This window comes from Atractosteus spatula, chromosome 14 (genome assembly GCF_055471065.1).
Source record: "Atractosteus spatula isolate fAtrSpa1 chromosome 14, fAtrSpa1.hap1, whole genome shotgun sequence".
Classification (NCBI taxonomy): Eukaryota; Metazoa; Chordata; class Actinopteri; order Semionotiformes; family Lepisosteidae; genus Atractosteus; species Atractosteus spatula.
Genome location: NC_142719.1, coordinates 979041 through 1118082, shown reverse-complemented (window position 1 = coordinate 1118082; position 139042 = coordinate 979041). Strand labels below are relative to the sequence as shown.

Below are 139042 nucleotides of genomic sequence, written 5' to 3'. Positions count from 1 at the left end.
CAAGGCAATAAAAGTGCAGTTAATAACTTGGAAAGACCACCCAGAGACTCTGTCCTTTCTACAGCTTCCTTTCTCCATCTCTCTGTACAAAACTGAATAATTTCTTCTGTTGCTGGAGATATTATTTTGTTGTTTTTTTTTTTCTCTAAAATGTAGCTACAGTACTTTATAAATTGAGAACGTTGTACACTAGCAGATTCAACTGGGAATTAAGCTGTTACTGTGAAATTACCAGTTTATGATCTAGGTGAAAAGTATTCAAACTGTACCTGCCTGCACCTCGATCCTACAAGATGTCAGACACAACTGTTTCACTCAACTCTAGGTAGATTAGATTGATAACTTGGGTTATCTCCTATTCTGACTAGTTTTCATTCTGTCTGGGTCTCTTTGTACCACATGCAGTCTTTCAGAAATTAAATGAAATGAGATTCCATCTGTGAATGTGTGTGACTCCTTAAAACACCACCTGTAATAAATATTCTTCTAACCATGTGCAGCTCCTCAGTGGTGCAGAAAGGGAGGACTGTGTGGCCTGTGCTGTCACAGAGGAGTTTTGACGCACTGACACACTGTGCTGGCTCGGGGAATGTGTGAGAGTCCTGCAGTGGCCGACTTTGTGGTGTGGAAGCCTTTAACTGTTTGTGGCAGGCCACCAGTCAGAGGCAGGAAAGCTTGATATTTTTATCTTGTACAGTAGTTCTGTATCATGTTTGAATGTTCAGTGGAAGATAAATTGGAGAGGAGCTCATCCCAATAGAAAAAAAGTGGCTTTTGTTGTTCAGAAGTTATTTTTTCTTTATTTTTCCATCTAAATGGAGTGGTAAGGAAGCTCAACTTTGGCATCCTCATGTTCTGGTGTTATGGGATGAATGCAGTACATAAAGGTAGTAGTTTTATTTTCACTGCCAATAAAAGTTTAATAACAGATGTCATAACAAGCTGTGAGAAGGTGGATGTTTAAGAACATCCCAAAGATTCCCATCTAGATATTTGTCAGCTTGCATTTGTTGTAGTTCGAGAAGAGATGGGTTCAGGAGACCCTTTGCTAACTTGGTACAGATACATGTCTCATTTGAGAGTTTAGCTAAATTTCTCTTACTTGGTCACGGTAAGACATTCTTTTGAATACAGGCATGTACCTGTTTGCTCTTCTCTGGACTGATTCCTGATCTAGTTAGAGCATAATTCATTTTTACAATATTCTAAATGACGTCATACCCATGAATTGCACAGTACAGGTTTAGCTTCTACTTAAATTCTGACACAGTTTTGTCCAGAGAGATCCCCTCATTTCAATCCTTTTTCATTTGCCCTTGTTACCCCAAGTCTTGGGTTTCATTGCTATACAGTATCTCAAGATTGCTGTACTGTATATACATGCCCTTTGAGGACCGTTGAATTGACAATCTCCTCCCCTCCAAGACCACAGAGATTTTGTTTCTTCAGAAGCATTATCCTAACTAAAGTAGAGTAAATTGCAGGTTTGGTGCCAAGATCATATCTGCTGTCTGAGCCACCTGCCCCCATTCAGGGCTGGTTCACATGATGCACTAAATTAGCAAACCTGTTCAGTTCTTTGTGCATCAAACCTCTAGCAATGAGATAAAAAAAAACCCTGAAAGATGCCCAAGAGCTGCTCTGGGAATAATTCATCAGGAGCGGTGGCTTCGTCTGGTCTATTCCTTCTGGAGGCTCCGGCAGGCATTGGATCTGAAATCACATTCAATTACTGGCGCGGCTGTGAAAGTCAGGAGCCGGGGCCGAGGGGTCTCGCAAGAATAAACAGTACTGATTGCAAACCTCCACGGGGCCATCTGTCACAGCGCTGGGGTCAGTGCGGAGGGGCTCCAGGCTGGCGATCAGTGTGGCTCCTCGCTGATAACTTCTTATTTATTCTGCATAGAGTCGCTGCTTCCTTCCTGCTGGCGATTCACAGAAACGTCCCTGGCTGCAGCACTGGGAACTGGATTGTCAGCCCACCTTCCTCCCCTCGCACCAGGCCAGAGAGTGGGGGGTTAAGATCCGGCTCGGGCATTGTCCCCCCGAGCAGGACACCCCTCTGAGCGCGCTGGTGGAGGCATTGTTATATAAATGGGTCTCCAGGCGGTCTTGGCAGATGAGAATTTGTTCTCGTCAGGCGTGTTTGGGTGAATAGAGCGTGGTTCCGTGACGCAGCTCGCTGGACACTGTGCAGAACGTCAGATGCAGGAAGCTCACGAGTTTCGTTTTAAGGATATAACTTCACTCTTCATCTTTTCACCTCAAGTGCCTGCCCGCAGGACCATATTTGAGTTGGTTCCCAGAATTCGGGACTTTTGTCAAAGCTGAACCTTGTTTTAAACCTTTGCTCGTGATATTCTGAGCTTGGGAAGACATTAGTATTCCACTGCAAGCCTTCAATGCAATTTGAAATGTAAAGGTAATTGGAGAAGGACTAGCTGATTGTGTGTGTAATTAGATTCTGCAGGATTTTAAAAAAATGCTCGCTGGGCACACAGTCTGGCAGTACTGCTGCTTCCCTTGGAAGAAGGTGAACCCATTGCCTGCTGCCATGGCCTCTTCAAGCCCTAAGAAGCTGACGCAGACCCCATGGGGATCCTGCTCTTCAGCAGGGACCATGTGGCCCCACTTCCAAAAAGTTGGAGTGGGTCTTAAAAGCAAAAGGTGCAGAATTCAGATCCAAGCATGGGACATACAGTAAAGTAAGACAAAACAGAGAAAATATCCGTAAATCTTTTGATCTCTTGTCTGTCTTTGTTTAACAGGAATTCTGAAGGCTTTAGCAGAGTGCCATATTGATTCGGGCACCGTCTTGAATATCATATCTCAATTAAAGTACCTGTATGCTGAAGTTGTTGGAATTGCAAGTTGTCTTAAGGGAGATGCCTCTTGGTTCTTATTTGCAAGAGTGAAATTAACCCCTGCCTGTTTGAAGAGTAAACTCTATGACGGCAAGAAGATTTACTGGTCCCTGGTGCCAGCCCGGAGAGTGGGTGGAGACAGGTGAAGCAGCCCCTCTCTCTGATGTCACCATAGGCCTGCAGGCGTGTCATAAGTCAGAGGAGTTGCTGGTGGGCCTAGAGCCAAGACGACCCTGGCTGTCCTAACCCAGCCCTTCCTCTTCGGCTCCCTGCTAGTTTCTGATGACATGGTCTGTAGTTTCAATCAAGAATACCCCTGGTGATTACTCAGCACAGTGAATTAACTTCCTTGCTTCTCCTGCTTTTAGCTTTTTACAGCAGTAAAGATATTAACACTTCATGCCACGTCACAGGCTCTGGCATCGACTGAGGCACTTTGTGAACAGAAATTACTATTGTTTCCATGGAAATGGTGCCTGGTGCAGTCTGGTCTGTTGACAGTCTGAAAGGCTATCCCTGGATCTCAAACAAAGAGCTGGTGGACAGCTGTAGTACATCCCAGTGTTCAGAGGCAACGTGACAGCCTGATAAACCTCAGATACCTTTGTGAGATTAAGTGCCTGCATGACTCGCATCCCCAGTTCTTCCTGCTTTGCAGTGTAAGGGTCACTCCAGCACAGGGAGACCAGCTGGATCCATGCACTCCTAGCATCAACAGGCTGGATTCAGCCTCAGATTCTCAGCTGGTCTTCTGATTCTTCACCCCGGCCATGCGGTGCCTGTGCTGGTAAGCTTGTAGCAATATTGGTCTCGCTGTCACAGAGTGTTTTTGCTTGACATGAAATCAAGGTACTGCCCACCATCCCGCGCTGTGATGAGAGTGACCTTGTCTCATCTCAGGGTTTGCTCCTACAGTACATTATTAGGTACAGTACTTCACCCTGCACAGAGGGGATCGTGGCAAGAAGACCATGAAGTATATGTATTTGTATTAGATCAGGCAGCCAGCTATGTGTAGGAAGTCTTGTTCAGTGTGAGACCAGACTGTGCAAGAGAGAGAAACAGGGAGAGAACAGAGACAAATACAGATGATTAACCACTATGTGCCACACCCTGCTTATTTCAGAGAAAAATGACTGTTGGCTAAAAGAAATTAATAATGAGATCAGTAGTATTATTTTCAGGAATCTGATATTGAAATAAATTGCAAGGGAATTTCCTGAAGAACATCAATTCAGTAGAATTTTCTCATGGTTGTTTTGAAATGCCTTTTTTTTCCTGCCAGTGAACTTTTTTTTTGGCACAGGAGCCGGAGCACCGGCTTACAGAATAATATTTAAACACCAATATTTCAAAAATGACGAATGCAGAAGTTCCACAGAAACGTTAAACCGGGCTTGTTTATGCAGAGCTTAAGCCATTAATCTCCTTCTCCCTGTTGATTTTTTTTTTTAAGAAATGGCTTTCCTGTTATGTTGCGAAGTCAATTTCATCCACATGGTAGGGCAGGAGGGGGTTCAGAGTGTCCCTGTTAGGCATGCGCCATTTATTCCAGCATGTCGTCCAGCACGGCCTGTGCCTGTCCTGGTCCCCTCTCCCTGCCCAGCTCCTGGAGGAGGAGAAGGGCTGGGAGACAGCTGTACACAGGCTGTCTGTGGCTGTGCTGGGACAGACCGTGCCATTTATTTCGAGTTTGTCACCTGCAATGTGCTGGTGCGCTGGAGATCCAAGCGATCCACAGCAGCTGCCCAGCCGGCCTCTGAGGCTCTTCCCTGCTGCTGCTCCTGTTCGCAGGCAGCTCCGCTTCTTGGGAGGGGCCTGCACTCCGACCCTCTTTCATCCCGGGCTGGATCCCAGAACCCCTGCCCCATGTTGCCGGCCAAACCGCTCCTCTTTTCTGAAACTCCGCAGTGCTTGGTCTTCAGAACCGTTTTTCTGTGCATTTTAATAGTCTAAAACCTAAATCAAGGTCCTTGTGTGTTATTATGTCATGGATCTTGTGGTTTTGGCACTATTCTTCCATTTTCCAGAAGAATTGTAACGGATCACCCAGTACATTTTGATGGCACTGGTATCTTTTTGTTGAACGCGACTGTTTTTTTGGGAAGCGGGACCTTGAAATCTTGGTAAATGAAGGCGCAGTGCAGGACAGCTTTCCCACAGGTTCATACTTGTCTCGCTTTTATGTAGTATGAGTACAGGCCAAGGACTGAGCTTTTAGAGAAATAATCTCCTGAACATCTGACTTATCCATTTTGTAAGCATAATGAGAGCCAAGGGCTAATTTGGATAAAGAGGAAACATTCTGACAAGTCTGAAGGGCAGCGTGTTTCTACAAACAGGGGAGGCCCCTGGGGCTGGATAATTAAAATAAAGTGCTGTGTCTTATTTTTTATAAAATACAGTACAGTAAAATTGTAGTGTAGACACAAGGATTCCAAGGTAAGAGGAAGCATGATAATAGACTTGACAAACCAATGGACATGTGTTGGATTAGCATGGGAAGCTAAATAAGATATGGAATGAACTTCCATTATTCCATTAGGGATTCTGGATACTGAAATGCTGTTAATCGCATAATTCTGGCCTGCTGACCCTCTCCCCAAACCAAAAGACACAGGAAAAAGAATGAATCGATGAGATCAAGAACAAGCAGAGAAGATGAGAGGTGTTGAGGAGAAGACCCTTGAAAACCATGAAAGAAGTGAAGGGGATTGTGCCCACCAGAGAATGAAAAAGACCCCCTTCCCCCAAAGCAAACAGACTGATAAAACCAGAGAAAAGCAAAGTATAAATGAGATCACAGATCACACCCGTACTCCCCTCGGTGCTCTTCATTATTTCCTCAGGCCCAATCTAACCCCCCACTGCAGAGAGGGGGCTGGCTATCTGGAAGCAAATTATCTCGTTTGTTGTGATAGAAGCTACCACATTAGCAGGCAATTACAGTGTTATTAGACTCACAGAAACAAGGTTAACTGAAAATGATGGAGAAGAATGTAAAATTAGTGGGTAAACTCGATTCCAGACAGACGGAAAAGACAGAAGAGGGGGAGGTGTAGCGCTGTATTTGTGTTCTTTTTCTTCATGCATGTACTGTGTCTCACACACTCAGGACCCAGTTTCATTGTTGTTTTTTTCTAAATTGTGAAGATTACTCAAGCTGCTAATGGTTTTTCATCTTATGCATGTACAGTATGCTTCCTATTTGTAAATGGGCTCATGTGGTGTTAAATGTATTAAGTCTGTCTTATGTCTTGTACCTGCCTGCAATGCAAATTTCACATCTGGGCCAATAAAGTGTATCAAAAGGAGTAATCGTGCTCAAGAACTTAAGCTAGAGGAATCGGCAGTCCCTGAATCTGTATGGGTGAAATTCAAACAGCCCATAGTAAACTGTGTGCTAAGGATCACCACCTGCAGATGCAGATATAATCCAGTATTGTATAGTAAAGTGAAGAATTTATGTGCAAAAGAAGTTTTTTTATGTGAGATTTTAACTTTCACAAAGATAAACTTGGGAAGACCTTTAGGAATATCAGTAGCAGAAACCACAATGGTGGACTTGGTTAATGACAGCTTTCTTATCCAGTTTATCGGAGCACCTATAAGAAGAAATGCTTCTGTTGTTTTTGAATAACTGCCTTAATTTTAAAATAGAGATTTTTTTCTTGGCTTCTGTCAAAAGAAAACACCATTACTGTCCATCTGTTTATTTGCTCTTTTGAGACCGCTTAATCTCTTTGTTTAAATTTTTGTCCAGTGCTACTTTGGTTAAGCTTATTCATTTTATAGCCTTTCTAACAGTAGTCATGAAAGAAGAATCTTTTGAGGTAAAAAATTACATTTAGATTCCATGCTTAAGAAAAATGTTGCTAACTGTTTACAATGTGTACATGACTTTCCTCCCAGCTGGGCTCTTGTTTGCATCTCAGTATTTTCATTAAGACGACAAAACACTTGACCAGCAAGCCTTGATTCTGGGTAAGAATCTATTAGCTTTTGGAGAGTTTAAAACACCAAAACTCAGCACGTATGGTAGGGAGCTAATTCTTTCAGAGGTGTTTATATTTATTTTGTCATTGCTACTCATGTGTGCTAATAGTTTCTTAATTAACAGTGCACTCACGAACCTGTACTACTGAGGCAAAGCTGTGGCACCTGTCTGGATACATAAATTATTTTTGTACTGGTCGGAACAGGGAGGGGGGTAATCTTTACATAAATCATCAAACTACCTGAAGGCTCTTGATAAAGTCTCATGAGAGGGAGAGAGAGAGACCTCTATTGTCTTTGCTCTGCCTCCAAACTATAGACCTGTCATTAGAAATAACTAGCAATAAAGCTGAAGGTCTATTAATGCAATTCCCTTCATCTTTTATGCAAATTGTGAATCCTTCCCCGGCAGTTTAATGTGAAGCGACAGTCCCCATGGTATTCAGAGCTTTTCTTCCATATTTCAGAGTTCTCTGGACGTAAAGGAACTCGTCCGCAGTTTCCCTCAGAGTTATGGTGCCAGATATAATTCAGTTCAATAAACCTCGCCCTGCCTAAAGCCTTGTTGCTCCAATCAGTTCTCAAGTCTGTTTCCTTGCCTTATATTCGCAGGTTCTTCTTTACACAAAACTTTTAGCCTTGGACTGAGAAGGCCCCTGAACCAAGTATTCAGTATCTTCAAAGACACTGACAAAGCCAACCAGCAGACTTCTTGAGAATGAGCAGTGAGATGTGAACCACAGGACGCAAGTGGAAACCACAGAGAACAGGAGGCGCCTCTTAACCCAGAGGGTGTTGTTGAAGCTGATACCCTGGCTTCTTTCAGAAACTGGCTGGACCAGATCCCAGATATTTAGCTACTCTGGCCCAAAGTAGTCTAGATGGCCCAAGTGGCTGTTGTGGCTGTCCTTGTCTGAAGCCTCCTGTTCTCATGGACAGGTGTTTGGAACAAGCTTCCCGCACATAAGGCTGCTACTCTGGGGTTCTGGCAGGGACTTGGGGATCGTCTACCTTCCAAACGGCTGAGCTGGAGTTCTGAGCCGCGGTGCCGTGTGTCATGTCCTGGCAGTGAAGCTGCTCATTGCTTTTCCAACCGGACAGGGGCTGTGATTTGGGCAGAGTCGTATCCAAGACAGAGTCTGCCATGGAATTCACCTCTGGTTAGTATCGCCTGCAGACAGTCAGGAGTGTGTCCCCATTTGTAAGCGCAGCTATTATATTTATTTGGTTGATTGATAACTTTCAAGTTCCACGTGTGGTAAGAAAACATGCCGCCGGAACCCCCACCCCCCACCCCCCCTCTCCTCTCACGGCAAACGTCGCAGTGTGGGGAGTTAAGGAAGCGTGGAAATGCAGAGCAAGTTTCCTGGATAGCACCGGTCTAACTAATTCACCCTCAATGCCTGAAGGACCACCTGATTTTCCATTAAACTCCTGTTGAATGAACAGGATGTTCACAGGTGTTCGGGAAATGTCCCGCCTTTATCCCCTTGTTGAGGATGATGTGTCACATGAAGCCCGACAATGACGACAGCCTGTGTGAGGTGCTACGGGAAAGACTTTCAGTTACAGTCGTTGTGCAGCCTCAGATAATTTATTCTCGGACAGTGCGGAGAGGACTGAATGAGCGTCCAGCTGTGTAAGGTCGGTACCTTTCATCGCTCGATGTACTGTACGTTGTTGGGTACAAGCCTTGCAGACCCAGAAAATCATTGCTTTAGGATGTGGTTTTTAAAGTAGTTTGATGAAATGTGAGTTATGCAATTTCCTCATAAAGGTAATCCGCTGCCTGTCCTGTTGGAGGGGGTCTTATTAGCCTGGGCCTCTCTGAGAAAGAAAAGAGAGGCTCATTAACTGGACCTGTTCTCTCAGAGTTTCCACAACCTGCTGGCTTATTTTAAATCAATTAAGTTACTACGGGCCTTTAGGAAGCAGCAAGAAAAGGTGAAAGTTTAATGTGCTTGCTGTAGCAGATACACCTGTGACATTTCAATCCTGTGTTTTACAGAAGTTACTTTAATGGGTCTGTAAACACCATCAATACGAATGCTGAACGCGCCGCCTTCAGCTGCTGTCTGGCTCTTGACATGAAAAGACTATGGAAATGTCTCCCCCTAGTGTCATCATGACGGATCTGCAACACAGCTCCTGACCAGCTCTGTGTTTTGAACACATGATCATAAAGTACTTTACACCCATGTTAAGAGTTTTATAAGCAAAATTTGATCATCATAATGTCATAATAATGTACCAATAAGAGTATTGTCCAAAAAGCTCTGTGCTTACAGATTTGGATGTTAGTGCTTCAGTATATCCAGAGCGGACAGTTCACTGAACATAAGGTTACAGGTGTGAGGAAGCCATTAGGCCTGTCTATCCCTGGTGGTAGTTGGTAGTTAATTGTTCTCATCCAGCATCCAATTAGGTGGCTGGGGGGCTTTTTCCAGACTCCCACAAACATCTGGGTAAAGAAGAAGAACTGTACTTCCATTTAGTTTGTGTGCCACTGGTTATTCTGAAGAAGTCTGCTGGGTTGACTGGTTGTCTGTGTGGATATTGCATCCTGGTATTAGGTGCCCTTTTAATCTTCTCTATTCAAGACTAAAAAGTTCTGTTCTTTCAGCCCATTAATCAGTTCTAATGTCAGTGAACTGTGGTCCTAGTACAGATCCCTGTGGTACTCCGCTTATTACAGTACATCACCCCAATTTGAATATTAACCCCTTGTACTGTATGTATTCTCCGTTTCCTGTTTAATAATTAGTTCTCAATCTACACACTCATGTTTTATTTTCCTCTTGCAGTCTGAAAATCAATTCTTTATGAGGAACTTTTTATCAAACGCCACCTAAAAATCAAAATACGCCATCATAAGGCCCTATGTGTGTTCATTACTTTTGTTGCTTGTTTAAAGAACCAGTCTGTCAGGCGAGACCTATCTTTTTAAATCCATGTTGACTATTTCTCCAATACGGGTGAGAAAACAGAATGGCCAATCAGTTTGCCTTTTACTGCATGTAAGGGCCATTCTGTTTTCTCACCCAGGTTATGGATGGGTATTACTCTGACAATCCTCCGGTCCCTGACTTGGTGACAGTAGTCCTTACACTGCAGCTATTACCTCTGTATCATCTGTGTCATTTTATTCATGTGTACTGTTACGATGATGAGATCTTGATGTTTCTCTTTAGCAATGGAAAATTTTCTTGGTTTCTAAAAAAAACATAACCCAGCTCTGCAGACATCTTTCTCGAGCCAACATAAATAATAGTGTTGTATGTGTGTGCGCTGCCAATCCACAAATAAGAGCTCAAACCTCTTTGTGCAAAACAAAGCACTTAAAGACTAAGTAATTAAATGACAAAAGAAATCTATTGTCATTTCACTGGAGTCAGACACATCTGAGTTTCAGAATGGCGTTAACCGCCAGGGTGACTGGATTTGATAGATGAGATGTTTTAAAGACGACAACGATCTAACAACTCGATAAAAAAATGCACGATTTATTGGAGAACACAGGAATGCTGGCAAACTTTGCTCCTTCCATTTCTGTCCATCTGTCGCTGTAATACATCTGTTATGGCCAAAATAAATTCAGAAGGGATGAATTATGATGCTTTGAAATCTGTTTTTATACCTGCTGTAAAAGAGGAATTCTTCATTCTTAAATGATAAACAAATGATGATCACTAACTACCTAATGGGCTAGAAGGGTCTCGTCTTGGTTGTAACCTTTTCTCTGCAGCTCAAGTGCGTGTGTGAGTGGGACGCTTCTGAGCGGTTCCAGGTCTATTGCAGCACATGTGGGAGTGAACTGGCTTGTGTTTGTCCGGGTCCAGCTCCCCGAATAAGAGCCCAGTTTTGGCCAAGGGGCTGTGTTTGTGAAGGAAGTAGGGCTTGTGCTTGCGGAACTGCGGAGTGCTCTTCTGAGCCCGGAGTCTTACTTATCGTCCTGGCTAAATGCCACAGTGGGGCTTGAACAGTCTGGTCTTCCTGAAGTTCACCCTCAACTCTCCCGGAGAATGAGCCTCTCTCCCTCCCTTCGCCTGCCGTGAGGTGGGGCTGCACTTCAGCAGTGGGTAAGGTCCTCCTGCATGCAGTAACAAAACCAGGAAGAAAACAAACGGATACAGTAAATATGAGAAACTGGCAAGAGGAGGAACAGCCAAACGTGTCGGCATTCCTGCCCAACCAGAACCAGAAGCACCAATGTGTAGTATGTGAAACACTCCAGGAGGCTTTGGGGTGAGAGGTGCTATACAGGGAAAGGATCAGCATCCTCTCCCAGGCTGTGCTGATCAGCTTCCTGGTAGTGTTTTCTTGGGCGGATTACAAAGGCAACAGAAGCCACACACTCAAAACTGCAGTACAGCACTCGCATTCATCTGATATGCAGCTCGCAAAGAAATTGAAAACCTGGAAATTGGAGCCTTATTCTTTAAAGACTTTGGTGGCAAGTAAAAGGGGGAGACATTTGCACTGCGACTGAAATTAATTTAAAATGAATTCAATAGGATATCACAAGCTCCTGCACAAAATGTATAATTACTGATGCATTATAAATTGTAACTGCCATAAATTGTCCTTTTTCATTCTTCACAGGGGTAGTGATCTTGTCTGAGAATGACAATTATCATCTTTTAACAGCGGCCTGAAAAAAGAGGCCTGACTGAACCAGTCGTTGTGCAGACTGGCTTCCTGAATGCTAATGTTGGCCTCTTTCTCATAACGTCACCTGCAGCGACTCAGGACTGGGAAATCTAAGGCCCTCAATTTCAGTTACAGCAAAGCTAACTGTCCGTGAGCCCCTGTAAAAGGACATGGGAGCCAGATATTTTGAGAATGAGTCAGTGGCTGGGCTAGCACCTCTCAGCATATGTCAAGAATAAAATACAGGTGGTCTGAACCATTTCATTTCCATTGCTTTATTTATTCAGTTCAACGAAGAATATTCACTTTTGTTCCCACTTGCATCTTCAAGCCCCACATGCGATTTGCAAGAAAAAATGAAAAGGCATGAACTTATCTTTTTTTTAAAAAACTACGTTTGGCAAAGTCTCATTTGAGTAATTTGGAGTAGCAAATCTACTAATCTAGAACCATCTGTCACGAAGAATGAGGTGACTGGAGAAGGCTGTAAATTACAGCCTATGACAAAGTGATTGCAGCCAAGATTGAAATGTTTATCTGTCTGCATTCAGAGATGGGCGACGCTCTCCCGGTTGCTCGCTGCTGGGATAATTAGGAGGGCTGTGATTAGTAGGTGTTTGTGAAGGAGTTTATCCCAAAGCAAAGGCATCCAGGCGCTTTAGCCACCCAGATGGCCTGCGCGCGTGCCTCAGGGGCCTAGCTTCGCAATTAGCAATGTCAATCAGCGCTGTCGGGGCCTCCCGCCCGTGAGCCGCGACAGGCAGCGATCCCCAGGTCTGAAGACGGGTTTGCTCCGTCGTTCCTGCGGCGGCTAGAGGAGCTGGCATCTTCAAGCAAAGCAAGAAACGACAGACCCCCCCCGACTGTCTGACCGCCCAGCTGCTGCCCTTTCACAGAAGCGGACGCTCTCCGAGACCCTTCTCACTGGCTCAGTCTGCCGTGTGCAGGACACGCACGCCCTGCTGGCTCCTGCGCTTCTCTCGCCACTCGTTCTTTGTCGGGGGTCTTTAGGGAGCGTCGGGGGGGGGAAGCCAGTTCAGGCTCCAGGGGTGCGTTAGATGGGGCAGAGGGTGAGCGGGGTGTCCCCTCCTCCCCTGCCAGACAGAGGCTCTGGTTATTGCTCAGCCCTGTGTTCTCCAGCTCCTCCGCGCTCAGTCATCTTTAGGAAATCAGCTGAGCAGATCGGCGTATTCATCTCGTTCCTCTTCTGTGTTGGGGGGAGACCAGGAGATTCCTCTCGTTCCCCCACGCAGAGCTTCACAGTGGGAGGGGAAGGGCTGCCCTATTGGTTTGTGTCCCTGGATATTTTCTGGGCTCTCCTGAGGACCCCCCCGCCATGGGCACCCCTCTCTCCCAGAGCGTTGTTTTTCATCTGAGCTGGCCAACTCTGCTGCCACTGCAACCGCGGCTCCAGAGTGAAATGCTCAGCAGCACGCCGGGTTCTTTCCAAACCAGTCTGATCGACAAAGAATGCACGCCCGTGTGTTCTTACGGAGATGAATGTGATATTCATGAGCTCATCTTCATCACTCCCTGTCACAGTGCTTGCTCTCCTATTTTGAAATGTTAATAAAGTGAACTAATGCTTTACAATCGGTTCCCAGATTTACCTACTCTGACTCTCGGCTACCCAGAGACTAGAACTAATCTGCACACCAGTGAACGGTAAAGCCAGTAGTAACTGGAGGATAGATATCTTTTGATCTAGCTCGGCCTTCAGCGGGGAAGATATTTGTGTTTCTTAAAGAATCCATAATCTCCTTACTCTTCTCCTGCTCGAATGGCAGGAAGAGGAAGAGCTGGGGTAATGGGAGTCCTCTGATGAGGATTTCACATCAGGATTAAGGGGCAAAAAGAAGTTAAAGATGTATGTTTATCATCTTTGGGTTTTCCTCCTGAGATTAATTCAAACAGAGGATATCCTTCATCTTAATGTATTCAATGTGTGTTTTAAAGTGAGCTTTCAGGCCCCGTTTTAGATTTAAAGTCTGAACTAAGCACTTTCATGCAGGTCTGTGTCTGTACTGCTTATGGCTGTACTCTGGGACCTTCTTGTGTTAAAGGTCTTGATGTCTGCTCTTGGCAAAGAGCCTTGCCAGTTTGTTCACTGTGGAGTGGGCATCCTGCCACTGTTTGTCCGAAGGGAAAACAGAGCCACAGCCTCGATCTCCTTCTGGATTGATGTCCCCTTTAAAATCAACACCCAGCAGGAGAGGAGCAGAGGGCAATGAGGGGAGCACAGCACGCCTCCTGAGGAATCCTGCCGTGATTTTCAGGCACGTGGGGATGCAGAATGACGCTGGGGATAACCATGTGGAAGGAATGCCCAGAAGGAAAGACATAGACATAACCTTAACCGAAGAAATACCACAGAAACCCAGGAGAAAGTCCCTTGTGATACCAGGAGCATAAACTGTTTACACAGCCTGGCCCTTGTTCAGAACTTACTAGTGAAGAAGAAAAGCCCAAATATTTCATTTCGTATAAACTGTGCACACCTACATACAGTATTACTTATGACGCACCAACAGGCTTGAGATAGCAGCTGATGTTGGTTAATTTTGGAGCCTGCAGCTAGCAGGACCTGAAGTCCATCCAGTGACTCTACCCCCGGGGGCTGACCTGCCACCCTGTCCACGAGCAGAGGCCTGCATGTCGGTATGTAGTGGATGTGAGAGGGTGGTCTGATGCCTGGTGAGTGCTGTTCTATGGGCAAATTAAAAGCTGCTAGCAGCCCGCCCAGAGCATGAGTGAGTCTCTGGGCTTGGGTTTGACAGGTCCATAGAGCCGTGAATTCACAGGGTCCGGAGTCACTGCAGGAGGGAGAGCAGGGACGCTCCTGAGCTGTACCGTACCGGTGGTGTCTGGTAAACTGTTTGACTGCAGCTGTTCCTCTGGAATGTACGACACCACTTACTGCGCCTTGACACAAGCATGCTCATAAATCTGGTTCCCGGGTCACAGCTCAAAGACGCTCTGTGCAGGAAGACTGCACAGCTCTTAACCACTTAGGGGACACAGCTTTTTCAGAGTAAAACAAACTTTTTGCTGATATGTTGACTTTTTTTCTTAAAAACAAGCGTTTGTCAAGGGAAACTCCATGCTGTGAGCGAGGACACAGGATTGTGGTGCTCCCCATGTTAATAGGAGGGCTGTGCAGTAAGAGATGTGAGAGGCAGAAGGGTTTCTCCACATCTCACGGAAAAGAATGTTTCCCAATCTGCCATTCTTCCCATTGAAAAGAGTGAGGATACGGCTGCACAGCACTCTTCTCCCAGCAGCACTGCTCCCTCAACTTCCAGCTTTCTTTCGCCTGGACTCCAGAGCTGAATGACTCTGGACACTCAGCTGTACGTGGCTGGGCGAGAAGGCAATTTATTGAGAGGATTGGAAGGAAGAGCAAGGGCCTGTTTTATGTTCAGTGTTGAAATAAACCCTGTTATCACGTCTCCAGACAGAGTGGCAGCTGCCTGTGGACCAGTGTGCGCCATGTCGAGCTGTTGCCTGACAGAGTGCAGAGTTTAAAGGAATATGGACTTTGATGTCGTCCGACTTCTTGAGTTTGATAGGAATCCTCATTGCATTGTCACAGCCTGTTTGCATTTTCGTTGACATGCTGCTGTTAATTTCAGTTTTGCTCTGTTTTAGTTGATCAGCTCTTCTTGAGCAGATTTAAAAGCAAAGCTTGGCAGAGAATTAGCTCATTTCACTATTCAGATTTCCATGCTGGTAATTTTTTTTTAAATTTCTTCTTGTGGTTTCAGGGTTGTTTTCATTGAGAAAACTGAAAACATGCCCGAATCTTCCCTTTCCAGTCGTCGGAGGGAAACCTGTCTGCTGCAGAGTGTAAAGAGAGGTACATTGAAAAGTCATTTGTTTCTTTTCCGGTCTGCAATAGCTGTTGGGGCCTTTGGCCCAGTACAGAAGGTTAAATCATGAGAAACGGAGCTATGAACTGTATGTGCATTCTGTGTAAGATCTGCCTCCTCTCGGTATCCATTGTAATGCAATTAGACAAAATCCTAAATGCAGTGATTTGAACAATTTAAACTGTATCACTGTATAGAAATGCTGCAGCATTTTGGTGGCACTTGGGAACATAGTCGGCAGATGTAAGATGTAAAAGGCCTGCCGACCACGGGTTCCGATCCCGACAGCTGATACGGTATGTGCCAGAGGCTCCTTCTCTCGGCCCAGCAGAAACTCTGACCCGAGCAGCGAGAGGGCAGCTGTGATGGGAGGGTGGGAGAAACCTCTGTTTTAATCCAGACCTTTGTCCCCTGAAGAGGGGATCAGGAATTTACAGATTCTCCTCCCTGTAAAACCAGCGCATCTGGGAAGGGGCTGGAGTGGGTTTTGTTCATTTGCACTGAACTCAAAGCCGGATTTAGGATTGTAATAATAATCTGATCATGTAATTTGTAAATCGCTCATGATTTTAATGGGTTAGAATCATTCTTTATCTCTTGTTGGCAAATAAGCTTTTAACATCCAAAAACAAGCATTTTTATAGTATTTATAGTAATAGTATTTTACCTACTTAAACATTTAAACTAAGTATTATCATTTTTAATGTCTTAATAGCACCTTAAACTGAAAGGTGTGAGTCTCTCAACACCAGTTCTGCAGACACGTGCTGCAGGTCTCCCCCCTCCCCCTCCCTGCCATGTGTGGGCCGTTAGCTATTCATAACCCAGTAAAGACAGATCCCATTAGCCTTCCCAGACAAGGCTTTGTGAGAGAATTACTCCCAGCTTTGATCAGATCCTGACAGATGTATTATAAAAAAAAAACAAAGACCAGTGTGACTCTGACACATTTTGTTTTCTCAGAAGAATTTTAGAGATCCGTCACAGTTCACATCAACTGCTGAACGAATGTTCGGGGGCTTTTCAAAGCCACTGTCAAGCCCCCCAGATACGGTGCAAATCACTCCTGAAAGCAGGTACAGTTTGACTGTGCGTGCGGCTGTGTGTGGGTGGACGCACCGCTCCGTGACGCAGGGGAATGTGAAGTGTGCCCTACGCCTTGTGCCCTGTTTCCCAGACTCCTTCCATTCCCTACACCCAACTGACTCTCCTGCCGCACAGTCCCTACTCCGCCTTGGGGAATTCCAGGGCCATGCAGGTCTTGGCATTCTCCCTCAGCAGGGCTCGGAGCAGGGCTCGGAGCAGGGCATGGCATGGGCATGGGGAGAGTATGGGCACTGACATCCCCGGCGCTGAGCCGGGGCAGGACTGTGTGGTTTCAGGCAAGACCCGTTCTCAGAATTTGTTCCTTTGTTTCATCGTGTTTCATGTGCTTTTTTAAATGGTGAGATAGCTAGGCTGTCACGTGATTTTAAGATCAAGTCGTCTGGTGTGTTAAGCAGGAAGAGACTTGTTCCAAACTCAAGCCCTGGTTTTGCAGTGGCTCCTGGTGACCGCAGACCTGTGGCCAGCACTCTGCTGTCACTGCTGACCCAGAGCAGCTACAGTACAGAACAGCTATTATTGCTCTTTAGTAATGAGGTGAAACTGTAGAAGAAAAGCTCTACAGGTTGTGTTTGATAAGGACACACAACTGGCAAGAAATGAAAGGACTCCGCAGCGAGATTCTCATTTCTCCCTCTTTGGGGTAGTAGAGCAGCTTAAAGAATGAGATGTAATAAAACCCATTTCCTTGCATTGTAAAACCACAACGCGGAGCACTAGTATTTCCTTCACCACCCCACAGGGCTGCGTCTGAGATCAGAGGGTGAAGTATTTCCTGCAGTTCTCCGGCTCAGTGTTAAACTCGCAGGAGCGACCCAGGTGAGTGCGGCCGGAACGGCGGGCATAGGCGTTAGCTGCAATTACAGAGAGCAGGAAGGTCCGGCCTGGGTTTGACATGGGCAGGTGACGGGCTGTGCCAGAGGCAGTTTCTGTGAGCCAGGCCTGACCACAGAGAGGCCGAGAGCTCAGGAGCCCATGTGACTGAATGACTGTACCTGCAGGGAGGCATTGCGCTGCATCAGTTGATTCTGTGCAGACAACACACTTAAGGCAGCAGGGCATCTGGCAGCGCTGTGGTGCTGCTGATGAGAGGGGGAGAGAGAGAGAAAGAAAATTGATGCTGAAAAAACTTCATAGGATGCAGAACGTGTTATCAATTTGGATTTCTTTAATTTACTTTTAAACCAAACTGCTTCCCCACCTAAATGCAATAAAGAATCTTTCTTGTGGCATCAACAGCAGAAGTCCCAGTGACTCAGGAGTACCAGCGCTGCTAAGAGAGCAGAAGGAATCAATGATCACTCCAGGCTAAATGAGTGTTTGTTTTTAATCTCTATTATTAGTGTCTGCTCAAGTGAAGTGACTGAAATGTGACTTATCATTCATCCCAATGAGGTTTGGGTCCCTGCTCAGCTCCACTCTTATTTCAAAGACCAGCACTAAAGACAGTGTCGACCTGTTCTCCTGGCAGGTGTACTCTCTCTCTGCATGCAGTCCCACCTCAGGCGGACTGAGAGCAGAGCTGGTGCTTCTGTCTGTCTCGGCTTAAAGCCGTTTCTCTGGACCAGCAGGCTGGCGGTGCCAGAATGCTGACACACGCGTCGAGCTGTACTGTGTTTATCACGTATGAGTGGAATATCAGCTGCATGCTGAGTTCATCAGCAGGCGTGCAGCTTTTATCACTGGGGTATTTTGTTTTAGACTTCAGATCCAGAAGTCGTATTTTTAAATATTGCTGAGTTAATGACTACATTTAATGTAGTTGGTTGACACAAGGTCCATTTACCATCTTCCTCCAGAAGACAGATAATTCAGAATTGCTTAGTCATGGTTTTGCCATTTATATTCATTTCATTTTACTGTCTGGGGGAAGGCAATTATATGTTCATGCAAGCCTTACCTCCCGGATTTATGTGGCACCTGATGTGATAACCAGCACATGAGGCTCTGCTGCAAAAAGAGACGAGACATAAAATGTAGCTAAAAGCTCTGCCACACAGAGGGGCTTTCAGCTCTCTCTCTTGTCTGAGGTCTAATAAAACTTCCTTAGGGAATTGCTTGCCTAAGGCACGTCAAGTCACATCAGATACTGTGATCTGTAATGAGAGAGGAACACTTGGCCACAGCCTCTTCCAGGACCAGCCTGGCTGCACGCTGTGCTCAGGAAAGGAGTTCCTCTAGTGCTTCGGCTCTTTGTTATTGTGTTTTTTCTTGCTGTTATTATCATGTGCGAGGCAAACATCTGTCTCCTGATTCCAGCTGTGTTGCGTTACTGTGGGCCAGCAGGAAGAGGAGAGAGGAGCTCTGTGTGGCTGCTCTCCAGTGTATCTGGAGACGGCTCAGTAGCCCCCTGCAGGCTGCAGCGTGCTGTGTCAGGGCTTGTCGTAGCCAAAGCAGGGTCTTATAATCCTGTCGCTGCTCCATTCAGTGCACATGATTGACAGGGGAGCTAGAGAACCGGAAGGAAATCCAATGAAGTACAAATACTGCATGGATCCCAGAGGAAGAATCCTATTGTTTAGCACTTTGATCCGTCTCAGGATTTACCTATTGGAATTGAGCTGCTGACTGGGGTTGAGTACAAGCAAGCCCATAGCCCAGACATTTAGGAGGGACCCTGTCAGGTGTACTAATTGTTCATTTTAATATTCCAATAAATTTGTCGTTGATGAAGAGCGAAGAGTGTAGGAGCAGTGCAGTATATGAACATGTACCCCAGGATCAGGCTGGGCAGTGGGGTCAGGGAGATGCAGGCATGAAAAGGCAGGACCAAGATGTTGCTGTGCTGATTCAGCGTGCTGAATCACTGGGTCAGGGAAGTCCCCAGTGCAGCTCAGCAGGCTTGGTGGGACAGCAGAGCAGTGCAGTGCAGCGCAGCAGGCAGGGAGTGGGAATGAGGGAGAGGGGCGGATTGTAGGATCTACAGGAAAGCACACACTTGAGACCAGGTCCTCACAAAACCCTGACTCAGCCCCTCCAGCAGCCAGCCTGCTCAGGACATGAAGAGCCTGTGCTCACCCCACAGTGCCGGGTTTAATCCTCAGGGTAGAACCAGGAAAGCTACAACCAGTACCGGCTCGGTGCTGTTTTAAAAGAACAGTGGTCTGATCAAGTCGACCTCGCCAAAGGGAAGCTTGGTGCTGCATTATGGTCTTTGGAGAGCTTCCGCACTTCTAACACACAGCAGATTCGAGGAGCAGGCGGTGGGAGTACCGAGTTAAAAAGGGCCTGTACTATTCAGAATTGTTTCAGCAGGGGGGTAGGGCATCCAGACCAGATTTGTTTTCAAGTCAGCTGGCCGCAGTCTGCCGTCTGCAACAGAGAACAGCAAGAGAAAAAAAAGAGAAAAGTTCCAGAGGAAAATAGCAGCGCTGCCTGTGTGAAGTGTCTCATGGACAAGGAACATCTGGTACCAATTCCCAGCCTTTATCACTCCCTGGCTTTCTTTCCACATGGACTCAGGGGCCGAAGCCAGTGGAGGAGCCCCACACATCGCCAGTGTGGGTTAACACCGGCGAGCTGGCTCTCTGCCACCTTCTGCTGCAGGCTAAGCTGAGCTGAGCTGAGCTGCTTCCCTGCAAACACAATCAGCTCTGAGCTCACCTGCTTTCCACTTTGCTTTATTCTGCCAAGCCTGGACCCGTTTCTTTGCTCGTTTCTGTGCAGAACCTGTTGACAGAGTGCGATAGCATGGCTGTTGTCCAGTGCTGCCTGGTGCATCAGCCAGTCTGCTCTGAGGTTCTGGGCGGGTTTGTTACAGCAGCAGACCTGTAGAGGAATGTGAGAGCATGATGCTGCAGCTCCATACTGTACATATTCCCATCGTGTGCCGTCTGTCAGCAATCTCCTGTCAGCACAGGGAAGAGCAAGCGGGGACGCTCCCAGGCTTCAGGGCATGTCTTACCGACAGGCTGAGAAAACCAGAACTCCTGAACTCCAGAGTCTTGAACAGAGAAGACTACTGAACAGAAGAGGCCTGAAATAGCAGATAGCAGAGCAAATAGCAGAGCCCTGCGGAGGGTTTTAGCGTAGTCAACCTGGGGGACTTCAGAAGCAGCAGTCGAGCATGACCCAGAGGGACCAGGTGGAAAGTACGGTGAAGTACGATTGAACTGAGAGCAGCAGGCACTTCATCACACAAAGGGCTGTGAGACTATGAAATAAGCTCCCCGGCTTGTTTGTAGCCTGTCCTAATATATGTTCCTACGTCTCCTGGCAGCACAGAGCTGCTCCCTCACGGCTTGAAGAACGTCTGCAGCGGTTCTGGTTCTGAGTGTGCTCACGACTCGCCTCCTTCCTCTGCTGAGCTCAGACCAGGCCTTTGCTCACTGGCTCTAATCGAACCACAGCCAGAGTTTATATTCAAGGAACAGAATCACTGCTGGGCGCCTGTTCCCTGTCCTGTCTGCATTTACAGCACTTGTATAGAAGTTTGCATTGCTGCTTCTAGCCCTAACCCACCCCAGGCATGTGTCTCCGTTCTCCATATAATGCAATGAATAAAGACACCGCCGTGCTTATGCAGGAGCGCAGGACTTTCACCACCGTAACTCGCAAACCAGGCTTACTGGGCATTATTTTGCTGTGTCATGCCAGAGGGAGAGAAGTGTGAGGGAAACAACATCTGAATTCCTTTTTCTCCCTTCTCACATGGATGGCAGCGACGTTCCCCTTTCTCCAGCGGGTTCACAGGGCTTCGCTGGTGCTCCCCCCAGTCCGTGACGCCAGCGTCGTGTCCGCTTCTACACCAGACACTGCCTGCGTGGGTGAAGTGTCGCAGTTCAGAAACGTACAGTAATCCCTTAATCCCTGCCTGTAGGATGTTTGCACTTCCTTGAATCAGCCAGCACTTCTGAACTGAATTCGGAGGGAGCGCCCCCGAACTCTCCCTGGGGTGCAGAGCTCCACACACACACCAGCAGCGCTGTCTGCAGCTCTGGGGTGACGCATCACCAGACTCCGCACACTTTCTTTTCTAAACTTTCCACCGATTTTAGTTCCAAGGTGGGAGAAGGCACAACAGATTCCTCTTTTCAGACAGATTTCTCTTTCGAGCGCGTGAAGTCGTGCGTTGGCAGCCTCTTCCCAGACGCTGTGTTTTTTGGCGAATCCAGAAAAGAAAAGAGGAGGGAAAAGAAACAAAATCGAATGTTAACATTTATGTTACACATTCCTTTCCACCCGTTCTTCCTGCTGGACGAGCACGCGCCAGGCCCCCCTGGCACAGGCGCGGAGCGGGGCGCACTCCTCAAGAGGCCCTTGTCTTCTGGAAACGTCACTTCGCTGCCCTACGTCTTTGAAGGGATTCCAGCTGCAAATCGCTCGTCTTTGTTTCCTTTTTTCCCCTTTCCGCTCTGTTTCATACTGCCCTTCGCGTAGAAATTGCAATGGTAGCGCTGCAGCTCTTTACACAAAGGGTGGCAGAAGTTTGGAACAAGCCACCCAGCCCTGTGGTTGAAACCGAGACTCCGGCTACTTCCAGGGAAAGGCTTGATGAGATCCTCAGATCCACTCAAGTTCTAAGGGCTGAATGGCCTCTTCTTGTTTGGCCTCCGTCTGGAGTGTGTTATGCGTTTGCCTCACTGTGTTGCCCGCTTCCCCGAGATGAACAGCACCAGAACTCGCAGAACCAGAACCACAGGCCCAACCCAGCAGCTTCTCTCTCCAAGGCCTGTGCTTTCCAGCCCTTCGTTCTGTTTACTGCGGTAAACTGCCTGGCTGGTGTTCGCAGGCCGGCCCAGAATCCACACTCCCTCCGCGTGTGTTCCTGATGCTCCGCTGTGCGCTGCTCCGCTTCCACCTCGAAACCCCACCAGAACCCGGCTGACCCAGCAGGAGTGACTCAAACAGACCCTTGCCCTCCTGCCCCCTCACGCCCCTGCGCTCGTCTGGGGGCTCCTCTTCTCCGGGAGCGGCGCTGCTCAAGTCCATTCGCCGTGACAGATGGAAAAGACGAGGCGGAGGCTCGGTTTCCACTCTGTGGCCTCAACACAGCACAGCTCCTCTGCCAGCTGCAGGGCACAGCCAAGTCGTGTTAACCCTCTAGATCCCCTGGCCGGCCTCCTAGATGGAAATCTGTTTCCAATCTCTAGAGCTCGTTTCTGGTGACTTGCTGCCTAAGAAGCCATTATCTTCCATTGTTTTCCCGTGCTCTCAGATGCTTCTTTATCCAGTCCAGTCCAGTCTGGCTCACCTCTGGTGCCTCGTTACTGCTGTTAAACCAGTAAGGAGTCAGTTTGTTAGTCAGTTTGTTAGTCAGTTGGATTGGGGTGCAAGCTTGCAGACACGCAGCCCTGCAGGACTGGAGCTGGACTGCCCTGACGTGTCGTTGGTGTCGATTTAGAAGAGAGCTCAGGTTCTTCATGCTGGACAGTCCTGTTGCTCTTCTTTGTTGATTTTCGTGCTGCCCTGGTGTTGCTGGGGGGTTCTGTTGCTGTGTTTGAGGACGGGGCTGATTTTCCTTCCACTAGATTACAAAGTTTCTTAAAGCACACGGGAAGTTCCAGAGCACAGATGTGGTAAAATTGAAATGCCAATGTGAAATTTGGACAGGACACCAGGGTAACACACCTACACTTTTCGAGAAACACCCTGGGATTTTTAATGAGAGATTCAGGATCGCTATACTGGGGCATCAGGACCCACACAGACCGCAGGGAGAGCGCCCCCTACTGGCCCCTCTAACACCTCTTCCAGCAGCAACCTTAGCTCTCCCAGGAGTCTCCCATCCAGGTGCTGGGCTGCCAGGTGGGAGTGGCAGGGTGCCATAGCTGCTGGCCACATTGTTCTTACAAATCCAGAGGAAGGCTCCCTCTCTGGAGGCAGCTCGCCCCTGACTTTCTGCCCGAGCTGTTTCAGCTGGATCGGAGTCTGCTGGCGATGACATCGCTCCCCTTTCGAAGTGGCCCTGAGGGCAGGGGAGCCCCCTTCTCAAGCTCTCCTGGGCATCCTGCACGTGTGAGAGAGGAGGGATTAGCCTTCTTCTTCAGGAGGGTGTCTTTAGCGGCCATTTATTCTCAAAAAGGACTGAATAAAAAACATTTAGGTATTGAAATGAGTAAAAGTCATTTACAAGCTTGCATTGGGATGGACAGATCCATTTTTCCCCTCTGTGGGCAAACTGCCCTGTCCTCTTAGTGAATTAGCTGGGCAGGTTGCCCACAGTGGAAAATCCGACCCAAGCCTTTTAAATGTTTGTCAGAAGTAAAGTACAACAAGAGGAGTTTGACATGTCTGCGGCTAGCAGAGCAGACCGTGTTTTAATGGGACTGATGGCTCTGTGGCTCACAATGCAATGTACTGGACTCGCTGAGACGGCGATCGCCAGCTGTTTATCGGGGCTGGACTTCTCCCTTCTGGAAGAGGTAACGTGTGCGGAGCGGCGCTGTAGACCCCGAAAAAAAAACAGCTGGAAAGAGAGTCATTGACCCCCTTCACGCGCACACATGACCCCCGGGCGACCCGACAGCTCACGGAGGTCCAGCTGGATCCTGACCCAGCTCACCGAACCGAGCTCGGCCGCAGCTTAGCAGAGCTGTTCCGGCTGTTCGACGAAATCAGAAGAAGAAACCCTCCGTTTCCCTTCCGGAGAGCGATGCCCGCGGCGCCCCGAGCTGGTCCAGGTGATGTCAGCGCGTCTCCCCGCCGAGCCGCCGCGCAGCGAGAGAGGAAGAGAGGGGGGAGAGAAAGAGAGAGAGACTTCTGCACAGCGCAGAGGGAGGAAAAAAGTTGGGCAAGGCGAGGACGCAGAACTCCCTTCCCTCTCTCTTCTCTCTGCCAAAACTTTAACAATTCCTGAACACGGTGGATGTGTCCTGTTAACTCTTCGCTCTGCTGGCTGACACACTTTCTGGTGTTCATGCGGACCAGTGCGGCCAGGGATTAGTCCGTGTTTATTGGTATGACAGTCTTTTTTAATCGCATGTGGGGGCAGTTTTGCGGGAATAGCGTTCTTGCGCGCAGCATCAGGAATCTTTTGTGCTTTTATGGAAGGAAGCCCAGTTAGACATCAGATCGACGTCTTGTGTTTGTGGTGTAAAAGCGCTGGTTTTTTTCCTGGTGGCGTTAGATGCGATTGTATAATATTCGCCTCAGGACTGCAGCGTTTGGGGTTGGAAAACATACTCTTATGAGCCTTAGCCTTTCCAAAAACAAAAATGACCAAATCTTTGTTACCTAGATCACAAAAGCTGATGTACTGCGGCTGCCTGCGGCAGTGCGCTCAGTGTTTTTTGCTGTAATTACAGTTGTGCAATTGCCTGTCATCTGTTTCTTTTTTCGCGTGTACTGTAAATGTAAAAAAAACTAAATGATCCCCAATGCAAAGAGTGTTTCTTTAATTGTGCTGCTACAGTTAAGGTAAACTGAACTACGACGCTGTTGATGCGCAATTACATTCTGAAATTGTGTTCTGGAGTTACGTATGCCACGTACAAATATTAGTACTTGACTGAAAGCAAAACCCTAAAAACGTGAAGCTAGCACACAAGCAAAATTTGCACGCTCGTTAATAACATGCCTGACTACAAGAATCAAGTTTCCAAAACTTTGTAGGCATTGTGGAGCCCTCTTGTGGTTGTGTGCGGTACAACAACGCTTCGCATGTGCAACCTCCTCACAGCTGTCTGTCCAATTTTCTTTACATTCGGCGACTTCGGCATTCAGGGAAATGGAAATGAAAATATCTGCTCCACAGGCACGGAGAGAATGTGTGACACAGCTGGGGTCTGTGATGAGAGTTGTAAGTGCTTGACGCCGATGTGCTTCTCAGTTCTGGAGCTAGTGCAACACTGCCAACTCATCAGCCCTTTCCTGCAGAGCCCGGTGAGCTCCAGCAGATGGCGCTGTCCTTGTCCGGTGTGCCTGGGCATGAAAACCTGAAACCTGACACCTGAAGAAGGCTCCACAGCCGAAACGTTATGTTTTCTTTCTTCTCTTGTCAGCATGGAATAAACCTATTGCTTGTTTCTCTGAAAAAGTGAGCTTACAAAATGTGCTCTGGTGGGTGCACATGCATGCTAGTGTACCACTGCCTCCTGTCAAAGCATTTACCGAACCGCCCCCAGCTGGTGAAGAGCCTGATCACGTCCGTTAATGAACTGAGAGCTCCGCCAGAGGAAGAACAGGTAAAGGTCTGCAGGTCACAGGGGAGACAAGCTGCCTGATCGCACAGACTCCACGGGCTCGGCGCGGGACGCAGAAGTGTTGTTTTGTCTGACGAGCGCCTCGCTGCCCAGAGCCCTTTCCTGCCCGCGCTGCTGGTGCTCTACGCTGGTGCCTCTGCTCCCGGCGGCCAGCCGAGAGGGGGCTCTGTTGAATACCCAGTCCGCGGCCCGAGCCTGGAGTCTCTGCTGCAGCGGTCCGCTGGGCCGATCCCCCGGAGGACCACATGTCGGATCTTCACGACACTGCTGCTGGGCGTGAGCTCTGCGCTCGTGCTCTCTGTGGCTCCTCACGGGCCACAGGCGCCCGCACTGCCAACCCCGCAAACCCCTGATCTCGCAGCCATGTGCAAAATCCTGCGGCGCAACAGGTTAAGAACAACGTTCCAGTAATAGTCTGTAATCTAAGGCCTTTCAGTGTTCACGCCCATTTGCCTGATGAATCACTTTCAGGGTCCAGTTAAGAGTTTCAGCTCCAGCTGTTAATGTGTGTGTGTGTGGGTGAGGAGCGAGTGTCAGGATCAGGTCATTGTGTCTCTCACCCCTGCAGGTGGGATTGGGGTTGTTGAAAGAGCCCTGCACTGCGGTCATCCTCTCTCTCACCCCTGCAGGTGGGAGCTGTGCGGCTGACACACGGAGGAGACCATGTGGGTGACCTGGCTGGCAGTTGTCTCAGGCGTGCTCTGCCTGCTGAGCATGATGCTGTCATGTGAAGGAAGCCAGCTGTCCTCTGCTACAGGTACTGCGCTGCTCTTCTTTCTGCTGTTGAGGATGGTGCAGCTGTTGGTCAGTGGGCCCAGCTGTGCTCACGGGCGGGACGTCCACCCCGCGGTCCTGCTGCCAGTGTTGTAGCTCCGCTCTCCGCACCCTGGCTGGCCAGCAATCAGGAACGATCAGCTGACTTCTTTTGAATTTAAAGAGATACGTTTAAGCAGTTCCAGATTTTCTCCTTTTGTCGGGAAAAAATGAGAACCAGGAGCAAGCTACACTCTTCTATTTCCATTTGTAATCATGACCAATGGGTGAAGGTCTGTTATTCAGAAGATAAATGGTTTCTGTGGTGAGTGAGGATATTGCTGTGTAGATCTCACAAAAGATGTGGAAAAGAAAGACTTTCTTGTCTTTAAAAAGCAGAGGCGGAAAATTCAGTCTACTACAGATTTTCCAGGATTAGAAAAGAGGAACAGTAGTCTTTCTCACATTTTCCTTGGTTGAATGCAGGAGTTGAAGTCAGGAGCTAGCGTGTTGAAGGGCTTAGGCGTGTGAGAGTGAGGCCCTGCTTGGAGATCTGGGTGCTCTGTGGCTGCGAGGAGCCTGTGGGGAACCCCAAGAGCTGGCGTGAGGTTTGCGGACTGGCGGCCCCTCAAAGGCGCACGAGTGCCAGTGCGCCGCCTGGCCCGGTGCCCTTCAGACGCGCTTGGCGTGACCTCCTGTACGAGCTCTGATGCGCGGGGGCTGCGGCGAGTCCCGGCAGGAGGGATTCTCTCTCAGTGAGTCACTGACTCAGTCACGGCCTCGCTGGCTCGCAGGGGGAGGCTCGGAGCTGAATATCGCCGTCGTCTGACTGCATGTGAAGAGAGGATTTCCCTGCCTCTGTGGCTGCTGTTCCCAAACCCACGCGCACAGTAAGGAGTATGAGTCTCCAGTCGCAGATCTTTTCAGGATTTTGCACTGAGTCAGCGTCCCCTAACTAATTCCAGCCCCATCTCCACTTGGGAGCCCAGGCTGCTCCAGTCCTTCTGAAATGCTACAGTAGCAGCCCTGGAAAAGTGTGGGTTTCCTGACTTCACCCCAGTGTGTTCCTGCAGCCACTCCTGCCACACAGTTCCCAGGGCTGACCGGCAGGGCGGGTGCGTCTGAGGGTTCAGAGGGGTCTGGTGTCTATCAGGGGATATTGGCTCAAAAACGTATCGACTTTGTAACAGACAGGCTGCTGCTGAGTACAGCTACATTTATAGTGAAGAGTACATTTGGAATGGCCCCACAACGATTTTTTAATAATTTCACGAGTTCTCAAGCTCAACATGGGCTGCAGGCTGTGACGTTTTCCCCCTGGAAATGAAAAGCACCTGAGTCTTGTGGATCTGCGGCGCGGCCCTGTGGGGCCCCGTGAGCGGGCAGGGGCAGCAGGCGGCAGACAGGAGAGAGCCACGTGTGGCCCTGTACCGCAGCAGCGCAGCGGCGCTGGTGTTCTTGACGTCGGCCTGTCCAGGACGAGCCCGGAGGAATCCTCTGCTTGAGGAGCTCACCAGGTCGGCCGTTCCAAGTTCCGCTCGGCTCCAGCGGCCTCAGATGTCCTCCAAGCAAACATCAGGACTTGGGCACCTCTTGTGTGTCCAAGTGAGTCACTCTGACAAAGACCAGTGGGGACATGTGACAAGTACCCTGAGCTCTCGCTGCTTCCCTCGTTCCCAGGGGCGTTAGGAGAGACCCCTCCAGCCTGAACCCCTTCCTCCTATGTGACCTCTCCCTCTGTGTGGTTCCTGCCTGTACCATAGGGGGTCACCTTCCAGCCCTTCAGTCACACATCCCGGTGCTCCTGCTGCTGAGAGCACGCCTGCGTTCCTGCTCTCCCCCGACCCCCGAGTGTCTGGCGTGGGCAGCAGGGGACCCCGGGTGTAGAAGCAGCAGGTCTCTCCTTTCCTGGGATGTAATGTGACCAACAAAAGGGAGGATGTTTCTGAATCCCTCGTTTTGTCCCATTGAGCGGTGAGAACCAGGCCTCTGAAGTGTCATGTACAGCCCGTCCTATTTTTACCATCTCTTCGGCCAAAAATGTTTTTGGCTTTTGAACGGTGGAGCCAGGCTGTTAAATGCTGAGGTTTGGCACTTGTATGCTCCTCCCGTTGCTGTTACCAGATCGTCTTTCTCCGTGGCGAGGATGAATAGCCTCTTGTATTCTCGTCTCCGGGCAAAAGTGGAGTTTGACAAATAGGAAGTGATAAAATCGTTTATTTTCTTGCCGCGAAACTCGTCGCAGATTTCATTAAGGGGAAAGAAAGCAGCGCAGACGCACACCTTTCCTGTCGTTTACTGTGTAATTGTTTTTGAACAATTTTGAGGCAGCTTTCAAAAGCAACTTCTTGCCATCATCAGTACATAACTATACGCTGCTTAATTAATTGCTGAAACATGCTGGAGGCAGCTGTGGTTAACATACTGCTGGGAGAGGCTCCCTGTTGTGTTTTAAAGCTGAGCGCTCTAGTAGGTTTGTGTGGTGGAGGGCTGGTGAGCAACGCAGAGCCTGCTCACTTCAGCTTTAAAGAGAATAAAGAACAAGCAAGTCGAGCTTCCTTCTGCGCTGAAAGAGAGAGAGAAACACAAAGTTTCAGCAGCTGAACCTCAACAGCTTGGCAGCGGAAACCATGTGTTTCTTCATTCTAGTTTTCAGGGTGGAATCAAACTTTCCCTGTTCCTTTGCAGCCAGTGCACACTAATGCAGCTCCCCACTGGAGCCTCTTAAGAAGAATAAACCGCTTAATAACAGAATGCTCCTTCCTGCTCTTCGAGCGGCTCGTTCTGGAGAGCCCTGCGTCCTGTGCTGGCCGGCGGGGCTGTGTGAGGACCCCGCCGCTGTGCTCCGTGCAGGTCTGACCAGTCCAGCGCCCTGCCCTTCTCTCAGACAGCCGCTCCTCCCCGGGGCTGTAATCTGCAGACCCAAGCTGACGGTCAGGCAGCGTGCCACTCCAAAACACAAGTGTGTGAGAGACGGGCCCTTGTTTTCCCTTCCTCAGGTTGTGATATCCTACTTAATAAATGACACCATGAAAGGTGAATGGGACCCCCCCAGCCGCTGGGTAATTGCAGGACATAATAATAGTAGGAGCAAGTAAAGGTTTATTCCCTGCTGAAAAAAGAAGAAAGAAAGCACAACGTTTCGGCCGTGGAGCCTTCTTCAGGTGTGACTCCTCTTCCAAGCTGTAGCTGAGAACAGGGTGCCAGCAAGCACACACTTACTGTTGTTAGGAAAATTAAGAAACTAAGATCCTATAAAAAACAGCTATTTACATAATGAATGGTCTATAACTGTATTTGCAGGAAAAAAATGGGACTGCAAACAAAAATGAATTGGCCTTTTAAAAATTAATAGCATTCAGAGTCGCAAAGCGTATTAAATACATGTAATAGGTTTATTCCCTGCTGAAAAGAGAAGAAAGAAAACACAACATTTTGGCTGTGGAGCCTTCTTTAAGTGTAACCTACGCATGCTGATGCAGCTACCCACCTGAACTATAATAATAATAATTCATTACACTTATACTGTATAGCGCTTTTCTGGACACTCCACTGACAGCACTTTCCAGGTCATGGGGATCCCCTCCAGCACCACCAGTGTGCAGCCCCACCTGGATGATGGGATTGAATTTGGCCAGGATGCCGGGGTAACACCCCTCTTTTTGAGAAACACCCTGGGATTTTTAATGACCACACAGAGAGTCAGGACCTGACTCATTTTGCGTCTCATCTAAAGGACGGCACCTTTTTACAGTATAATGTCCCCGTCACCTGATACTGGGGCATCAGGACCCACACAGACTGTGGGGCAAGCGCCCCCTACTGGTTCCACTAACGCCTCTTCCAGCAGCAGCCTTAGCTTTCCCGGGAGTCTCCCGTCCAGGTACTGGCCAGGCTCGCACTGCTGAGTGTCAGTGGGCTGCCAGTTGGGAGTTGCAGGGTGATACAGCAGCTGGTTAATTACCAGTAGTAGCTCATGGATTCAGGTCCCTGCTGCTGTGTCCCAAGGACAGGGTGCTGTGCTGTACCCCAGTTACCCTAGTCATGTGAGTGGGCTGCAGTAATGGACTAGCGTGGTCTCTAGGGGAGAGGAGAGGAGTTCTCTCCCCTCGGGAGGCCGCTGGGGTCCGAGTCCGCTTGGCCTGTGTGGCTTGCAGGCCCGTGCCAGACCGCGACCCGCTGACACCGTCCCCGAGCCTGACAGTGCTGTGCTGGCTTCCCAGGTGCCCGCTGCCCCGTGCTGCAGGTGGAGGACTGGAGGTTCCGGCCCGCTGAGCTCCAGAGCAACATCACAGGTGAACTTAGTGTGTGTGCACTGCGTGGACAGGACAGCATGTGAGAGACAGAGAGACGGCGGGAGAGGAGTCTGTTTGCCACATGGACATGTCCACTGGGAGTCTTCTTCACACCCTTCTCTCGGGACGGGCACAGTACAGCAGGCAGCTCCACTCAATGTAGACAGTACATCACAAAACAGTGAATAATGACAGTACTGTATGTACAGACAAGAAACAGACTGAACAATAAATATGTGGTAGCCATAACTGAGCCACTAGTACTGCTTGGCTGTCCACACACAGGGGAGGTCTGGGGGGAGGACTGTAGACTTACCCAGCAGACTGACTACAGTGGACAGTCGGAAGAGGGACCCTTGGCCCTGAGAGACCCTGAGAGGCATGCAGACTAGGTAGCCTGTTTCCTTCCCACAACCCTTTGTGTAAAGAAGAGCCTCCAGTTCTCAGAATTGTCACTTACAGACAGTTTCCACTCTGTATACTAGAGGGAGCAAGGGAGCAATCGGGTTGAGTGTACAGTACTGTGCATGCAGAGGTGCAGAGGGAATGTAAATGCGTATAACAAGAGCGGCACTCTGCCAGACACCTGGGCCGGAGCCCCGGGCAGATAACGTTTGCCGGCTGTTCCTCAGCTCTTCAAGGTTGACAGGCAGTTGATTCCAAGCACACAAGAGGCTTGAGCACATTTAGCATCCCATTGTCAGAAAGGCCCCGGGTGACAGGAGGGCCTTCGCCTTACAGAGCTCATCAGGTTCTCCCTCTCCAGCCCCAAGGCCAGTACTGGGGACGAACTCCCACTCCCACCCCCACCTCCCTGAAAGGGACCATTATTGAGATGCCAGCCAACCCTAACTGACTGGGACAAAGCGGAAAACATGCAGACTCCACACAGACAGGCACCCCATCTTGACATCAAAGCTAGGAGCCTGGGGCGGAGAGGCAGACAGCTATCCCCCATGGCATTGTGCTCACTGTGCTGCAGCCTCCTGTACTTCCAGGGGTTCAACGGCTTTGACTCATCTCAGAAATGTGACCCAGCATTCCCAGTGTGGCCTGCCTTTCAGATGTTACCTACTCTCCTGAAAGGAAAATTTTTCAAATTGTGTTTTTTGATTTCTGGTGACTATCTCCCGACTTACTGTAGTTGTTAAAGTACCATCTGCTCCTTTGGCGCTGTCTTCAAAGAACGTCAAGGCAAAATTTTGAAAAATCAGTACTGAAAATTAAACTTGGAAAAATATTTGGGGTGAAAAGATAAATCTGCAAATGCTCAAAGTAACTTCAGGAAGTAAAAATGTGAGAATTGTTCTGAAGAGCCAGTCCTGAGTCAGAATAAATCCTTACTGAGTGTTTGTATTTCAGCAGGCTGCTCAAAGTCAATAGACAATTGATTTCAGGCCCACATGGAGCAGGTACCAGACTGCACAGAGAGCTGGAGTCCTCTCTTATCTTTTACAGCAAACTAGATTAATGAAGCTCAGAGGCTGAAGAGGGAGCTAAGCGGCCAGAGCTGTGCTGGAGATTAATACAGTAGAACTTGTTATCAATAAAGCGTCTCTTCAGAAGATGATTGATGTCCCTGGCTTCTCTCTCTGGTCAGGTTTCAATCTGGTGAGGAAGTTTGCGCTGCTGAAGGCCCCTGAGGTGAAGAAGATCCGGAATCCCAGAGGCTCAATCATCCTGAGACTGGGAAACCTGCCTCTGATCCGGCCCACTGAGTAAGACTGCCTCTGATCCGGCCCACTGAGTAAGACTGCCTCTGATCCGGCCCACTGAGTAAGACTGCTTCTCTCTGCCTCTGATCCGGCCCACTGAGTAAGACTGCCTCTGATCCGGCCCACTGAGTAAGACTGCTTCTGATCTGGCCTACTGAGTAAGACTGCCTCTGATCCGGCCTACTTAGTAAGACTGCCTCTCTCTGCCTCTGATCAGCCCCACTGAGTAAGACTGCCTCTCTCTGCCTCTGATCAGCCCCACTGAGTAAGACTGCCTCTCTCTGCCTCTGATCAGCCCCACTGAGTAAGACTGCCTCTCTCTGCCTCTGATCAGGCCTAACTGCTCTCTAGTGCACAGTCACCAGACAGCAGTGTCTGCTTACAGAGAGGTAAAAGGTAGGAAAGTGTTTGATCGGCAGAGGCAGTATGTAAGGGCTGCTGTCTTCTGTGATTCAGTGGCCAGTTCTGGGACTGTACTGCTTCTGGCAGAAACTGCTCCAGGCTTGTTCTGCTCTCTTCATTGTCTCTGGCTCTGGGAGTTGTGGTAAAAGTCTAGCAAGCTGCAGCTGTTTATGGAGTTTTCCCTATAAAAATACAGTTGCTGCATTTCTTTTCAATACGAACAAAAAATCATCAGTGTTATAAAATCACTTGGTGTGTTTGATATGGATGTGTAATCTACGATTCTGAAAGATGTATGGTACACCTCTGAAGAGTGGAGCTTTTTGATTTGACCCCCTGGTCTATATTCTCCTTATAATAACTCTTACTGCTCCGTGCTGATTGAATCTATTGATCGTTTGCAATGGCTTGCTATTTGTAGATGATTACCTCTTTCCCCCTAATTAAGTAAAAAAGTGGTCCCAGTTATTAGTTATTGACAAAACACCCTGTTAAAGATCGATCCTCAGAAATGTGATCCAGCTACACAATCTGTAGAAATAAAAGAACTAACTAAAAGACATCATACCTCCATCTGTCTTCTGATTTGAGGTAAATTAAAAGTTAATTGTTTTTGGTAAAGACCCAGATGAACGTGGCTTTGAGGATGCAGTTGGTTGACTTAACTTCTAGAATGAGTGCAATGATGAGTTGTGATCTTTGCTCAATGCAGTACAAGTGTCCTGCTTGTTGGCTGTCTGCCCTGAGCTCTTCTATTTTTGCTTGTTTCTCTCATGGGCTGGCTGGATATCAAAGCCATTCCAGAGCTGCTGTATCAGTTTGCACATCTGGATTTGAATATGCAAAAAAGCACCACATCTGGACTGGAAATTAATTTTTAAATGAGTGTAATTTTTAAAATATTAATCCTTCTGCCCTGTTCATGGCCACTGCCTTCGCCTCCTCAGCCGTGTCGAGTGAATTCCTGACGACGGAGCTCTGGGTCAGAAGAGAGTTCTGTCAGCATGGTGCTGCAGAGGCCTTTCCTGGAGCTCAAGCAGCTCTCCAGCACTGGAAGTGGAGGGGTTTGAGGGCTACAGAAGCAGGGACTTTCAGTTTAAGAACCGGATGGACAGCAGGGATGTATAAGCAGAGCAGCGTCTCGGGAGCACGCAGGACGTCTCCGAGCACTGCGCACCGGAGAGGGGGCTCAGAGGGCAGAGCAGTCGGCTGAGGGAGGAGGGAGCTGCGCTGAGGTTCTGCAAGGTTCATCAGTGAACCTGTCCCTCTCCTTGCACACACGCACACAGGCCCACACACCCCCTCTCAGTTTGCTCACCAGAGCAACATGTGGTTTCCTCCCTGAAACTGGAGCTCCTGGTATTCAGAGTTTTTCTTTTCTTTATCTTGTTTCTTTTTCCAGTGAATGCTTCTGCTATTAATTTAATATTCCAGAAGGTCAGGAGCTTGGCTCTGAGAATTTGCAGTTTGTCTCCTAATGGTTTTATCACAAGTCAGGGAGGTCAGTGCGTCACAGAGATTTCGCGCCACGTGTGGAACTGGGACAGAGCCCCCACTGCTCCCCTCTCCTCGTCTCCCCCTTCCTCTCGCAGTCAAACCCATTATTCAGGAATTAGCCGGTCGTTTGCAGTTTCCGTCTCCCACTGGAATTCAGCAAGAATGAGTTCACTCTCTCCAGCTCCTCCAGCAAATTCAAACATCATCACTGGCCGTGCTCGATCACAGCCTCGCGCAGACGGCCAGCAGATACAGCACCGGAAGAAATGCGGAATTATTTTAACACCAAAGAACAAAAACACCTGCCCACGTCATCCCTGCGCTTTTTTCATCTGTATATTTTGCAATTCATTTTGAAGTATGAAAGATCCCATAACAATAATAATAAACTTTAATATGGCACCTTTAACAGTAATTGTTTCAAAGCACTGTTGTTTCTGTATGTGTGCAGAGCATTTTTTTAAAAAAAAATAACTAGAGAATACCCACAGAAAACCAAAATACTGTTCTTCTATCCTGAATTCGGTGTTTAAATGGGATAAAACCTCTGTCTCTCTGAGCAGTTCTCTCTAATGTGTGAGCCCCCCTCTGACCACGATGCTCTTTTCTCCCCTGTTTGGGGATAGAGATCATTCTTGCTTGGTTTTCTGCTTGGCCCTTTAGCTTTTGTGCACAGCAAGTTGGAACAGGACTCCCTCTGGCCTCTTGCTGTCTGTGTGTATCTTGGGCAACGAAGAGGAAAGTGCTCTTTGTTTAGACTGGATTGTGTCTGTGAAGGCTGTGCCGGGCAGCTGCGCTCTTCATTTCCTCTGCACCGGCTCTCCAGCGTGATAAATCACTGCCTTGCAGGCCTAGACTAGTCCCACACATACAGACTCTTACCTGAGCCTACAAGCTGAGGTGCCTTTGAAAGCCAGTCTTCCTGAACGCTTGTTTCTTGTTGCTTGTCTAGATTAAATGTAAACAGATAAGCTTTTGGGTAAAACATGCAGTATCTGTGTGGTTTCATGTTTTCCTGGCTTGGCATGGATCTCCACTAATTTTCCCCAATGTCTTTTTACAGTTGTTCATAATTTGGGTTTTAGTAAGTCACCAGTAGATCACTAGTATGGCACTAATAATTTACTAATTTGTCACCAGTAGTTCACTAATACCTGTACATCACTGAGTAGTTTGCTAGTCAGTCACCAGCAGCTCATTAGTACTTCTTTAGTAGTTTATTAGTCAAAAGTAGATCACTAGAATGTGACCAGCAGCTCACGAGCTCGTCATTAGTAGTTTACCGTCATTAGCAGTTCACTAGCCTTCAGTCTCCAGTACACCAGTGTAATAGTGTATCATTAACAGTTCACTATCATTAGCAGTTCACTTGTCACTAGACTAGTGTAACGGGTTATTGTGTGTCTCTTGCCCCCAGAGAGGTGTTCCCCCGTGGACTGCCGGAGGAGTTCACACTGGTCATCACTCTGCTGCTGAAGAAGAAGACAGCGAGAGAAAACGTCTACCTCTTCCAGATCTCCGACCCCCAGGGGTACCCGCAGGTACAGCTCGGGGCAGAGCTTAGGACAGGCACGGCTGCGAGCCTCCTCTTCGGGCACGGGGGGGTCCCGCTGTCTCTCTGCGTTTCTCAGCTCTGCCTTCACACCCCGTCTCTCCGGGCAGCTCTCTCTGGACCTGAACGGGCCGGACCGGACCCTGTCCCTGCGGGCACGGGCGCGGGAGCACCAGGGGGACAGGTTTGTGGGCTGCACGTTCAGCGGTGAGGGCGTGGCCTCGCTCTTCAACTTCCGCTGGCACAAGGTGGCCCTGAGCGTCCGGGCCGGCGCCGCCGCCCTCTACGTGGACTGCAGCTCCATCGAGACCAAGCCGCTGGATGACAGGCGGGCGGTGGAGCCTCACGGACACACCCTCCTGGGGATCCGCGCCTCTGACGGGGCAGCGGCAGAGGTGGGTCTGGGGGTCGGAGAGCTGAGTGTCCACTGGGCTGTAGAGAGGATACAGACAGGGCTGTGTGTGGCGTAGTCCTGAATCCTCTCTTGCTCTCTCTCACTCTCTCCCTGTAGTTTGATATCCAGCAGATGACGGTGTACTGTCACCCTGGCCTGGCCATCCAGGAGGCGTGCTGTGAGATTCCTGGCGCTCGGGTAAGAGGTGCTGCACGCAGGTCCCAGGAAACCAAGAGTCTTCCTTCCGATTCCTGTTCCCCATTCCCGTTCCCCAATCCCAGCCTCGGCGTGTCCCAGCACTGTGCTGCAGGACAGCAAGAGCTCCAGCTGTGCAGGTCCTGTGACTGTACCCCAGTGAGCAGGCTGACCAAGTGAGTGGCCGTTGCGGGAGACACACTGCTGTGCTTCTGCAGTCCTGCTCGTTGTCATCTCTCAGCTTGCAGTTGCCGGATAATTGTCGACTCCCGCACTAGAACTTCTGTAGACTTGATTGCTCCAGCTGTGGAGCGGATTTGCAGATGCTGGAAGAAAGGGGGATATCGTCTGAAGGGTGGGTATGGTGACCCCATGTCTGTCCCTGGCAGTGCCCCCCTGACACCCCAAAAAGCCGGCGTGCCGCAGAGAGCAGCCCGCGGTCCAACCTGGTGGAGGTGGTGCCACAGCCAGAGGGCAAGGTGTACACACGCTGCTTCTGTCTAGAGGAGGGGCCCGGGGACACACAGGTGAGCCTGGGCAGCGCATGGGGGCTGCGTCACTGGGGGAGTGGGGTGTAGCTGCGGGTGTGAGGGAGCTGTGGGGTGTAGCTGCGGGTGTGGGGGAGCTGTGGGGTGTAGCTGCAGGTGTGGGGGAGCTGTGGGGTGTAGCTGCGGGTGTGGGGGAGCTGTGGGGTGTAGTTGCGGGTGTGGGGGAGCTGTGGGGTGTAGTTGCGGGTGTGGGGGAGCTGTGGGGTGTAGCTGCAGGTGTGGGGGAGCAGTGGGAATGTGGGGTGTATTGGGTTGTACAATGGCCCTCCCTAGATAACAGTCCTGCAGATGTTGGTGTATTTTTAGGGCTGTGATTATAGTTTTTTACTCAAATATCCAATAAGGAAGTTCAGTAAGAATAATAACTGTTTTTAAAAAATTGCTTAGATTAAAAAATGCTGTTGACATAAACAAGAAAGAAAACGATCCAGTGGAAGTTTCAGGAGGTGTGTCAGGAATGCTGTGCCCCTGAGGTATTCCCTGGGTGATGGACGGGGATCAGGACAGGTCAGGGTGCACGAGGGGCGAGGGGGGCGCAGGACAGGTCAGGGTGCACGAGGGGCCAGGGGGGCGCAGACAGGGGGTACGGCAGGTAAAGTGGGGGAAGAGAAAGCTGTCTCTGAAAGTGAGCGCTGACCTGTCACTGTGAGTAAGGACGTGCAGAACCGACACTCACGGCTGCCTGCTTCTCACGCTTTCCATGTGTGGCGCCTGCTAACTGACACATTACATGTGACACGTTACATACACGCTAATATACAGGACATCCAAACATGTAGGAGCACCTAGGGTTTTAGAAGCATTTTCGTGTTGTGGCTTCTCAAAGACCCTGTATTTCATACAGCTGCACTGATGAGGTTTTAATTCACTGATCACGCTTACTGGGAATACTGGGAGCTGATGGGCACTCCTGTACATGGGCGCGGCTCTGTCCCAGACAGGGTTTGGGGACCACCCGGTGCACCTGTCCCTCCTGAAGCGGGGTCCCGTACCCCGTCTTTTCTGCGAAGCTCCTGCTCGGACAGCTCCTCTGCTCCTTCGGGAGCGCCCACGTCAGCTTGACCTCCCAGCTGGGCTCTCCCAGCGGAAAGGAAGAAATGCCTTTTCCTTCTCATCAAGGCTTCCCTGCCAGGACGGCTTGTTCCTCTTTCTTTTTTTGCCTTTTCCGGGTGTGTGGCCAGGTTGGGATTTCTGGCCCTGGCAGTGCTGTTTTCCCAGGCTGGAGCACTCGATACACAAGTCTTTCCAGCCCAGTCCTCTGGCTCTGCCAGATCTGCATGCAGCAGGATTTTGGGAATGAGCTGCGACAAACAGAAGAGGAATTCCCCAGGAGCTGGATTTTATTTTCCCCATTTTCCAGAAACCTTTGGAAGTTTTTTTTCTTGCTTTTGCCCTGTCTGCTTTATCTGAGGCTCTCTGTCTGTGTGTTTTCTGGGCTGCATCACTCACTCCTTCCTGTTTTCCCTGATGCTCTGCTGGGGACTTGCGGCTCTGAGCTGGCTGAAGGATTGTTGGAGCGTTCCTGTGCTTCAGATGAGCGCTATTGTTTCCCCTGCAGCTGCTGAGGCGAGCGCAGGCCGGCGCTGCGAGAGAGTTTATCCGCAGACAGACGGGCCCTGATGTAAATCCATTCAATATGTGCAGCACACCACTAACCACATGATAATCTCTCATGAGCCGCCTGCAAAGTTTAACCCTCACAGAGCACCGAAGACTGCAGGGCTCCTCTCACTGACAACACGATCTTCATCATCCTAGTAATTAATGTAGCATGCACTTGATGAAGGTACTGTACTGCAATCTGAAAATAACATGCTCTTCTCTTTTCATCTCCTAATCATTCCTAAGGGAATTTAGAGAATTCAGAATGGTTAAGCAATCGGACTTTTTAACGTTCTTATATTATCTTTTCCTCCACCTTTTTAACACTTTAAAAATGACATGCACCCCTCGATTCGTGGATGCCCGGTTTATTCATTTTTTCTGTGGCGAAGCGTGTGTAATACCTGCTCCTCAGTATCCGTTTCTGTCCCGGTTCCGGAGAGATTTCTGTTGCAGCGATGGTGTGACCTGGCCACAGATCCCCCTGGTGCTTGCAGACCAGCGAGGATTTTCTAGCTGTCTGTGTGCTTTAGTCCTTTGATGATTCAGTATTGCGGAGCTGCTTCTCCCATTTTTGTTACCTGCCTTCTGCATGAGCTCTTCATTGCGCCTTAATTAATAAATAATTACTGACTGTCCTCTTCCTGAGCGGTTACCCAGGGCAGACTGGCTGTCTGCATGTTAAGGTGTTATATGTGTGTTGCCATCCTGCACGCAGGGCACAGTGCCCTCTGGCAGCGCGGGGGGCTGCGCAGAGGTCGCGGGGGGGGGTGTCAGGGCAGGGAGCCAGCTTGCAGCCTGAGCTGGCATTGCTCCATATGCCACTGCAAGCGTGCACAGCAGATCCAGAGCGCGCCCCCTGGCAGCAGCCATGTGACCTGCCAGGGGCCGGGGGCTGGGAAGGCATGTGCGCACACGCCGGAAACTTAATCGCACATCACACCGCACGAGGAGAGCATTGTGTTTCTTCTCTGCCTCTGGACGTGGATTTCGTAATGCGAGCCAGCTGTGGGCCTGGTGTCAGCCCCGCTGTCAGTCTGCGCTCCCAGGTGCCTTGGTCGGAGCTCCAGAGTGGTATAACAGGCCCCTCCGTGTGCGCTGGGCTCCGCCCTTCATTGTGGGAGCTGTCCCTGCCTCCCAGGATTCCGCAGTGCTGGAGTGCAGGGCCAGCATGGAGAACAGGAGCAGATCTCCTGCCCCTTCTCACACACGCCCACGCCTGCCCTGACTCTCCAGAGCACCTGGCCTCCTCCGTTCTCACTCCATCTGTCTCTCTCCCTGCTGTCTCTCTCACTGCCCATTGTCCCCAGTCGCTGTCTCTCTCTCTCACTGCTGTCTCACTCCCTCACTGTCTCACTCAGTCATTGCCTCCATCACTGTCTCATTCATTGTCTCGCCCTCTGACTGCCTCAGACGACTGAGGTGGGTGAAAATGTGTTTCGGCCCACTGGCCAGTAAGGTAGCTAGAGCAGAGCAGCTGGTTGGTCAGTCAGTGGTCAGTTGGCAGCTGACCTGGGTGAGAGTTTAGTTAGAGAGAAGGTGTGGACGCTCGGGGGTGGGGCGATGTGATTGTGGACCGGGGAGGTGGCCGGTGCTGGATTGCTCGGGGTCTGTAGTCAGCGGGCTTCTTGCAGATTGCGATGGCCAGTATTCTGCCACAGCGGGACTGACGGTGGGCTGTGTTCTTTTCTCGTCCTTCTGACGTCGCCCAGGTTCAATCAGGGACGCAGGATGCGGCAGACAAAGTAAGTGGCAAGACTCTTCCGGCTGGTCAAACCGCATTAGGGGTTGCTTGTCCCAGGAAAAATCCCAAATACTTTTGGCACATTTTCCTGGCCTTCTGCAAACCAGGGGAAGCCTGTGTGAACCCCCTTTCAAGCAATGGGGGTGCAGGAGCCCCCCTTCAGAGAGCTGAATGGCTAAGTCGCCCGAGCTCTCCTGTGTCAGGGAACGGAGCGCTTCGTCACAGGCAGACGTGAGAAAATAGCGCAGCAGGAGAGGCGAAGCACACGCCTCCGGGCACGTTCCTGCTGCACCGCTGTGATTAAGAGGATCTTTAGGAAAATGAGTTCAGCTTGTAGGAAACAGTGAGCAAGCAGAGAGCCTGCCAGACACTCACAGAATGCCCGAGAAGCCAAGAGCTTGAAAACCTGTTCGTTTAAGAAACGTCTTTTCTAAAAACAGCTTGAGGTTGCTCCAGTGTGACTTGACACAAGCTCTCTGGGTGCCTGAAACTTTTTTTTGTTAATTGCATTTTTTTTTCTTTTCACCAATTATGCATATGTAGAAGTGATTATGAAGTTCCTGTTCCCACATGGAGAATTGGAATTGTCTTTAGTTTTTTGCTGCAGGGAGTCTTCTGCTACCATTGATCTCTGTCTTCAGTGAATCAGACAAAGTAATAGCAGATAATTCACCTCTCATCTGCCGGTCTGCTCCCCCCGTCTCAAACTTTCAGCAGTGATGATGGAATTTGACTTGTGCTACAACCCCACCTGCTGGTCCTAAGTTGTAAATACACCTGCTATTAACATGAAGCTCTGGAATCAGATCAGATCACTTTATTAGCCATGTACAATTTCTTGCATTAGGAATTCGTCTTTTTTTCACATACCTCAGCTTGCTCTCCATGAGCCACAGACACACAGACTGTGGAGACTGTCTCAGACAGGGAGAGAAGCTGGGGGTCAGAGCGCAGTGTCAGCCATTGTACAGCACCCCTGGAGCAGCTGGGGTTAAGGGCCTTGCTCTTAAGTACTCCAAAGTACTGAACCTTTTTAGCCTTGAACAGAGAAGACTACAAGGGGACTTGATTTAAGTACTCAAAATCTTCAAAGGCCCTGACAAAGACAAAGTCAACCCATCGGACTTCTTTAGAATGAACCGTGACACATGAACCGGAGGACACAAGAGGAATCTAAGTGGATCCAAGAGTAGGAATCTCTTCCTTACACAAAGGGCTGTGGGATTATGGAACAGGATACCAGGATACCAGAACAGGATACAGAAACAGCTGGATGATATCCTTGGTTTTAATTAGCTCCTAGCTATCAAATAAACTAAATGGGATTTGTAACCGTTCCTATGTTCTGACTAGAGGTGTTAGATTTGTGACTTGGGATGTCTTGGGAAATGTGAGTGAAAGGTGTGTTTTCTGTTTTGTTCCTCAGTGCGCCCCTTGTGTCCAGGTGAGCCAGGAGCAGAGAGTGAGTACAGCCCTGCAGCACTGCTCCGATTGAAGCAGGCAGTGTGATCCGATTCTGTGAAAGAATTAACCTTCTTTTAATCTATTGTAGAGTTCAGCTGTTCACAGTGTTTTTGCTTTATTAAGTATGTACTGTTTAGCTGTAGAATACAGCAAATCTTTTCAGTTAAAGCCTACAATATGCCCTTCTTTATCTGGTTTTCTTATGGAAGCTTGTTAATGCAAGATGATGCCAGAAATTAGATCCATTTTTGCAGTGTACCCTTGTCCCCAAAAGCAGCGTGAGGAAGTGCTGGTCTGGGGGTTCCTCTGCCCAGCACCGTTGCCTGCTGCTGTCTGACTCTCTTTCTCTCTCTCTCTTTCAGGACGAGAGCGCTCCCTACAGGATCCAGGCCAGTCTGAAAGCCGCTGCACCGCACACATAGCAATAATGTTTAATTCGTCTCCTAATACCTAGACTTACTAAAACAAAAGATTTGTTTTATAGATGTGTTGTACAGTATCTGTCTGTCATGGTTTCCCCCTGCCTGGCTGTGACCAGTGAGACCTGTGTGTCCAGGGGCTTGTCTGATCTGCAGTGACGGTGACGGTGACCGTGACGCTCTGTGTGTCTGTGTTACAGGCTGAGAAAGGAGACCGGGGAGCTCCAGGGTTTCACGGCTCAAAAGGAGAGAAAGGAGAACGGGTACGAGAAACGGGGCTCATTTTCCAGTACAGAAGTATAGTCTGTTTTGTATCCAAGTGACACTGAGTGTGTTGCGTGCAGGCTTGTCATAAAGACATCATCAACTGGCTTCAGTACACCAGGGTCTCAACATTCACCAGGATTTGATGCAGAGAACAGTCAATAGCCAAATTCCCGTACAACCCAGTCCACCCCATACCATCACATAATGTACTACAGTATACAGTCTGTGTGGATAAAAGACATAGGTAACCCTCCCTTATACGATAATGAAAGTATTAATGCATTGGCTTTGATTTCATTTACATAACATTTATCAACTAAAAGAAACGAGTAATCATGCTGAGAGTTGGACAGTGGGTACTTGGGCAGGTGGCAGGGAGAGGCCCACTTACCTACTGGACTTGTCTCTCCATCCTAGCCCGTGGCGCCACTGATTTGAAAGGTGCCGTTATCAAGCTTCAGCTCAGCTTCACCTCTCTTGTGTTCTTTTATCTCCACAAGATACCGTCAGCCAGACCGAAACACTAATAAGCAAATTTGTAAAAGATTTTGAGACCCTACTGTTGTTCAAAATCCAGCTGCTAGAATCTTAACCAGATCCATGTCCCACATGACATATCACTCCTGGTCTAGCCTCCCTGCATTTGTTCCCAGTGTTACAATACATAGGATTGATTTGTTGCTTTGGCTGCAAGGCACTTTGAAAAAACTTGACATTTGACATAAAATCATTATGACCTGAACCCTAACATGAGGAAACAACAACTGAATTAATTATGACTATGCCTGATGTGTTTGGATTTTTAAACAGACATTAAAGTCACCTAAATTATTTCTCCACGTTACATGACCTGCATGTTGTTGTATCTGAAAGGGTAGATTGTTTTTGACATTTTGCTACTTTCTTTTTCTCATCAGGGTGCAGACTGTGTGGGAACCGGGGCTGGTTTCTCCGGCTCTGTAAGTACACGCAGTCCTTGTTTCTTCCTGAATGCGTCCGTCCTCGATACCCTTGGAAAGTGAGGGATAGGGGCATCCGAGGAAAGGCAGGTCTGCTGCCAGTCCTGTGTGGCAGTGCTCTCTGCCTTCGCTGCAATGTGGACATGCAGGCTGAAATGCGTTATGGACAGCTCAGCTTGCCGTAGTTTGTCTGCTCGGAGTGAGCTGTAACCGCTGTTTCTCTTGCAGTGTTCGGAGGGACCCAAGGGAGAGAAGGGAGCGAAGGGCGAAGTGGTGAGTCGCCCTGCTCTCTGTGCACTGAGAAACACCCAGAAATCTCTTCTCCTCACCCCGGTGTAGCGGCGGTCCGGCGCCATCACTCCTGGTCCTGGGGGGCTGCAGTCCACCAGGGTTCACAGGGGACATCTAGACCTCACGGATTGCAGAACTGGAAACAGGTCACGAGCCAGTTAGGTGACCAGATGGTTCCAGTCAGGTCCTTAGGGGTCCCCTTGGCCCTCCGGGACCAGGAGTGAATACGAGTGCTCGGGCCAGCTGTTCTCGAACATGGGTTCAAGACCTGAGGAGACAGTTTTGCAGTTGCAGGGAGTCGCGCTCTCCTTCTGTGTTCATTGATCGTTAGCTGAAGGGCAGGACCTGAGACCGGGATCATACTGAGATTCTTCCTCTTTGACTGTTTCTCAGGGTCCTGCTGGGATTGGGGCACCAGGATTCAAGGGCTCTAAGGTAGACAGCACGGCTCTCTCTCTGCCTTGACAAAGACCTGGATACTGCATGTGAAGAGATGCATGTTACAGATTCCTCCCCCTCTCGCTGTTAATAAGCCCTGGGGATGTCAGAATACTGCTGGGTCGCGGCATGTGTCTAGACCGTGCTCATCTCTCTCCTCTTCCCTCATTCCCTCTGTGCTTCAGGGGGAGAAAGGCAGTAAAGGGGATGGGGGCCAGCAGGGTGTGGCGGGGACCCCAGGGAAGGACGTGAGTATCCCCGACTTTCTCTGCTTTTCATCAACCCATCTCACTCAGGCATGTTGCACCTTTCCCACTGCCCGGAGAGGCATGTACCCACTCCGCCACACAGCTAGCACAGCAGCTTCTGGGCTACTGGGCCCAAACAGAAGGCAGGAGACTGGAGGACAGACAGGTGCTGTAGATGGACAGATGGAGGATTGATCTTCCGTTGAACAGAGAAGAAACTGCCCAAAAGAATGTTTAGGATACTGATGCTTTAATTCCTAGATCATCACGTGCTGTGTTCTGGGGGACAGATCGGGGCCTGGCGTGGGCTTCGTTCCAAGCCTGCCCTGAGGCACTGAGACTCTTCTGCGTAGCCCAGCTCTCAAGTGCAGCAGCACTCCTGCCTCTGGCTTGTGGTCGCTCTGTCAGTGCTCTGCAGGTCAGGCTCTGGCGTGAAGCCCTCCTCACTGCAGGATCCGCCTGATGCGATATCGATTGAGACAGAGTAGCTGAGCTTCGGTAAATCAATGGAAATGCATTGACTGTGCAAATAAAAAAAAGTTCGCTTATTAAAGGAGATTGAAGCTGTTTAATCTTTTCAAGCACTTGGCCATAAAGGAAAGGTTACAGCTGAAACTGAAATAATGAAATTCTTGTGCCTTGTAGTGGTTTTGCTTGTGTTCAGATGATGTATCTGAATGAAGTAGTTTTTAAAACATGTAGATCAGGGAGTTTCTCTGCATTTTGAGCTGATTTCTGTGTTTGCACTAGTAGTATATTATATGTGAATGATTTACAGCATCTGCTTTGATAAAGAATAATACACAGTAGTCTAGCGATCAGTGGGTTTAGCTTCATAATATCGTTATTCATTCCGCACTTCATTGAAACTTTCCAGTGCCGAGGGGTGTGTGTGTGCTGTGGGGTTCAGGGGTGCCGAGGGGTGTGTGTGTGTGCTGTGGGGTTCAGGGGTGCCGAGGGGTGTGTGTGCAGTGGGGGGTTCTGGGGTGCTGGGGGGTGCACTGGGGTTCAGGAGTGCCGAGGGGTGTGTGTGCAGTGGTGTTCAGGGGTGCTAAGTGGGGTGTGTGTGCAGTGGTGTTCAGGGGTGCTGAGTGGGGTGTGTGTGCAGTGGGGTTCAGGGGTGCTGGGGGGTGTTTGTGGTGTGTGTGTGTGTGTGTGTGTGTGTGTGTGCAGTAGGGTTCAGGGGTGCTGAGGGAGTGTGTGCAGTGGGGTTCAGGGGTGCTGAGGGGTGTTTGTGTGTGCAGTGGGGTTCAGGGGTGTTGATGTTCCTAATCCCAGTGCCCTCTCTCCTCACCACAGGGCCGGCCGGGGGAGGTCTGCGTGGTTGGTCCCAAAGGTCAAAAAGTAAGACTGCGGTGCCCGTTTATGTCCTGTTTAAGTTCAACAATAATAAATACAGTGGCTCTCAAATTCAAATACTGTCAATGCATATCCGGGGGCAAGAGTTTGCAGGACTGACGTTTTCTGTTGTCCATTTCCTTCTCTGTCTGTGATTTCGATTAAGATTTCCACTTCAGGGTCATGGAGCTGTGTGTTTGGCTCCCTGGCAGAGACGGGACCTCCTGACACCGTGAAGAGGTGCCTGTCTGGAGGTCCCTTGCCTGGCTCAGCTCCTCATACACTCTCACCCCAGTTACTGTACCTGCAGCCCCGCTGCCCCTGTGAGCGCCTGCTTCTCCATCTGTCTCACTGCGCCTCTGCTGTCTGCAGGGTCAGCCGGGGCCTGTGGGGCCAGAGGGGCTGGTGGGGGAGCCAGGGCCACCTGGTGCCCCAGGGCTGCCTGGAATTGGGGTGCCCGGACCGCCGGTGAGTGACATGAGGCATGAACCTCTTTCTTCAGGTACTGTAAGAATCTGACCTGTCGGGAATACTCCCCAGCTGCAACCAGAGATCCCCAAAAAAACTAAGGATTAATTCAAACCCCTCCAGAATGAAGCTTTACAGTTTTAATCCCCACGAATACCAAAGTTCTTAAGTCCTCAGTAATGAACAGAAAGGCTGCCTGCAGAAGACTGGTGTATACCTGTAGCCTTTTAATAGTGCTTCTGCTGCTCATGAAGGATAATAAGAGCATATCCCAGGATCTCATCCGTTTCTTGAAAGAAGCCAGGTTGTAAAGTTTATTCCCCACTTCCCTTTCGTACACTTTTATCACCTTTTAATTTAGTGTTCAAATATCTAGGTGTACACCTGCATTTTCTTCGCTAAATCTACTTTTTCAGATGCAGTTCATCCAGGGTATGAATAAATGTACATTAAAAGTGCAACGGAAAGTCTGGCTTACCTAGTCAGCAGACTGTTTGAAGTTACAACCCTGCAGCAACTCTTTTCTTTAAGCTAAAGCTTCAAAATGTGTTGTTTTTTTATTCTGAAGCCAAGAATGGTCCCACTTCAATAACAGTTTACAAAGTCGTTTCCTCCCGGTGACGCGAGTGTGCTTTCTTCACAGGGCACCCCTGGAGGGCCTCCCGGAGCGAGAGGAGACAAGGTGTGATTGATCGCCCTTCACTTCAAGCACAAATTACAGATTACACAGCAGACAAGCCTCCTGCTGACTGTGCGCCTGAAACTCTGCTAGTCAACGCGCACCTCAGCTCTCTGATGGGCTCAGATGGCTGAAACGACACTTTCCTTCCTGACCTGTAGGGTGTGCTTCCAGGTCGGGTTGCATTGGTCTCCCCCACTCAGGTGCTGTGAACAGCTCTCGCTCACCTGATAAAAACGGCGAGCAGTGCTGGGAGGAGGAGGGGTCAGGGGTCAGGGTTCTGCACTGGAGGGTTGTGAGTTCAGATCCCAGACGGGACACTGCTGTTGTACCCTTGAGCAAGGATAGCTCAGGCACATGCCCTGCAAGCTCAGCTCGTACTCGCCAGAAATTTGTTTTCAGTAGACCATCTGGTTAAATCAAGGATTAAATTAAATAATGTGATCTACTGTATATCAGGCAAGCAGTGAGTTGTGTCATTAATGTCAAAGTGATTAGAGGATCTTGAATGAGATTTACACGGTTAAAGCTGATCCTACTGTGTGGGGGCAGAGCTTTGCAACTGTTCTGCAATCATAGGACTTTAATAAAAACTTCCAAATGTCGGTACTGTAAACCTTCCTTACACACAATGTTAATAATGTAAAGTCAACAGACTCCTGGTCAAGAAGCTCTTTGCCTTCTGCAGTAATGTCATGCATTTCTTTTCCAGGGGGATTCTGGGATGCCTGGTCAAGAGGGTCAGCCTGGGGATCCTGTAAGTCATCGCGGTCATGGGCTCCCAACATCGCTGACATCGCTTCTGACATGCATGTCCATGTGACTTCCTCAAGTCATCTGCTAACCTCGGTCTCATAGATCATCTTTCTCTGACATTGAAACTTCCCGAAACTTCATGTTATGTAAAATCAGACAGGTAGCATGTTCCAACATTTCAGTGAGTTCATCCGAAGTACCATATACGTATTTATCAGAACCTCACCAATCAGAATGGGTCCTCTGCAAGTGGGAGGGGACAAGGCTGGGAAGGTCACACCCAGCCAATAGTGAGGGAGGTATTTGTATTTGTATTTTGGGAGGGAAGTAGGCTGTTGCACAAATCTGATTTTGTGAATATTTGTTTTCTTCAGGGGCCCAGGGGACCAGGGGGTCCTAAGGGAGAGAAGGTAAGGGCTCACTCAGACACTCTTTATCTTTCCTATTACAGGACTAGGCTGCTCAGAGGCACATTCAGTCATAGTGCACCAGAACGCTCACCACACATCATCTCTCAGTGTGGAGGAGAGCAGAGTAATGAAGCCAATTCATAGATGGGGATTACTAGGAGGCCAATGGGAAATTTGACCAGGACTCCGGGGTTACACCCCTACTCAGGACCTCGGTTTTACGTCTCATCCAAAGGACGGCGCCTGTTTACAGTATAGTGTCCCCGTCACTATACTGGGGCATTAGGACCCACAAGGACCCCAGGGTGAGCGCCCCCTGCTGGCCCCACTAACACCTCTTCCAGCAACAGCCTTTGATACCCGTGTGTTAGTAGCCCAGCTGGGCCCTGTTCCCCCGTCCGGCTACTCAGACATGCAGGGGTGGAGGCGTGAAGGAGGCAGAGGACCTGCTGCTGGCTGAGTGCTGAGTGCTGCATCGCGAGGTTCTGAAGGGGGCAGCGTCCCCCTCTGCCGGGGTGTGTGTAGCTCCAGTGCACCCCGAGCCCTGGGGTTGTTTCATGCACCTGGCCATGCCTTCTCTTCCCTGTCCATCTCAGGGGGACCCCTGTGAAGTGTGCCCCGTCTTGCCGGACGGCCTGGAGAACACCGTGGCCCTGCAGGGGAAGCCAGGCCCCAAGGGAGAGCCAGGGGCCCCGGGCGGAGGAGAGCCAGGCCTGCCGGTAAGACCCCCTTCTCTGGTTCCCTCCTCTCCGCTGCAAGCCTGCCGCAGGGACGAGAGCCGAGCAGGAGAATCCCGCACTTCGATTTCTTCCCTGTAGCACAGCAGAAGGATGTCTCCACCTGCCTGGCCTCAATCAATATCTGCGGTTTCACAAGAAGTCCAATAAAGATGCTTTTCACTACATAACAGCCAATATGATACATACTGTATGTCTCATCACAGCTCTCAAGGAAAGTCTTTTCTGAGACTCTCGAGACGGTTCAGCCAAGGAGCAGTTAGAAAACGTTTGTGTGCTTTAGTCTGTAATGATTTCCAGTGGCTGCCAGTGCCTGCTCACAGCAAGCGAAAGAGCCCGTCTGTGAGACTGACCAGGGGGCCAGTTAGAGCACTTTTAAAGATGTCCATTCCTCTTTCCCTTTCCAGGGATCTCCTGGCCTCCAGGGAATCAAAGGCGATAAGGTAGGTTTCCTGGTTCAGGCCGGCATGTTGATGAGGTTTAGCCTGATGCCTTAAGAAAACGCACAAGCTCTGGGGCTTGCGGGAGATTTGAGGATTCCACCTCCATATGGCATAAGGTATGGTATAGGTAAAAAAAGCAAAATAAATGGATTAGTCTACAGTGATTGCATTTCTTATTTCCATCCAATTCTGCACTTCGAGTGGAATGTGTCGCGGTCTTGCAGACATGGCAGAATGGCTCATCAGTCTGGGCTCCCATGGGCTTTGGGTCTCTCCCAGCTCCTTTCTCATCGTCCTTATCTTTCCTTACCAGGGGGAGTCAGGATCCAGTGGGCTGAAGGGAGAGAAGGTGCGTCTGCATTTTCGAGGTTTAAACAGCTTGGTGTCTTAGGGGAGAAACTCAGAACGGTGATTTGCACACACATGTTGAATTGCAGTTGTATAACACTCAGCACATGGTAGTGACTGCCCTACAGGATGCTTAGGACAAGATTCACTGAAAAAGTGCTTCTCAAACTAAATTTAGGAAGATGCAGTTCTTGTTTTATTTGTGCAAAAGGGATATTTCCAGGCTTGAATCTCTGACTGAGTTCACTTTTTTGTGTTCCCAGGGTGAACCATGTGAGCTCTGCCCAACACTCGGCCAGCTGCCTGCCAACCTGATCAACGTGCAGGAGGCCAAACTGAATATGAAAGGCGAGCCGGTGAGTCCCTGGTCTTGGAGTTAGCGCCCCCTAGTGGATCCACACAGTCAGAGCAGTGGAACTTTATTGTTGCAGCCTGTGCTGGTACTCAAGGTCTGAATGTGAGTTAAGTGTGCATGAATTTAATACTTCAGGTGGGGAGCTGCGTCAGCATGCGTAGGCTGCAAAGGAACCAGTAATAGGTTTATTCCCTGTTGAAAAGAGAAGAAAGAAAACACAACGTTTCGGCTGTGGAGCCTTCCTCAGCTCACTCCTGAAGACTCCTCACTCATCTCTCCTACAGCTTGGAGGTGGAGTCTCACTGACAAGCGAGGACACATTTACATACAAGAAGGCTGCAGTTAACTCTGCAGCTGGGTGGCAGGTTTCATGCTAATCTAAGAAAATCACCACATATTTCCCATGTTCAGTTCTTGTGTTTTGTGTTTTACTTCACATGTCATAGTTACCTGCTTTGCTTTCTTTCGATTCTCCATCCAAATGAAAATGCATTTTCCTTCTGCCTGAACTGGTTTAGCACACTGATCCTGTCCTGTGGTATAAAAGGAGGTAAAATTGTGTTCTGCAGGGTGAGCCAGGAGCCACAGGTCTGTCAGGACAGAAAGGAGAAAAGGTGAGATGTTGTATCATTTCGGGATCGTTCCTGATGTGGTTTAGGAAGCAGGTGCGACCCAGCCAACACTTTGAGGTCAAGAGGAACACTAGCTGCTAATGGAATGGGGGAACGGGTGCCCTCTTCTGCACTTGTGGAGTGAGACCACAGAGACTGGAGCGCGATGCGTGACTCCTCCGGTGCCGGCTTGGCCTCGGTTGTGGTTTAAGACACGCGCAGTTGTTCTCAGGGGCACCCCGATGTGTAACAAGGGCCATGGCCGTGCCTGATGGGCGGGGATGTGAGGCGTGGCAGCTGCAGGTGTGCAGGTGTTCCAGCTGACGGGTCAGACCCAAGCTCTCTGCCTCTGTGTTCCAGGGCCACACCGGCGAGCGAGGACCAGAGGGCAGAACGGTGAGGCGCCAGAGTCAACGAGGAGCCTTCGTGCTGTCGGCCGTAGGAAGAGCACTTTGTGCAGCTGGACACATGAAACGTTGCACAGACACATTGCATGTTCCTTCGTAAATCTTTTAGAGTTTATTCCTCATCAGAAAATAACAATTCAGTCTTTTAACTTTGGAACATTAGGAGTTTGTAGTTCCTGCATCAGAAGACGAGTGGCAGGTTGAGTGAAACAGATGTTTTATGATTACAGCCCTAAGGAAATGAAGCAAGTCTTGTGTGGGAGGTCACACAGGCTCCAGCTGTGTTAGTGGTTACTGTTGGGTCACTTTGAATTGGGGCTTAAATTGACTGTGTAGTGACTCTTTTCTAGACGTATTTAGATCTGCATGAGCAAAATCATTTAGTGCACTTGTCTGTACAGTTTTTCTACCCTGTATTTAAATGTTATTCGTTCCCACTTCAGGGCAAGACAGGACAGCGTGGTCTGGGTGGCCGAGATGGAGAGAAGGGGGACAAGGTGAGGGCTGCAGGATGACTTCTGTTTGATCTCTGAGTCTGAGACGAGCTGGCTGGAAGCAGCCCGGCAGGTCCTGTGGCTTGGTCAAGCTATGGATCCCAGTCCAGTGAAGGAGCCGAGAGCTGGGCTCTTGCAGAGAGATTGTCTGCAAACCAGTCAGTAAATCCACCTCTCGTAACACAAATGAAGAAACCGGGATGCGTGGTGGATGAGCCACTGTTTCTGTCTTTCAGGGTGATTCTGGAGTCCAAGGAATCAAGGGGGAGTCAGGCTTGAAGGGAGAGAAGGTGGGACTTGAGTGCCGACTGCTTTTTGTGTTTAGTATGATGCCACTGCACTGCTGTCAGACCCTTGCAGTAATGTTGGATGTGATGTTTGAAACTATGGTGAAGTGCAGATGTTGTGTGTCACTGTCTCTGCACCGGGTCTATAGACTCCTCCCCCATTTCTCCCTATTTTCCCTGACCTTCTGCCCTGATCAAGCCCGATATTGAGTAGAGCAGGTGGTGTGCCCAGTCTGTGGCGCTCTTTCACATCGCCCAGTCAACACCACTCGGTCACTGGAGGCGGCCGTCAGGAAGGGGCATTTCTGACCTGTGCTTCTCTCCTCGGACAGGGGGACTCCTGTGACCTGTGCCCAGCGCTGCCCGCAGAGGCTGGCGGCCCCAAGCCCACCATCAAACTGGCAGGCCTGCCTGGGGAGAGGGGTGAGCCTGGGATGCCAGGGATCGGAAAGCCTGGGGAGCCGGTAAGAAAGCGTTGGGATTTATGGGTGGGCGTGGCGAATACTGGAGAGATCGCGTGACTCGTCAGTCAGTGTTTCATGCCGTGAGGTAGCAGTACTCACAGGCCGTGCTGCCTTCCGGTTTTCTGGCAATCCGAGCTGTTGATTACTTAATTGGACTAATCGTTGAGAAGATGGAGCCAATTGACTACTATTCTAGTATGTGCAGTCAGCTGTCACTCAAAGAAATACAAATTCCTGCTGGACCATCGCCCTGCAGGAACAGAGCTGGGCCTGTGACCTATGACCTGTGACCTAGTATCAGTGCAGAAGGGAACAGGAAACCTTGAGTCAAGAGACGCGAGAACATGAGGCTTTTCCAGTGTCCGATCCATTGGCTCACTGCAAATTCCGAACCTGTTCTGACACTTTATCTCATAGCGCTTTACAATAAACCAAAACTAAAGCATTTGACATACCTGAATGCAATAAACCCATTTGAATTAAAAGAGAGAGTATAAAAGTGAGTTTGAAGACAGAATGCGAAGGGGCTGACTGATGTGCCGGGTCCAGTATGGGCTGGGACGTCTCTCCTCGGTCTTGGAGCAATGGAAAGAAAGCGGATTCTCCCCGGCTCTGGGTGTGACGATGATGCTCTTGCCCGTCACACCACACTGTCCCAGGGCAGTGAGGAAAACCCAAGTGCAGGCGGAGCAGCCAAGCACACGGTCCAGGGAAAGTTACAGAAAAGCTGTCGAAAAACAAGCAAGCAAATTCTTAACCAAGAGGTCCGTGGAACACAGCACACAAAACAAAACTCCAAGAATAAGCATCAAAGTTAATGCAAATACTGCAAACCTAAATAGCCAGCTCCCAGTGTGACAGGTGTGGTGATTGAGGTGATTGTGGTGACGCACAGGTGGAACAGATCCTCTTCCAGTGCAAGTAGTCACAGCAGCTGGCTGATTGGCAGGTCTGGCTGAGGCTCTGCCTGTTGACTTGGTGATCATCGCTCGTCCTCCAGCTCCGCTGCGGGAGTGAGTGTGGGATGTCAGACCCTGACAGAAGGCCAGAGGCCAGAGAGCGAAAACAAACTGGGTACACAGGTGGTTTACTGGCGTAGTGAGGTGCACTTCACATTCCTCTCTTAAGTCAACAGGAACTAAACAACTGATTATAGGCGTCATGACAGGTTTCTCTCCAAACCCCTTCACAAAAGGCAAAAAAAGCTTGCATTTTAAATATCTTACAAAGTTTCACAAAGCTATGATCTCACAGTCAATTGGTCGCATTCTCCCCCCTGTTCTTCTGGTTGATAACAGAGGTCTGCTCTCTTCTCAAGCAAATCAGGCCGAGCGAAAGCTTCCGCTTCCTGGTTTTTCAACATCATCTGACCGGTAGTCTTCCTTCAGCTGGCCAGATTCCTGAGGACGGCAGGTCATTCCCCACAGTTTACTGGGGGGGATGTGGTTCAGACAAGAATCGCCATGTTCATTTTGTCAGAAGGCCTCGTTCTCGCTGGCTTCATTCTCACGGAAAGGAAAGGGGGCAGCTCTCTGTGTGTTTCTCTGTAACAGTCTCTCTTCGTCTCTGGCCTCTAGGGTCGGCCTGGCAGTCCTGGACTGAAAGGAGAGAAGGTAAGTGAAGAACACCCAAGGGCAGTGCAGGGCTGGGAGAGGGCAATCTACCTGTTGACTTATGTCTAAATAACGGCCTTCATCCCAAAGTGCCTCACACACAGGAGGGGGCCACTCTGCACTCTGATCAGGCGGAGAGACTGCATCACCAGCTGTATTAAAGGGGAGATGCAGGGAAGCCAGAGCCTTGGATTTTTGTTGACCTAGCAGACAGAACCTCAGTTTAACATCTCATCCAAAGGACGGCAATACACATAATGTTTTTGTGTATTTTTTAAACAAAAAAGAAGATTTTTTTATTTTTACCTATTAGTGTAAGAAACATTTTTTAGCTTTCCTGTTTGTTTCCTTAAACGTGGTGATTGACCACAGACGCTGGTTGTGTCCACAGGGAAACCAGGGGCCCCAGGGTGATCCGGGGACGGCGGGGTCTGCGGGGGTCCCGGGACTGTCGGGGGAACCCGGGAGGAGTGGCCTGCCAGGGCCCAAGGGGGAGAAGGTGAGGGACCCCTCTGTGGAACAGAAAGCACTGCCTGGCTGCGTCACAGGTCCGACTGTCTGGGACACCAGCAGCCTACCAGCCCTTATAGTGCAGCTCATTGTGGGCTTCAATGTCCATGTATTAAGAACGTGCCTCGCACAGAAGGTTTTTCACACAACACACTGTGTGCATCTGTCTGCTCTTCCTGCACAGGGGGATGCCTGTGAGATGTGTCCATCTCTGCCAGAGGGCCTGAAGGATACAGTGGGGATCCCGGGACACAAGGGCGAGAGGGGGGAGCCTGGACTCCCGGGGACAGGAATCCCTGGAAGACACGTGAGTCTGTCTCAGTTTTCCTCAGGAAAAGGGTGGAATGGGCTCTACTCCCTTGGTCTGGTGATTCTAGAGTGTCATTTCATCAATTGAATCGGCTTCATCTTGCTCCACCTTCCTTAGTTGTCCCATGGTTATCACATGATGTGCCCTCCTCTCCTCTTCCCACAAGCAGTAGCTAAGATACCGAAGTGTTGCCAGTAACAGTATCCTTGCAATTTGTTTTATCCAAATTATGGTCCTGTTCTGCTTTCTCCCATAGTTTTTGGCTGTACTTTGTGTACCTATGTTCTCTACAAGCAGAAGTTGCTTTTTTAACTAAGAAACCTTTCCTTCTTGTCCTGGCAGGGTCAGCCTGGCCTCCCCGGAGCCACAGGGCCTCCCGGTCCCAAGGGCAGCCAGGTAGGAGAGAGCTCACCTGTCTCATGTGGCTTAGAGAGAGCTCACCTGTCCGTCAGGCACGGCAGTGTGTTCGTGAGAGAGCTCACCTGTCCGTCAGGCACGGCAGTGTGTTCGTGAGAGAGTTCACCTGCCTCATGTGGCCTTGAGAGAGCTCACCTGTCCGTTGGGGACAGCAATGTGTCTGAGAGAGCTCACCTGTCCATCAGGTATACTTGTGCACGAAGATCCTTCCTGATGACAGTCCTACTCAAACACCATGCACACACAACACAAACGCCACACACACTGTGCACAAACACCACACAGAACCACACCACCCCTTCTTGCACTACAAAACACATCTAGCAGGATCACTTGTCAGTTTAAAACAAGATACCTACAATTACAACAGGAGGTCAACACAGAATTGTGATTCTGTATAAAGAAGGAAAAACTGAGCTAAGAGCTGAGCAGTGGAAAATGTCTAAAATCTTTCGCCTAGCAGTGGGCATAAAGAAGACTAATGATATTGAGATCCATACAGAGCTCACATAAATGACCTATATCTTGTTCTTTGTGGTATCTATGACTATAATAACGTAGTTTGCAAAGAGAATGGCAGGCTTTAGGGACTAAGTGGGGGTCTTGCAGGTGGCTGAGAGGCACTAACGACTGCTCTGCCTTCTGGTGCTGTTTTTCAGGGAGATCCAGGAGTAGCTGCACAGGGGCTCCCAGGACCCCAGGTAATCCAGACATCCACTCTGTCACTCTCTGTTGTCTCTCTCTCTCCTGCTGGAGTGAAGCAAAAGAAGTTGTGGTCACCCTCAGGTTTCTGAGTTCTGTTACGAGTGTATTGTTGTTTTCTCTCATGCGGTGCTGTAGACACAGACACCAGGAAGGGGAGTGTGACGGGGAGTTGTGTTTCACGTTGACATATGGCCTCTCCCCGGTCTTCAGCAGTCTGAACACATAGTGCTACCATACCAACCCACACCATGCTTCTTCCCCACAGGGAGAGGACGGGCAGAGGGGTCCCCCCGGGAAGCAGGTACGTGATGTTTCATCTTCTCAAGGATGTGTACAGCCCTAACGAGGAAGCAGGGATGGGTCAGCCAGCGTGGTCAGCTGGGCGGAGCTTGCTGACCGCTGATCGTTACCATAGTGACGAGCAGAGCGAATCACAAAGCTCGGTGAAAACTGCGGTTGTTCCTAAAAGGAAATAACAGCAGGCAGGAGCAGTTTGGCTCTGGGCTTGGTTGATGTGTTAGGGCTGAGTGAACTGCTGTCAGTGCAGGCCTGTGTTCAGTCGTGTAGTCAACATCGCTGCCTGCAGGGTCACGGCTGGAGGTCCCAGCCAGTGGAGTATTTCGGTAATCGCCCAAGGGGACGAGCAAGTTAAGATCTGCTGGTACCAGTGGTGCCAGTATTGGCTGTGTGCTGATCAATGTGTGGTTCCCCTTCAGGGTCCAGCAGGCAAGACCGGAGCCACAGGACCACGAGGAGTCAAAGGAGAGAAGGTGAGAAGGTTCCTGCAGGATCCCCCATTATTAAAGCACAGGTGCCAGATCACACAGAAGTACTCGGCAAGGCAAAGCATGTTTAAGATGGGAAGAGAAACCACTTCTTTAGACAGGAGGTTATCAGTGTCTGGAACAGGCTGTCTGGCCATGTTGTTGGAGGAGATGTCCTTGTATCTTGTAAAAAGAAAATCCACAGATCCTTAAATTTGTGAACCATACCTCAAGTCCTCATTGACTGCATTGCCACAGGCCTAGGCAGCTTCATAGAAATTTAGTGAGGTTTAGCAGAGGAAGCTCAGGCATCTGCAAACCCTGCAGATACTGCAGACTGAAGCAACACACCTCTGGCCTTGAATATCAGTGAACCCCATGTTTTTTCTGCAGGGCTCTGAAGGACCAGAAGGGCCTCCAGGGCCCCTGGGACCAGTGGGCATCGGTGTGATGGGGCCACCGGTAAGGATGTCGGTCCATCGAACACAGAGGAGGGTGGAGCAAGGGGGAGGGGGAGGAGCAAGCAAAGAGGGGGAATGATAGAGGTGGGAGGGGAGGGAGCGAATGAGGAGGAATGGGGAGATAGCTATGAAAGAGGAGGGAGGACTGAGTGACAAGGAAGGGGGAGGAGCGAGGGAGGAGGGAGGTGGGGAAAGTGAGTATGGAGGGAGAGGGGCTATGGATGAGGGAGGGGCTAGAGAGGAGGGAGAGAGAGAGTGAGTGAGGAGGGAGAGGGAAGGTGGAGTAAGGAGGGGGAGGAGCTATGGAGGAGGGGGGAGGGGCTAGGGAGGAGGGAGGAGCGAGGGAGGAGGGAGAGAGTGAGTGAGGAGGGAGAGGGAAGGGGGAGGAGCTATGGAGGAGGGGGAGGGGCTAGGGAGGAGGGAGAGAGTGAGTGAGGAGGGAGAGGGAAAGTGGGACAAGGAGTGGAGGGGAGGAGCTAAGGGGAGGGGGGAGGGGAGGTCTAAGAGAACGTATGTGTAGCGTACATTAGGCACAGAAGCCGACAACAGAGGGAAAAAAAGGAGATCCTGTGAGGAAAGTGCTGGCGAAAGATCAGTGCCAGAAGGAGGAGGAAGCCAGGGACGGGTATCTGGCAGTAACAGAAAATGACAGTTTGTGAAAATTCTGGCTGGTGACCAACTAAGGTTTGGTGTTGCAGGGGAAGGATGGCATTCCTGGGATACCTGGAGAGGATGGACATCCGGTGAGTAACTCTGTTTCCACCCAGGCCTCAGTCCAGGCTCAGCTGAAATGCTGCTCTTGGCCCTGTTTGGCCCTGGTTCAGTCTCGCAGCTTTGCAGACCTGTGCTTCTAAAAGCACTGAAGCTAATTGTCACAGAGTCTTTCTAATGGGTCAGAATCGCGATGCTGTACTGTGCACTGAGCCCATGGATAAACACTCAACACGTGAATAAATCACCTTTACAAAGGTGGCATTGATTTTTAATTCAGACTGTGATGGGCTGTCTGCATTTCTAAAATCCCAGTATTAATTTGGTCTGAGTCTTGCCCGTGAGGCTTGACTGTTCTGGATCAGATCTGCAAGACAAGTATGACAAAGGTTTGTCTCTTTTATTTCAGGGAACAAGTGGGCCCAAAGGAGACAAGGCAAGTCTGTTTTAAAACAGGGATTGAAGGAGAATCTGATTTAAAATAGCAGAACAGATGGCAATCGGAGGTTTGAAGAGAGGGAAGAGATAGCCTGAGGGGTCTGTGAACAGAAGAGAGATGACAAGGAAGTTTCGCTTGTGGGGGAAGACGAGACATGTTGCTTATGAAAGCACTCCTGGATAATGGGATGAGTTTTAAACAGCAGTGTTTAAGTAACATGATTCACCTCGGTGTGTTAGTCTGCATCTTACCGTCACTGACGCAGTTTTTTTAGAATTTGAAAAACAGATATGTGGGCGAAGGTATTTTTTTTGTCATTAAGGGTACCGAAGCTCACTTAGGAATGAAAAAAAAACAGGAAGGAGCATAAGAGAATAAGATTAAAGTTACGGTCATTTAAAAAATAAATATTCTTTTTTTATTCTTTTATAAGACTTTACAGATGCCTTTGATATAAAAAAACAGATGCCTTTTGATATGAAATAGATCCCCCCTTCAGGGTTTTTGGGTTGGGCTGCTGATGTGTGGCGGGGAAGGGTGCCCAGTCCTGCTTCGGTCCCGTTGTCATGGAGACCGTGGCGCTGCTGGTGTGAGTGGGAGTGACGGAGAGGAAGAGACTGCCAAGCTGAGGTGATAGATGCCACCCCTTCCACAGCCCACCCACCCAGCGCTGGAGCATGACAAAACTGTTGTGTGTTTCCACAGGGAGAGCCGGGGGACTGCGGCTGCCAGCCCCCCACATTCACCAACTCCGGCAGACCTGTGAGTGCTCCCGACCCCAGCCTTACTCCTGTCTTCGGGACGGTGGCGCCCCCTGCAGGGCAGACAGGGAATACACAGGCTCCTGTTCTGTGACTATAAATGATTATCCCGTGGGGGGGGGACCTCCGGCTCCAGTCTGGGGGGCCGTGTTCCTGCAGGTTTCCAGGTGCTTTTAGAGCAGCAGCACCTGAAGATCCGGGACAGTCTGTTACACTGCTGCAGCTCACCCAGTAATTCCTTCAGTGAGACCATGGGGAGCTGAGCGCGAGTGGCAATGTTCAGGGCCCCTGTCCTGGACACCAGGCTGCACTGGGGCCCTGCCAGACTGGCTCTGGGAGCTCCTGTCCTGCAAGCCAAGGGTGAAAGCAGAAGCTCAGAGGGACAGAATCAAGAGATTGAGGGACACAGGAGAAAGTTTCTTTCACTCTGAAATGGAGCTTGCTCATTTATTTAGTTACACATTAGACACTAAACGTTTATCTAATTCTGGTCTCTTAAGACAATTTTCACTCCTGGTGGAGTGCGGAAGAGGTGCAGATGCTACAGAGCGGTCTTACTGTACGGGTCTGGTGCTGAGATGGGCTGTGGCCTCGCTCTGGGGTTTCTCTCCTGTATGGAAGACAGAGCCTCTTCCTCTTGTCAGCTCGGACCCAGGCCTGGTTTCCCCCCCAGAAGAACAGTGACAGGAAGGAACAGTAGAGCCATGTGCAGTGGGAAACCAGACGGAGACCAAGTGCAATGTCAATACAGGATGTAATGTTAATAGGGGTTGTGATGTGAGCCCAATAACACTGTGGCTCATGTGAGAATAATGTGCAAATTTCACCTTCTGTAGTGGGGTTACCTTTGACAGTTCTAAATGTGCTGGGAGACTGTACACAGTGCAGGGCACTTTCTTAGGTGTCAGGAGTACCTTCATGTGAACAGGGACTCCTTCCACGACGAGCACCTGCTCGTCTTACTCTTCTTCCCAGCTCCGTACTCTCACGGGGCGTTTGACTGGAGTGTCATTAAGAAAAATGTCTTTAACAACAGCAGGATGCGATGTGATTTCTCTCCTCTGCAGGGTGCTCCTGGCACACTGGTCACTGGGAATTTTTGGCAGCCTGGACCTCAGGTCTGAACTGGTTTCGCTTCACTGTCCGTCTTGTCCACCTGTCTGTCCTTCTGTCCAATGTCTGTCTGTAAGTGCTGCACATGTCCTCACCCCCTCTGCCAGTCCACCCAGATGCTCATTTGTCTGGTCTACATGAGCATCAGCTTCAGCTCTGGAGCTTGTTGAATTCATGTAGATTGGTCTTTTGGGAGAATACATATCAGCTGCAGGGTGATCACAGCACATAACCCTTGTGCATCACATGCACTTGACTGTCGTAATTGAGTGCCATGTTGCTCCAAGCTGAATTGAAACTTCATCTGGCATCCCATGTTCCCTGGAGCTTGCCCACACCAGTGCAAGAACAGCACCGCTGCCGCCTGGACGGGCGACCGCATTGCTGTGATCCGCTGCCCATCTGTGACAAGCGACCGCAGTGCTGTGATCCGCTGCCCCGCTGTGACAGGCGACCGCAGTGCTGTGATCCGCTGCCCATCTGTGACAAGCGACCGCAGTGCTGTGATCCGCTGCCCATCTGTGACAAGCGACCGCAGTGCTGTGATCCGCTGCCCCGCTGTGACAGGCGACCGCAGTGCTGTGATCCGCTGCCCCGCTGTGACAGGTGATCGCAGTGCTGTGATCCGCTGCCCCGCTGTGACAGGCGACCGCAGTGCTGTGATCCGCTGCCCGGCTGTGACAGGCGACCGCAGTGCTGTGATCCGCTGCCCTGCTGTGACAGGCGACCGCAGTGCTGTGATCCGCTGCCCATCTGTGACAAGCGACCGCAGTGCTGTGATCCGCTGCCCGGCTGTGACAGGCGACCGCAGTGCTGTGATCCGCTGCCCTGCTGTGACAGGCGACCGCAGTGCTGTGATCCGCTGCCCATCTGTGACAGGCGACCGCAGTGCTGTGATCCGCTGCCCGGCTGTGACAGGCGACCGCAGTGCTGTGATCCGCTGCCCATCTGTGACAGGCGACCGCAGTGCTGTGATCCGCTGCCCGGCTGTGACAGGCGACCGCAGTGCTGTGATCCGCTGCCCGGCTGTGACAGGACTCTTGATTTCCTTCTTGTTTTCAGGGCCCCCCCGGACCTCCTGGCCCCCCCGGCCCCCCAGGTCCCCAGGGGTTCATTGGGATCCCCGGCCCTCAGGTAAGAGCCTTGCCAGCTGCCGTTTAATCCCTTGCATCCTGGAGAGCCCTGGACACCAAGGGCTGCACTGTCTCTCTGTCTCTTCGCCTGGTCTGCATGGGCTTCTGTGCAAACTCACCAAAGTCACATCGCACTGTCGCCTTCACGAGGAAAATAGCGCCAACAGCACTAAACCTCCGGTTTTAAAAAGACTTCAGTATTATAAATTAAAAGTATTCTATTAAGTATTATATAACAAAATCTTAAATGTAGCTGTAAAAGAACTATCATATGTAGTACCTTTAAATACATTTATGAGTAAATATAACAACCTACAGTAGGTCATAGTTTAGTACTACTTTAAAAGCAGGTTTAACAAAAAGTAGAGTAATTAGCATTGCTTAAAATCCCACTAACACCCTTGACCTACAGTAGTGCTCCTGCAGATAGCTCCTGGGAGTGGAGGATATCCAAGCCATTTTGAGGGGGAACTTATTGTGGTGTAAGGACTGACTGAGGCAAGGCAGTGTGCTTGGAAAAACAAGCCCACATTGTTAGACGGAGGCTCTGAGCGGGCCGGGCCGAGCCGGGCCCAGCTGGGCTGGTCTGATTGTGCCGCTCTGACGGGTGACTCGCCTCACCTCGCCTCCGGGCCCTCGCTGGACCGGAGCAGGACTGTCAGCTCTGCAGTGCCTTGTCACCACTCAGCCTTCCCAGCAGTGAGTTCTCAAAACAGAAGCACAAAAACAGCACCTAAATTTAATTTTTTAAAAAAGGAAGCAGCGCCCTGATACTGGACGCTTCCGTTCTGCTGGAAATAAAGAAGTCGAACGCTGGCCCGCTGAGCTCCGATACTAAACTCCCACCCTAAAGAGCATGTAAAAGAGCAACTACAGGCCCTGAGGCAGCAGAACACCAAATATTACATTCTGATCTCAAAGCTTCCCAAAAAAAAAGTTTGGAAAATCTCAGAGGAGATGATATCCTGGACTTCCATGCGATGGGGGAGGGCCTCTCTCTCTCGGCCGGCTGGCTTTAAAGAACAGGCAGAGCTCACTGCAGCGGTCAGGGCCTCTGTCCTGGACACGAGGCGGCTCTGCGGCTCTGCGGCTCTGCGGCTCTTCCAGCCGGGATCCTGGTGTTGTGTCAGTGTGCTTTCGCTTGTTCATGTCCTGACGTTCACACAACCCACTGCAACAGCATCTCCGCCAGCAGCACAGTCTATTTATAAAACCCTTTAATAACTGCAAGCACGGCAATAGAAAATAGAAACTGCAGAAGGAGAGCAGTGTTCTGCAGGGTCTCACTAATCATTATTTTATATAGCGCCTTTCATGATGCATCATCTGAAGGCGCTTGACAACAACAGGGTCAGTATTATGCGGTGAGCACTGCTTTTTCTTTAACCTGGTATTGTGTGGAAACCCTTGTTGATTTGAAAAAAGTTTCAAAAAGGTATAAAAACTCTCCAAGTCGGCAATCACACACCGATACCAGGACAAGGGCCGCTGGCAGGGCTTTCGGCTGCAGCTGATCTCCTGCTTATAGCGGGATTTCAAAGGGAGCTGGAGGAAAATCAGCTCGAGGCACGACACTGACGCTGGACTGCAGCAGCAGACTAAACCCATTGAACCTCAGTTCCTTCTTTCAGGGTATCCCTGGAAACGATGGCTTACCGGGGAAACCGGGGCTTCCCGGGGAAGTAGTAAGTAACCAGACAGTGGGCGGAGCCCGTGGGCGGCAGCTGAGGTGGCGAAGGGGGCGGCCGGGCGCCGGGCCGGGCGCCGGGTCTGCTCAGAGTGGCGCTCTGTGGCCGTGGCCTCCCACGGCTGCGTGTTAGACACAAGCGCTGCAGTTCCAGCCCCAGCGCACATCGTGTCTCCCTTTACAGAAACAAGGGTTACAACTTGGACTAAGACGCAACAGAATAGAAGCTGGTAAATCTTGACTGCAGTGAGGCTTCAGCTCCTTCATGAGCACAGTAGAACAGTGTGCAGAGGGCTCTTTATGAAGTTTGAATTGAACGCACTTGCTGCAGATGCATTTCAGTCACCGGCCCTGGTGTGCTCATATGAAATGTTAAATTGCTACGTGTGTTTCATGCTTCTTGGTTTATTCTGTTGTATTTATGAAGGAGTTGTGCCTTCTTCTTGCCTCAAGAACAGAGATACCAGCAACATCAATTCTATTTCTTATAAGACAATCACAAAAAATGTCCCGTATAACAATTTATCAATTTTTAATTTTAGCTTAAATTTCGTTTTCCAGTTTGGGCTTTGCACGTACGCGGAAGTACAGATAGAGCTCAGACGCCTGCAGGACGTCTGAGCCAGATCTGCGCCATGCAGAGACCTGCAGAGCCAGGGGCTGGCTGCCACGACTCAGGCCAGACCGACCCCAGTGTGCCACTCTGATGGACACCGCCACAGCCCACCAGCCCCCAGACAGCACAAAAAAGCACCTGAACAGTTATATGTCAATGGTTTAAAACTCAAAACCTGACTGCATGTCTTATCCGTTAAAAAATAAAACAAATAAAATAAAATCTAATTTCTAGAATTAGGAATCTCCTCACAACAAATTTGAAAATTACTGTAACCTGAAGCAGCAATTTCTGTAGTTGAGAAAGAGTAAATAGAAATAAGGTAAAATAATGGTAAAAAGAAGATAAATAGAATTTAAGACAAAATGATGGCTCTTCATTGACATATAATTGCAATGAGACCATTCACTTGGAGAGCGACTTGGGTTACTGCCTCTCAGATGGCTTTTCTTCTTGCTGTGAGGCTGGCAGTGATCACATGCACATGGGTGCCAAAACAGGACAACAGGATGAGTGTAATCTGAACCTGAAAGCAACTCTGTCTTTTAAATATCAGCACTTTAGGGGGACAAAGCTACATTTTCATCACAGCCTTGCAAAGGAATTTGACCTTTGCAAATAAGAAAGCACCATGTCACTTCCCTGCAGGGAGTTAGATCCAAAGCTGGGCGTTTGTTCCCTGTCATCTCAGCTGGAAGGCTGGGTCACATGACAGGGCCCAGTCACAGCCTGTCACCTCCACTAAAGAACTGGATCACATGACAGGGCCCAGTCACAGCCTGTCACCTCCACTAAAGAACTGGATCACATGACAGGGCCCAATCACAGCCTGTCAGTTTTGCTGAAGAGCTGGGTCATTTGACATGGTCCAATCGAAGCATGTCATCTCTGCTGAAGAGCTGGGTCATGTGACATGGTCCAATCGAAGCATGTCATCTCTGCTGAAGAGCCGGGTCATGTGACAGGACCTCAGAAAAAGACAGTGACACAGCAGAATCTGAACTCACTTCACCAATCCTCTGCTTACCTGCTTAGATCAGTGGAGAACAAATTCTCATCTACAGTGGTGGCCTGGAGAGTACCCGATTACCGATTATACAATGCAGTAACTCATATGTATTTTGTCTCATGAATTTTCGGTAGGTGCCCTAACACAGAAGTTAGTTTTGCAGTAGCTCTTGATGGAGGCAATTTTAATCAATTACTTTTTCCAACATTAACAGTAAATTTGACAGCCAATCTGTAATCAATGTCTTCTATTTGTGAATGGTCTGATTGCTTAAATGTTGTGAAAAATTGCTAGCATTGATGAGTCACAGTTCTGCAAGGTTTGAGCTCCACTTAAGCACCAACCTGAAAATAATATATAACAGAATTTAGTGAATAGCTATTTCCCTTCAAGCCAGAATCTCCCATTTAAAAATCAGTGAATGAATCTGAATTTTGCACTTAAACAGCTTTTTATTCTGTTTTCCTTTTCCCTCCCTTTTTATTTTTTCAATTTTTTTAACAGACGTTGAAAAACTGCTCTCTCTGCTCCTTCTCTGCATGTGTCAGAAAGAGGGTGGCAGGGCGCCCTGAAGCCCGTGGATGAAAGATCACTGCTCGGCTCTTTAGGGCCCTCGGAGGCTTGGGGGGGCGGGGGGGGGAGAGGGGTTAGGGGTAATTTTATCGCAATAATCTCTTTCCCAAACTCCCCCATGCAGTGTAGCCTGCCTCAGGCAGTGAGAAACCAGTCTGTTAACGGCCAGGCTCCTTAGAAGTAGATTACCTGCTTTTGTGCATTATTTCATTCCTCTTGCCCAATGTCTAAGCAGTCATTAGTACTGTATGTTTACTAATATATCAAGACCCACCCAAGCTGGAACTTTCAACACATCCCCTGTATCTGCTTGGCCACATGGTCCTCTGACACGCCCCCCTGCAGGGTCGTTTGTTATGTGACCCGCCGTGACTCCTTCACAGCACCTGACAGGAGCATCACCGATCCCTCGCTGATGTCACTACAGGCTCCCGGCAGGCCGTAGGAGCCACTGTTTTACTAGAGCGCCAGGGGAACTCATTCCAAATCGTGCCGCCATTGAACCAGTTACCCACCACCTTCAGAGCAAGTAACCTGGCCCTTCCTGAAGGAAGAGGGACACCCATGGGTTACAGTGACAAGGCTTTTCCAAGCCAAACTGAAGTGTGATGAAAGTGTGTCTCCGACCCTTCTGCCTCTCGCGGTCTCAGAGGGGGCCTGGTCGTGCTCGATCACTCGACACTCTGTCACATTCTTTTCTCTTCCCCACAGCCACCCCTGGCGCTGATCGGAGAAACGAAAATCGAGGTACTAAAGGTGAGGAGCTCACGACAAGATCACCAGCTCGATCGGGTCCTTCTGCCTCACTCTGTGTGCCAAGGCCTTCCCCCTGGCTCCTTAAACCAGCTGCTCCCTTCCGATCTCTCCCCTTGGTAAAAGCGTTCTGCGCATGGCACAGTGGAGCGCGTTCTGTGCGTGTTTCTGCGCGGGACGTGCAACAGTATTCTCATCATGTCCGGACCTAGCCCCGGCAGCGCTTTCTGCAGCTCGTGTTCCTTGTGGGTGACGCGGCCTCTCTCTCTCCCAGCAGGGCCTCTGCAGAGACTGCTCCCAGGGCCTGCCCGGCGTGCCAGGCGTGATCGGGATGAAGGGAGAGAAGGGGGAGCAGGGGGAGCAGGGCCAGCCGGGAGCAGAATCGAGCGACGGTTGTGAGAAGGTGATGGTGCCGCTCTCTCTCTTGGTGTTGGCCGGGGGTTTGCGGGGCAGCGAGTGACAGACAAACAGATTAGCGTTGCACCAGGGCTGAGTTTTGTTTCTGGTTTTGCATTGCAGTGCTTTGAGAGGCTCCAGAAAGAAGAAGCCCGGGTAGGTGCAGCTCTTCTGACACTGTGATTTCCTGCAGCCCTGTGCAGCTCCCACGTAGTTCCATCGGTTTTAAGTTGCCACTGCGATCAAGAGGAATACTTGTCCTGCTGATTCTGCCCCGTGCTGCAGAAACACTCTGCTGTGTGAGCACACAGTGCAGAGAAGGATCGAAATGTTGGTCCAGACAGGATGCTAGGAGCCCAAGCATATGAAAATGCACAGGCATCATCTAGCAGCAGGACCTAGACAGAAACATGTGTTTCAGCCTCTCAGGTTAGGGTTGAGGGTGCCTTGAATAAATTACCCAGCCGTGTTGTTGAAGCCAGGATTCGATACCCTGTTTTTTTCCCAAGAAACAGCAGGATGAAATCCTCCCATCTATCAGAGGGGCTAGATGGGCCAAATGGCCTCTTCACCTTCTCTCTGCTGGGAAATAGAATCTGGGATCGAATGAAACTCTGGGACTTGTGCTGCACCAGGAGTTACCGTGCAAGTGAAGGCTGTGATTGGCTGGTTGATTTTTGGAGTCTCGGGGTGTCACATTGCCAACCAGAGCCCACGACCGCCTCTCCATCCTCGTGACGGGGCTCAGCTGATTCCCTCTCTCTGTTTCAGGGTGACAACGGCAATGGGGGTCCAGGGTGCCCCGGGGTGCCAGGTACCCCAGGGATCCCCGGACAGCGAGGGGAGAAGGGAGAGCAGGTGAGGTGGGCAGGTGGGTGGGGGGCTGTCCAGCGCGTTGTGATTTTGATCCCGGCTTGATGGATCAAAGGCAACGGGTGATGAAATGCTGTGCTAGCAGAGGCGGAAAGTGTTGTACCCGGTGGATAATGGCCACCAGGAACGGTGTGAGATCCTGCCTCTTCGGGGGCGCCAGCATGACCAGAATGCTTTCTCCCACTGTGCAGGGTGAAGAAGGATCACAGGGTTCACAGGGCCCCAGGGGGTTCCCAGGTCCTCCAGGACCCATGGTAAGTACAGGAGTCAAAAGAAGCACTAAACCCCTCTAATAAGGAAGTGGAGCTCTGGAAGCACTAAGCAGACTGCGAAGCCCAATCTGTCCTTTAAGACAAGCAGAGCTGCAGTGCTTTGTTTGATCCACAGGGGGCACTCTTCGGTCGATCTGTTGATTGGCACTCAGATTCTTCCCATGTGTCCGACAAAGACTTGCGAAAGAGCTTGTCTTTATCAGGGTTTCTTATATTTTCTTGGGCGTTGTTATTCCATCCATTTTATCGAGACTTGTAGATAACATCTGTTACTTTTAAACATTTCTCAAATGTGTATAAGAGGTTACACATGGATGGAGGCCAGTTCCAGGAGCTGGATGGAGTACCTTAATGAGATAGAATGTAATTTAGTTGATCACAGTGCCTCTGGCGAATGGAGATTATCTGTCTTTTGGTTATATAGTTGTTACTGTTGTTTTATGTCATGTGATCACGTCAATCTGTCACATACTCGATGTATTAAATGTTTTTTTGTGTTTCTTAACATAATCATATGCTTCAAATTTAAAATGGAAAAAAACCTCCAAATAAGATACAATACAAAGCCAGCGCTTACACTTCACAGCTTAATTCTGTCAAATCTGAGGCAAGGTCCAATTTAATGATGTCTGCACTTTGGAATATGGTGTGCCTGTAACTAGTAAGGGAACAAGTGCAAGTTGAAGCTAGGGTGTCTGTGTGAGAATAGCCCTCCAGGCCCCGCCCATCCTGTCTACAGGCCCCACCCCCTGGGTCCAGTGTGCAGATGGGGCTGTCCCTCTCACTGCCTGTTTCTCCCTCCAGGGTCCTCCAGGTTTCCCTGGTTCTCCAGGTCCCTCCGGATTACCTGTAAGCAGCCTCCGCTCTCCTGCCCTTTTGCTTGGCATCCCTCCATCCACACCCACACCCAAACACACACCCCCTCTGTCTCTCTCTCTCTGTGTCTCAGTTTTATCGTCCAGTCTGGTCTGTGTTTCCTGCTGAGGCTCACATGGGAGTCGAAATTGGGCAGCATTGGACAGGAGGGCAAAGCTGTGAATCCTGAGTCAAGACTACTCTCTGATGGCTTGGTGCACAGATGTGCAAGTCTGGGCCCTGTAGTTCTTTGTAGGTCTGGATTGGAGTGATGGATTGGAGATGGCAGCCAATTCGTTTTTTGCTCTCTAACTGAATTGTTGCAAATCCAGTCCCGCCATAGTCCTGTTTTCATGGGCGACTCTGTCCAGAAAAGAGCTGAGAATTATGCTTTTCATACTCTGTCCCTCTTTTCTGACAAACGTACCTTAAAATGTTTGCTGTGATGGTTTTTTTTTCATAAACAAAAAAATTAAAAACTGTGGAAGACCAGGCCACAGAGTATTTTTAAATGTATTTTAAGAAAAAAAATTGAACTAATCAGAAGAAGCAGTTCGTCTACATTGCTAGAGACTGTCTGGACTTTCAAAAAGTGTTCGGCCAAACACAGGGAATTATTTATTCAAATAAACCTCAAACCACTTAAAGAAATACTAAGTGAGCTTTCAAAAGAATAGGAAAATGCAAAGTAACCGTAGCATTTATGATTTTTCTTTCCCCCAAAATGGAAATTATTCATTAATTTAAATTTCATTTTTACATATTAGAAATAGAAATAAGAAAACTAATTCCAGAGCTTTTTTGGTCTAGGCAAAAAAAAAACATTAAAAACTTTATTATATATTTCAGAGTATTTCATAATAAGATCAGAGCTATGTTGTACAGACCAGTTTACCTTCTACAGACACAACTTTTCTGGTTTTATTTTGTATTTCTTCTACAAAGTTTTAGATAACAAGATCTGTTTAGATCTCTGGGAAAAATAGCCCATGGAATCCCAATGTTTGGCCTGTTCTCACAGACACTGCTGTAAAACTCTAAACACCTAACTGCCCTGTCGAAGCCTCTGTTCTCCTCCTGACTGTCCCATCGAGCCGAGTCCCCTCTCCACGTGATTCATCCCACACAGCAGCCATCACAGTGCCCTTGCTCACCTGTCTAATCGAGCCACGTCCTGCTGGCCTGTCTCCCCCTGCTCCTTCACTGGAGCTGCGCAGCGCTGACCGTCCCAGGCTCCTGCCTGCCGTGAGCTGGTGACCGAGTGCTGGGAGTAAAAGACTGAACTTGTGATTTTGCCTCTTGCTGTAGGATGTCCTGAGTGCCTGAGTTGTTTTTAAAACAGTAAAGTTTGATTTTAGTTCAGCAAAACAGTTCTAATTATTCTTACATTGCAAGAATTGTGGTACAATTTAATGTAGGACAATATTTTTCTATAAAGCAGATAACTTGTTTTTGTTATCTTTTATTTAGCAAGCTGTTAATTTACTAAACACCTTCTTCAGTTATATTATGCAATTTTGTCTTTTGAGAGGCCTAGCTAGACAGTTTTATTTCTTTGAAACATAAAATTAGATTAGTACATTGTAAGCTCAGTAATTTAGTATCTTATCATAAGAGTTCAGAACAATTATACTTCTGCCAGAAATTTGTAGTTTTAAACCAGAACTGTTTAAACCAGAACATATGACAACTATTTAGTAAATTTGCAGTTACTGAGTTTTCATTTGGATTTTGCTAGAGGTGGATCTGAGAATATCACTAGTAATTTCCTTTGACTAGTCATTTAAGACTAAAGGTTCTGCAACTGTCCTGCACAATTAGGTTATGGCAGCTCCCAAAAAGTAAAACTCCTGTCTTCTGTCATCCATGTAGAGCCAATAACTATGAGCTTGTATGATGGACGCTTAATTTTAGAACCTAGTGTTAACAGGGAAACTGGTTCCTAAAGCAGATTAAGGTCAAGTCTCAGTGTAAATGCAAATTCTTTGCTCGGCTGTTTTCATGTGATCACAATTAGTATTCCAGAATATGATTGTATTAGTGTCTCTAGAGTTATTGTCTGTAGGAGTAGATTCTTTATCTTCCACTTGAAGATTCAGTTATAAGCCGTCAATAGTTATTTCTCCTGTTTTATGGCCATTGCTTAATTGCCCTTTTCACCAGTTGAAATGCTATTACTGTACATTTGGACTACCAGGTTTCTAAATTGTTCTGTTATACAGTCTGCAGAAGCGAAAAACAAAGGCAAAAAGTCAATGATTGCCTTGTTCCCTTTTTACTTTATTCATTTTGGGGGTTTTTTATGCACTGTTTTGAATTTAGAGCCAAGAAAATGAAAAAAGTCATTAGTTGTACTTTCCAATATATGACAGAATATTTTGCTCCCCTGCCTTTCCAGGAATTTCTTGGTCAGAGTAGAAATGTTACATCTGTCAGCCTTGCTGCAGCACTAGCTGTGGGATTAACTGTGCTTGCTGATCGTATGGAAAGAGCTGTTTGTTGAGCTGAGTATGTGCTGTGTACATGAAGATTTCAGAGGTAGTTTGGGAGCTGCAGTGTGAACACAACAAAGAGACAGATGGGGGGAGTTTTTAGGGTCGGAGAGATGTGATGTGATTGCTGTCTCACAAAACATAGGGCAGTACAATTGACTTTTTCTGGGTCCTTTAGGTATGGAATGCCTCAGTGCATTTTGCATTGAGAAAACTCACAATTCTTCTGCACAGTGAAAACATTAGTGTATGAAAAGTTCCTCTGTACTTGTGTGCATTTGGAAACATGTTCAGGATGCAGAACAGCTAAAATCCTCTCAACTGCAACAGAGTTCTAGTGAAACGTTTCTCTTCCGAAGGGCCAGCAGGGAGAGCGTGGACTTCCTGGCCCTGCAGGAATGAAGGGAGAACAGGTGAGTCCATCGGTATTGACCTGACTCCTGCCAGGAACACCAGCAGCAATTGTGTGCCATCTTCCCCATGAGATTGCCCTGAAAGAAGACACGATAGCCGTCTTATTTTAGGTTTTTATACAAATAGTCAGTCCACGTCAATACTTGATGCCAAGCTTATGTCTGCATCTCACCAAAAAGCAATAATCCTCAGTCGTGCGTGTTGTCCATTCGTGTTTATGGTGCTCTTGTCTGTTCCATGGCGCAGAGCTCCAGATGTGGTGAGACCTGCTCTTTATTCCTGTTGTCCACAGTGCCACTGAAACAGCGTTGTGTTTTCTAGGGTCCCCCAGGGTCACCTGGATACCCAGGATCAATGGGACCTCCTGGCTTGCCTGTAAGCATTGCAGGAGTCACTCCTTTTCTCTCTGCTTTCCTTTTGACCATGTGCTCTGAGTCCATCTGCTCCAGACACACAACCTGAAGGGATATTTACCAGATAAGCCTCTTGAAACACACAAAGTCAATCACAGTGATTGAAATGAAGAACCTGGATTTCATTCTAAATTTAGGGAAACCGACATCTGTTGTTTGTGACCCTTCATGGTAGGACTCCAGGGTGACCAGAGCTGTACTACGGTTATAAAACCTTCACGGAAATGCTGGACTTCAGAGCATGGCATACACTTGGTGTGTGTCTTCTTACATGTTCTCCAGAAAATTCAAACTCATTTGAAACTGAACTGCGCTGTAACTTCTTGCATCCTCTACATAAATATAGTTGGCACTGGTTTTACTGCAGTGCATTGCTGCGTACTAGACAAAAAAAAGAGTTATGTATTTAGCCTGTAAGCCAGTAAAATTACTTTTCCTATAATCAGTAAGAGTGACGGTACTTGTTATGGTTTCTGTCAGGCTAATATTTTTCACTTGTCCCTTCCTGGATCAATGGACTTCGCTGTGCATGTGCTTGTCTGTCAGGGCTGCCCAGTGACGTTTCTCACCATCACTTCTCTGTTTACCCCTCTGCAGGGCCTGAAGGGAGAGAGGGGGAACCCAGGGATTGTGGGACAGAAAGGGGAATCGGTAAGGATGTGACTTGTTGGCATGGAGAAACAGCTGTGTTATTCTTAATCGTTAGCTGCAGTTGGAAAGCAGCATGCAGGACAGGGAGCCTGAATTCAGACCGGGTGTTTGATGCACCTGGAATGGGAGCAATTCCAGAATCCAAAAACCTGACTTCAATCCATTGGTGCTGTTTCAGGGCCCTCCAGGCGCTCCGGGCTACCAGGGACCTGCTGGATCGCCGGTGAGTGAAATGCAGCAACCCTGCGCTTCCTAGACAGTTACTCATTTTATGCAGATGAGTTTGGAACCAATTATAAAGCAGGAGAGTTACTGTGCACCAGGAGTGGCTGCACCCCAGCAGGTCTTTCTATTTAATCATCAGCTTTAAAGACTGAACTGACTGCTTCTGGCCCTACACTGCTATAGGGTGTCAGGGTTTTCATTTTGACATATCTCCAAAATGCTTAATTGAACAAATCACCTGCTTCAGTGGTCAAAATGAAATTGCTCAGAGTATTACTGCAGTAAGCAGAGCATCGAGGGGTGACTCCTAATGCCTACTTGACTGGCTCTCCATCGCCCCTGTTGTACACATTCCACAATGAAATGTGAACAAATTCTTAAACAATTAAAACTAGAAGTAGACAATGAAATTATACCAAGGGGATTTGGGCCGTATTGACAACAGCAGGTTATTTTCTAGGGCCTTGCCATGTGTAGTTGGGATCTAAGCCCCAGAGAAGTCTGGAATTGAAAGGCCTGTTTCTTATCTCTGCTCAGGGCCCGAAGGGTGACCATGGCGTCCCTGGGAATCCAGGACTCAAAGGGGATCAGGTAAGGGGCAGTCTCTCTCACTTCAGCTGAAACACCTCGACGTTTCTCAACACAGTAGAGCTGGATGCAGATTCATCACCGAATACGCCGGCTGTTTCCGAGTTCCTCACGTCTTGTGTTCTCTGCTTTCTAGGGTTTCCAGGGGCCACCGGGGTTTCCAGGACAACCGGTAAGGCAGAAACCGGTTCTGCAGAGCTGGCATTCGCAGCAGGGAGGCCCGACTCCTGCTCGTGTGCTGCCGGGGCGAGAACAGCGACGTGGGATGGCGGCTCTTTACGCTGCCTGAATAAGCACGAGCACTTCTCGCGCATTTGTGCCAGAAGCAGGGAGGGCGGTGGTGGCACTAGAATGACCCGATCCAGATGAGGGAGGCAGGCGTGGAGACTGTGATGCCTGCTGGGCGTAGGGTTGCATGCGGCTGGAGGTGTGCTCTTGACGGGGGTGGTCCTGACTGTGTTTTTGTTTCTGCAGGGCCCTCCCGGATTCCCTGGCAAGGCTGGTCCTGCTGGTCCTCAGGGGCCCTCGGCAGAGAAGGTGGGCGTATCCACTGGGTGGATCTTACTGTCTTATTCCTGCTTCCGAAGTATTTCAGGAATCGCTGACTCGTTCATGCTGGCTGACTTGCAGTTTATGAACGGTTTCATATCTGTTTGGCTCCATGTCCTCCTCTGTGAAACTGAGTAATTTTGTTGACACTTAAACACACACAACTGCAACTCCTGAAACTCCTGAAACAAAGATTGTCCCATAGATGCACGAGTGTTACCCATTTCTCTTGCTAGCTGAACGTGACATCCTGCCCTAAAAATCATGACTGACCAGCATCGTCTCTCCCTCCCCGTACAGGGCAGCGAGGGGCCACGGGGGGCCCAAGGCCCCATGGGGCCCCCTGGCTCACCTGGGACACCTGGAATGCAGGTAAGGGAGGTTGTGAGGTTGTGAGATCTGTGCCGTGTGGCAATGCATCAGGAAGAGCACTAAGATGGCCTGTGCTCTTACTTCTTACCTTCTGGGAGTAACTGTGAAATTCTGAAAGATGCAACTTGAAGACAAGAGTAGGTATGGACAGGAGATCTTCACTTTGTTTTGTGCAGCAAGCACTGGTTTGCGGGGAGTTTGGAGGAAAGGTGGAGGCAGTTCATTTACAGTTTTAAAAAGCAAATGGAGTCAGTGACCTTTCCCCGATGGCAGTGTGACTTAGGCACAGCAAGGGGGATGAGAAAACAAAGCGCTGCTGTGAGGAGCTGTGGCCACTGCGTAGCACTTACTCTCCCGTCTCCTCCGTCTGTCCAGGGGCCTCCAGGGATTGAGGGCATGGATGGAAAGGATGGCAAACCAGGGCCCAGGGTAAGAGCAGGTCCTTCCACCACGCTCACCCAAGAGCTGTCCAGCAGAGCATGCAGAGCTATAGGCTGCAGCCCTGGAAGGTCTTCTGAGATCTTTCACTGTGTGACCAGTTTGGCTGCTCCTGTGTTGCATCACTGCAGAATCCCCACAGCCCATCCAGGGAGCGCCGGCATGATCACCGAGTTACATCATCGTCCTGCTTCCAACATACAGACTTTACTGTTTCATTCACGTTTCTATCTTCCCGTTTGGAAAAAGGTGTTAGCCCCATCAGCTGATAATAAGAGTAATGAAGATCATGATACAAGGCTGCAATCTCGTGAGGTTAATCCATGCATCGCTCTGCATGTATGTCCTGCTCTAGTCCCGGCAGGTGGGATTCTGATGCCTGCAGGTTTTTATGTTGACTCTCGATGTGCTCTCTCTCCTCTCCAGGGTGAACCCGGTCCAGTCGGTCCTATTGGTCCCAGAGGTCTCCCAGTACGTATTCTGGCAGCCATTTTATCTTTGTTATATCCCAGAATATCTCCAGTCAAGAATCCCAGTTAAAGAAATAATCATTAATACAACTGAACATTCACATGAACTGTTAGTGTTTAACAAGAAATGACTCTTCCATTAAAATTCTGCTTTAAAAGCAGTGATGGTGTAATGATGATGTTGCCTGTATTTAAACATATCAACAGCTTTGGAAACATGTCTTCGGCTAATTTTTACACAACTTTAATTGTGTTCCAGGGATTCAAAGGAAAAACCGGACATACTGGCTTTCCGGGACAGAAAGTAAGTTACTTCTTAATATCAGTGACTGTTACTATAAGAATATATCTGTTGAAGATTGGGGGTGTAGGTTGATGGCCTAGAATAGCTACTTTAAATAAGCAGTGCTGAAGAAACTCGAGGAGCAGTGTTATATCTCCTTATAATCCTTTCTCGTCCTTCAGTTTAGGGTTTATGGAGAATCTCCTTGTTCTGGACCTAGGTTTTATCCACCTGCTCTTTTACACAGCTTGTGTTATGTAGACATACCCCACAAAGGGCTGTTAGAAGGATACTAGAGTGTCCTGTTCTCCTCCTCCCAGCTCCCAGCACTATAGTCTGGTAATGCAGCTGATGTGCAGGGCATTAAACAGTTTTAGAAGAGGAAGTGCATAGAACCAGTTCTGATGCCTCCTTTGTGGCCGAATCCATCTGATAGGTAATGCAACAGCTTAGTTTGCTGGAGCCTGGTCTTGATCTATTGCCCTGCGAATCCTGCCGAATGGAGGTCGGGGTGACACCGTTACCACCTTTCTCTGCAGCAGGATCCAGAGGTTTGTCTTTCCTTAAGGTCCAGCTCTTCCCAGTCCTCACTGAAGTTATATTCCTGATGAAGCTACAACTTGAGACTTTCCATGTAGTATGTTCTAATGTGTTCAGTCACGATAGCATGATCTAAGCAGTATCTTAAAAAAGGTCATGAATAAGGCAGGAACATGGGCCTGACTGGACACCCAGCTGTGTAGTGCGAATGTTGTGTGGGATGAGGCTGACCCCTGACCCTTGATCTTTCCCAGGGAGACATGGGACCCCAAGGTACACCTGGAGCACCAGGACGGCCTGGCATGGAGGTGAGCTACACTTCAAAACTGCCCATCTCTACAATTCGAAATGAGGGTGGGATGCCCTGCCTAACACTCCCACGTAATCTGTGTCACATCAGTATTACAGAACATGGTTCCCACCAGGTAGCTGGGAGCTGGGAATCTAATACATGTTATTAAACTATTGGATTCTTCCCCATCTGTCCACTGTCGTCCTCTCCCTCCCATCTGTTCTACCTTCTGGGTTCTCTGAGTCTGGGAGGACCACGGCTTTTCTTCTTCTTTTTTTCAAGCTGATAAAGTTCAGATCTTCCTCCCTCAGACACTCGCATCTCCTCCTGTATCGGTGCCCATCCCAGCCAACTCCTACTGAGAAACCTCTCGACTTCTGACCGCCCGTTTTCCTCTTCCCTCTCTGTGGACTTCCCCATCTCAGGGAATGAGCTGCACACAGATACCAGAGCCGCTCAGCTGCTCAGGACTCGTGTGTTTGGACAGCAGCTGTGTTCTCTCAGCTCCCAGCTCCACTCTTAAGTGTCGGACACTGTTGTCCCACTGTTTTTAATTCTCAGACTGGTAATGCAACTTGCTAACTGCACTTATCCACTGTACCAGGGTAAACATCTCTATGATGTGTTTACATCACTGCTCTGTGCGTGTCCCATTTTTAAATTCCTGTTTTATTTTGTTTGTGCTGACCTTGCACGGCTCGTTCAGTTTAGGCCTTACCCTCTTTATTATTTAATTTTACTTGCACAATTTTTCCTTGTACTTACTGTACATTTTCTAATGGATAAAGGCATCTGTTAAGCAAATAAATAATATCATGTGTAATCTGATCCACTGTAGCTTCCTTTTGGCTTTGATTCTGCTAACAGAGCTGTTGTTGCAGGGTGATCCAGGGACCCCAGGACCACAGGGGCCAGCAGGACCCCCAGGGCATTTAGTGAGTATCCGACTGTAGTCTGTGTGATTGGAAAATGAGCTTCATAGCTTTAAAGCTTTAGTGTTGTTTCTTTTTTCCCTTTTACAAAACACAGAATACCTCATACGAATTTAGCTGGAATATTTTTTTTTAATCATAGTTAGGAAATATGTCTTTTTGAACCCGTACTCAAGTAGACATTTGGTGTGAATAGTGGGATACCTGGGGTGATATGCTCTGCTGAGTGCAGTAGTTTATCAGATCTAAAACACTTTCAGCCTGCTCTGGCCTGTCCTGATATTGTCCCGACACTGTAGTGATCAACATTTATTCATGGAAAAACATATATGGGTTTGTGACTCAAACGTTGTAGCAGGTTGTCAGCAGCGACACAAATGAATACAATTGTTTAAAAATCAAAGCGCCCCAAAAGGCTTGTTGATTTTTTAAATGTCAGACCTGTTTGGTTTTGCTTTAGGGGGCAGCAGGGCCTATGGGACCCCCAGGACCAGCAGGGCCCCCTGGACTGGTAAGTTACTTTTCCCTTTCTGGTATTCACCCCAGTAACACACCATGTTTTGTTGACATGTGTCCATGTCTTTATTTATCAATGCAATCCTCACTGCAGTTATAATCAATTAATATAACTGAATCAATATAATTAATTAAATAAATAATTAAATCAACATGCTGTTACCACACTCCTTACCAAGAATAAAACGCTTTTTGATGATGGATGGAGCTACTAAACCAACTTAAAGCGTTCCAGCTCATGGTTGTATTTGTTTTGTAATCAGTGTCGTAAGTTAAAAATGTAAAGTAAGGTACAAACCACTTGCCGCTCATTTAACCAAACCTTCTTGCCACAGACAACTGCCAGCTGGAGCTCAGTACATGTGTAGGCTCAACATGTGCTTTGTGCCTCTCCTCAGGGCGTGAAGGGGGAGAGAGGTCAGGTGGGAGAAAGAGGTCTTCCAGGGATGGTTGGTCCTCCTGGGCCTCCTGGTCACCCAGGCCAGTCTGTGAGTATCTGGTATAGATCTGTGAACACAGTTAGTCACTGCTTCATCTGATGGGTGTCCTCCATCAACATACGACACAGTTACAGTAACTCCTATCGTTCTGCAGGCTCGGTAGACACCTTTACAGATTCATTAGAGTACCGTGGATACAGTTCTAAGATGCTCCTAGATGCTCCTCGTGAATCAAAACCAAATAATTTACATCTTATAGTAAATTGAAATTTTCATGGCCACCATGTTGTATATTATATGTTTTAATCAGAAGACAGGGAACGTCTTGTAATGCCGGGTGGTGGGATTTTGGCACTAACGCTTCCTGTTGCTTTCTTGTGCAGGGAGAGCCGGGCAGTGATGGCACTCCGGGGAAGGATGTGAGTAAAACCTGGACATTTCCAGTGCATGGAGCATCGATCATGATGCCTGAGACTGCGCCTCTGTGCTTGTATCACACGCTCACACATACAGAACGGGTGCACTCTCTCCTGCTCCCAGAGAGCCACAACTTCCAGGATAGGAAGCCCAAGGAACTGGAGTCAAGCTAGTGTTGGTGGGATGAGAGCTCTCCAGGACCTCCACTGAGAGAGAAATGGCTCTGCAGGAGTAGGAAGGACATATTCCAGTGACAGTTGTACTATTTTCAGCAATTTTCAGATTCCTGCAGGTCCTGCAAAATCTGGAAAAGGGCAAAATTAATATGGAAGGTCATTTAAAGAACAGAGGACAAACAAATGCTGTTGGAGAAACCACTGTAATGCTGTTCATATCGGCTGTTGTTGTTGAAGAACTGATAATATTCAAAAGTTCAGTAGAGTTAAGGAATTCGGGAGGTGGCAGAGTTGTTAGCTAGGGAGAGGTGATGCCATTTCTTGGGAGAATGTCGTCCTGGGTGTGTGAAGGAGGAATGGTCCTGGAAGGTGGGTATGGCTGTGATAACGGGTCGTCACTGTGATAACGAGGCCACTGCAGTACAAGACTGTTTCGCTCTGAGCTGAAGGACATGTCTCTGTCTGCAGGGCGCTCCAGGACAGCCAGGGGAGAGGGGACTGGCCGGGCAGAAGGTGAGGACATTCCAGACTTTCTTCTCGTCTTGCTTTGATTAACTGGACTGAGTAAAGTCACTGCCCTGAGCTCAGAGGGCCCCTCCGCTGACTGAGTGCGCTGTCGCTGTGCCGCAGGGAGAGGCAGGCTCTCCGGGTTCGCAGGGCCCCCCTGGGGAGCGCGGACGCCCGGGGCTGCCCGGAGGATCTACGAAGAGCGACTCTAGCGGAATTGGGCTGATGGGTCCGGTGGGGCCCCGGGGAGAGAGAGGCAACACAGGAGCCCCCGGTCCTGCCGGGCCACCGGGAATGCCAGGAATGCCAGGAACTGACGTAAGACGGCCACCATGCCCGGAAAATTTTTCATTAATCCAGATGTCAGGAGAGCAGTATGGTTGCTCACTGGAATTTATCGATAAAGCTTCTTTTGACCAATGTAACACATCAGTATTTTTTAAGTCCTCCCTCTCAGGCCTGTATGGTTTGCATGCACTGCAGTGCCTGCAAATGCAAATGAAAATAAAGTTTTAGTCCTGTCCATCTCTTTCTAGGGAGCTGTAAACTACGACGAAATCAAGAACTTTATTCGGCAGCAAGTCATGAAGATCTTCGATGGTAATGACACTTTACGTTTTTTTTTGTCATTTAGTCTGATGATTTTACTCAGACAGCATACAGAGACTAGGACAAGGGGAGGACAGCCACATCACCGTCGGTCATGTGACAGTGCGGCATCACCCTCGGTCATGTGTAACATGTGACTCCCTGCATAGAGCAGGATGTCAGCTCTGTTCCATGTCGTTAGGATGGGGTAAAGAACACTCACTACCTTGGCTTTCCATCCCACACTATTAGCAACCAATTGAGCTAAGCTGGCCTGATGGCCTCCAGTCTTTTACTACTTTCTTTATAAGGGTTGAACAGGGATCTGTCTGGAAACAATCCCTTTACTTTGAACCACTGGACTGCCTGGCCTGCTGTTCTCTGGGGTGCATCAGCTCTGCAGCAGGCAGGGGCTTACAAGGGGTGCAGTGTGGGAACCCCCTGACCCGCCTCTCCCCTGTCCCGGCAGAGCGCATGGCCTACTACATGTCCCGAGTGCAGCTCCCCGTGGAGATGGTGTCCTCCCCCGGCCGGCCAGGTCCTCCCGGAAAGGACGGGATGCCCGGAAGACAGGGGTCACCCGGAATGCCAGGTATTCCCGGACAGATCGGCCGAGAGGGACGACAAGGCCCCCAAGGACCACCAGGTGAGTCAAATGTAGCAAAGCCCTGGCCAAACAAAGACTCTCCAGTGCAGGAGTGCAGGGCTCCTTCGTTAGTGGCAGTGCACAGTTTCTAAAATCATTACAAGTGATTCATTTGTTAACAACTGCTGCCCGCTACTAATGATTAACTGGACATTAGTCATCTACCAGTGTTACCATCTATCTGTGTTACAGTATGTAAAGCTGTATGTATCTACTGTATAAAGAGATATTTTGCATCCCCTAAGCCCAGATGTTTCCAGCTGTGCTGTTTCCACAGGTGTTCCAGGGAATAAGGGTGAGAAAGGAGATAAAGGAGTTGGGGAGATGGGAGACATTGGACCTCCTGGGGCTCCAGGTGAGATATCGTACAAGCGATCAGCCTCTCCTCTCTCACCGTCTTCCTCCTCACCTTTCCATTCAACCCTCACACCCCCTCTGCCCCTCCCTTCCAGGTGTCCAAGGTCCTCCAGGTTATGGGAAGATGGGTCCCCCAGGTCCTGTGGGTCAGCAAGGGATCCCTGGGGTGCCAGGTTCCCCAGGAACGCCCGGCTCTCCTGGGAAACAGGGACGCTGCAATCCGTCTGACTGCATGGGCATGATGCCCGTGGAGCAGTACCAGCCCAAGAGCATGAAGGGACCTTTCCGCTAGGAGAGACGGAGAGTGCACGGGCCACGCCCCATTGGGCTTTTTGAAAAACTCTTTTCTCTTTTCTTTTTTTTTTTGTTTGTAAGAAATAAAGGTTCCTGGAGGATCTTTTGAAACACACGCGTGCAGGAAAAAATCAATTTCCAGCTCCTACCCCCACCACCATCACCATCGCTACCACCACCGGTTCCACATCATCCCACATCTGGACCCTCTCCCCTGCAGGTGGACAGCTGGACCGCTGGCAGGGTCAGGCAGTGGTCAATAGCCTGGACATTCACCCAGCAGAGGGTGAGGAAGCTCTCTCAGCTCTGCCCCTCGAAGGCCTCTTCCCCATCTTGTACAGCATTTTTTTTTTTGAAAGCAGGAGCAAAATCTGTATATCGTCGGAAATACTTGTTCGATCGTCTCCTGGTGTTTGTACCGCCCCTGAGCTCACCGATGTGTTTCACCCGTGTGTTCCAGTGGTGGAACTAGAGGACACGTTGGGCTCAGTTATCAGTCCGCAGTACAACACTGAATGAATTATTACAGCAGTAATATAGCGAGTCTATCAGAACTAATACTTTTCAAAAATGTTTAATCACCTAGTAGAACCTCATGGTTTCGTTTGCGATTCACGTTTTTGCTGAGATGAGGAAAAACCTCTTGAGCAACAGCGCCTGAGATTGCTGATGCTGTGATGACCTTCCCCTCCTTTTCAAGTTCATGTGGACCATGGAGACTCTTTCAAAGCCCAGAGGCTTACCAGGGTGGTTTTAATCAGGTGTTTGGTCCCATATAATCTGCTTCCTTTACAATGGTGCTGTGTTTTCTTCCTCTGTTGTTTTAAACCACTAATACCTTCATGGTTACAAAGGGAAGCTTGGAGCCCCACAGTGCTGTCTCACCTTGATGACATCATACCAGATGCACAGAGGCAGGAGTGCGTTTCATCTTTGGATAAAGAGGCACGGCTGTGTTGCCAAGCACCTCTGTGTGACGAAAGGCCTTGATCTGGAGCTTGATGATACTGTACTTCTGTGGCAGTGCCCTGGTGAACTCGAGGATACCAGTCCAGTTGCGGGAAAGTGTGCTGTACATATTAGTATTTCTGTTGCTGAGCTGTTTCATGAACATTCTGACAGCAGCACGTTGCGAGTTCTTCGCTGGGTCCGTGCACGTTTAAATTCACTGATCGAGAAACAGCTCTGCCTTCATAAGCTATTGGGTTTCAGGTGTCAGGTGGAGGAAGTGTCTGAGCAAGTGAGAGGGGCAAACAGTAAACTTACAGCTTTTTACGTTTTTCTATTCTATTCTGTTGCATATGCCTTTACAATTCTGGCAATTGGCAATCCTGGAAGGATTAGTATATAATTCTATAGTAATATAAAAAAGTTTGTTTTTTTTTGTGCACACATCGTATTCTTTATAAAAGAATCATAATCTTTTTCTGATTTCAGTTCCTGGAATTTTTTCCTAAGCTCTTTAAACACTGCTTCTTGTACTATACCCATTGGCTACAATACAACACAACCAGTCTCACTGCCTTCCCTGGGTTTTAGAGCTAAAACAAACCAGCTAGCTTGTTGCTGTGCAGCACGGTGTCTATTCCACACCTCCAGCCCCGTCTTCACCGCCTCCACGAGGCACTGAGCAACAAGTGAGTTCTCCTGTAAAAGCCATCAGTCTTGAGATATTTTTTATGGAAACAAAATAAATTTTTTAAGCAAACTTTTAATTTTGTGTCCAGAGAACATTTTCTTGGCCCGTTTCACAGCAGTACCGTTGCCATGAGTGGGGTGGGGTGTGTGGGGTGATGTAAGAAGAGCTGTAACGTAGAGCTCAGTTTCACCTGGAAAAGGAGAGGAAAAAATGCAACATCTCTGCTGCAGCCTCCTCCTCAGCTGTGTCCTGCAGTGTGGAGTCGTCCTCAGGTGTGTCCATCATTGAGGAGTCTTCCTCAGTTGCGGTCCTCATTGTGGAGTCTTCCTCCAGTGTGTCCTGCATTGTGGAGTCTTCCTCAGGTGTGTCCATCATTGAGGAGTCTTCCTCAGGTGTGTCCTGCAGTGTGGAGTCTTCCTCAGGTGTGTCCTGGAGTGTGGAGTGTGGCAGGACCTGAAAGCTGATGAGGTCTGTTCAAAGCGATTGGTTCACACTTCCGGTTCAGGTCTACATCTAGTCATATTTTTTAAATCCTGTTTTCAGTCAGTAGGTGCTGCGTCTGTCTGCCGATTGTTCTGGGTCATTTGCTGACAGGAAAAGAAAAAAAAAAAACAAATACAACCTCCTGCAATTTGACTTCAGAGACAGAACCTCAGGCCAGTCTGAGAAGAGCCCGCGCCAGTTGTCAAGCCACTGCACACACTAACCAATCCCAGCAAACTCACCCTCTCTCTGTCCGCTAACCTCTACAGAGCCGATGTGGCTCTGCAATAATTCGCCAACAATCCCTTGTGGATTAGCCAGAGCCATGGCTGTGGCTGTGATTTCCCTTTGTGAAACACTGCTGAGAGCTGTCAGTAATGACCTCCAATGCGCTCCGAGCGCCGAGCCAGGAAGAGGTGTGGAAGCAAGACCTTCTGGAACCAGAAGCCTCTCCTCTAATTCCCACAGGATACAGCAGAACATTGACTTTTACAAAACGTTCCTCTTTATTGATGAGTCGTGCTGAAACATGAAAAACCTAAGTCTTTACAGTGGAACACATCATCATAAACACAATAAATAAATTCTGTTAATGAAGCTAATCAGTTTTTTTTTTGTTTCTCTTTATTCTTTCAATCACGTTTCTGTGCAATGCAGATTCAGCTTTAGACAATGACTTGGCATTCTTCACACGCTTCATTTTAAAATTGGTTAAATTTGAGTATCCTGTGAGATTTTGTTAAGAAAAAGCATGCTGATTAAGTTCATTAACACTGGGTTCTTGTTTATTTTTTTTTGCATTGAAAACCCCATATTAATATAAAATTAACACATTTACAAAGATTTACAGCACTGAGTTGTGGCAACGCTGACTGGACAGAGAGGTGATGTTGTCAAGTGGCCTGAAGAATCAGAAAGGTGATTTTTTTTTTGTAATCAGGCGACAATTCAAAAGGGGCCTTGCGTCACACACAGCGCTGAGAAGTCAGGACAGAGAGGAAGACAGAGCGTTTTTCAAGAGCTGAGGCTGTCGTGTGAGGTCATGAACACTGAAATCTGACAGAAGTCTTCAGATTTCCTTCTCTAGGTTTTTATTTTATTGGTAATTAATTTAATTTCCGTCAATGTTGGATACACTCCCAGAGGGCGCTGGGCAGGGTGGGTGTCTGTGTCTCTGTCACTGGGAGGTGGTCTCCTGAGCTCCCTCAGGCCGTGGGGGGGGGTCTCTCCAGTTGTTTCCTGCGGCGGGAGGGGCATTCGAGGCGCCACACTCACTGCGACGGGCCCTTGACCGCGCCGGCCTCCGACAGCCGCGCGGACGTGTACGCCGAGGCCGCCAGGCACGCCGCTGCCTCACAGAAGCCCGGGAGACCCTGTGGCCCTGGGGGGCCGGGACGTCCCACCTCCCCCAGCGTGCCCTGGGGGCCCGGCTCGCCCGCTTTCCCGTCCCGGCCGAAGCCGTCGATCCCGGGGGGCCCTGCGCGGGAGGAGAGGAGAGTGTGAGGGAACCCCGAAGCGAGGATCCCCCCCCACGGACCAGGGGGCAAACTGACCGCAGCCTGGAGTGACCACACAACAGGCAGAGGGACGGCGAGCCCCCACCTTCTGGAAGTTACTTCAAGTGAACCAGGAGAGTGCGTCTCAATACCCCGTCCCTCAGAACCACCGGGCCGAATACAAAGTATGTTCTAACCAAAGCTATCGTACTTGTTAATCTCACGCTCGCCTGTCCCAGGGCGACGGGTACGGCGGGCTGCGGCGGGCTGCGGCTCGGCTCTCACCTGGGATTCCTGGCGGCCCGGGCGGGCCTGGGTGGGGCCGGCCGGGATCCCCTCGCTCGCCTTTCGGACCCTTCTTTCCTGGAAGGGGGAGAGAAAGGAGAGGGGGGTGAGGGAGGGGGTAGCGACTCGTGGAGGTTTTGCCATCGGTATCTGCTACAGGCCACAGCTCGTAAGCGTCCGTTCGCGGGATCTGAGCGAGACTTCTTCATGCCGCTGGTGGGCAGGGGCACTGTGGGAAACAGGCCTGGGGCTTTCGAACGCGCAGCGGGGCCTGTCTGACGGCTTGCGGCCCCGAGCGCTGCTGGGAAACTGGAGTCGCAGCGGGCAGGCCTGCGGGAGCCTCAGGGCAGTTCTCGGGTGCTTGCCCTACCTTTGTACCCGGTGTTGCCAATCTGCCCAGGGGCGCCGATGATGCCAGGGATTCCTCTGGGCCCTGTGTGTCCGTGGGGCCCTTGTGGCCCTGGTGCTCCAGGGGGTCCCGGGGGTCCTGGGGGGCCCATGACTCCTGCCCCACCCAGAGCGGCTCTCTTTGCGCTCACAGCCACTGCTGCCAGCCGCTCTGTGAACACACAGGCAGTCGAGGTCAGTCGGTGGCAGTCGAGGTCAGCCAGCCAGGTGGCCTGAGTCACCCATCACCTGTAACTTCAAATACGCCCAACTACTTTCAGACAAGTGGGGGGCACACTATTAATCACTCCAGTTAGGTAATTACAGCCCCAAAGGAGTGGAGTTGGCAGACCTACGCTATCCACATTTAGACGTTTCTAACATTTCCAGAGCAAAAATGATGCAGGTCACTGGCCTTTCAGAAACTCTAAGATGCTAGCTGAGGCCTGGGTGGTGTGATCCAGACCCCCCAGGTCTCAGGGTGGTGCTGGGGGAGAGCTGGGATTGGTCCACCTCTCTCAGCTCCAGGGCAGAGACCTGTGAGTGGCCAGGAGTCACCGAGACACACTGCTGCTCCAGCCAGCCGGCATGGACTCTCCCAACGCGTCAGAGAAACTTCTCAATCATACCATTCCCCCCGGAGCAGGGGCAGGACTATTCCGGAATACGGGAAAGAACGAAGGATTTATTTATTGTCGGTCTCACCTTGCAGCATCTTGAGCACCACTTCAATGATGTGCTGGTCAGAGGCATCTCTGCCCTGGGGGGTGAGAGGAGAGACAGGGCTGGTCAGTGTCTGTGCCCAGCGCAGGGGAGACCACCAGCACGCAGCCGTGCAGAAGAGGGCAGAGCTGCTGGTGCAGTACGTTCCTGCCTGGGGCTCTTATCAAGCCTCGCTGCCCATCTCCTTTTACAGAACGCACTTGCTAGGGAGAAGTTCCCGTTGCAGAGCTCCTACATTCTCACTACAGAAACACACTTCTGCACATGAGGCGCTGGTTTTAATGGGGTTCTGTGCTCTAGCTGCTCAGACAGCCCCCCGCGGAGTCGTGTGGCACTCACAGCCGCGCCGGGTCGGCCGGGCATTCCCGGCACCCCTCTCTCGCCGTGGAGCCCCCTGGGGCCGGACAGTCCTTGGGGGCCCTGCTCACCCGGCTTGCCGGGGTCACCTGTCGGCCCGTTGTTCCCGGGATCTCCCCGGACGCCTTGCTGTGGGAAGAGAGAGGAAGGCAGGAGTCAGCGAACTTCCACTCCAGCCCGTTCTCACAGTGAAGCATCAGCAGGCAGAGTCTGCGAGCTCACGCTGCCTGCCGCCGCGAGAGAGAGAGGCCAAGGAGATCCGCAGGTCCGACTCCCCAGAGCACTCCCAGAGCCAGGAGCCCTCAGCCCCATCCCTCAAGCACAGCGTCCGGAGAGGGTCAGCACGACCGGAGTGGGAACGTGACCACTGGGGCTTTTCAAATGGAGCTTCTCGCCAATAAAAGGTCTCGTCTGCTGGAAAGCAAGTCAAGTGCAGTTCAGGCGATTTGACACGTGTGGGTCTCTCAGCGCAGGACAAACTGGGGTCTTGCCTTGCTGGACAGACAGTGGTGCTGTCTAAGGTCAGGGGTCACTGATTCCCTGCTCCAAGAGGAAGGAAAGGGGATGTACTCACCTGGCCTTTAGGTCCTGGCTCTCCAGACAGCCCCTGTGGGCAGAGAAGACGGGTTTGTTAACGACAGTGATCCTCGAGGTGAAAGAGGACAGGGCCAGAAGTTGTCTGTAAAAAAATCGTCTCACCTTCTCCCCCTTCTCTCCGGCCAGACCCTCCACACCAGGGTCCCCCTGTAAGAGAGATGCCCATAGTCAGACGGGCACAGAGCAGAGCTGCACCGGAAGGCAAAAGCTGGGGTCCACTGCAGTGACCAGGACTGGAACTGTGTGTTTTTAAAAGAATTCTCTTTCTAAAATGACTCACAGTAGTTAGACTGCTGTTGTCTGAGTCTGACAATCATAATCGCAGGACAGTGTGGATACTGGTGTGACTGGTGTGAGTCTGGTGGTGATGGCAGCAGGGCAGTGTGGATACTGGTGTGACTGGTGATGACTTTATACTGCTGTGAATCCCATTATACTTACAAGATCTCCCTTGGGACCCACTTTTCCTTGGAATCCCTGCAAAACAAACAACAAACAGATTCCGAAAGTGTTTCCACCAGTCTATTTCCTTCATTCTCAAAAACACAGCTGCACACCACAGAGCAATCAATTTTTATTTAATAATCATCCTAACACCTTTACATGTTGTGTAACAGTGAGACACACTGGAGGCTGCAAGAAAACCATCTAAAATACAAGCAAGTTAGAAAAGAAATATTCACACTATTTACAAACCATAGGTACATCACTGATTTGAAAACGTGTTATTCCTCTACATGACACTGATCTTAAGTGTAGCAAGATCATGTTTAAACCAGCCTAAAAATAGATCTGTATAAGAACCTCCCACGTTAGTGAAACCCCCGGAGAGCTATAGGATATCACTAGAATAGGCTCTGGGGATATTTATATCGCAGGCACAGTAAGAGGTGCTTGTTATCAAAGGAAAAAGACAAGCATTCTGTCTGACTCCTGCAGAATGAATTGACGTGGGTGTGTCAATCCCAAGGGAGAGCTTTCAGGAGTCTGGCTGTACTTGTGCAGGCAACAGATGTACAGCAGGTCTGAATGCTAGGAGAGTGTCGCCATCATGTGGCTGCAGCTTGCTATTACATTCGTCACACAGCGTGCTCGTTCGCTGTTTCTTAGATGCGAATATGAGATCCAGAGCCAGAGAACAGATGGGCACTTGGGAATGAAAGAAACTAGTAGGAGGACTGGAAAGTATTCATATTACTCTTGGATCTCTGGAATAGGAAACACTTTCTGAAGTTCCCTAATTTTGTTCTTGGGAATGATTAATCTGGTTTGTGGCAGTATACGGCTATATGATTTTGCTTAGTGAGGAGGAATATGTTACTGATCATATTGAGCTATTATATTCAGTTTTTGAATGATATAATACCGAAGGGGTCAGTAATTTCAATGCTAAACTCACAAGCCACACTTCAGAAATGAATGCACATGTATGTCTCCACACACGTTCTCCAGTCCATACTGTAACCAAACCATAACTGTACTCCAGAGAGGCGACACTTGGTGCCCTGAACAGTCTGGCAGGGAGGAGTGGGGTTCGAGTGACCCCTGGTGGAGAGGAGTGGCAGTATACTTCGTTATTCCCAGCTCTGAAAATCTTGAAAACGCCCAATAAAAGCTGATTCCCTGTTGGAACATACTACACTGTGGAGAGTGAAGCAGGAGTTATTGAGGCGTTCACATGAGGCAGAGGGGAGGGGTCTAGACCTGTAACTGGAACAGTGTGGATTCAGCTCCCAGGTGTTCCCCTGAGCAGAGCCCTGCAGCTCACCTGTTCAAGCAAAATACCCAGCTGGATAAACAGATGCAAATATAAGTTCCTTTAGCTGAATAAATGAGAAATAGTTTAATAACTGAAGACTCAGGTCCAATAAGCACCTGATGACATCAGACCCTGGAGACTCGGCTGCCAGCCTCCCCCCTGCAGTGCCAGGTCTGGGGTGCCAGGCCTGGGGTGGCAGGTCTGGGGTGGGTGTTGAGCTCCAGTCCTGCTGACTCCCAGCTCCTCGGCAGCTGTCTGGACTTTTCACTTAAACCCTCCAGCCCCGTTCCTAACTTCACTACAACACTCATCAGCGGACACAACAGGCTGCTCCCCAGCCCCACTTACTCCCCCTTTGACTCCGGGACACGTTACCCACCTTATCTCCCTTCACTCCAGGAATTCCCTGCGGTCCAGGAACTCCCACCGGCCCGCGCTCGCCCTTTATTCCCTGAGGAGAAAAAGAAAGTTCATTGACCTTTGGTCCAGTCATCCAGTCATGCCTTGAAAGGAGCCAGGTTATTGTTTATCAACAGCATTGCTCCAGACCCCCACCACCCTCTGTGTAAAGATGCGCCTGCTGTTCTTGGTGTTAAATGCACTTCTCTGTAGTTTCCACTTGTGCCCTCTGCAGTCCAGTTCGTGTTTCACTGTTCATGTACTCTCATTGCGCCCTAAAGCAACCTTCCTGAGACTCTGCTCCTGCAGTCCAGTCAAAGCGTCCACTCCCATCTCTGTCCTGTCCTCGTCCTGGACCAGGCTCCGCTCTCGATCATCAGAGAGATCGCGCCGAGTCTGCAGGCAGGGGCAATCCTTCTTTCCAGCACAGATTCCCAGGCCGAGCTGCCGCAGGACCTCTCCCTTCCCTTTCCGTGTCGGTGCCCCTCGCAGCTGGAAGACGTCTGGAATGTGCCGCCCCAGCTGGGCGTTTCCGGATCTGTAGAATTCCATCACCGGCTTCCTCTCGGCGAGAGAGCTGGACCTGAAGTTCTTCGGTTTCTCTCTTGGACACAGAATCTTTCTTGCGGCCCGCCAGCAGCGCTCCGGACCTTGCAGCAGACTTCCCCTCGACTCCTGTTGATCTCACCCAGCAGACCCTGCGGCTGGGGGCTCCATCGCACAAGCAGCCAGGCCAGCACTCCCCCCAGGGAGAAACACGGGGGTCTGCAGGAGCTGAAGCTAACCAGTCACACGCAAGGTGACCAGCTCACACACGGTGACTGCCCACTGTCATTTCCAGCTCTGTTTATCTTGCTCTGTGGGCCTCAGGGTTCACAGTCAGCCCGGCTTCTCTCTGACATTCGAGCCTCAGACAGCTTCACGTTTCTTTTGAGACTTGAATTTGAAATTCTTTTAAGTCATAGTCAGTAAAAAAAAAAAAACAATTTGACTACAGCCACAATCAGGTCTATGCAACTACCAAAGTAATTAGCATAGTGTAATTACTGTATGTCCCATTGCATATATTTGTAACAGTGCTCGTCTACTGTACTGCTCTGTCAGGGAGTAGAAGTGAGTCTGGTTTAACAGCACAGCAGGAATTCCACTCATAGTGGAAATACTCACAGCCACTCCAGGGAGTCCTGGTGGTCCGACTGGGCCCCTCTGACCTCTGTCCCCCTGTAGGAGAAGCAGGCAGAGGGTCAGGCAGTCAGATAGGCAGGCAGTGGTCCCAGATTCCCGGGATGCTTCGGAACTGTGTTTCTTACCTTCAGACCAGGGACTCCTGGCATCCCAGCTTCTCCTGGGGGTCCTGGCTCTCCCTGGGGTAGAGGGAGAACAGAACCAGTCAGATGGGTTTGGATCATTGGATCAGCACAAAGACACTTACCAGCCCAGGACACAGAACAGCCCCCTGGCACATGCAAAGAGTCTCTCACTTTCTAAAACTGTATCGACAATAAAAACTGTAAAACCTCTACATCTCCTTTCACGCTCAATGTTTAAAAATATTGCCCAAAAGGAATCATTACAAAAAGGCCGAGACATGCAAGTTAAATTGACAGTACATGCATCAGAAGGTCTACAGCACATCAGCATTATTACAAAGACATTTCCATTATTATTATATAACATTCCTGCACTATGACTCCATGGCTGCAGTAGTGTTAACACATGTCTTCATTATAACAGTGTTACAAGCAAATTATTTCAATACAGGACATTAAGTGATCAACGTGATCGCAGTTCACAGATGCTAAACTCTGCTGGCCTATTTCTCATCTCAAACCATTGTCTGTCCCTGTAATACAGGAACAGTAATGACACCTGAGAGCTGTTCTATCGAAACGTCACTGTGCCTTATTCCTTAGCTACACTCCTGCGACAGTGCAGTGTGGCTGAGGGCTGAATCAAGGATGACGGTGCTTTCACGCACAGACCTGGGGTCCACTGGGTCCAGCCAAGCCGAGCAGCCCCCGGGGCCCGGTATCGCCCTGCAGAGAGAGACCAGAGAGCAGCTTCACCACAGCAGGCAGTGTCCTCATTGCCACAGCTGCACTTGCAGGTACCGCGCATGTGGCTTGGTTTAGTACAAACTGACCAGCTGCGGTGCAGTCAGACGGCAGTGAGTGAAGCTGTGTGTATAAAACTGAGAATATTGCCATGAACTGTGACATGTACAGGTGAGACTCACACATACCTTTGCTCCAGCTCCACCCTTGGTACCAGGGCTCCCAGGCAAACCCTAGAGAAACCAGCACAAGAGTCAGACAAGAGGACCCTGGCGGGGTGAGGTGGGGGCCCCCACTGACTCCCCACACCCACACTGCTTCCCAAACCAGAGGTGGCAGGAGTCACATGTGCACACATAGCTCTGGAGCACAGGACTGAGAAAGCCAGAAGAGGCTGAAATCAGAAGGTCAAATACCAGCGCAACGGTACACATGTGACTTAGAGGTACTCACTGGCGTCCCCTGGTGGCCTGGAGGTCCAGGCATCCCCGGCTGCCCAGGAGCGCCCTATAGAAACAGGAGGGATGGTGGAGAGGTCAGTGGCTGTATCTGCAGGAGGATGAAACTCACTTATAAACAGACGATAAAGACACCATGAGCAGGAGCTCCTGGCCTTTCCTCACACTCTTCCTCTCCAGCCGCTGCCACTGGTGACCACGGTGACTGAATCAGCCATCCACAGACACCCATCTGCTCTCGGACAGCATCTGTCAACATCTGTCTGGCCTGGAGCTGCCCGGTCGATTTCAGCTATGTCTGATGCATTGTTAGAACTGGTCGATATACATGGTCTGCCGAGACGTGTGGTTTAATAATTTATAAATACAAAGAGACTGATTGCCAGTAGCCTGAACTCTGCACGATGGTGCTTGTTAAATCAGCAAAGTTATTTTTCCCCCTGGCCCTTGTGTTATGTTGAATAGCCATGGAAACGCGATCAAGCAAAATGAGAACAGCAGTATGCTAACAGTAACATTGCTGACGATTTCTGTCTTTTACGATTCTCCCCATTCAGATCCTATTGTGGGCACGTCAGCACTCCCTCAGCCCCCCCAGTAAAACAAACCATAACTCACTAAACGCAGCGTTTCTGACGTGATGCCCGACACCTCGGTCCTGGTGTCACACAAACGACACTGGACACAATCCCAGCCCTTACCTTCATGCCAGGAATGCCAGGGGTACCATCCTTCCCGTCGATGCCAGGAAGACCCTGAAACACCACACAGAGGACTAAGAACATGCGAACCTTCTGCACATCGTTAGAAAGACAGTTCAGTGTGTCAGAGACTCGTTTACTCACATTCTCCCCTTTAGGTCCCACGCCGCCCTGTGGGCCCTGGATTCCACGCCCCCCCTAGAACAGAGAAAGCCCAAGGGCATGATGGGTAAGAAAAGAAGAAAACTCAAGGGCATGATGGGTAAGAAAAGGAGAAAACCCAAGGGCATGATGGGTAAGGACGGGTTTGCCAGTCTAAAGAGGCAGACAGCAGAACCCCCACATCAGCAACGTTCCCAATCCCCCCCCCCGGTCAAGAAACCCAGGAGTTTTATTATTGGAGCTCTTGTGACCAGTCGCAATGGTATTACTATACTGTATATCAGTTTATTGGTAGTGTTTTGCAGTAATGGGCATGTTTTGTTGTTATTGGTTAGGAATAGGAGGCTGTAAGTGAGAATCTTCCAATCAGTATTATTTGTTATCAGAATATCGTATGCAACCAAAGGTCCCTATTTTTTTAAGTCGATGTGAGTTAAGATTTTATAGCAAAGGAACAAGAAAAGGTTTGTTTCTGCTGAAAAGAGAAGAAAGGAAACGCAACGTTTCGGCTGTGGAGCCTTCTTCGGGTGTCAAAACGTCGTGTTTCCTTTCTTCTCCATTCAGCAGGAATAAACCTTTACTTGTTCCTTTGCAGCCTCCGCATGCTGACACAGCTCCCCACCCAAAAGATTTTATAGCTAATGTATCTGCGGGATGTTTCATGAGCTATTGTATGTGCTGGCCACTAGAGGCCAGCGAGAGGAATCGTGGCTGCTGTGTAACGAGGCCCTGACCTCCCAGATCTCCAGCCAGTTTTGTATCCTAAAGATCACTGGAGTCCTTGTGCCCACCATGTCAGATCCATGAAGCCTACAATGCTGTACATTGGTCTACAGGTTCCAGAGGACAGGCAGGAGCAGGGGTGAGGTCTGGAGTCAGTCTGGGAATCTGCGTTGTGCCTCAGTGCTGTGGGATGTCTGTTTTGTCTGACTGGAGACCCACCCAGAGAGGACAGCTGTGCCAGCCACGTGGGTTTAATGGGAAAAGGGACACTGGTATTGATGAACCCCTAGAGCCAGTGTTAGTGCACAGTCACAGTGCCTTTTAGTGTTCGAGTGCAGGGTACTGTATATAGAGGTACACAAGAGGCCTGCTGACCTGCTTCAGATATGCTTCAGTGTCTGGAAACAACACAGTACTTCCTTTAGAAGATTCAAACATTCTGGTGTGAAATACAGACTCTTGGGATTGAATGCCTATTAAACTGTCTCCAGGTTTTGCCTGACTCGTTAGGGGCCCGGAGGGGCTCTGAGACGAAATGGGGGACTCACCACGTCTCCTTTCTCCCCGGCGTTGCCAGGGGGGCCCTGGGGTCCCTCTTCGCCCTGCAGGAGCACAGACAGACAGGACACTCAGAGGTGGGAGATGGGAGATGGGAGATGGGAGATGGGAGGTGGGAGATGGGAGGTGGGAGGTGGGGACTGGTACTTACAGGGGGTCCCGGGTGCCCGACGGGTCCTGGCATGCCTTTGTATCCGCGAGGACCCTGGGAAAGCCGAGAGATTGTCTGTGAGACCTGTCTGCATCCAGCTCTAATCCCAGCACAGTCACACCGCACACTGGACCCTGACTGTCCACAGCCACGCCACGTACTGGACCCTAACTGTCCACAGCCACGCACACTGGACCCTGACTGTCCACAGCCACGCACACTGGACCCTGACTGTCCACAGCCACACCGGACACTGGACCCTGACTGTAAACAGCCAAGCTGGACACTGGACTGTGACTGGGGGGACAGCAGCCCACTGGACTGTGACTGGGGGAGTTGCCTCTCCACCCCTTCAGTCTGCATTGCTGGGCTCAGATGACATTTACAAAGCATTTCCCACATATGGCATGGTCATGGATAGCATGCCTGTTTCCTGAAGGCTGTCACCATCCACTGAAGCCCTGAAATCAGTGCATTAACTTAACTGAAATTAATGAACTCATCAAATAAATGAAATTACTTTTCTGTGCTGAGAGCTCTTGCATCTTTACTTTCCCTTCAGTTTTAGATTTTAGAGGCAATAATAGCAGATTTGCACTGAACCCTTGGTGAATATCAGCTGGTGGAGACTAAGACAAAACATTCTTGCTTGATCATTTAGAAACTAAAGTAACAGAGATGAAGCCGTCAAGTTTTATCACATCTCTTCTGCTATAGGGGAACTGTACCTGCTGCTATAGGGGAAGAGTAGAACCTGCTATGAGGAGACTGTACCCTCTGCTATAGGGGAACTGTAGACCCTACTGTGGGGAGACTGACCCTCTGCTATAGGGGAACTGTACCTGCTGCTATAGGGGAAGTGTAGAACCTGCTATGAGGACACTGTACCCTCTGCTATAGGGGAAGTGTAGAACCTGCTATGAGGAGACTGTACCCTCTGCTACAGGGGAAGTGTAGAACCTTTTATGAGGAGACTGTAGCCTCTGCTATAGGGGAACTGTAGATCCTGCTATAAGGAGACTGTACCCTCTGCTATAGGGGAAGTGCTCTCCTGCTATAAAGAGATTGCTATAGGGGAACTGTACCCTCTGCTATAGGGGAACTGGGGAAGTGTGTCCTCTGCTATAGGGGAAGTGTAGAACCTGCTATAAGGAGACTGTACCCTCTGCTATAGGGGAAGTGTAGAACCTGCTATAAGGAGATTGCTATAGGGGAACTGTACCCTCTGCTATAGGGGAACTGGGGAAGTGTATCCTCTGCTATAGGGGAAGTGTAGAACCTGCTATAAGGAGACTGTACCCTCTGCTATAGGGGAACTGTAGAACCTGCTATAAGGAGACTGTACCCTCTGCTATAGGGGAACTGTAGAACCTAAGAGGAGTCTGTACCCCCTGCTATAGGGAAACTGTATCCTCTGCTATAAGAGAAGTGTAGAACCTGCTATGAGGAGACTGTACCCTCTGCTATAGGGGAACTGTAGAACCTGCTATGAGGAGAATGTACCCTCTGCTATAAGGGAACTGTAGAACCTGCTAAGAGGAGACTGTACTCTCTGCTATAGGGGAACTGGGGAACTGTACCCTCTGCTATAGGGGAACTGTAGATCCTGCTATGAGGAGAATGTACCCTCTGCTATAAGGGAACTGTAGAACCTGCTAAGAGGAGACTGTACTCTCTGCTATAGGGGAACTGTAGAGCCTGCTATAAGGAGACTGTACCCTCTGCTATAGGGGAAGTGTAGAACCTGCTATAAGGAGACTGTACCCTCTGCTATAGGGGAAGTGTAGAAGCTGCTAAGAGGAGACTGTACTCTCTGCTATAGGGGAACTGTAGAGCCTGCTATAAGGAGACTGTACCCTCTGCTATAGGGGAAGTGTAGAACCTGCTATAAGGAGACTGTACCTTCTGCTATAGGGGAAGTGTAGAACCTGCTATAAGGAGACTGTACCTTCTGCTATAGGGGAAGTGTAGAACCTGCTATAAGGAGACTGTACCCTCTGCTATAGGGGAAGTGTAGAACCTGCAATAAGGACACTGTACCCTCTGCTATAGGGGAAGTGTAGAACCTGCTATAAGGAGACTGTACCCTCTGCTATAGGGGAAGTGTAGACCCTGGTGTGAGGAGACTGTACCCTCTGCTATAGGGGAAGTGTAGACCCTGCTGTGAGGAGACTGTACCCTCTGCTGTAGGGGAACTGAAGCCTCTGCTATAGGGGAAGTGTAGACCCTGCTGTGAGGAGACTGTACCCTCTGCTGTAGGGGAACTGAAGCCTCTGCTATAGGATGGGTCCTACAGACGGCTGAGCTGTGCTCTCAGTGTTTCACTGACTGTCAGGGATACTTACCGCTTCTCCTTTGGGACCAACCATCCCTGGGTAGCCTCTCACCCCCTGCGGGCCCTATCGAAGTCCAGAGAGCGAGAGTCAGAAGACTGACTTACACGTCAAGACATTGCACAAGAAATCATTGCTCTTCAGCTTCATTTAAAACTAGCCCATGGAGCCTCATTGTAATGGAGCTACGGTCTTACGCCTGGAATTCCTACAAACCTTCACTGAGACTTTTAAAAAGAAGTCATTTTTTTAAATCTACTTTTTTTAAAAGAAGTGGCGAACAGAAGGCCCTCTTCCGATTTCATTCGAGACGTAGGGACGGCAGCCCGGCTGTGATGAGCAGCCGTCACACAGATACTGGACTCAGCAGCCAGGCCTCAGAGCCGCTGCAAAAACACTTTCCAACAGCACTGAGAAATACAGGAGAGACAAGTGGAGCAGAAATAAATACGTTACTGGAGGGCCTGGGATTCCCTGCTCCCCCGAGATTCCAGCTTCTCCCTTGGAACCCTGCGAGGGACAGAGGGACAGGAGTCAGGAGACACGCACTCACACTGTCTGTTCCTAGTGTGGGAGTTAATGCCTGTGTGATGCTCTATTGCAGACACGGAACCTGTTTCCTATAGCTCAGTGGCAACACCGGCAGCACCCACTTCCTGCTGATGCACATACCGCACCTGTTCACTGGCTCTGCAGAGCACCTGTCTTGAACACAGAGAAATATCCACGCCAACGTTCATTCTGGGGACTAAGAAGCTGGGTTTTTAAACAAGCTCAGTTTAACTCTGTGACTGAATCAGTGTACTGAAACTGATGAGCTCTCATGCTTATATGTGATCATGGGTTTTGGAGATTGTCTGGGCTGTGTAATGTCTTATCAGTGAGTAGCAACACTGTCCTTATACCAGATGAAGACTTCAGGACCAACAGTGAAACCACGACCCCGCCAAGGAGGCAGGTCTTTACACAGGGGGTCATGGGATAGCGGACCAAGCTGAAGCAGAGGGTCTGTTGTCCTTCAAGAAATAGACAGATGTGATCCTTGGATTGACAACCTAATAGGAACCAAACAAGTTTCATGGACTGAATGGGCACATCTCTCTTGTAACCTGAACTGTGTTTTCATGACATCTTCATCATCGCAACAGAGCTGCTCAGCAGCTTCAGGTAGAGCGGAGAGCTGGACCAGCTCTCCTTAGCGTGACCATCAGTGTAGCTTCGTGGTTCACTTTCCAAAGGAAGGCTTGTTGTTTCAGGAAACTGCACAGGACTTTTACAAAGGAACCTTGTCCCTCTGATTTAGTGCAGACTAATCCGAATGCAGCCACTGTTAGAAACTCCTAGGAACCATTATGCATAGTGCCTTCCTATCGAATCACACCTATTGCTTTGGCCTGTTCTCATTAAGTCTTATTATCTTGGACAGAGTAGCTGACTGTCATGCTGTAGCCCTGCCTCATCGGGGTGAAATTATTCTGCTATAGCCAAGGCTGACAAATCACACACTAATTAGTGCCAGTTAACCCACAGGAGGGGACTAATTAACTATAATCCATTCATGTCAACATGCCATGTCCAGTAATTAGCAGACAGACACTAACGTGGACCGTGTGCAGCTGGCTGTGTGTCGCCAAGGCAGCTCAATGTCCAGAATTCTTTGCAATGAATCACCTTCCCTGGTCTGTATTTCCTTGCTGAGCTTCACTATCTCTGCTGGCTGTGTGTTTTTGCTGCGAAGATGAGGATTAGTGTCTGGTGTTGTTTCTGATGAGATTTTGTTTGCAAAGATGAGCAAAAGGTGCTCCCTGAGGCGTGAACTGGGTGTGAACAGGATGCACAGTGCACCTCTGTCTCCATCCCCCTTCCACTTCCTGCAGTGCTCTGTTGTTGCCATGGTCATGGTGGCCATGCACTATGGGTACCCAGAACCCCACGTGGCTCTCAGGGTAGCAGGTACCTGCTGTGCAAGAGGTGACTGATCTGCTGGGCTAAGATATTTGACACCGTGCTGAGGTCATGTCTTGGACTGGACTAGGGGACAGGGAGAGGCTTCGGCTGGAGTAGTAGCCCGAGTGGTTGAGTGGGGGAGGGAGGGCTGCACAGGCTAATGTACTGTAAACGCAGTTCGTGCGATCTGCACAGCTGCCTGCCGGCCAGCAGGGGGCAGCAGACTTGCAGAGGCAGGGTTATTCCCTCACGTACCGTCTTGCCCATGCTTCCTGGCTCACCGAGGATGCCGAGCCGCCCCTTGTGCCCCTGTGTGGAGGAGGAGCAAGACAGTTAGAAACCATTCACTCGTGTTGAGAGCAGACTGGTGGCCGTGGAGCGCTCATCAAGCCAGACGGAAACATAATGCTCGAAGAAAAGACCACAGGCCCACTGTTTTTTTTCCTTTTCTTGTTTTCTGAAGTATAAAAGAGAAAAAAGCAACAAAAAGGCAAACCCACCTTCACCCCCTGGAGTCCCTGAGGGCCCTTTGGTCCTGCAGGACAGTTGGTTGGACACTGTGAAAAGGAGAAAGACTTTATTAAATGAATCGAAACTGATTCTGAGAAACTCTGCCAGCCTCCCACTTTGTTTTCGGGGGGTGGGAGTTCTGATATCCTTCTTCCTTGAGCAGGAAGACCGAGCCGATGAGAGGTGAAGGGCCTGGAGAGCTTGCTGTTCGCCTCGGTGTCCACGCTCAGCGGCTCCAGCTGTCAGGCTGGGGCTCGGTTCAGGCGACTTCAGCCTGGCTTTTTCCAGAAGCCTGCGCAGCTTGACGTGTTGGCTGGGGCTGAGGGGGTCGATTAAAGGAACTTCCCTATTATTACATTATTTGATATGCAATTACATTATCCAGCAGAGCATTGCGCCAAAGTGCTGTGTTGACCTGAAATGAATATAATTGAGGTTTGTGTTACCCCTGACAAGTGGTAACAGTACAGCCACCCCAGGGCACTGTTAACACCCCCAGGCCCAAGGGGGAAAAGCCTGCAGCCCAGAGCACCACCGGAGGTCTTGCCCAGACAGGGGTGTCTCACCTGGAAGTCGGCACTGCCCTCTTCTCCAGTGAATTTTCCCGGAGGTCCCTGTGCAGAAGGAGAGGAGAGGAGCAATGACATCCATGTGACTCACTGAGACGTCCAGGGCTCGCTGTTGTTCTGGATTCAACACTTATGTGTGCCAAGGAAAGGTTCAGTGTCAGCTGCTCCCTGAGGAAGCCCTGATTCAATAGTTTGCTGTTTACTAGCTGTGCTGTTAGGACCCTTGGTGCTATAGTTAACGTTGTGTTGTCATCTGAAGCCCATGTTGGGAGCAACACAAGGGCGTCTTTCAACTTGTGAGTCTGTGAGTATTGACATACAGAACTTTACAGAGTTTTACTTCTATGGTGTGTTTTATATGTCCGCTACTGTACAGCACTTTGATCTTTTGCAAAACTTGTATAACACTTATTATTATTATTATTATTATTATTATTATTATTATTAGTGCTCTTCTAGATTGTACTCCATGCACAGCCTGTAACAGTCAAGGATGGTGCTCAAAGCTTTGACAAAGGGACAGTGCCCCTGCGCCCTTTGACCTTTAACATGGGGGCACCATGAGGTGGGTCTCAGCCCGCAGTCACTAGACTGTGAATTTAGCAACTTACTGGTTTTCCTGGGGGACCAGGCAGCCCTGGTGCTCCAGCTGGTCCCAGCAGACCCTGTAAGAAAGCAGGAGATGGCCATCAGCTCTCTGTCCAGGAGCCCCTGTCCCTGGCCGTCGCCCCAGACCTGTCACTGACCAGGCCAGTGGTCAGCAGTGTAAAAGCACCACGGCACTCTGCCTGATTAGCGCTAGTCCAGGACTCGCTTACTGAAATGATCAGTTCTGATCTGAAATGTATGCTGATAAGGGTCTAAGAATCTTCTGTTTTGAGTTTAAGGGTTGTTGCACAGTGCACAGTAGTTGCACAGTTAATGAAGAATGATACACAGTAAATGTGAAAAATGCCACATTAGTGAACATTAGCAATGGATGCTCTAGGGTTAATGGGAATTAGGGTCTGTGAGATCACTGGAAGGAGTTTAGTACTTCAGCTGGAACGCAGAGTTGCTACCTCGTCCTACTCATTCACAAGCACTTTGCACAGATCGTGCCTGTTGCTCATCCTGGCCTTTAAGAGAGTAAGGAGTGTTCATTTACTGAGCAACTCCAGGACCTGCCAGACTAGCCCAGGGAGTCTCCTGAACCACGGGCCTGGACTGGATGGCTTTGCCTATTGCACTTGTGGTAATAAAATAAAAATCTTATCTTATTTTATCACTGGATAAACTACTGTACTTTTAAAGTAGCACAGAACATCTCACAGGCAGGGGGCGCTCTTCTCTCACCTTGATTCCTTGCAGGCCGATTTCGCCGGGCAGTCCGATTGGACCAGCAGGCCCCTGGAGGAAGAAGACAGAGACGAGCCCTAGGGAAAACCATCCTGATGCACCGCCCTCGAATACAGCCTCTGCCCCTCTCATTGCGAAGAGCAGGACATCACAGGTGAATAAGCACAGTAGTGTCTAACTGGTGTCAAGGGGCTCATTCTGAGGACTCTCTTCTCTATGACAGTCTGCACCCACAGCTGTAGCCGCCCCTGAGCTACAGTGTTATTGCTGTCTCTGGCCAGCAGGGCGGCCCTGTGGCACCTCTCCTCTGGAGGAAAGCCCCCAGTGTAACTGCTGTCTCTGGCCAGCAGGGCGGCCCTGTGGCACCTCTCCTATGGAGGAAAGCCCCCAGTGTAACTGCTGTCTCTGGCCAGCAGGGCGGCCCTGTGGCACCTCTCCTATGGAGGAAAGCCCCCAGTGTAACTGCTGTCTCTGGCCAGCAGGGCGGCCCTGTGGCACCTCTCCTCTGGAGGAAAGCCCCCAGTGTAATTGCTGTCTCTGGCCAGCAGGGCGGCCCTGTGGCACCTCTCCTCTGGAGGAAAGCCCCCAGTGTAATTGCTGTCTCTGGCCAGCAGGGCGGCCCTGTGGCACCTCTCCTCTGGAGGAAAGCCCCCAGTGTAATTGCTGTCTCTGGCCAGCAGGGCGGCCCTGCTGCACTGGTACAGCACTGTACGTCTCTTTGAAGTATTCAACTAATACTTTACTAGACAGCTGCAGGGTTCTGGCACTGAGGCCACCGAGTTCTCATGGCAGGCACAAGCCAGATTAATCAGAATTAACCAGCAGGCCCGACCCAAGCTAGGAGAAATTCAGGGGTGTCTTGAAACCATGTGACCCTGTAGCCCTTTGGGGTGTCCGGTGTGATTCTGGGTGTCCGGGAAGGTTCTCAGTACTCACAGGCAGGCCGGGCAGTCCGGGTCCCTGTGGAGAGGCCCAGGAGAAGCCCAGTTTACAGACAGACTTGCACTGAACTGCACTTCAGACACACACGCACATTGAACATTTACAACACAGTGAATTTAAACAATGAGGTATTTAAAGAAGGGAATCTAGACACCTGTTTTCAGGCATGATCACACTGCTCTGGGAAGAAATGTGAACTCTGGGGCTGTCTTATTTTTGAGCAGAGCTTTTTATTTCTTCATAACTGCTTATCTTTAGAGATGTATTTCCCAGCGCTTTCAGACACAAATAAACAAGAAGGCACTGTGAAGCAGTGATTGCAACTATGTACTTGTAACTGGAAGGTTGCAGGCTCAAATCCCACTTTCTGTTGTACCCTTGAGCAAATTACTGTACTCAGATCGCTTCAGTAAGACACTCAGTGGTATAAAGGGTATACAAATGTAAGTTGCTTTAAATAAAAGCATCAGCAGATCAATTAATGAGAAGAAACTATAGGTACCCCTTGGTACCCATTTAACTGGATCACAATTGGGTGATCAGAAATACATGGCCTTGTAGAGGGCCAGTACCCACATTGGGTTCATTTCTGTTTCCCTTAGTGGGCGACCTGAGTTTATTCTAGGCCCTGTGGGTCCATCTGCTTGCTGTTTACTTACAGTGGGTCCTGGCTTCCCAATGGGTCCTGGTTGTCCCTGTGATCATCGCGGGAGAAAAGGAGAAATGAGTCACAGGTTTCCAGCAGCTGCTATAGCATCTGATAAACACAGAGCACAGGTCCAGCCTGCTCCTGCTGCAGGCTCGCACACACCAGCCCTCATCTTGGCTAATTGAGGACATAATGAGGCCATCTGAATCACGAAGCGCAGAGTGGTGAAGATGGGGACTGCACTCCTGGGGTGTCCGTACCTTAGGTCCAGGGTTTCCCGCGGGGCCTCTATCTCCTTTGGCTCCAATGAGGCCCTGTAAAGAGCAGCCCCACACAGAGAGCGGTCAGAAACACGGGTCAGAGAGAGTGGTCAGTGAGAGTCTGGTCAGAGAGAGTGATCAGTGAGAGTCTGGTCAGACACAGCCTGGTCACTGGATCGGCCTGTCTGCATTTCTCATGTCAAGGTCTCAGCTGGTTTTGCTTTCTTGTCCAAGCAGAACTTCCATCGGTTTCCTCTGCAGTCCCCCCCCCCCGTCTCTGTCCTTCTCTTGCCCCTACTCATCTTCCCAGTGGTATAAGAGGCCACACAGGTTCTGGAGAAACACCAGTCACAAGCCAGCGTCACAGAACAATGTGTCGGTATGAAAATCCACACAGATCCCTCCGGAATGTTACTTCAAAGTCTAATTGGCTCTAAAACTCTGAAACTAGTGTCAGTCCATCTTGAGTTCTTCTATGATTATCACCAGCCGATAACTGGCCAAAATCCACAGCACCCTCCATGACCGATGCCCCTCCCGTTCCAACCAGCACCCCAGACTCACGTCAATGCCAGGCTCCCCTGGGGGTCCATCAGGGCCCGGCTCGCCTGGCTCCCCCTTGGCACCCTGAAAGCAACACAGAAGATCGGGGAGAGGTGAAGAGATCACCCACTGCACGTGCATGTCTGGAGGGGCGCATGGGCGGACAGCACCTGACTTCCCAGACATTTGCAATGAACAGACTTTGCCATCCTAATGCTGGGGAGAAGGAAGAGGCCCGTAGCGCCCTCCTCAGGAGAGAGAGAGAGCTGCCGGCCCGTGTGTTCTCTGGACGTCCGGGCGGAGCTGTGACTATACTCACTGCGGGGCCGGTCGGGCCAGGAGGTCCTTTGTCACCCTGCAAGACAGGAGAGGAGCGGGATCAGTGACGGTCCGGTCAGTGAGGATCCGGTCAGTGAGAGCCTGGTCAGCGTGGGTTCGGTCAGTGAGGGTCCGGTCAGCGAGGGTCCGGTCAGCGAGGGTCTAGTCAGTGAGGGTCCGGACAGCGAGGGTCCGGTCAGCGAGGGGTGTTAACAGTGGCTGCAGGGAGGATCATCAGCAGCGAGGTGAGTTTGCAGGGCTGGTGGGACAGTGTACGTCAGAGCCCTGCAGGCTGTTCCAGTGGTGTGGTGTGTATCAGTGTGAGACGCTAACCCATTCTTATTTACAGTAAGAACACTGATCCCCAGATGAGATTGATTTAGTTTGAGACTTCTTTACAGTTTATAGATTACTACAGAAGAGTGAGCTGACCTGCCTGTTTGCACAGTAGGGGTGAGGAGACACTGAAGGACAGAGGGCAAGCTGAAGAACTGCCTCACAAGGCTTTTTCACCCCGTGCTCTTGCTGGGCCTGGCTGTGTTTAAAGATCTCAACGCCTGTGACAGATGTACCTTAACCTCCCTCATCTATCACCAGCGAGGGCAGAAAGACCCTCAACAGGCAGGAATGAAAATACTAATTGTGTGTGTTTACAGCAGTCTGTCCCTAGATCTTCAGACAGTGCCACCTCTCTTCAGGGTCACTATTTCACACGCAAATAACTGCGGCTGAAAGGTTGCGGTTATTTGACAGCTGCAGAGAATCAAGAGTGAGGGAAATGAAGAATGGATGGTGGCTCAGTTTAGGGTTGTCACTGACACAGGGGATGAGCCCAGTGGTCTGGGTCAGATCTGGTTCACACCTTTCAGAGTCCAGACTCGTGTACAGTTTTATGAAGTCCAGCGCAGGCAGCATGCCCTCTGTGGGGAGGTGGGTAAAGGTGTGAGGTTGATGATACTGTAACCTCCTGAGGTTAGTGTGGGAAGGTTTTTTTCTGATAGAAAGAATCCAGACGAACAGCTGAAGTCACTCTTTCCGTCGTGGCCACGCCCCCATCTGAAGGTCAGGTGTCTCTCGGGGCCACGCCCCTTTCCAGGTCACTCCTCTTTGACTGTCACCCCTCTTACAGGCCACACAGCTTTGTTGCCAGAATTCCACCCATCCCCCCCATAAAGCCGGGGTCTGGAGCAGGGGTCCCCAGTCCTGGCCTGAAGGCAGCTCTGCTCTTTGATGACTTTGCTAATTAAGAGTTTGCCGGACCAGCTCCTCGGGACAAGGTCTGGAAACACAGGGGCTGTTCCCACACCTGGTCTTCCAAGTTCACTGTTGTTTCTTCTGGTTTGAAGTTGTTAATAGCACAGCCTATTTCCTGATTGACTAGTGCCTAGCAGTACCTGACACTGATGTGGCTGTCTCTATTCTCTCTAATTGCATCTCTGACATAAAAACATGAATGACTCCAAATTTCCCTCATCTAATCTGCGACAAGACTGAAGTCATGCTTACTGGCACCCCCCACCATCAACTCTGTAGAGCCAGTGCTGTAGCCCTCTCTGTGGATGGTTCTGTACTTGAGCTTCAGTCTAAATTGAAAAACATGGGGGTGATATTTGATTCAGACTTGACATTCCACCCACATGTGCAGCATATTGTCAAAACATCATTCTTTCACCTCAGAAATATCACCAGACTGCGTCCTATGATATTGCTAACTGTGGCTGAAAAGCTGATTAACACATTTGTGTTCTCTCGAATTGACTACTAAAACACTCTACTCGCTGGGGTTTCTAAATCCACATTGAACAAACTCCACTATGTCCAAAATTCGGCAGCCAGAATCCTGACCAGTTCCAGAGCAAGTGATCACATCACTCCTATCCTGGAGCCCTTGCACTGGCTTCCTGTCAAGTTCATGTCGACTTGGCTTGGCACCTCAGTTCCTGTCTGAGCTACTATCGCCCAACTCCCCACCTCCCAACCTTCGCTCTTCTAATTCTGGTCTCCTGTCTGTCTCCCAAGCCCCTCTACACTGTGGAAACTTCTCCTGCTGCACCCTAAAGCTCTGGAACTCTGTCCCTAAGGATATCAGAGAGTCACCTTCCCTAATCTCTTTCAAAATCCAGACTCAAAACCTTCTTCTTCAGAAGAGCCTGTACTGAACTGGCTCTGTTCTTCACCCCTCTGCTCCTGCTGTATTCACTGCCCCCTCTACTGTCTCCTCTCATTGTGCATCTGTTGTGTATTCTTTATCTTATCGTTGTTGTCGTTCTGTAAAGCACTTTGAGAAGCCACCTTTATAGGAGCTATATAAAATAAAGTTTTTTTTATTGTTGTTGTTGTTGTTGTTGTTTAAAAGCAGGATTGAATCATGACTTCTGAACTCATCAGAGAGGCTTTGAAGTTCTATCTAACAAATGAGTTAAGAATTGTAGGCAGTTATTAGCATATCTGCGAAACAGTTTTGTGGTTGATGCAGGAAAACGCGATTGCAAAGCTGATCTGAAAACACCCATTGCGCCATTATTCCATCTACGAAGGCATTATTTATAAAAGAAACAAAAGATACGACTTCTGATGCCATATTAAAATGCTTCATTTAGTTACACACACAGTTCACAGCGCTCCACCTGAAGCAAGCTGCAGTGTGTGAATAGGAGGACATCACTGCCGTGCCGCTCCGGGACCAGTAACCCGCCGCACATGCGAGGATGTTAAAAGGCGTCCCGTCTCCCGAAGCTCACTGAGCTCTTTGTGTGCGGCTACGTTTCAGAGCAGCGCCCCCTCTGCTGGCGACACCGCGGTACTGCGGCTCAGAGGTTTCGCTCAGGAAGCCCGGCCGGACAATGGCCGTCTTTGTCCGGCTCTGAGAGGCAGCCTGCCTGTGTTTACTCACGTCAATGCCATCGGATCCGGGGGTTCCTGAGGGGCCTGGGGGGCCGGGTGGACCCTGTTCACCTGGCGGACCCCTCTGAAATAAAGCACGGAGCACAATCCCGGGTTAGAATAACGATAATATAGCGAAAGTTATTCAGAAACCTGGTCTTACTTTAGCTATGGCAAGTCTACTACTTTTCATAGTGTACAACATTTACAACAAAGCATTTTTAATTAATGAGTTAATCACTTTATTTAATGTCCAATGAAAAGATTTAGACGTTGCTTCTCCTGTAAGTGTTGTGAAGGTATATCTTCTGCAGGACCAGGAAGGTCTGTGTGGAGTTGAGAGCTGATTCTCGTTCGAGCTAAGTGAAGAGTATCTGTGATTTTATGCGACATCAGTGATCGCACTAATGTCCCCTGATTGATGTGAAAATCACAGGGAAACATTTTAACTTTGCACTGGAATCACAGGGGGATTGAGAATAAACACCTGCCAGGTTCTGAAGCAATCTCTTGTTATGCAGAGTGTGTGACACTGGATTGCTAAGAAACCAAGCCGATAGATATGATGTTTAAATTCAGCTGCTGTGTCAGCAGAGAAGCAGATTTAATCCCACACCCAGTGTGACTCCAGAGATCTTGGAGCACATAGCTTTCTGCTTGATTAGCACCTTGGACAGACTGGTTTAAAACTGAGAAACTCTAGCCGGTCATTAAGACTAAATCCCTGTCAAAGCAGGGCACTGATAACTCATTATTTCAATCTCAGTGCAAGGCCTGTGATGGCTCCACAGAGCCACTGGCAGCTCCAGACTCACAGCTGGGCAGCCTGAGCCCGGAGCCCCCTCATGACTGCAGAGACCGGGCGCTTTTCCTCTGCTCACCGCACACGCACACGTCAAGGACGAACGCACCCAGCAAACCCAAACCCGCTCGAGTTCCACAGCCGCATGTCTGGGTATCTACACACAGAGCCCAGGGTTGTGTCCACAGGACTAGTCATAACCTCCTTGTCAAAAATCCCTCTTAAATTCAATCCTGAAAAAAAAAACCAAGCGTGGACCTGTGGCAACCCCAGCCCACAGCCGAGCGGGAGTCAGAAGTGCTCCTCGTACACGTCCCCCACCACAAGGACAGTGTCCATTTGTCTGGACCCCAGCCCAGCGAACCCTGTCTCCTCCGTGCCAATCGTCCAGCGCAAGGTGGAACTTGAGAACATGCTCCCACAGAGATAATACCCCCGACGACGTAAATGACCATTTTTCTGAACCGTGGGGAGCCCTCTTTTAAAAGTGGGTCTATTGTCACCCTGGTGTGCAGTTTGCTTTGAGCGGAATAGTAAATAACAGCAGGCTGAGAGTCAACAGAAGACTCCTGTGAAGACTGGAGGACAAACATGTGTGTCTGTGTGTGAGACTAGAGCCCAGGGACAGCCTGCCCCTGCCTGCCCGTCCCTCTGTCTCTGGAGCCCACGCTCTCGCCTGCTGCTGCCCCTGTCAGGAGCGAAGAGCGCTGGACTCAGCAGCCATCGGCACACAGACTCCCCTGTGTGTGTGCAGAGCTGCTCTCCGGCTCCAGACACTGAATAAGAGCTTTGTGCTCAGCGTCCCCGGGCCGCTCACTTTAAACCTGATCCCTGAATGTCTCTTTCTCTTCACCTCCTTGGGCTGCCTGCTAACGGTTCTGTGGCTTTTCCAAGTATTTCATTTGTGTGCACTCAAGGAATCTCCCCTCCATGCATTTTCATGTGATGTGCTCTCTGCCACCGCAGTCAGAATATTTCCAGAGCTGGACAGTGCGATACGTGACAGTTTTACACTTGCAGCAGGACCCCGGGCGTGCGAGCGAGTGCACAGAGGGGATTGAGACAGAAATGAGAACTCGAGAGCAAGTTATTAACCACTGGCAGGTCTCCTGTCACTCTGGAGGCGCAAATAACCTATTTCAGTAAATGTAAAGAGCAGCACTGCACCTCCAGCGATGCCCAGACTGGTCACTCTGCAGGACCCCATGGTCACTGCAGTGGACGGTCAGTGAGAGGTGTTTCCAGGGCTACTAGAAACAACACCACCCCCCATGTTTGGTTAAATTTCTGGTTAATCAGAGCATTCCCATCCGGACAAGGTAGACGGAAAAGAAAAGACGGAGAGACTCACCACTTGCGCCAGGGTCAGGAAGAGCGCCTGCAGCAGGACGAGGGTCTGGAGGGTCCCGAAGTGTCCAGCCATGGTGAGGACTCCTGGATTCGCAAGCACCTGGCTTCAGAGCAGGACAGTACTCCAGAACAGGCTCTTCACACAAAATGGGAACGGTGAACCCAGCCCAACAGGCAGCCCCTGAGAACACAGGGAGCGCACAGACCCCAGTACTGAGCTCCTGGCAGACCTGAGGAGCACTCTCTAGCACAGGAGGCGGGCTCCGGGCCTGTCCTGGGGTCTCCGAGGGAGCGGACTGGACAAGGCCGCTGTCAGTCACCGCCCCTCTCTGATTCCCAGCTGGACACTGGAGGACCCGCCCTGAAGTCAGCTGTGAACTGGCCGGGCTGCAAGCCTTTGGAGTTCTCACATTCAGGAATGAAACGCCTTTTTTAAGAGAAGTATTTCTGGGGATTTTTTCTGCATTTTTCCCCAGTGCCTTTTTATACCTGCAGGACTTACACGCAGAGCTGCAGCGTGAGAGGTACAGTAATTGGACGCGTGCTTCGTTTTTGTGAAAAGCAAACTGCAAGAACTTTAAAATCATCCAATATCTACACTGCTGTTATCCTGCCTGCACGCTGTTCTGGTTTCAACTTCATGTCCTAAACAACAAAATGGAAATGTTTTCAGAAAAGTCACTTTCTAAATGGAGCAGCCAGAAGAATGCGTTGGGTGAAAATCATCAATAAATATCAGTTTTGGAGACAAAAATTGAAAGCTGTTTTCTGGAATTTAACTTGCTGCTCTGTTACAGAAATGACCTTCTTTGAAAAAAATGCAGAAACTTGTACAAGACTTCCAAAGCAAGTATTTTACACTAATCATTTTTGAAAAAGTGACTTCCTATTTAAAAACAAAAACAGTAACAGAGCAAAAACAGCTAAAATCTCATCATTTCCCTACGTCTGGAGTGTTAAGAGGGCTTGGATTAAGTGAAACAGTCATGTTCACTTGTAGCAGTAGTAAAATTTACTTAATGTCTGCATATTACAGGACTGGATCTCTACTTGACATTTAAGCAAGTGCAGATCATTGGATTACAAATAGTGTCTGATTCACTGGATATAGAGCCAGAGAACATAAACTCACATTAGATGAGCCTACAGGGATACTGTGCTGTTAGAGTACCCCATATGCATCAGGCCCTGTGGCAGAGAATTGTGTGTCCAAATACCTCAAAGACATGTAGACCATGTGGACTATCTGTTACACAAGCCCTCAGAGGAGGGGTTTTAACAATATAAACTAACTCAAAAACTTCAATCATTTCTCCTGCTACATTAAATAAGTTCAATATAAAATACAAAAGCTTGAATTTGGTGTTGTATCAGAGATAAAATTTTAATTATGTCTTGTTGCAAAACGAAAAGCACGCAAGATCAGGCCAAAACTTTAAAAATTGTGTTCAACGTATTCCTTACAAGATTTGTAGATTATGCATACAAGTACAAGTATTTCTCCAGAAATACAAGTTCTGGAGAATTAAAACGTACGGCTTTTAACCAACACTTCCTGGGTTCAACAACACTAATACAATAAACTGAGTACTGGCTTCAGACAGAGCTGCCGCAGGGGAGACAGAACTCTTCGAGACCCTTCCTCCAGCTGTGGCGTCCAGTCGCGAGGTCCTGCGGCTGCTCCGGACATTCCCCATGGGGACCTCAACTATGTGCGTCCACCGCCTGTGCCAACAAACACCACTCTGTCATGCCCGAGCAGCTGACCCCCCTCAGCCAGCTCTCATAGGTGTCAAAGGTCACCGGTGTCCTGCTGCGTAATGAACTGCTTCTGCCAGGTACACTTTGATCCTCAAAGGAGTCCATTACACACAAACAATAGGCAAGGAACTGTAGAGAATTTCCATTTCCAACCCACATGGACTCATCGGGCCACAGCTTTCCCGGGCTCCTGTTGTGTGAGATGGGCGAGAGGACACGTGACACCCCCTCCCTGGACGGGATACCAGCCCATCACACGGGTCACCCCCCAGCAGTGCTGGTCCCCGGTTCTACTGCTGGGAGGACTGGAGCAGCCTCTCTCAAACACAACAGCAGGGTCTGCAGTGGGTATCCAAGCCCACAGCCCGCCAGCTAACCCACTGCGCTCCAGTGCATCTGCCCACCACTCACGCCTTCAGAAATACTGGTTCTGCACTGTCTGCGCGTCCGTGTGGCACTAAACCCTCCTTGAGGAAATAAGGGCTGTTGCACACAGTTACTGTATCATTTCAATAGCAGGTTTCAGAGAGCTGTTCTGGGAGGTACGGTGGCGCAGGGGTCAGCATTGCTGCCATGCAGAACTGGGGCCCTGGGTTCAGTTTCCGGGGTGCTGTCTGCATGGAGTTTGCATGCTCTCCCCATGTTTGAGTGAATTTCCTCCTGGTGCTCCAGTTTCCTCCCTCGGTCCACACACATACTGGTTGGTTCATTGGCTTCTGGGAAAGCTGACCTTAGCCTGAACGTGTGTGTGCCCTGTGTTGGTCTGGCGTCCCATCCAGGGTGTATCCTGCCTCGCACCCACTGCTTGCTTGGATAGGCTCCTGCAACCCTGAACTGGATAAAGTGGTTAGAAAATGGATGGATGAAAAAAGGTATTTTGCCACAAAATACATAAAACACGTATTTTTAAAAATCATTCCATAATGTTCTTCTCCGAGTTCAGTCCAGGGTCACTGGGCTTGTAAAGCACAGTAGCCCAACAGTACCCCTACAGGAGAGAGCAGGATCAAGCCTAGTGGGGACTCCCCCTTCACCAACACCACCAACGTGTAGCCCCCACCTGGATGACGCGACAGCAGCCGAAGTGCGCCAGTACACCATTAGTAACATTATCACACAGCTGGGCTGGCTTTCAAATCACCCTTCATTTGGAAACTTAGTAATGTTATTCACACAGCAGCGACTTCAGAATCTTGGGAGGACCGCTTACAAGCCTCTGAGTCAGGAAACAATCTCAGATGTGGTGGGTAATTAATCTAGACACTGCCCGAAACCTATAAATAATTTTAAATAAATGTTCTTTTGCTCTCTGCGTCAACTAACGTAAATATCAACATCAACATCGGTGAAAAGAAACATAGTCTCTATGCAACACCTACTGCGGGACTCGGGTCTCAGGTCTCGGGTCTCGGGCTTTATTAAAGACGTCACAACAAGGAAGTTCCACCCCCTTCTGCAAGTCCCCTATCTGAGCCCCGGCAGGCCAAGGGGAGGGGCGGAGCGGGGGACGGAAGCCCACGGGTGTCAATCAGTGCGGAGAACCAGAAAGCGAGCGAAGAGGGGAAAGCCAGAAAGACGAGGAACGGGGGTGAAAAAAGTCGAACGAGAAAAAAAAAGAATTTGCCGGCAGGTGGGGCGGGCGAGGAGCGGAAACAGGAAACTGTGCGACATGTATGATTGTAGCCGAGCGGGGCTGTCATCACCCGGAGGACTGCGGGGACGGGCGCTGTGAATTGCCGGGGGCTGACCACAGCGACTTGCAGCAGGAGCAGCGCAGCTCATTCATAAAAAAAAATAATTTATTCTCATTACCAGTGAGTAGCCTGCTCGCCATTTTAATACAAGCAGCGAAGCATCTCCAGCAACGGGAACCTCAGCTGCGCTTTTTATGTTTTTTTTTTAAGTCGTCCTCAGCACTTCCCTATTATTGTATTAAAAGAGGAAGGAAGCCATCTTTCGGTATTTGTTTCGTGTGCAGTGCCTTTCTTCTCTGTTTCCGCACAGCCAGCGAGCAGACGCGCAGGGGGGTCTCTCCTGCACAGCGCCGGACCATGGCGGGCAGATCGGTGAAGGATATCGACAGGTTTCACTCCGTGCTGACCAGCCTGCTCAGCCAGGAGAGCAACAAGTTCTGCGCCGACTGCCAGGCTAAAGGTGAGGCTGTGATGATGATGATGATGATGATGGTGTAATCGATGCGCTCTGCCGTACGTGGCGCTGAATTCAATATTTCTCTGGGGACGTCATCTCGCTGCAGGTCCGTGTCTCCCCGCTCCTCTGACTCAGCTCAGATATTGATTACGGCCCTTCGCGTTTAAACCACACTTAAACTGCGGCTGTGACAGTGTAGTGTGTGAGCGCCTGGCGCTTTACATGAGCTTTGCCTGGCAGTCTTCTGGATATTGCGGACGGTCTGGCAATTGCGCGCGTTTCATTCGTCAGTTTTGGTGGGTATTTAACGCCAAAAGAGAATTGGCTGTAAAATAAAAGTTTCCCGAACAGCGGGCGTGTAGCTAACGATACTAGCCCGATACCCTGCTGGAGAGGTGTTTCAGACGAGAGGTCAGTCAGCCCCTCTAGCCCTGTTAATCAGTTAGAGGATCTCATCCAGCTACAGTATGTCCTACAAGAGTCCTGTGTATCGGCTGAAACAACACGGTCTGTTGTCTTGTTCTGTACTCCCACCACCCTCTGTGTAAAGATGAGTGTCCTGTCCCAGCGGTTTTTCGCTTGTCTTCTCCAGTTGGTTCTGAGGATTCTGGACTTTTATCAGGTTCTCTTACTGTCTTCTCCACTCAAGACTGAAGAGGTTCAGTTCCTCGGGCCTGCCAGGGCGCTGTCATGACTTTTCTGTAACACAGGAAACACAGAGTGGCTTCATCATCTTACATTATACTGACTGTTTCTGAGCTCTGTGCTGCTCTGTGGTCGGGGCCGGTGTGGGCTCTGTGCTGCTCTGTGGTCGGGGCTGGTGTGGGCTCTGTGCTGTGGTCAGGGCCAGTGTGGGCTCTGTGCTGTGCTGTGGTCGGGGCCGGTGTGGGCTCTGTGCTGCTCTGTGGTTGTGGATGGTGTGGGCTCTGTGCTGTGCTGTGGTCGGGGCCGGTGTGGGCTCTGTGCTGCTCTGTGGTTGTGGATGGTGTGGGCTCTGTGCTGTGCTGTGGTTGTGGATGGTGTGGGCTCTGTGCTGCTCTGTGGTTGTGGATGGTGTGGGCTCTGTGCTGTGCTGTGGTCGGGGCCGGTGTGGGCTCTGTGCTGCTCTGTGATCTGGGACGGTCTGGGCTCTGTGCTGTGGTTGGGGCAGGTATGGGCTCTGTGCTGGTCATTGTACAGCTCCTGGGTGTAAGGAAAGTGCTGTCTCAACTCAGCTGTCCTGGAGTTCTCAAATAATAATAAAGTCAAAGATAGTTGAGCTCCTGACAGAGCAGAATGTCTTGCAGCTCTTGAGATTTCGCAGTTGGTGAGAGAAGTTAGATGGACACAGGAGGAGAAGAGGCAGCAGAGGAGCTGCTTTTGCACAATTAGTGTGGTTTGGGAGGCTGGACAACATGGGGATGGGGGGGGTCTGAGTTTCATGCCGCCCCCTACAGAAGGAAGAACGGCTTCCCAGCACGGACATGGCTTTTGGCAACAAGCCAGGTCGTAGCTTGGAGAGCCTCCAGAACCTCAGAGGGAATCACGATCCTGTCCAGTGAACATGACAACAGAAAGCCAAACAAGTAAATAAGACTGAGGCTTGTGAGGTCAGGGGTGCTTGAAGCTGAGGTGTTCTCTCCTCTCTGTGGGGCGCTTTCAGCGCGCCTGCGATGCCCGCTGTTCTGGGCTCCGCACGCAGCCTGGAGACTGGACGGTTTCTTCAGCTCAGCTCTCCGCTCCGAAAGCCCAGCCCCTCTCCGGTGCCCTGCACCCCTCTCTGCCCGGGGCTCAGAGGGCGCAGGAGTGTCTGTCAGCTCATCAGCCAGCGGCTCTCTGGTCTGAAGTCGGCTGCAGAAGCTCGGTCTCGTGTGCGATTCCTGGGAAGCCTTGTGTCCGATCGGAGAGGAGGAGCAGGAGGGAGGCCGTGTGGGGATGCTGGGGGCCCCCCCTGCACTGACGCCGGGGGGCGACTCGATGGATGTGGTGCTAGAGCTCAACAGACGCTCTCTTGGAGGCTGGGCCAGGAATAGCGAAGTGTGGCACAATACAACTACAGAATAATTGAACAACCAAATGTTGCTCTGGCCGGTGGAGGGGCCCGTCGCCTGCAGCGGTCCTGTTTGGGGTGGCCGGCTGTCTGCTCATCTCCGCAGCAGGGGCCCGGGGGTTCTTGCTGCAGGCTGGCAGGCTGATTTTGCTGAGGCGTGTGGGAAGACGTACTCAGTGAGTCCAGGGCCCGGCGGCGCACTTCCTCCCAGAGACCGGGGGGCTCTGGGACTGCCGCGTGGCTCGGCGCGCTCGGGGGGTCTGGCCAGGCGTCCTTATCTCTGTCTGCCAGAGCTGTCAGTGCTGCTGGCTGCCGTCCCCCGTGTTCGGCAAGGGGTGGGCGTGGCGCTGTCCGTGGTTAAGGCGTGTGCGGTTCAGCCCAGGGGGTGTGTGCAGCGGGAGAGCTGCTGCACCCCTGCGTTCCCCCGTTATCGGGGCGGGGGGCCGATCTGCTCCCCAGGGACCCCCGTGCTGACGTGGGCAGCTGTCCGGTCCGTTTTCAGGCCCGTGCTGTCGCCACTGTGACCGAAGACATGGGCTTCTGGATTCGCTAAGGAACCGCAGAGCGCAGGTGAGGGGAATACTCCAGGACGGAAAGGAGTGTTGTTCCTTACCATTGCCGCCAACACAAGACGGAGGCTTTGGATTTGCCTTGTGTCCAAACAAGGCCACTCTGTTCGCGTGCCTGAGATACCCGCGCAGGCTCTCGGCCGGGGCGTCCGGTCTGTCGCAGACCCCAGCAGAGCCAGGAGGCGGCCTGTCACCTCCTGCAGGACTCTTGTGCAGGACGGCCTCGGCCTCGGGCTCGAGAGGAAACGTTGCATGTTTTTCTAAAACGACCACAAGAGAGGCGGGGGATAATTGCCCAAGATGATTACCACACTGTTGCCAGGAAGAGAATTTCGAAACCTTCTCTCGTTTTCTTAGTTTGGGGACACGGCGATGACTCTGTGCCACAGTTTCCCACGCCAGCGTTGTGCGTGTTCTTCACCAGCGGCTCACACAGGATGTGTCAGGCCTCTACCAGCTGAGCCTATCAGGAGGGCAGCCCCGCTGGGCACTGGACCGTCGGTCTCCTCTCCAGGAGGGCAGCCCCGCTGGGCACTGGACCGTCGGTCTCCTCTCCAGGAGGGCAGCCCCGCTGGGCACTGGACCGTCGGTCTCCTCTCCAGGAGGGCAGCCCCGCTGGGCACTGGACCGTCGGTCTCCTCTCCAGGAGGGCAGCCCCGCTGGGCACTGGACGTTCGGTCTCCTCTCCAGGAGGGCAGCCCCGCTGGGCACTGGACCGTCGGTCTCCTCTCCAGGAGGGAGGAGAGTCTAATCAGACATGAGCTCTACTGCGCAGCAGAGTGTACTGGGGTTTTCAAACTGCATTCTGTTTATTATGAGCTGTTATAAGAGAGGAACTTAACTGCACGCGTGAGCACAGATCTGTAGGGCCAGGAGGAAGAAGATGGAGAGAGAAACGAGCTCAAAGGACCAGAGCCAAGCGGAGAGGGAAGTCGTGAGTTACGGAGATGGTTCAGGTGGAAACTGCGGTCCGTCAGAATAAACTAACCGCACGCTCTGACGCGTGAGCACATCGGAGGCTGGATGTTTCTGGTTTTTCTTCCTTTGTGTTCAGCACATTTGCGTGTACAGGCCTGTGAAGTAACGATAGCCCTTGGGGTGGTTGTGTTTCCCCGGCGCAGGGAGGGGACCAGGGGACTTGCCGGCTCGGCTGCACTCCTCCTCCACTCTCACCGCCTCCCAGCCAGCACACAGCCAGCTCTTTCTGCACCCGACCTCTGGCTGGGGTCACCACACAGGAAGTTATTACAGCGGCTGCCAGGTCCTGGTGGCAGACGTCGCTCGGTTCCCCTTTCCGTGCTGCGAGACGGCCACCAGGGAGCTGATGGGATTGCAGGCAGATTGCAGCACCTGTCTGGGACGAGCAGTGGTGGTGACGCTGCTGTGGTCTTGAGCTGTGGGCATGGAGGGCTTCCTGCAGCCGTGACCCGTGGCTTTATTCCCTGTCAAGAAAAAAACGCAGATTCGCATTTTCCTATTTTATTGCACAGAAAGCTTCAGATCCTTGTTTTTTGGTTGTGCTGGCCCATTTTTGTAGTGGTTTCCCCTCTGTGTGAAGGTAGTTTCAGGAGTTGGGCCTGGAAAGGCGCATCATCTGGGGGAGGAGGGCTTGTGCGCACGCTGGGCCTCGGGCTCCGCGAGGGGTGGGCTGATGGAGGCTTCCCTGCCGCGAGCACAAGCAGAATCCCCCTGCAGGAGGCCGGGAGCCAGGAAATGTCATTCAAAATTTAAGAACCGGACGGCTTCTTCAGCGAGGGCAGGGAAGTGGCTCTGCTGCCGCTCCTGATCAGAGGAGCGTTGCAGCAGCGCGGCCGAGTGTCGCTGTTCCGGGTGTCCGGGGAAACGGGAGTCCTGCTGCAGAGGGCTGAAACTCTTGGGGATTTCTGTGTGTTTCCGGCACATACATCCGGCTGCTGCAGCTCGTGACGGAGACGGAGGCTCGGCGAGAGAGGGGAGAGCACGGACATCTTTTAATCTTCGGCTGTGCCTCATGATCTGGGGCAGCGCGTGCTGGCTGTTACAGGGCCTGTCCGAGACGCGCCCCAGGCACGCTGTGGAGCGGTTAGTGAGGGAAGAGCACAGGTATGCCACATGGCACACGGTGGCTCTCATGCAAACCGCCGGACACTCGTGGGGTCTGTGGCTCCTCCGGACTTCCAGCTGCTGCTGAAGCGTGGTGGGGGATACAACCTCTATTACCTCTATTACCAGCAGCTCTTCCCTCCTGCGGCAAGTGAGATTGTTTGATACAGAGTGCCCTCTAGTGGTCGCAGACGCACCTCTCCTGAGGTCGGCACAGAAACGCATTCCCAGAAAACAGGACTAAATGGACAAGACTCCTTACTAACAGTGAGTGTACTGACATGGAGGCCTAGGGATCTTTCAAAGTCCCCCGTTATCGGGGCGGGGGGCCGATCTGTGAGACAGGATATCTTGCTTGATAGTAAAAAGGTTTTATCTGATGGTCCTCTGGCGTTCTCTCAGCTAGCTGCTTCCCAGTTTGGTCCAGGTGCTGGCATGCAGAGGGCGGATCAGCATGTTCAGAACGCTAACCCTCCTCCTCCTCCTCCTCTCCAGGACCACGATGGGCATCTTGGAATCTTGGGATATTCATCTGTATCCGCTGTGCAGGGATCCATCGGAATCTGGGGGTCCACATCTCTCGGGTCAAGTCCGTCAACCTGGACCAGTGGACGCAGGAGCAGATCCAGGTCAGAGACCACCGCTGTGATTTTAAGGGTCCGAGGGGCACTGGCCAAGCTGCGTGATCGATGCGGTCGCGAAACGTGGAGCCTCCGGCACAGTTTGTTTGGCTGGTTCTTGTGCGCGGTTGTGTTAATGAAGCATGTTTGTCTGTGCCTCCCTGTCCCTCCCCTCTGCAGTGTATCCAGGAGATGGGGAACGCCAAGGCCAAGCAGCTGTACGAAGCCTTCCTTCCAGAGTGCTTCCAGCGCCCAGAAACAGACCAGTATCCTTCTCCCGCTGGGAACGTGAGCTCAGGGCTGCTCTGTGGAGTCTGTACAGGTGCAGACCAGTGAGTTACTGTCTGTACCTGGAGCAGGGCTGCTCTGTGGAGTCTGTACAGGTGCAGACCAGTGTGCTACTGTCTGTACCTGGAGCAGGGCTGCTCTGTGGAGTCTGTACAGGTGCAGACCAGTGTGTTACTGTCTGTACCTGGAGCAGGGCTGCTCTGTGGAGTCTGTACAGGTGCAGACCAGTGTGTTACTGTCTGTACCTGGAGCAGGGCTGCTCTGTGGAGTCTGTACAGGTGCGTTACACTCTGGATAGACATGGCTGGAGTGTGTAGTTTTCCTCTTTAACTGTGGCTGCACAGAGCAGCTGAGGTCTTCATTCGGGACAAGTACGAGAAGAAGAGGTACATGGACAGGAGTATCGACATCCAGGCCTTCCGGGTGAGTGTGTGGCCGCTGCCCGGCGCCTGCAGGAGCTGTGGGTCAGCGTGTGTGAGCCCTCCTCTCTCTGCTCTGCCTTTCAGAAGGAGAAGAGCAGCGTCGGGGTGAAGGAGAAGAAGGCAGAGCCGGTGATATTTGAGAAGGTGAAGCTGGTGAGTGGGGTCAGGGGGCGCAGGGGGCGCAGGGGGGTCAGGGGGCTCGGGGGGATCAGGGAACTCAGGGGGCTCAGGGGGGTCAGGGTGTTTCCCCCAGGACTGAAGAGCAGTACTCCGGACCTGTCGGACCTGCTCTGAGGTGGTTGCTCAGTGGGTGTGAGTTGGCTGCAGCCGTGCCCTCCTGGGGAGGCCTGCTCAGCATTGCAAGGCTTGAGAGACTCAGGTGCTGTATTGATAATATCGATTCATTGATGGGTCAACCTGAGTTCTGGGTTTCCTTGTTTTGCAGAAGAGGGATGAATCCCAGCAGCTCAAGACCAGCCCAACCAAACCAGCGCAGCCTGAAGTCGACCTCTTGGGTCTGGGTAAGAGAGCCCCTGTTCCCGTCTCTGGGAGACTTCTGTCGCCTGCTTGGTGAAACATGCATGACGCTTCCTGTTCTTAAACAGGAGGCAGCTCCTCACACAAAGGGCTTTGAGAGTCTGCAACAGCAAAAGCAACACGAGCCAAATCGGCCCAATGGCTTCCTGTATCATTTGTAACCAGTTTTGTGTTCTAATGCAGTGCCCTGTGCGTGTTCCTGGTGCTCAGTGTTGCTCAGTGTCGGGCTGCACGGACAGTGCTCATTCCTGACACACCTGATGTGTTGCTTGCTTGCAGATGCCCCCAGTACCAACACTCCCGTTCCTAATGGGAAGCCTAGTCCTGAACTGGCCAGCAGTCTGGACTTCTTTGGGTCCATGACGACTCCAAGCTTGGATTCCAGCAAGACGACAGTAAGGACGTCTCAGTTCATTTCCTTTCTTTCCGATTTGCTCTCTCTGGGGATGCTGTCGCTGCGCCGGCAGTGCTGAGCCCAGTCAGAGGCTTGTCTCCCTGCCTACCCCACCCCTCTCTGTCCCCCCTGTCCCAGCAGCAACACATCGGTCCGGTCTGCAGTGGTTGAAAGTGCCTGTGGGCGGGGGTTGCATGCTGTTGGTGTGCAGACGTAGTCCCAGCCTCTGCTTTAGCATATCACACTTCAGAAGGCGGAAGAGGAAAGGTACGCTGCCCATAGGGGCCATTTCCGTGATGCAGTCTGAGCCCGGGCCTGAACTCTCCCCTCTGACGTCCACAGCCGGTCTCCAGCTCCATGCCCACGGGCAGCAACACCAGCTCTGTGTCCGAGAACCTCAGCCTCTTCACTGACCAGGGCCCCAGGCCAGAGGACTCTGGGAAGAAGATGTCCAAGGACTCCATTCTGTCTCTCTACGGCCCTCAGACTCCGCAGATGACGCACATGGCAGCACAAGGTAACCCAGCGCTCTTCCTGAGCTCACGGCTGGGGTCCGGGTCACCAGCGCTCTTCCTGAGCTCACGGCTGGGGTCCGGGTCACCAGCGCTCTTCCTGAGCTCACGGCTGGGGTCCGGGGAGCCTGGGATCTTCCTGAGCTCATGGCTGGGGCCCGGGTTACCAGCGCTCTTCCTGAGCTCACGGCTGGGGTCCGTGTCGCCAGCGCTCTTCCTGAGCTCACGGCTGGGGTCCGTGTCGCCAGCGCTCTTCCTGAGCTCACGGCTGGGGTCCGGGTCACCAGCGCTCTTCCTGAGCTCACGGCTGGGGTCCGTGTCGCCAGCGCTCTTCCTGAGCTCACGGCTGGGGCCCGGGTTACCAGCGCTCTTCCTGAGCTCACGGCTGGGGTCCGGGGAGCCTGGGATCTTCCTGAGCTCACGGCTGGAGCCCGGGGAGCCTGGGATGTTCCTGAGCTCACGGCTGGGGTCCGGGGAGCCTGGGATCTTCTTGAGCTCACGGCTGGGGCCCGGGGAGCCTGGGCTCTTCCTGAGCTCAGGGGGAGCCGGCTGGGGTCCGGGGAGCCTGGGCTCTCAGAATAGGAGAGAAGGGGGGCGAGGGATTGCAGAATGGGGGTCACAAAAGCAGACGCCAAGGCTTCACAGAAGAGGGGGCAGGCTTGTACACTCTCTTGCTCAGAACGGTGGGGATAAACTCCAGCTCTTTAAATCACCTAGGCTTCTCAAACCTCGAACCGAAGCCAGCTTGTCCAGTGTGTTTGTGAAATAAACCCACAGGGAGCTGGCTGGCGGGACAGTGCTGTTCGGTACAGAAAGAAATGGCCAGGAGACTCACGCGGCGATGTCGTTCTGTCAGTCCCCCCAGGAGGAATGTACATAGCGCCTGCTCAGATGGGCTACGCCCCAGCGGGGTACGGCCAGTACCAGGCCCTGGCCGCAGCAGGGGGCATGATGGGAGGGATGCTGGCACCGCAGATGGGCATGGTGCCCCAGCCCGGCGCCCCGGGCATGCTGCCCCAGATGGCGATGCCCCCGACAGCGGCGTACATGGGGGGCTTGCAGAGCGTGGTGATGGGGTCCCCCGGCGGCCTGGTGGGAGGGGTGGCGGCCGTCCCGCCGCCCGTCTACGGAGCCCAGCAGGCGCAGCAGCTGCAGTGGAACCTCGCGCAGGTGGGCAGAGCCGGGCTCGCGGGCCGCTGACCGCACCTCTCCCTGGGTCCCGCTGACCGCTGGAGAGCTTATTGATCCCTTGCAGGTTCTCTGGGCTGGAGTTCTCCAGTTCTGGTGAAGTGCAGTGGAATACATACATCGCCCGGGGGGCTCGGGGCTCAGGGCTGGAGGTTTGCATGTTCGGATCCTCAGATGCTGCTGTTGGATGCTCGAGCCAGGAGCTGATCCAGTAGTCACCCCAGCTGTGCAACAGGGTCTTCTCGGTTGACCTGTCTGATAAAATTAAGTTTTAAAAAGGTGTTTATCCTTTTAATATCTTTGACTCCAGGTGCACAGATTCAGGTTCTGCTGTGAAATGAGCTCTGTGTGGTGGTGGGGGGGATACAGATGGGTGCGGGGTGCGGGGGGCGGGGTGCACTTCGTACGACGTGCTCCTAGCTCTGAAGAGAGCGAGCATGCTGAGGCGGCTTCCTGTTTGCGCTTCCTGAAGGTCCGTCCCGACTAACCATGCCTCGCGGTCCTTGTCCCTCAGATGACCCAGCAGATGGCGGGCATGAACTTTTACGGCGCGAACGGGATGATGGGATACGGCCAGCCCATGGGCGGCGGAGCGGCGCAGGGCGGAGGTCGCGTGCTGGGCGCCCACGTGTGGAAATGATCGCGGCTGGCACGCGGAACCAGGAGGAGGAAGAGGAGGAGGAGGAGAGGTGTGGGGGCTGGTGGTGGCCACGGCAGCTTGGGGCGGGAGGGGCCAAGAGGGGTTCACTTCAGCGACAGACGGTATCGGACGTTGGAAAAGAGGAGAGGGTGGAGAGAGGGGCCGGAGCATCCCCCCGAATCCCCGCCTTTTTCCCAGTCGTCCTGCGGATCTCCGGATCCCTCCTCGGAAAGACAGGCTCTGTGTGCGCTCCTTCCCGCCCGCTGTGTGCTCTCCCGTAGTCCGGCTGCGGGCCACAGGAGACAGAGGCGGGGAATGTCATGGCGGGGCCTGGCAGACCATCCCGGAAACGATTGTTCCAGTGGCCAAGGGCAGTGCCTCCATCTCTGACTCCGGGGTTTAACCTTCGACCTTTGACATCACGAGGATCGATGCCCTGCGCCGCGGCTGTTGTCGGGACTGTGGCTGGGTGACACCACACGAATCCCAACAACGATGGATTCACTCTCCTGGAAGGAACAGCAACCTGGTTCCCGCTTCTCAGGCTGAAGAGCAGCCAGCGCTCCACGGAAAATCCCGACTCCCCCAGTGCGGAGTAATCTGATCCGTGTTCCAGGTTTTCCCACCTGCAGCTTCCTGTGTGAGTAAAAAAAAAGTGCTGATATCTTAACTGCAGTGGTTACTTAAACTTCCCTACAAAGCTCTGTATTTTTTCAATTCCACGGTGCTTTGTATCAGGTACAGTAAATACAGTATTTACACAAGCCCACATGGAGTTCGATCAGAGCTTTGTCACTGCAAGGTGACAGGCAACACTGTAAAACCTGGAGGGGATCAGACTGCTCTGCACTGGGAGTCTTGCTGATAACACTGTAAAACCTGGAGGGGATCAGACAGATATGCAGTAGGAGTCTGATCTTTTTCCATGTGTGGGATAATTGGTTTTAAAGCTGCTGTAGTTAGTTTTAAATTCACTTTGCCTTCATCACGATGCTGTTCTTGAGCACCTGTTTAAATGTACTAATGAAGAATGTAGATGATCTTTTGTATTTCTGGTTGACGAACAGTAGACCGTCAGTGCCGAGGGGGGAGCCCTTGGGCTTGTGGATTGTGGAGAAAATCCGTCCTCCTCTGGCACCGTTCATTCTTTCATTCTCTGTGGACACGTCTGTCACACGGTACATCTCGGCTGCATGCAGGAAGGTAACGGGGCCCAGCCGGAGCTGGAAGCAGGTGTGCAGGCGAGTGCTCCATCACAGCGAGTTTCACTGGGACTGCTCGGCTGGGGTCAGAGGCTTTGAAGGGTACTGAGCGACTACAACGCAAGCAGAAAATCGTATTTCCTGTCTTTGAAGGCTTATATCTGGCGAATTCTAAATTAAACCAGACGTTTATGTTTGTGTTTGAATAATGGATTTTAAATTAACCTGCCTTGCCCTCTGAATAGGCCCTCTAAATAAGAGAGATCTGACATGACAATACCAATCATTGGAAACCAAAGACTTTACAGTAGCCTTAAATCCTGCTGGACTGCGATTGTAAAGCCCATCAGCTGATCCCCTCGGCCTCCTGGCAGAAGTGGGCATCACTGACCGCCGCTTGACTTCCTGACGTCCTGGGATTCTGGGCATTAAAGTTTTTTAGAGATATTTGCGAATTGATAATATGCTTGAAATACATTTATTCAAACCTAAGGAAGAATTTCAGAGGCTCTTATTTTTGTGGACTAGGCAGGGATGCGTGTGACCTGAGTGTGACCTGCAGAGACAATCAGTAGCTCGTCCTGGGAAGCAGCGGGAGGTCGTCGTGCTCAGATGGCACGAAGGAGAGTGGGAGAGTGTTTCCTCTGTGCACTGATCGATAGAGGCGGTGATTCTGACACAGGAAGAAGGTCGTTTTGGGAGCAGGATTGCTGCTGCTTTTGTCAGTGGCCTCCTCGGGCCTTCCTGTTTTGGGGTTGGATGTGGAGGGTGTTGTGGGGTACCCCGCCTTGCTCTGGCGAGAGAAGAGCCCTCCTACCCTGTCTGTCCGGCAGGAGCTCAGAGGGTTGACCCAGTACACAGGCCCGGCTCAGGCCCGGTCTCTCTAAGTCGCGCCCCCCCTTAGGCCTCGGTGTGCTGCGCTCAGCACTCGGGGCTCGTCTCCTCCCAGGACTCCTCACTGGGAGGCTGTGGGTTCGAGCCCCAGCTGTTGCGTCTCCCAGGTCACCGCGCCCAACTGTCTAAATGTGACGCATGAATAATGACTGTAAGGATAGAAGTGGCAAGGTGAGGGGTGGTATCGGGTGGCGTCGGAACCTCGTAGCTGTGCTCAGACACACCTCCACACAGCTGCAGACACGCGCGGGTTTGCACAGTTTTCTCAATGAAGCGCAGGAGCAGAAGGAGTGTGGAGTTGCCGGAGGGTGGGAGGGATAGATCCGGAACAGCTTCGAGGCTGTTCTCGGTGGCTAACCCCCCTCCCCTCCCCCCCAGACCACCTGGAAAAGGACCAAGAAGCACCCCGTGTCTGTATGGCAGGGAGGGGGCAGTAGAATGTACAGGAGCTCCAGTCCCCTGTGGGGTGAGCATCGCTTTGCTGCACACGGAAGAAGTCTTCTTCAGGGTTTTGTGTTTTTGGCTCTTGCTGTCTGAGCTCAGTAGCAGGAGAGTCTTATTACAGATCCAAGAGGATTTACAACTCAGTGTTTTCCTTCCTGGGCATTTGAATGTACAACTAAATGAAGTCCAGAATGTGTGTTTCTTGCACTTTTGTTGCAGCCTGACTACCTGGGATTCCCAGCACATGGCTGTGGGGGGAGGGGCAGGTGTGGCTCTGTGTTGGCAGGACAGAGGGGCGACGAATCCCTCTCTGGAGGAGTTGGGTGAACCCATTTGTCCTGAGGAAAAGGAGAAATGGGGTTTTGGTAGTGTAGTAAACATTCATGCGTCATCCTTAATTTTCATTTAACTTCTGTGTGTTCAGAAATACGTTGTAAAACGTGGGAATCAGATTGCAGTTCCCTTGTGACACTCTTTTTATGGATAAAACTGTGTGAAATTTCAGCTGTGACTGTGTGTAAAATGTTGAAAGCTTTTTTTTATTATTATTATTTGTGCTTTATTGTAAGATTTACAACTTTTCTTTACTCGCAGGTTTTGAGGTCCAGTTCACATCTGTTACAAAAAAACATTACCAGGATTGCACAAAAGTGCCATTTGCACATTCTGTACTACTTTTTTGTCTTTGTGGTAGAAAATTAAGGAGATTTCACCTTAGATGGCCTTTGAATTTGAGATGCTATTCTGCACCCACATCGTGCTGTAATTATCAGACACCTCTAGCCTACAGGTACATAGCATTTGGTGAGAGAATTGCAGCCAGTGTCCCATTGCCCCTTGCTTTCACAATGCTTTATATTCCAATTATTAGCATAGTATTCTGAATAAAGATATAAAGAGAAATGATAGATCTTTTAATAAATGAAATTTTCGTATGTGAGAAGTTTGAGTTTGTTCCTATTTTAGCTATTGTGTCTGTGGGTCCACATTTTGAGACCACACCCATGGTCTTGCTCAGCTAGACAAACTGATGTTTAAGTGCACTTACATGAGGGTCGATTAGCAGAACCGAGGGGGTTTTCTCAAACTTAATGGGTTTACCTTCAAGGGTGAACAGAGGTGCGGGTTCCACAGGAGAGGGAAGGGCAGCGATTCAGAAAGTCAGTAGCACCGACACACAGCTGTCGGTATGATGAAATGGACCTGGTCAGACCTGGGGGTGTTCGTCAGGTACTCCTCCTCTGTGGGGTCACTCTGCACGTGTGCAGTGAAGGGAGGGGGGGAGTCAGGAGCTCCTCTGTGGGGTCGCTCTGCACGCGTGCAGTGAAGGGAGGGGGAGGAGTCAGGAGCTTCTCTGTGGGGTCGCTCTGCACGCGTGCAGTGAAGGGAGGGGGAGGAGTCAGGAGCTCCTCTGTGGGGTCGCTCTGCACGCGTGCAGTGAAGGGAGGGGGAGGAGTCAGGAGCTCCTCTGTGGGGTCGCTCTGCACGCGTGCAGTGAAGGGAGGGGGAGGAGTCAGGAGCTCCTCTGTGGGGTCACTCTGCACGCGTGCAGTGAAGGGAGGGGGAGGAGTCAGGAGCTCCTCTGTGGGGTCGCTCTGCACGCGTGCAGGGAAGGGAGGGGGAGGAGTCAGGAGCTCCTCTGTGGGGTCGCTCTGCACGCGTGCAGTGAAGGGAGGGGGAGGAGTCAGGAGCTCCTCTGTGGGGTCGCTCTGCACGCGTGCAGGGAAGGGAGGGGGAGGAGTCAGGAGCTCCTCTGTGGGGTCGCTCTGCACGCGTGCAGTGAAGAGAGGGGGAGGAGTCAGGAGCTCCTCTGTGGGGTCGCTCTGCACGCGTGCAGGGAAGGGAGGGGGAGGAGTCAGGAGCTCCTCTGTGGGGTCGCTCTGCACGCGTGCAGTGAAGGGAGGGGGAGGAGTCAGGAGCTCCTCTGTCGGGTCGCTCTGCACGCGTGCAGTGAAGGGAGGGGGAGGAGTCAGGAGCTCCTCTGTCGGGTCGCTCTGCATGCGTGCAGTGAAGGGAGGGGGAGGAGTCAGAGCATAGATGAGGAGCTCATCTGTTTTGGCCACTGTATCGTGAGTAGCTTGTGCTCAATACAACAGAGGTCCAGGATCCTTCTTCTCCCTCCTCCCTTCCTCATCATTCCTTTTACTCTTCCGACAACTTTTTTCCCAGCTCTTTTTATTTATCTGGATATTCTTTAAACATGCGTGGATCTGGATGTTTTACTGTTCTTTTTCAAGACCTGTGGACCCACAGTATTATCATTCATTCTTATTATTTTGTATTGCATGATGAAAAAAAACTGTATTTTCCGTTTCAGACACGCTTCATTTTTTTTCTGTTTAACAAGACGACTCATTTGTTGTAGCGGCACACTTAATGGACAAAAAAAGTCAAATAAAAAATGAACAGATCTGAAGCATGGAAAGAAATGTCTTAATAATGCCTTTGCGTTTATATAGTTTCCTTTATCCCCGAGTCCCTTCCACGTGTGGGGGGCTCACTTCTCCCCCAGCTGGGTGACATGCGGCAGACCAGGGCGGTGTGGCCCAGGGTCAGCGGGTTCTGTAAGAAGGCGCAGCTCGTGTCTGCCTGAGCACAAGGGCCGTCACAAACTCATCACAACGCCAGGGAAAAAACAAACTCCACGCTGGGTTTTGGTCTCTGTCCGGCAGGACCACAAGACATAGCTTTAGAGAATGAAAGAGAGTATCTGACGAGACTGGAGGGAGCGTGAGCTGGGGGGATGTGACTGGGAGATCATTGCTGGCACGCCAGTAGGTCACACTGAGAGAGTGGCTGAGCCCCTGTGCAGCCCAACACCAGCGTGTGTCCAGCTCTTGACAGATTAAAGCCATCAGAGCAGAGCCTAGAGCTACATGCTGATCACTGTCTAGGAGAGACGAGTCCCGCAAAGTCTAATCAGGTCTCGTATACCATGTTTCCTGCATTAAAGTACGTTTTTGACTTTAACATCTCTGCCTAGCTAGATTCACGGGGGGCAGCTCGGTGGTGCAGTGGTTGGCATTACTGCCTCACTGCGCTGGAGTCCTGAGTTCAATTCCAGACCTGGGGTGCTGTCTGTGTGGAGTTTGTTTGTTCTCCCACAGTTTAAAGACATGCTGGTAAGGTAATTGGATTCTGGGAAAATTGGCCCTGGTGCATGTGTGTGCCCTGCAAAGGACTTGTGTCTCATCCAGGATGTATCCAGCCTTGCTCCCATTGCTTGCTGGGATAGACTCCGGCTCCCCTGGGTCCCCGATAAGAAAATGGGTGGATTCACTCTGCAGTAGAACAGTTAAGTTGTGGGATCTTGCAGGGCACTTGTGTTTGTCTGGGAATATCCACCCCAACACAGGGGAGTCTGCTTCCTGGGGCAGGGGACAGCACTGATATCTGCCACTGAAAAGTAAATGATTTTTTGTTCTGATACCAGTCACACATTGTACTGTCACCGTTTGTGTAGGAGGAGGCCTTGGGTGTGTTTTCCTTTGCTAGCTGTTTAACTTCCACTTGTAAAAGGAATGTAACTAAATATTTTTACTTTTTGACTTGTCAGTGTGACATTTTTTTTTCTTCTATTTGTCTGTCATTTTTTAAGCTCAGATGTCGTGACCTAATTTATTTGTGAATAGGTTATAACATGAATCTCACTGTTTTCGGCTCTGGGCCTGACTTTCAGTTTAGTTTCTTGTCTGTGTGGAATACAGAGCTGCGAGCTGTACTGGGAACAGCCCTGTGGAGGTGGGAACTCTGCCAGTAGAAATCAGTTTTGCGGACCGATCGGTGCGCGGGGCTCGTGCTCCTCTCTCTCTGATCTTGGCAGCAGGCGGGACGTCCAGGAATCTCACCTGAGTGGGAGAGCAAGGGGTCCCCAGCCCCAGTTTACACCACAGGTAACCCCGAATCGCATGTTGCTGAAGACCGGGGAACACGTGCAGGTGAGCGATCCTTTAACTGAACGAACTGCAGTTAGGGCTAAAGAACTATTTAGAATGATCGTGCAGTTAGTTCATTTAACAACCCACCTGCGACTGAGCACTAAGCTCATTTTTGAAAATGGTGATTTGATGTGACCAGTGCAGCCTGCTGGACTGGAACTGTGAAGAACAGACACGGGAATGCGGAGGACAGTTTCCGATAGACTTTAATGACTTTGTCTGGCTGTCGAAGGGCATGCAGAGACAAGCTGCTCATTGGAAAATCTGCAGTGTTTGTTTTCGTACAAAACTGCATGCACCTAAAGTCATCAATTCTGCTGCATACAAACCACAAAAATACCAGTTTTACATTATCAAATACCGCACATAGAAAACATTTACAAAGCACAGGTAGAAAAGTACAGCTCCGTTTGCTTTGTTTTTTATGTTAAACTTCCCCCTTTCCAAAACGTTACAGTACTTTGCACTGAGAAGCTCCATTGGCTTTTGTTCAATTCAGGGATACAGAACTGTGGGCGAAACAAACTGCACTGTGTGTATAAAAATAATCAGCTGTTTAAAACGTACTTTTGTTTTCCTCTTCACGCCTGGACCCGTACGGTAGCCCAGTCTGTGGAAACCCCGAGCCAGCGCTGCCTCTCCCTTCGCACTGCGTCTCGCTTCTGCGACACTCTGCCTGTGCGCCCCCTGCTGGCAGGCCTGACGCCAGGAGCAGTGCCGCAGACGGTAACGACCGCTGTCGTCTGGATTGTACGTTTTGTAACTGTGCAGCACTTTCAAGCCTCGCTCACCACCCGCTCCCAGCTCTTGAGGAGCTGCTGCTTTGAAAAGCTGTCCAGTTCTGGAACCCTGGCCCAACCCAGTAAAGATCCAGTTCTGGAACCGGGTCACCCTGGTCTGGCCCAGTAAAGATCCAGTTCTGGAACCGGGTCGACTAGGCCAGGGCAGGCCCGGCCCACTAAAGGTCCAGCTCTTACGATGACACAACAGACCTGAACATCGGACAGACACAGAACGCGGAAGTGAAATGGGTGATGTGGTCTGTGACTGGCGAACAAACGCGTGCAGAAACCCAAGACGGGCGCAATGATTCTCTTTGGCAGCGAAAGCCGAGACCTCGAAGCCGTTTGTAGCCCCTCCTGCGAAGGGTTTATTGCCGTCGTGTTATTGACCGTTAAGAATGGAAGGCTCAATTTATGCTACACGGAAAAGGCATTTCCTGCAGTCCTGTAGCTTCCCAGGAACCGCAGTAAATCTGTTCTTCCTAACGTGTGCAGGATCTCAGCGGCTTGATCCCGCGGGATCCTCCCTCCTGCTCCTGGCTGTGTGCGAGTGCCCTTTTCTCCAGAGCTGCCTGTGTGACAAAGGACTGGCCTGCTGTGTCCTACTGATCACCCTGCAACAGGGGGGAGGCTGCAAAGCTGGCGAGAGGACAAAGGATTTAGGCCAAAAATCGATGTCAGAAATACATTCATAAAACCTTAAACGTATTTGAATATAATAAATATTTCTAAGCAAAATATCAATCTTTTCGTTGTGCTTCCAGTGGCACATTAATAAATCCGTTTCTGTCAAAATAAAATAAGGCATCTGGACTGAAAGCCCTCTTCGCTCAGCAGACCCAGAGCGAGACACTAGAACTGCTTTGTACACAAACTCCTGCTAAACGCACCTCTAAATGTTTTTTTTCTCTTTCATCAAAGACTAACAATAAAAATCATCTCCAATGTTGTATGGCAATACAAGCAAAGGCAGCAAGTGGTGCCAATCTCAAACAAAGTCGGGTTAAAAAGTTTCAGGGAGGCTTGGGGGACAGGGGATCTGTTTTCTAAGTAGAACCAGTGTTTGTCTTGACGTCCTAAGCAAACAGTACATTCAAGGTCCAGCTGAGGCAGAATCGAACAGATGCCAGCAGGGACCGTGCCTGGCACTGCCCTCTGGTGCCCTGTCAGCTAGGAGCTACCAGCATGTGTCCGGTCCCTTGTTATTTTGTTCCTGGGGCTGTTGCTTGGCTCTGATGTGTGTTGAAGGATACAAGCCCCTCTCCACCATTCCTTCCGCAAACTGTGCTCATGAGGCCGGAACCCGGGATCATTCCTGAGCCCATACGAGCTCCGTGTCTCCTGGCACCCGCTACGCCCCCCACAAGCAACGGGAGACACTAGTGACAAAAAAATACAAAGTAAACCCTCTGGGAAACAAAACGGGATGCTTTTGCTAGCATTCCAGGGACATCTCCCGAGACGGAATGGATATCCATCGGAATGCGCTTTTACAAAGAGATTCTATCGTCTCGGTTTTCTTTCAGTGAAGCCCATCTTAAGCACGGAAGAGAGAACATGAAATCTGCTGGAGACTGCTCGCTCCTGACCTCCGACCTCTGACCTCCAAGGCCACCAGAAGCCCTGTGCAGCCCTGTGGAGGCAGGTGCTGTTCTTAGGCCATAAAAAAGCTCTTTTGAATTGACCTCCGAGTGGTGGATCTAGTTTGTCCTAAATTCACGCCAAGTTTGTTTTTCTCTGCACTGGCATTAACTGCCCAAATCACGCCTCCACCTGGACACCTCCAAATTTAAGTCAGGAGCCACTAAGAATGCACATCTCCTCCCTCCTGTTCCCTCTCCTCTCGTGCTTCCCCAGACTGGGCAGGGCAGTGTCGCTCCTTCTGCTCCCAGCATGCAGAGCAGAGGCACAGTGTGCCCCCTGCCCCCTGCTGCCCCTCCTGCCAGCCGGCTCAGGCTGAGAGCCAGCAGCAGAGTGGGACAGTATAGATGAATTTTAAGAAATCCATATAGTTTACAGTATCCTTAATTTATATTGTTTCCGTTTTCAGCGCAAAACATATACACACTTAGAAGTAATCCCATAAAAAACACATTTCAGAAATAATCCAAGTCTAATAATCATTTTACATTTCAAGAACCAAGAACAAGAACATTCAGCCATGTATAAAGGGTTTAGTGTTTCAGTACCTGTACACATTTGATATTCAAATCTTTCTTGAATGAATGGTCTTGCTTTTGTAAACTAAATGGTACCTTTTTGTCGATGAATATTTGCGAAGGGTGTTCCTCTAGTGTGCGATTAAGGTCCCGAGCGCCAGGCTGCTCACCCGGGGACTGGCCTGGCCTGTCAATCTCGCCCCCCCTCTCCCTGGGCTGGAGCAGCGCGTGCAGGGCGGTTCCGCTCACTGGCGGCGAGATGTTCAGGGGCAAGGAGAGGGCCTTTTCTGTGCGTTGATAGAGGACAACTTTTATTTTTGCAGGACACGTTTAAATATGAACACGCAGGAATCCACACGTGGCTGTTTTTTGTCCTCCAGTATAAAGGAAGAAGATGTACTTTCCTCTCTCTTGTGTTTTCAGATCCTGCTGTTTCCAATGCACAGTTTTTCGGAACAATGCTGAGTTGTGCACAGGTGGTGACTTGTTAAATAATTTTGTGGGGTTTTTTTCCTTCCTGCTTCCTGCTGTTTCGGGCTCATGGCTGTGGCCGTGTGCCGAGTCGAGTGGAGACGCTCTGATGTGTCGGGTCGAGTTCCGCCTCCACCTGCTGCTTCCTGTGGAGCTCCGGGACAGGATCCGCAGGGCGGAGAGACGAGAGTCTCTTCCCGAGTCACATCACACTTTCCAGAACCGCTCCAGATTCCTGGGCCATACGCAGAGGTGCACCCTGGAGACCCTGACAAACGGCATCTTCCCACGTCCAAACAGATACTTCAGTTTCGTTCCAGGGACGTCACCCTGTAGAAGGCTGAGGTGCTTTGGAAAGGGGACTGTCCTGTCCACTGCTCAGGTTTCACTCCACCTTTTGGGAAGTGCGGTTATGTATCAGATTCTGTTGACGCACTGTAATACCCTTGTGAAGGCAGTGTTGCGCTCCCATGTCACTGCGGGCTCTACCGGTGGCATAAGAACGTGACACAGGCGTTTATCTGTACCACCTGCTCCTAATCAGTGGGCAAAACCTTGTTGACATCAGGTATTTCCGTCCTGCCTCAGTCACTGGGCTCTTCCCCGGAGTCTGGCGCGGACTCCCAGCTGGGTTTCGTTGTTGTCTCAGTCCCTCGCCTGTGCTCACGACCCCCGGCGCATTTACGCCCGTCTCTGCCTGCTTGCTGTTTCCGCAGCGCCTCCTGGATTGGCCCTTTGTCACGGCTGCGGTCCCCCGGGCCTGCGCTCGCAGAGTGGGGTCACTCTCCAGGCCAGCGCAGCCTCATCACACACACAAGAAGGGAGTCGACGTCGCTTTTCTGCTCTCAATTACACGAACTACACAGTGGAGGAGTTGTGTTGCTGAAATATTCAAAATACTGTACATCACAAGTGCTCATTCAAATGCACATTGATTCGGTTTTAGACATAAGTGTCCTTACTAGCTTTTGAGTTGAGCCAAGATTATTTGCTACTTTAGTAAATGGAAATAATATCGTTAAACTATGCAAATTGATGATAAGGTGATCTAGTGAATTAACTTATTTAAGATGTACGGTGCTAAATACTTATGTGCCGTATATCTACATGTGTACAGTATTTCAGGCAAATGTGCCTAGTTTTTATTAGATATACTTCTGCCCCAAAGTGCCACCAGGAAATTTCTAAATGAAAATGGATTGTTTCCAGCTTTTTATTTTGGTTTAAACTTTGGCCCAAGAGCCAGCTACTTATACAGCTGTAGCAGGGACTTGAACCCTCAACCTCTGAGTTAGGAGGCCAAAGGTTTACCCACAATGCTACACCACCCCCACAGGCTGCAATATTACTGGTTCAAAATAAAACGACAGCTAATCGCACTGCTTTACAAAGCTGTCGGCCTTTGACTGACTTTCATAGACAGACTCAGCAGCCCTGCTCACTTTGGGACAGAATTGTTCAAATTGTTCAGACTTAAAAATAAACACAAAATCTCACAGAAAAGTTTAGCAACAGTCAATGTGCTGCCCCTGCCCCCCTTGTCAAGAATAAACCAATTATGCATTTTTCCAAGGAGAACCCAGGGTGTGTTCAATGAATTACAGGGACCCTTTGGTAAATAAATTAGAAGACAGTCTAGCGCAGGACTGTCATGAATCAAATTATGAATGTTTTCCAGTAGGCGTCAGACAGGCTGTCCCTTCCAGAATAATCGTTTGAGAGCCATTCTTTCTAAAACCGTTGCATATCTGGTCTGTACTAATGAACCAAAACTCAAACTTCAAACACCTGGTAAAATAAAACAACAGGGCAGAGAAAAATGACCAATCAAAACCAAGATGATACAATACTGACTCTGGAGACTCTGACCTTGTGGACATCCCCGACATCGTCCTTCACCTGGTGCAGCAGGTCTCATGGCTGTGCAGGTCGCAGTGTCAACACCAAACCTTTCATGTCCCGAATACTTGTTTCTTCAGCTTGCTTGTCCAGGAGTACCTGGAAGGAACAGTGGCCTCTCTCGAGTGTTGAGTGTGAAAGAGAGATTACAGAAGCTGGGGAACTTCTCCTTCGCCAGCAGTGCCAGGCAGGAGGGACAAGGGCCAGGCCTGCTCGGCAGGTTTTGAGCTTCTGGCTGTCGTTACATGCCAGGCATTCGACTGTGCAGCCCCTCCCTTTCTCTCGCGCGCCTCACAGCTCCTTTCCAAGTGCAACGCGGCATCGAAGGTTTGCCAGCGTTCTGAGATTGGCACTGATTGCTGGGCAGTTGGCACGGCTTGGAATGACAATGGGCGGAGCTCCTACATTCTGCACTTGAGAACGGGGTGGCAGCGACGTGAAGGCGTTGTCTCACTCAGCTGCGAGGAGGGAGCAGGTCAGCATCGAGCTGCATGGGCTGTGGTGGGGAAGTGGGCTCCCCTGTCTATCCTGCAGGCCGGCTGGGCCTTGTTTATCCACAGGGGCTGTAGACAGAGACAGGAAGCCTGGCTAGGCCCCGTCTGGCTGAGTCCTTTCCCTCTCAAATCAGAAGATTAGAGAAAGGATGTGTGCTGGTCAGGTGGGTCTCTTTCCGTTTTTGACTCTCCAGATGCGAGATTTTGTTCTCCAGAAAATGGTGTCCTGATGGGGACAAAATTCGCCAGGAAAAAAAATGTGCTCCTGAGGAATCCCAGACACATCAGTACATCAGCAAAGAAATCTCTTAAATGCACTAGAGGTCAATTGTGAAAATGATCAGTTAAGCAAACAGATCAGTATTTGTGGACCAGGCTGCTGTGAAGAAGTAGATTTGGCCTGACGATACAGAAGGAACATGCAAATATGTGCAGCTTGAACATTTAGCTCACAAGTCTGGAATTAAATCAGTTACTCGTCACAGAGACGCCAAAGTTCAACAAAAACTCTAGCAGAATTTACACTCTAATGGGCTCTCGCTACAAAAACAAAGCAGCTGGAGACTGGTGCCAACACGGAGGCTTTCCCAGAGGCAAGCTGACCTCTGAGGATCACGTCTCTCTGATACAATCACCCAGCTCACAGCCAGGTTGGGAAAGAATCCTCCCTGGCAGGAAGAATGTGGTTTTCCTTCGCTCCCATCAGAGGCGCCTTTCCTGCTCGGTTTTCCTAAGGGCTTGCGCTGGTTTCAGTGTGAAAGAACCAGGAATCCTCCGGTCTGCTCTTGGGACGGGCCTGCACCTCCCTGCCCTCCTCCGGGGCCACGGCAGGGGGAGAGGCTCCTGCGTGCTGGACGGGACCGAGAAGCGGAAGAGGGGGCTGCCTGTGGCAGTGCTGCACGTGGTCAGAGCTGGGACACAGTGTCAGCAGTCCGCCCCAGGCAGGACTCAAGCTTGTCCCAGCAGCTACAAAAAACGGTAACAAAATCTTTGAGCTTGTCCCTTCCGAGCCTCTGCTGGGGGCTCAGGTTTTGTCCAGGAGCTTCAGAAAGTGGCCCATGATTACTTCACACAGAAGAGAGAGGTGAGGTCAATGTGTTCTGAAAGAGGACAACTGTGATAACGTTCAAACCATTCAGCAAGAGCCTTAGCCACGTACATAGCCTTCAAGACAGCTTGTTGTCTAAACGGTCAGAGGCTGTTAGATGTAAGGATTTCTAGGAGGAGATTCTGGGCAGGAGAGGTGAGGTGGCAGGTATATAATTGTATCTGGAAAGGCTCCACCGCAGTTCAGTCCGATGACAGCTGTGCTCTGTTGTGCGATAGAGTCAGGCCATTCCCAGTGGCGAAGTGTGAGCATCGGTGCATCGCTCACCTCTTTGAAAGCAGAGCTAGGAACGAGACAGGGGCCTGTCGGGACTGGGGACTTCAGGATGTTTCCCTTGGTCGGCTCACAGCCGGGAAGAGCCTCTCCTTTTGGGTGAGCTGTCAGTGCAGATTTTGATGTCGTAAAACAAGACCAGTAGTTATTAGGCAAAATAAATATAGTTCAGGATCTACTTCCTTTTCAAAGGCAAGCTTCAGTTTTCCAGTAGGGGGGTGCAAGTCAGCATGCAGGATGCTTTATTACAAACAAAAACAAATATATCATCTATTTATAAATATTTTACTGAACTCAGTATCTTAGTGCTACCAAACAGTTAGAAATATGTGCATTTCAGTCGGCAACCCTTGATTATTTTTAATGTGGTGTTCTGTGGTTGCCCAGTGTGTCTGTTTTCCTAGTGTTTCGTTGATTCATATTTTCACTTCATTATTTATTTTTTTGCATTTCCTTGAAGTCATTAACCTTTATGGTCCTTGACTCTGCTACATATCCTTTGTTTTAAAATAATTCATATTTGCTTTGGTTTTTTTTAAAAATAAACATTTTTAAATTGTTTGGCATAGAGGGATATCAAGCCAGTTGTAGATGCTTCCGAGGTGATTGGGTACCTAGGAACTAAATAGTTGATGCTTCAGTTTCCCCTTGAGGGGAGGTATGGATGGATGCGCACAGGAAGCCAGCAATTTCTCACTTCCTGTGACCTGAGAGGAAGGCCAGAAAGTAATGTGAATGCTACATCTTCTGAGAAACAGGTTAAAAATAGAACATAAAAAGGAACAAAGCAGCATTGGATTAGTTCATCATGAACATTGTTGACTTTTTTACGTCCTTAGATCAGCTTGATTGTTTTAAGTTTGTTTTTTTTTAAATCAGACGGGCATGTGGGACAGAGAAACTCTTCCTCCATATTCAGCTGTGATGCTCTTTTCTCTGGCTGTGTCCGGGCAATGGCTCTCCAGCCTGTCTCCCTTCACTCCAAACCGGGAGAAAGAATTCCCTGGGAGTCTCCTTTCTCGTGGCCCTGGAGCAGCAGCGGAGGCCTGAGCTGCTGCGCCATCACAGCGGACAAGCTGGAGCCCCGCGCTGGTCTCCGCGCGGGGCACCTGTGTGTATGTATTTCTAGAGGTGTCTGTGTGACTCTATAGGCAGGCACGCTTGGCTGGCGCAGAGCAAGGAGCAGAGCTCGCTGTGTGTCGGGCCGGCGGTCGAGGAGCTCTCCGGGCGCGTGCTGGAGGAAGAGGAGGTCGGTGTCCCAGTGCACAGCATCCCTCTTCAGCTCTCCGGGGGGGGGGGGCTCTAGGGGCAGGAGGGGCTGGTGGCACTCTCCAGCGAGGACTGGGACAGCCTGCGGGTCAGCGGGCCGATGGTGGGGTCGGCCAGGGAGGAGGTGGGGAAGAGCTTGTACCACCCGCTCACCATGGTGGACAGGTCCAGCTCGTCCAGCAGGATCTGGGCCATGCCCATGAAGCACTTGTGGTCCATGCGGCCGTAGTCGCCCCACACGATGACCTGCAGACAGGGGAGGGAGGGAGAGAGGGCGTCAGCGTCAGGTGTCGATGAAGAGATCCCGTCGGCTCTTCTCCAGGCAGCTCCCGGGCCACAGCCCCTCCCGCCCAGCCCTTACCTGCAGCACTTTGCCCTGAGGACTCTCGTCGAACAGGAGGGCCTGCTGGTACACGGGGTCCGGGGTCTTCTTCACCACCTTGGTCTTCTTCTTGGCCAGGCAGGCCCCGTTCTCCAGCACGTACACCTTCACGTACGCAGCTGCAAGGAGGAGGGTGCAGGAATGAGGACAAGCTGCCCTCTGCACAGTGGGCAGCCATTTCAGCCTGTTCAGAGTTCTAAGTTCTAACACCTGTAACCTTCAGTCAGTTCTCTTTTAATATGACATTGGTTTGCATTTCTGCCTTACAGCACTCGGGCCCTGGGTTCAGTTCCCTGGGTGCTGTCTGTGTGGAGCTTGTGTGTTCCTCTGGGTGCTGGTGGGTTAATTGGCTCCTGGAAAACTGGCCCTGGTGTTGTGTGTGTGTGTGTGTGTGTGTGTGTGTGTGTGTGTGTGTGCGTGCGTGCGTGCGTGCGTGCGTGCGTGCGTGCGTGCGTGCGTGCGTGCGTGTGAGTGTGTGTGTGTGTGTGTGTCCTGCGACAGACTGGCCCCCCCGCAGCCCTGTATTGATCAAGCAGTGAGAAGATGGATGGAGACCCTGTGTCTCATGAGCCCACAGGCTGGGGCCTCGACCGGCCCCGACAGCCCCTGCTCCTTGCCTGACAGGCTAAGATCTTGCTGAGCTGCCCGAGGTGCAGGGCGAGGTACCTGGGATCGTCCTGGAGCCGGGTTTCGGGGTGAGTCCTCGGGCCTGGATCACCTCCACCTCCAGCTGTCCACTCCTGTCCACCATGCCCACGTGGACATCCCCTGTGGGCGGAAGAGAGAGGCAGACTGTGAGACGCACTCCTCGTGCGCCCGGGACACAGCCAGGTCAAGAGCTGCCCATGGGAAACAGGTTTGCCTGGATGGAGATGAGTCTGGCTTTGATTCAGTCACAGGCTCTCAAGGGAGATGTGGCCTCATGGATGCAAAGTGCTGCTCCCCAGGCAGCAGGGAATCTTACAGTGGAGAATTCACCACTCTCCAGGATTGCAGGGGCTCAATACACTGCAGCTGCTACGCTCACACAATGAGCTGTCCTGCTATTTTCCTAATTAGAGCACTGATATAGATGCACAAACCATTACTTTTTATCTGCACAGCAACGGTGCAGTCCCACTGCCAACCAGCAGGTGGAGGCAGGCTGGAGCGCAGCCCGTCGAAAGAGTAACTGAAGATCCTCTTCTGAACGGTTTGCAAGGCTGCTCAAAAGCTCTGAGCAGAAAACAGCTGTGGATCAGCTCAGCGGAGTTAGCTTAAAAGATGAACTATGTTTTGATTAGAAAACAAAACTAAGAACCTGACAAATCTAGGGTAATTACCTGGAGCGTCCTGAGCTGTGGATGTGGCCTGAAACAGTACCATTCTGCATTTCTAATACGGTGGAAACACCTAGTAAGACTTAGTAACTGCCCTAAAAGGGAGGTTTCTTAGCTATTGTCCATGGCTGGGTTCCTCTCCTGGACCACCAGCACTGAGGAATGGGCTCAGACGGGTCTTGAACATGAGCCCCAGTCCCAACTTCACACCTCAGGGCTCGCTGCCTGCTGCTCAGCTCAGTGCGCCTGTCAATCACTCACCCATGGGGGATGTGGCTAAAGTCTGTCGCCCCACGATCTGGGCGGGGCCAAGACCATCCAGGAAGTCGCTGAACTGGCTCTCGGCTCCCAGGCGCGTCGTCGGGAAGATAAACCTGGAGGGCAGCAGGTGTCAGTAAGAGTGCGCCAGCTCCGACTCCCCCTGCGCAGTCAACACAGCCAGCAGCCATATTACCCCCCAACTCACAACTGGCAGCCCCCTGAAGCTCAGCAGTGTGAGCCTGGTCAGTACCTGGATGGGAGACCTTCTGGGAAAAACTAAGGCTGCTGCTGGAAGAGGTGTTAGTGGGGCCAGCAGGAGGAGCTCACCCTGCGGTCCATGTGGGTCCTAATGCCCCAGTATAGTGACAGGGACACTATACTGTAAACAGGCGCCGTCCTTCGGATGAGACGTAAAACCGAGGTCCTGACTCTCTGTGGTCATTAAAAATCCCAGGGCGTTTCTCGAAAAGAGTAGGGGTGTAACCCCGGTGTCCTGGCCAAATTTCCCACTGGCCCTTACCAATCATGGCCTCCTAATAACCCCCCTCTCTGAACTGGCTTCATGTCTCTGCTCTCCTCCCCACTGGGAGCTGGTGTGTGGTGAGCGTTCTGGCGCACTATGGCTGCCGTCGCATCATCCAGGTGGGGCTGCACACTGGTGGTGCTGGAGGGGATCCCCATTACCTGTAAAGTGCTTTGAGTGGAGCGTCCAGAACAGTGCTATAGAAGTGTAAGCAATTATTATTATTAACATTATTCCCGCCCACAGAGAGACGCGATTGGCTGTTGAGTTCTCCACTG

General features: G+C 50.4%; 4 protein-coding genes across 11 annotated transcripts in view; 2 read left to right on the top strand and 2 right to left on the bottom strand.

Moving 5' to 3' along the window:
• Positions 1–24211: 24211 nt before the first annotated feature.
• On the top strand, positions 24212–82492 carry col16a1 (collagen, type XVI, alpha 1). Of its 7 annotated transcripts, none has more exons than XM_088931750.1 (72): positions 24212–24381; positions 26256–26383; positions 30603–30674; positions 32275–32392; positions 35706–35829; positions 35951–36235; positions 36352–36432; positions 36819–36956; positions 40292–40324; positions 41750–41767; positions 42150–42176; positions 42407–42469; positions 43391–43432; positions 43661–43705; positions 44117–44158; positions 44347–44409; positions 45709–45753; positions 46120–46215; positions 46859–46897; positions 47607–47651; positions 48025–48060; positions 48657–48779; positions 49205–49240; positions 49554–49589; positions 49852–49944; positions 50513–50557; positions 50915–50950; positions 51405–51458; positions 51692–51745; positions 52075–52206; positions 53784–53819; positions 54211–54318; positions 54514–54636; positions 54982–55035; positions 55716–55757; positions 56027–56062; positions 56478–56531; positions 56919–56987; positions 57685–57729; positions 58107–58133; positions 58842–58898; positions 59965–60015; positions 61073–61144; positions 62775–62828; positions 65740–65784; positions 66056–66184; positions 66301–66333; positions 66949–67035; positions 67242–67304; positions 68127–68171; positions 71029–71082; positions 71405–71458; positions 72094–72147; positions 72326–72370; positions 72910–72963; positions 73097–73132; positions 73435–73497; positions 73810–73881; positions 74257–74310; positions 74746–74790; positions 75049–75093; positions 75867–75920; positions 76786–76839; positions 77297–77347; positions 77751–77840; positions 78176–78211; positions 78854–78898; positions 79016–79210; positions 79429–79492; positions 79950–80126; positions 80404–80481; positions 80579–82492. In XM_088931750.1, exons 2-72 carry the CDS (start codon positions 26290–26292, stop codon positions 80773–80775), a joined length of 4962 nt encoding a protein of 1653 aa, XP_088787876.1. In that variant the 5' UTR covers positions 24212–24381; positions 26256–26289; the 3' UTR covers positions 80776–82492. The 7 variants fall into 7 exon arrangements, with proteins under 7 accessions (XP_088787876.1, XP_088787875.1, XP_088787874.1 ...); XM_088931749.1 differs by having other exon boundaries at positions 41750–41785; positions 66059–66184; XM_088931748.1 differs by having other exon boundaries at positions 41750–41785.
• Positions 82493–83386: 894 nt separating this feature from the next.
• Positions 83387–108349, bottom strand: col9a2 (collagen type IX alpha 2 chain). Its single transcript, XM_088931759.1, has 32 exons — positions 108155–108349; positions 106012–106086; positions 103120–103155; positions 102822–102884; positions 102258–102311; positions 102008–102043; positions 101343–101366; positions 100404–100457; positions 99680–99733; positions 99066–99113; positions 98490–98546; positions 98245–98298; positions 96499–96552; positions 96055–96108; positions 93710–93763; positions 93549–93602; positions 92260–92313; positions 92116–92169; positions 91410–91463; positions 91145–91189; positions 90885–90938; positions 90213–90266; positions 90070–90123; positions 88883–88954; positions 87186–87221; positions 86847–86891; positions 86722–86754; positions 86130–86276; positions 85773–85827; positions 85051–85239; positions 84681–84758; positions 83387–84376 (listed from the first exon to the last, which is right to left on the bottom strand). Exons 1-32 carry the CDS (start codon positions 108224–108226, stop codon positions 84171–84173), a joined length of 2073 nt encoding a protein of 690 aa, XP_088787885.1. The 5' UTR covers positions 108227–108349; the 3' UTR covers positions 83387–84170.
• A 3139-nt stretch (positions 108350–111488) lies between these two features.
• On the top strand, positions 111489–124826 carry smap2 (small ArfGAP2). Of its 2 annotated transcripts, XM_088931760.1 has the most exons (11): positions 111489–111728; positions 111919–112068; positions 117241–117374; positions 117546–117631; positions 117998–118076; positions 118160–118228; positions 118521–118596; positions 118892–119007; positions 119349–119523; positions 120375–120688; positions 121221–124826. In XM_088931760.1, the coding sequence occupies exons 2-11, from the start codon at positions 111966–111968 to the stop codon at positions 121344–121346; spliced, it is 1278 nt and encodes a 425-aa protein (XP_088787886.1). In that variant the 5' UTR covers positions 111489–111728; positions 111919–111965; the 3' UTR covers positions 121347–124826. The 2 variants fall into 2 exon arrangements, with proteins under 2 accessions (XP_088787886.1, XP_088787887.1); XM_088931761.1 differs by lacking the exon at positions 111489–111728 and having other exon boundaries at positions 111831–112068.
• A 6460-nt stretch (positions 124827–131286) lies between these two features.
• The window catches only part of rims3 (regulating synaptic membrane exocytosis 3), a 19287-nt gene continuing 11531 nt past the window's right edge, over positions 131287–139042 (bottom strand). Inside the window, exons 3-6 of the mRNA XM_088931769.1 lie at positions 138242–138354; positions 137328–137429; positions 136641–136780; positions 131287–136525 (exon numbers count right to left, since the gene is read on the bottom strand). Coding sequence (XP_088787895.1) covers positions 136313–136525; positions 136641–136780; positions 137328–137429; positions 138242–138354 — 568 coding nt within the window. The 3' untranslated portion in view covers positions 131287–136312. The remainder of the gene's footprint in view (positions 136526–136640; positions 136781–137327; positions 137430–138241; positions 138355–139042) is intronic.

Coding starts and splice junctions, on each gene's coding strand:
- col16a1 (XM_088931748.1), top strand. CDS start 26,290: ATGTGGGTGACCTGGCTGGCAGTTGTCTCAGGCGTGCTCTGCCTGCTG. Junction 46,216..46,858: donor TTGGGGTGCCCGGACCGCCG/GTGAGTGACATG, acceptor CTTTCTTCACAG/GGCACCCCTGGAGGGCCTCC. Junction 61,145..62,774: donor TTGGGATCCCCGGCCCTCAG/GTAAGAGCCTTG, acceptor TCCTTCTTTCAG/GGTATCCCTGGAAACGATGG.
- col9a2 (XM_088931759.1), bottom strand. CDS start 108,226: ATGGCTGGACACTTCGGGACCCTCCAGACCCTCGTCCTGCTGCAGGCG. Junction 92,314..93,548: donor CCGGGGAGAAAGGAGACGTG/GTGAGTCCCCCA, acceptor TCTCTGTTCTAG/GGGGGGCGTGGAATCCAGGG. Junction 85,240..85,772: donor GGTGCTCAAGATGCTGCAAG/GTGAGACCGACA, acceptor GTGTGTTCACAG/AGCGGCTGGCAGCAGTGGCT.
- smap2 (XM_088931760.1), top strand. CDS start 111,966: ATGGCGGGCAGATCGGTGAAGGATATCGACAGGTTTCACTCCGTGCTG. Junction 118,229..118,520: donor TATTTGAGAAGGTGAAGCTG/GTGAGTGGGGTC, acceptor CTTGTTTTGCAG/AAGAGGGATGAATCCCAGCA. Junction 119,008..119,348: donor TGGATTCCAGCAAGACGACA/GTAAGGACGTCT, acceptor TGACGTCCACAG/CCGGTCTCCAGCTCCATGCC.